General features: G+C 44.1%; 11 protein-coding genes and 1 long non-coding RNA gene across 14 annotated transcripts; 11 read left to right on the plus strand and 1 right to left on the minus strand.

The window, feature by feature from the left end:
* The first annotated feature begins 2634 nt into the window (after window positions 1-2634).
* LOC143508572 (uncharacterized) lies at window positions 2635-19029 on the plus strand. The gene is made up of 4 exons (XR_013129381.1): window positions 2635-2808; window positions 2989-3026; window positions 15458-15562; window positions 18840-19029. It is a non-coding gene; the product is annotated as an uncharacterized LOC143508572 (long non-coding RNA).
* On the minus strand, window positions 8603-24750 carry unm_sa1261 (un-named sa1261). Of its 3 annotated transcripts, XM_076997195.1 has the most exons (5): window positions 24648-24750; window positions 24353-24489; window positions 15361-15635; window positions 12477-12679; window positions 8603-11557 (listed from the first exon to the last, which is right to left on the minus strand). In XM_076997195.1, the coding sequence occupies exons 3-5, from the start codon at window positions 15530-15532 to the stop codon at window positions 10697-10699; spliced, it is 1236 nt and encodes a 411-aa protein (XP_076853310.1). In that variant the 5' UTR covers window positions 15533-15635; window positions 24353-24489; window positions 24648-24750; the 3' UTR covers window positions 8603-10696. The 3 variants fall into 3 exon arrangements, with proteins under 3 accessions (XP_076853310.1, XP_076853309.1, XP_076853308.1); XM_076997194.1 differs by lacking the exons at window positions 24353-24489; window positions 24648-24750 and adding an exon at window positions 23281-23614; XM_076997193.1 differs by lacking the exons at window positions 24353-24489; window positions 24648-24750 and adding an exon at window positions 21219-22008.
* A 12063-nt stretch (window positions 24751-36813) lies between these two features.
* Window positions 36814-38834, plus strand: LOC143508573 (zona pellucida sperm-binding protein 3-like). Its single transcript, XM_076997196.1, has 8 exons — window positions 36814-37425; window positions 37497-37615; window positions 37696-37799; window positions 37874-38051; window positions 38129-38246; window positions 38320-38405; window positions 38483-38574; window positions 38691-38834. The coding sequence occupies exons 1-8, from the start codon at window positions 36817-36819 to the stop codon at window positions 38747-38749; spliced, it is 1365 nt and encodes a 454-aa protein (XP_076853311.1). The 5' UTR covers window positions 36814-36816; the 3' UTR covers window positions 38750-38834.
* Window positions 38835-53085: 14251 nt separating this feature from the next.
* LOC143508574 (zona pellucida sperm-binding protein 3-like) lies at window positions 53086-55107 on the plus strand. The gene is made up of 8 exons (XM_076997197.1): window positions 53086-53698; window positions 53770-53888; window positions 53969-54072; window positions 54147-54324; window positions 54402-54519; window positions 54593-54678; window positions 54756-54847; window positions 54964-55107. The coding sequence occupies exons 1-8, from the start codon at window positions 53090-53092 to the stop codon at window positions 55020-55022; spliced, it is 1365 nt and encodes a 454-aa protein (XP_076853312.1). The 5' UTR covers window positions 53086-53089; the 3' UTR covers window positions 55023-55107.
* Window positions 55108-59325: 4218 nt separating this feature from the next.
* On the plus strand, window positions 59326-61347 carry LOC143508575 (zona pellucida sperm-binding protein 3-like). The gene is made up of 8 exons (XM_076997198.1): window positions 59326-59938; window positions 60010-60128; window positions 60209-60312; window positions 60387-60564; window positions 60642-60759; window positions 60833-60918; window positions 60996-61087; window positions 61204-61347. The coding sequence occupies exons 1-8, from the start codon at window positions 59330-59332 to the stop codon at window positions 61260-61262; spliced, it is 1365 nt and encodes a 454-aa protein (XP_076853313.1). The 5' UTR covers window positions 59326-59329; the 3' UTR covers window positions 61263-61347.
* A 4218-nt stretch (window positions 61348-65565) lies between these two features.
* On the plus strand, window positions 65566-67587 carry LOC143508576 (zona pellucida sperm-binding protein 3-like). The gene is made up of 8 exons (XM_076997200.1): window positions 65566-66178; window positions 66250-66368; window positions 66449-66552; window positions 66627-66804; window positions 66882-66999; window positions 67073-67158; window positions 67236-67327; window positions 67444-67587. Exons 1-8 carry the CDS (start codon window positions 65570-65572, stop codon window positions 67500-67502), a joined length of 1365 nt encoding a protein of 454 aa, XP_076853315.1. The 5' UTR covers window positions 65566-65569; the 3' UTR covers window positions 67503-67587.
* Window positions 67588-71825: 4238 nt separating this feature from the next.
* On the plus strand, window positions 71826-73847 carry LOC143508577 (zona pellucida sperm-binding protein 3-like). Its single transcript, XM_076997201.1, has 8 exons — window positions 71826-72438; window positions 72510-72628; window positions 72709-72812; window positions 72887-73064; window positions 73142-73259; window positions 73333-73418; window positions 73496-73587; window positions 73704-73847. The coding sequence occupies exons 1-8, from the start codon at window positions 71830-71832 to the stop codon at window positions 73760-73762; spliced, it is 1365 nt and encodes a 454-aa protein (XP_076853316.1). The 5' UTR covers window positions 71826-71829; the 3' UTR covers window positions 73763-73847.
* Window positions 73848-78051: 4204 nt separating this feature from the next.
* On the plus strand, window positions 78052-80095 carry LOC143508578 (zona pellucida sperm-binding protein 3-like). Its single transcript, XM_076997202.1, has 8 exons — window positions 78052-78713; window positions 78765-78874; window positions 78955-79058; window positions 79133-79310; window positions 79388-79505; window positions 79579-79664; window positions 79742-79833; window positions 79950-80095. The coding sequence occupies exons 1-8, from the start codon at window positions 78075-78077 to the stop codon at window positions 80006-80008; spliced, it is 1386 nt and encodes a 461-aa protein (XP_076853317.1). The 5' UTR covers window positions 78052-78074; the 3' UTR covers window positions 80009-80095.
* Window positions 80096-84331: 4236 nt separating this feature from the next.
* LOC143508579 (zona pellucida sperm-binding protein 3-like) lies at window positions 84332-86353 on the plus strand. Its single transcript, XM_076997203.1, has 8 exons — window positions 84332-84944; window positions 85016-85134; window positions 85215-85318; window positions 85393-85570; window positions 85648-85765; window positions 85839-85924; window positions 86002-86093; window positions 86210-86353. The coding sequence occupies exons 1-8, from the start codon at window positions 84336-84338 to the stop codon at window positions 86266-86268; spliced, it is 1365 nt and encodes a 454-aa protein (XP_076853318.1). The 5' UTR covers window positions 84332-84335; the 3' UTR covers window positions 86269-86353.
* Window positions 86354-90592: 4239 nt separating this feature from the next.
* On the plus strand, window positions 90593-92614 carry LOC143508580 (zona pellucida sperm-binding protein 3-like). Its single transcript, XM_076997204.1, has 8 exons — window positions 90593-91205; window positions 91277-91395; window positions 91476-91579; window positions 91654-91831; window positions 91909-92026; window positions 92100-92185; window positions 92263-92354; window positions 92471-92614. Exons 1-8 carry the CDS (start codon window positions 90597-90599, stop codon window positions 92527-92529), a joined length of 1365 nt encoding a protein of 454 aa, XP_076853319.1. The 5' UTR covers window positions 90593-90596; the 3' UTR covers window positions 92530-92614.
* A 4498-nt stretch (window positions 92615-97112) lies between these two features.
* On the plus strand, window positions 97113-98881 carry LOC143508581 (zona pellucida sperm-binding protein 3-like). Its single transcript, XM_076997205.1, has 8 exons — window positions 97113-97471; window positions 97543-97661; window positions 97742-97845; window positions 97920-98097; window positions 98175-98292; window positions 98366-98451; window positions 98529-98620; window positions 98737-98881. The coding sequence occupies exons 1-8, from the start codon at window positions 97250-97252 to the stop codon at window positions 98793-98795; spliced, it is 978 nt and encodes a 325-aa protein (XP_076853320.1). The 5' UTR covers window positions 97113-97249; the 3' UTR covers window positions 98796-98881.
* A 4291-nt stretch (window positions 98882-103172) lies between these two features.
* Window positions 103173-105176, plus strand: LOC143508582 (zona pellucida sperm-binding protein 3-like). The gene is made up of 8 exons (XM_076997207.1): window positions 103173-103766; window positions 103838-103956; window positions 104037-104140; window positions 104215-104392; window positions 104470-104587; window positions 104661-104746; window positions 104824-104915; window positions 105032-105176. Exons 1-8 carry the CDS (start codon window positions 103194-103196, stop codon window positions 105088-105090), a joined length of 1329 nt encoding a protein of 442 aa, XP_076853322.1. The 5' UTR covers window positions 103173-103193; the 3' UTR covers window positions 105091-105176.
* Window positions 105177-127774: the final 22598 nt, after the last annotated feature.

The raw sequence follows: 127774 nt of genomic DNA on the forward strand, positions 1-127774 counted from the left end.
TTTTCCCACTACAAATCTTTGTAGTGTCTGAGGTGGGAAAGTTAAATGACGGCCAACTTTGACGGTTTGGATCAGGCGAGTAACCTGGTCAACTTTAATGGGGATTGTAGGTTTCGTGCCCGAGTACCAAGCGTTCAACGTCGAACGCTCTCTCGCAGGAGGGTAAAATACGGGGCTGTTCCGCGTGTATAGATACATAAGGACCGAGTTAGATCAACTGTGCTAAATTAACTATGTTACAGTGTAGAAGTAGACTACAATTCGTTCAAAAAACGAATTGTAGTCTACGTCTACACTGTAACATAGTTCAAAAAACGAATTATAAGCGGACCGGTGGCTTTCGGAGAGGCTGGCCCGACGTTGACCTGACGAGCCTACTTGCCCGAGAAACGAGTGTTCGGATTCAGCTCGGTGCCGATTTAGCGGTGTTGGATAAAATTACACCGAAATTTTTAGCTGAAATTACCGTGTTACTGATTCAAAAGTTGGTGTTAATATCCTGGAGTTAATATTATCTGCAAAAGTCTTATGCAAAATATTGCAAAATGTTATTCTGGAATAGCTTCAGACTTTTTTGTTGAGGGTAAAATAATTTTCATTTTAGATAATGAGATTTTTTGTACTACTTGATAAACTGCTGAAAGTGTCAGATGAGATTGTGACAGAGGCGGATAAATAAGGCGTTGCTGATCTCACAACCTCAAAGGACATCTACTTTGTCATGTGGGGTCACTGTGATGGTCAGTGATTTCTTGTTGCATGGCACATTATAAATGTTATTTTTGCAGCTCTACAAGTCTGTATATTAAAGTATGTTTTCACAGCTTCTGTCACAGTCTAATCATCTCCCAGCTTGACAGATTCAATCTCCATATCTTCCACAAGCAATGACAGTCACCATGGTTGATCTCATCTGAGTGAATCACGGGCAAAAAAGATATTCAGCACCTAAATATGTAAGGCCATCTTTAAGTCCCCCATAATAAGATTTTCTATCTGCATGTTGTCAGTAAACATCATTACAGTAGCCATTTTATTGGGACATTTATCTTCTAGCTGGGCTCATTTTTGCATTTTTCTGGGCCCATTTATGTGATGTTTTTTTATCTGTTTAGCTGATAAAAGACATTCTCTTCAAACCAGGAGGGATATGGTGCTTAAAGAATATGAGGATACAGGAAGTACTTGTGACAGCTCAGGAAGGCAGAGGATTCATATGCTTGCAGCTCACATGACAGAGGTATTTCTTAGGGCGTACTCACACTAGGCTCCGGGCCCGGGCACGGTTGCCTGCCGAAGCACGGTTCGTTTGGCTAGTGTGAGCGCTCCAACCGTGCCCGGGCCCGGATCAGTGCTCGGGCCCGCTTGAAGAGGTGGGCCAGGGCACGATTCATGTGGACTCGGGCCCGGTTCGCTTCTAATCAATAATCATAATCAGTACATTATTGCTGCATAATCCCACCAAGGGCCAGATCTATCTGTACGCCGCCAATGTTTTTCTCCCTTTACTTTTCTCTGTGTAGTGTCTGGGGAGCTGGGTTTAAGCTGTGTCTGATATCTGCTGACAGACTAAGACATGGGACATTTTATTTGTCTGGTTTAGTCTCTTTGGTCAAGGCAAGCATAGTAAAATCCAACTCCACAAGCCCAAAGACAGAGATGGATGACTTTAGAGTGTTTCAAAATCAATGCTTCAGAGTATATCCACAGGAGGAACTGAGCAGTTAATCACATCACATCTTAGCATTTGTTTCATAATACTTTAAACTTCAAAATAGTTTGTGCTTGTGACAGGGGTTAATTGTTCCCTCCTAGTGTAACTGCTGGGATGACTGTATTTTTGAAGCATTGTTTGAAGCAATGCATCAGTTTTCAAATTCATTATAAACATTTTAAGAAGCTGACAAAGTCCCTTGTGCTCACACACCAAATAGCCACAGCTTCTCATTGGGAATCACTGGCCATCAAAAGCATTGAATCTGGCTCTGTCAGAACTGTAAAGCTGAATGAAACTGAAAACGATTTTGTTTTGCGCTAATGGTCATCTTGACATGTCCACAGAAATGTGTCACACTATAGTTGGGTAAAATAGGTTATTGTAGTGGTTTCACTAATGTCTGTACTGTTAATTTGTCATCATCCTGTTGAAGTCTGACATTTATTTTATAGTGTTAGAAATGGAAGTTTTTTTCAAACACATGCTGTAAAACAGTGAAGCAAGTTAAATAAAAGGCTTGACTGTACTGTACATAGTACATAGTGTGGCAAATGCCTGGAGCTCAAGATTATACTGTGATCCATAATATGACAAGGATGACACAGAAGTGTAAAACTTCGATATTTTACCATCAGTTATAATTTATAACTTATAAACACTCGACCAGCATGGCGAGGTAGCCAACCATCCCTCTATGGAGGCCGGGTTATAGCTTTGTACTGCGGTCTGACTACTGCCCTCTAGTGAGTATGACAGTATACAGCATAACTCTATTACTGTAAGCATGCGAAAAGTGAGCGGAATTGAGCTTCCGTACCAAGAAATAAGCGTTCAAATTCAGGGTGGCGTGTTTTTAACGTGGGGATTATTGTGACCGCGTGGCCAGTCAATCCCACGGTAGCAAGCGGACACGACACACACCTCAGCTCAGCTTTAAGAATTTTATTTTCTCTTAAAAATTTGAACAAGAGCAAGTTCCCATAAAAACGATGCACAGTATTCAAGTTACTCAGTTACTTCATCTAATCTTAATCTAAGCCTCGCCCAACGGCACTGACTAGTGTCCCCGCCAAACCACCTAAAACCAGCAGGTGCCCACCACATTCATATGTCTTCATATTCAAGTAAGGCAGCGCATTTCTCTAAAGAATGTACAGATGTTACGTAAGAAAATACATTATTCCGGCTCCACAATATATATTGCACTATGGTAAGTATGTTCTAGTCGATCTTGAGTTATGCAAGTTCATTTCTCTTTCTTCCATGTACAGGTGTTCCCTCGAGCGTCGCCTCAGTCTAAACGGTTATGGTGAGTTTTCTGTGTCTCAGTCTGTTATGCGGGTTCGTCATCACATTGAGGGTTTTTTTTACCCGTCGAAGTGTGTGACAGAAGGGAGGAGAAGGGAGGAGCTGCTCACTTAAACACTCCCAATGTGCGCCGCATTCGTCGGTCAATTTCTCCGCAGTCCCTGGGGCGAGACACGCGCGTGCAGTCTCGCGCGTGCTGCTAATCGATCCTGTAATCCTGTAAAATGTCACACTATTCAGACTTCACGTTTTTCACGTTACCATTTATTCATAAGTCATAAGCGTTCAAAATCGTGGTGTGTTTTAATGTCTTTCTTGTCATGTTTGTGTGTAATCGGTCGATTTCTCCGCGGTCCCCGCGAGACGACGGAGTGTGTGTCTAAAACACTTAACGTGACTTTATGTACTAAAACAACAGCTTATGCACGCCAAACCTCTCACAATAATTACTGGCCTCTCACAATAAGTACTTTCTACGTCTGAAAGGACAAACCTGTGATCAAAAAGAATCCAATCATTTTTACGTTAAGCTTTTCCCTCCCGTTTAAACCCATTATAACGGAAAGGCTTAACGTGACTTATGTACTAAAACAACTAGGGGCTCAAAACGTCTTTCAGTTTTTACTACTCATACATATCCTACTTTCTATTGCTGAAATGTTCCACAACGATGTAATCATTTTCAGGTTAAGCTTTTCCGCCTTATAACAAGTTTTAAAAATGCGTCAAATGCGTCGCTGCATTGTGATTGAGTGTTAAAACGACTTTAAACACTCGTTTTTATTAAACGGGTTGTTTTCCAAATCCTCGACCATCACTTGTACCCGTCCTCCCTCGTCACAGAATGATTTATTTACAGGACCCACTTCACTAAATGTTTATCCCCAAGAGGTAGGCTTGAGGGGGCCTCTAAAATATAACGGGGTGAATATATAGAGTCTCAAAGAAGTCACAAATGTATTTATGGACTGTAGACATTCTGGAAGGTTAAGAGCTCCACCATGCGTGTATAGGATCACCTTCCTCTACCTCATGCTCTTAAAAACTAATGGTCAAACTCTAAATGGGTGAAGTGATTGGATAATCAAATTATTAAAATTCTCATTTCTTTGAAGTTACAACTACTAACTTTAATGTATTTTATATAATTGGTTTATCTAAGATTTCTACTGAACAGTTAAAAGAGGTTAACAATTTCTTTACCCTAAACACGAGTTAAGGAGCATTTGATTGAGGATTAATGCAAGGAAATTTTGAAGAGAGTAATGAAACAACAGACATTTGATAGAAGTTAAACTCAGATAGCCATACATTACTGTCTGATTAACCTTGGACATAATAGTAGGCCTATGTTAAAACATATTACTTTGTGGAGCTGTGGGAAAAGAGGACATGTATATCTGTGAATGTGTCTGTGCGATGCGAAGATGGTTGTCTTGGTCAGTTTGAAGGTTGATGGAATTTAGGTTCATGGTTCCTTGAAGTACAACCAAACTGGTAAGAGGTTTAAAACTGGTTTAGGTTCTTGCATTCCAACCTGTGGAAATCAGAATCAATCCCAAATGAACACAAGCATATAAGACATAAAGGAAAGACATGTGAATTCCTTCAGTATGCCCCTTTCATGCTACCTACTCGAGAAGGACAGAGCAGGATTGTTAACCTCTACCACGTTCATGCAAGAGTACTGGCCATGCACACCTACTTCAACAAAGACAATCTAGACTGATTTCTAGAAGGTTCTGTCTCTATTCTGTGTAGCAGACTTCGAGAGACTTCACAAAAATTAGATAGTCATACCACAAGTACAAACTCAAGACAACATACAATAATGATAAATACAATATAGAGATGACACTTCTAATTCAAGAACGTTGTACCACAAGTCTCTCGTTAGTCCTTTCAGCTACCTTGGAGTCTGGTTCAGTGAGTCAACCTCATGAGTCAAATCCTGGATAATGTCCTTATAGTCATTGTTAGGGTTAACAACATTAGTGCAGCATTCAGAGCTTATTGCTGAACAGGAACAAACTTGGCTGAATCATATATAAACCAGAGTTAGTTGCCTTTGCATAATCATCCTGTGTATCTGGTGGAAGTAATATCAAGAGAATATTAAAAACACTCCACTGTTCTTGTATAGATGAGGACAGACCTGATATTAGCCCTTGAATAAGAAACAATTGTGTTTAAGAGTAATCTGTGGATGTCAGTGATGTCTTCACTAAATTCCTGGTATTTAATGCTCTTTCATAATTTATTATTAAGAAATAGGGTGGACCTTTTGGAATTTTGGAGCATGGAAATTACATTTAAAGTTATCCAGCAGAGGGGGCTGTAGACCAGTCGTTGCAGAATTACAGAATATTTTATCTAGTTCATCTAGATTTGCCAGTTACTTCAGTAACTCAAAATGTTCTTGTTGCTTTTGATTAATTTGATCCAATAGTTTTTCTTCAGTTATTCAATTAACTTGTATGGTGGAGGATGGGGGGGGGGGGGGGGGGGGGGTTCTACATGCCCATTAAAACTAAAATTGTCCCATGACAAAAGTATGACATTATAACTAATGTAGACCTAGCACCTATACATTGTGACAGAGCATGACACACTTATTAACCTAGGACTAGCACTTACACACTGCAGCAAAGTATGACACACAATAACACAGATTAAGTTCCCTGTGAAAAAGAGTGAAGGACACAATGGTTAAAGATGTAGGCAGTAAATTAGGGTGGCCCTTCACTGTAGGCCATTGTACTACACTCCTCCAGTTTACAGAGCAAATGACCACTTGTGTTGAGAACTCCCTTTTTACAGAGCGCTAACTGGACCAGAGCTAGCAGTGAATTAGCCTAATAAGAAGTTATCACTAGACTGTAAATTTTAGAGAAGTATGTGAATAGAAGTAAGACATAGACTGCAGCGTATTTTGAAGGATATTTAAAAACGGAAGCAGTCGGACTGGATCCATAGCCTAATTATAACTGAAATGAGTTAGCTACATTTTAGATGAAGGCAGAGGCAGTGTGATGGACTGACAGAGGTCACTGGAATGTCAAAGCGCATGCTGATGATGTCATCAGTGGATCGAAAAATCACGGTGTGCAGCCTCTGGCCCAGTCTCGTCCATGTGCCATGCTAGGTTGCTAGGAGTCTTTTCTTTTTAGAAACTCCACATAGCTAGTGTGAGGATGCTAAAAAAACCATCATGATCTTTCAGTTCTCTGTGAGCGGCCCAATAGCAGTGGCTGTGTCACTCTGACCTACAGCACAGCACCGCCAGCTCTTCCTATATTGGCTCATCATCATTTCAGGCTCAGAGCAGAGTGTCTCTCCCCTAACTAAAGGAGACGATTCATGATGTGTCTGGCAGGAAGTCTGTGTGGCTGTTTTGGGGTGGAATTTTTTTTTTTTTGTTTGTTTGTTTTTGCCTTATACTTCATCGTGTTCCTTTTTAGCAGCAGATGTTTGTGACTGTAGCCTACAGGAACAGGTGGTGCGTTTCCTGGTTGCGTTTGAGTGGATATGTTCGGCTTTGCACTTTGCATGACGCGTGCAAACTGGCAAGATATGCAAGTGCCATCTGTCAATCGCTGTGTCTTATACGCCACATCGTGCTGGAGGGGACATGCGGGGACATGTCCCTGCCAAACGTGGTGGCCGGAGACATTATTAGGACACCGGCCATTGCAGAGATGTCAAGTGACGAGCCGTGGACAAAGGGAAAATAAATATGGGGACAAAGTTATTCTGTAAAGGAACATGACAGGATTGGTGTTAATTCAGCACTAAAGTTCCTTTACAAAAGGAACAAATATTCTCACTCTACCAGTTAACGAGTTTCTTCGTGTTTCAGTGCTTTTGGGAACCAGCAGTTTTTACAGTAGTCTGTATAATGTATGCACATTCTTTTCAGTGTTAAATTACATTTAGATGATGGTGTTTTTTAAGCACACAAATCCTCAAGTCAACTTGAAATCCAGCTGACATGCCCCCTAAAGCAGTAGTTACAGAAGAATATAGACTCCTTTGAACAAAGGACGGGGCTCAGCGTCTAAGCCCCGCTAATTTACTCGGGAAACTAACATTTGCGTCAGCAAGTAAAACCCGAGCAATTAACAGCTCAGTCCCTTCATGGCCCTTCTGTGGAGTGCATGGCAGGTTCTCGGCTGTTTCCCATGGTGTACTTAATAACACTTCTTGCTTATTTCATCTCCAAACCTTGGCGAGATGGAGCGGCGGGAGCTGTAGCCCAGCCGTGCGTGTCTGAGGTTGGTTTAGAGCCTTCAGCGGTTGTCTCAGACTTCTCTGGCTCTGTGCACTAATGTTGTCTCAGCTCTCAGAAATGCTAATTTGACCCCAATCACAGGCACAATCTCACTTGCACGTCACGTCGACTCTCTGTGTGCCTTTTTTCTTCTTCTCTCTGTCTCTTTTTGCATTAGAGGGAAGAGCAACTTTGGAACACGATGATTTGAGCGCACGTTCGAGAAGACAGTGTAGGCCCTTTTGCAGCATTCCTGCAATTGCATGCATCGGCTGCATGTCATTATAGGATCTGCGTGGTATGAGGATTTTTACGTTTTGGCGAAGTGCACGCACACATGAGTGTGGAAGAGTTTTTGGATCAGGCTCTTAACGAAGATGCCAATAAGCAAGGCCTGGCATGTGCCTGCAATGAATCATATTAAAACATACGCCATCGTGTGTGAGCGGCTCGCATCGCTGTCTCATGATGAATGGTGCACGTTGCGTTCGTGGCAGATACTCTACAGGAGACTATTCAAGACTCCTCGTGGAAGCTGTCATTATGTTGTCGCGAACCGGGGTCCATTGTTGCCTGACAGCAGATGGCTGCTTTCAGGTCCCTCATCACGACTGTTGCACATGCCGTCTTCTCCGAGCTGCTACTCTCAGCTCTGTGTTGAAATAGCAGTTCCTGTCCTTGGAGAGCTGTCTCTCTCGGAGGGAAAACCAGTCTGGCGTCTCAATTAACAGCATGTACTCACACATTACAGTTAAAGGATGTCTTTATCTGCCAGGCTATGTTCTCTCACATCGTCCTTCTAGAAGCAGTTACAGGGTTATGAGATGGTGTTTTTGACCATTTCTCTAATTAGGGCATGACATATTAATATGCATGAACTCTTTAAAGGTCACAAGATGCCACTGACATTTTGGTCACCTAAGATGAGCCATCTTTAAAGTGAATGTCAGTTTTATATATAACACACAAAGGATAAAACCAAATGATCAGATAGTAGGAGGTGATAAATCTTCGTGTTGGCACTGAAGACTTTTCCCTTAAATAATTAAATCTGCTATTATTATTATTATTATTATTATTATTATTATTATTATTATTAATAATAAATTATTAAATGTTTTGTTGCACTTGAGAACAAGTCCACTGGGTCACAGGTGCAACTAGGTTTACCCAGATTCAGAGGAACAACAGAAATGCCATTACACAGCTCACAGGAGCTTGGTGACATGGCTTTGCTTTTATTTGTGATCGTGTCTATTTTTTTAATTTTTTAACAAGCACGAAATGGCTGAGCTACTGCTAAAATGGACGTGAAAGAAAGAGAAGAGAAGAACATGTCTGTTGGAAGTTCAGCAAACAGTATGGTCCTCTGCACTAAGCATATGTATTTATTTTAATGTCTTTCCAGAACAATATTGAAACATGCAGATATTTCTGGAAGTCACAACACAGTCAGTTTCAACAGTTTGGTGGAGGAAGATGTTTGACCATGTTTTCTTCATCCCCACCTTCTTATTTCAGAAAAAAAAAACTGTTTTTCTGTGCAACACTCTGAGGGCACATCAAAGCCAAAAAATGTTGGACACTCTGCACCTTGCCTTTAGGATGCATGTAGGCTTGTAGCAGAGAGCATAAAATAGATCCTAATTTTGAATTCTGTTTATAGATCAATCTAGGCAAACTTGTGCTACGGCAAAATATCACAACACAGTTATTCTCACAAATCTAAAAAGTAGCACAGATAAAATCCCCATTCACATAGGTTTGATATCCATGCGATTTCAGAAATGCCCTGTTTTAACAGATGTTTGTTGCCAATATCTGAACATCTTGATTTAAAAACAACACTGCTATTGACTTTATCAAAACAGAGAACATAAACCCATTCAAAGACCTAAACCAAGAATCTAAAATCATGCTATAAAAACTCTGTTCAAATCATTACACAGAAGAGATCTGCAATTGAAACCTTGGTTTAGATTATTAGTGCTTTAAAAATGGTTTTAATTCAATTTGAGCTAGGCAGTTGATAAGGACTTGCACATCCTTTTAATCTAGCTTTAAAACCAAAATAATTGCCCAATGTGAGTAATAACAGCTATCAGGTTGAGTTATATGTGATTCTGCTTATGTAATTTGAAGATTTTAAAATAATATTTTAATTAGAACTTTGGAATTATAAACAGTGCAGTGCGTTCCTCTGCTATTGGTCTCTGTTGTTTTGTCATACATTTCATTGACCTACAGACAACCTGCAATGTTCGTCATTCCCTTTATGTAACAAAACAAAACTGGGTTGTTTGGAGATATTACACAGTTTAGGCCTTTCTTATACCTGAGAAATCCATAAAGACACCTTCAAGTCGGCAGGATACTTCCAGAATGTTCCAGCTTTACTTCACAGACAGTCAAACGATTACTTCTACTACTTCTCAAGCCATAGTCAAGTGGTTCTGAAAAACACGGGTACCACTGTCTCTGAATCACTTGGTGGGGGAACACAGTTCTAGTTTCAAAATGTACTAAACCCTTTGTGTGCGCAGGGTGACAGCTGACGTGTGTGCACCGTGATCACATCGACACCATCATCCGAGCAGCCCGGGTCTTGCTCACTGTGAGAAGACCCATTGAAGACAAAATCCGCTGACTTACAAACACACCACACTGCAACACGGAGATAGTGACATGCATCTACTCTTCAAAGCCATTAAGATTCGGTCTTGGTGATGTTCTGATCTACAAAGTTTTGGTTTAGAGGAAGTAAACAGTTTTTACAATGCAATTCACTGCAAAAGCAACAGGGTATTCCATAATGCTACAATTGAAAATAAATAGCAAAATGTCAGAAGTACAGGACCAAAAGAAATAATGCAGCAAATTCAGAAAGAGAAACTACATTATTAGTACTAACCCATCAAAGTGAACAGAAAAGTATCTCTTCCAAAAAATCAAATTGTCAGTCATTTTTGAAGTCAGCAACTTCCACATTTGAAGTGTTGTTCAAGGTTCTTTGTTCCGATCTATTTTGACCACTTTTTTTTGCAAAATATTGAACATATTGCTTTATGATGTTCTGATTATTTTTCACAAGAAAAAACAACCTTTTGCACCATGGTAGAGAGATTACATGTGGACATATGTGGGTCAAATCCTCAGATATGCAGTCAGTGGGACGGGATTGTCTTCCACCCATGTCGTTCCCTCAGAGATCTTCGTCATTAGGAACAGTTAGTAAGGGCAGTCTGTCCGGAACCCTCCGTAGAATGCCCTCACGGTGTCCCGCGCGTGTCGTGGGCTACTGAGCATTTCCTGCTTATGGAGCCTCCGTTCGAGGACTCGAGTGCTATGTCTGGCCGTCTCGTTCTCAGCGTGCGAGTACATTTAAAGTCATCGTCTCCTATTTACACGCAGATTTCAATAGGCGTGGCCACCAGGATGCGGCCGGCGCCGTTGCCGTTGCTGTCACGGGCAACGCGTTCGTATCCGTGGGAGGAGGAGGGTGAGCCGTTGGTGGACACGGAGTAGTGCGCTGCCACCGGCTCCATGACGATGCCAGTCTTGGTGCCGGTGAACCCGGGCGACAAGCTCTGCTGCTTCAGGCGGTCCGCCAGCTCATCCTCCTCCGAGGAAGAGGAGCTGAGCTCGGCCAGGTGCCCGCCGATGGTGCCGGCGTTATTGGCGTTGGCGCCGCCCCCGGGCGACGTGGCCGCGTTGCCGTTCTCCGTGTCCAGCATCCAGCAGTGTCCGAAGTAGCCGAACACGTCCTTGACGGAGCAGCGGCGCTGCGGGGCGATGGCCAGCAGGCGCCGGAACATGCGGAGCGCCTCGCCGGTGAAACGTCGCCACTGGGACGGCGCGGCACCCGCGCATCGCCGCAGCGTCTGCCAGCGCACGAACTCCTCGTAGAAGGTGTCGCACGGCATGGCCTTCTCCCAGGGGAAGTTGCCCGTCAGCATGCAGAAGAGCAGCACGCCGAATGCCCACACGTCCGTGCTGTAGTCCACGGAGAAGCCCTCCTGCCGGCCCGCGTCGCACAGCTCCGGCGCCGTGTACGGGATGGTGCCGCTCACGCGCTTCACCGGCGAGCCGGCACGCCGCGTCATGCCGAAGTCCGACAGCTTCACCTTGCGGCACTCCCGATCGAAGATGAGGATGTTCTCGGGCTTGATGTCACGGTGCACCAGCTTCTTGCCGTGCAGGTAGTCCAGGGCGATGGCCACCTGGTGCACGCAGCGCTTGGCCACGCACTCCGGGAGCCCCACCTGCACAGGAGGATGAGACAGGGGAGACGGGGTGAGCGACTCAATGCTGTTACCCAACAGCGGTACCAGGATCCGCACTGGCGGGCCAGGACTGGAGCAGCGGTAGCAGGAGTCAGCAGTAGACCAGGGACCCACTGTCCCACGCCAGCAAGACTCCATGGAAGAAGTGATACTCATTAAGTAGCTTGGAGCTGATATTTGTCAAAACACTATACAAACACAAAACACTGTTACAAATATCCCATGAGGTTTCAGGAATGAATATTACACTAAGAAAACATTTAACTTGCTCACACTTGAAAATACAACTGAGGATTTTATTGTAAAATCTCATCTAAAATTAAAATGCAATAACAACCATTGATTAAAGTATATTATATGAGATATTATATAGGCCTAATAGGTATTGCTCTTAATATAAATTCTTAAGTCTGAAGGAATAAATAAAAAACTAATATAATGGTTCTATTTTCTTCATATCAACACTCAATAAAATAATGTCATTCTTTTTAGGAATAAGTCTTCAAAAAAAAATCTTTTGCATTGATTCCATTGCTTGACAGCATGGGCACAGACACTTTTATGTGCCTGAAGTTAATCATATGTCTCAAACTGGAACCTGTGCCATTTTGTGCCACTGATTTTGTTTGTGCTGCTACAGTTTTTGAGAACTTTATGTGGGTAGATAATACATGTGAAGTTGGTACCCCATTGCGCCAGTGATATAACAAATGTAAAGAAGCTTTAATATGTCAAAAGTAAAGCAGCAGAGATTGGCATGAAGTCATAGAGACCAAATTGGTTAAAATCTGAGACATACGGGGTACCAACTGCAGGATGCTGCTCACATCTACACTGCTAACCTGCTTTAGCTCATTTGTAGCTCCTTCTTGAGACGAGTCACCCTCAGCTCACTCACCTGTGGGGGAATGATGTCGAAGAGGTCTCCAGCTAGCGCATACTCTTGGGCAAAGATGTAGTACTCGTCTGTCTCGAAGGCGATGCCGTACATGTTGATGATGAAGGGGCACGGCGAAAGATAGAGCGAGATGCTGTACTCCCTTAGGAAGCTTTTCAGCTTCGTCGTCTTCTTCCGCAAGAACTTCAAGGCCATCTTGGTGCCTGTGGGGAGAAGGTGCCAAGGAGTTATGGTGGGTAAGCGTTTAGAGCCTCACTGAGCCAAATACAAAATCACAGCAAATTCACTGCGAATTCTGCAGAAGGACAATGTTTCAATACGTCGCCAAAGTCAATAGATTTCCGGAGGAAGATTTACAAACTATCTAAGGCAAATTCTGTGTCATCCAATGAAGGCTCTTCTAAGATGAATATGCTCCTATTTTAAACGAGATTTAACGGGACATAACTAGCTACGTATCTAGAAAATACAGATCATGTACATTTCTTTGATTATTTATAAATCATAATATAAATAAATATTGCTACTGTAATAGACTGAAAATTCAGAGGATGTGCCTTTTTAAGGTGTGCGTCTGAAGATGTGTGTTAAAGATGTAAAGACACGTGAAAGACGGTGTCATTATTATGCCACTATTACGATGCTCAAAGCACATGCAGAATGACTTGAGCAATTCGCACTTTTTCTTCTAGCTTCCATTAGACCCTTTGACTTCATTAATTATGCAAAAATGTCAGGAAGCAGAAGCGGATTACAGCTCTGCTGGGAGACGGCTGTGTGTCTCGGTCCAGCACGCCTGTCCAACTGAGGACAGTCCTGGATGAGCTAAGAACATCTGGTAAAAAAAAAAATGATTTCTGGCATCCCCATTGCTGATTCTACCTCTTGAAATCGCCAGACCACATTCTGAAATCCACCACTGAGTGAGATTTCCTTCAGGGCTTTGTCAAAAACATTTATGTGGAGGGCCTGAATTGTGGGAGGACTGCGGCCTTTGTTTTTACATAATGCAAAAGACACAGATCAGGACATAGGCCCGTCTGTCAGAGCAGAGGCCCGCAAATCAAAACAAAAACAGCTAAACAAAAGCCATGAACGACCATGGTATTGTCTGCTGCCATGCCAACGCTGGCACCTGTCCAGAGCAGATATGTCACTGAGTCTGAGAAGCAGAGAAGCGGAGTGGTGTCACGTGGACCGGCGCGCTATTGGTGCTGGTGAGGAAAGCCAACAACATAAAAGCCTGTGTCTGTCAGGTGTCTTCGTTCTGACGTCTGAGTTCTGAGTTGGCTTTAAACAAAGTACACAGTAAATATTCATGATGATGAGGTAATGTAGGTGGAGGGTTACTCAATGTGAATACCAGAAGAGAAAGGGGAAAAATATTAATTTACCGATGCTTCAATTTTTTCTGCTTCTGTGTAGTCCTCTAAAATATTTATTCTGACATGATTAGTCCTCCCTTCTGTTAGTCTGTGTAATGCTTATTTCTGACGGGCAATTTTTCTCCATAATGTAATTACGCTCAACAGAATGTGGAAGTATATAAGCAGGATCTTTTAAACTATGCTACCAATTAAAGAAACTGCAAGTTGTCATTGTTGGGAAATGGTCGTGAAATGACAGGAATTTCTCAGAGAACTTCTATTATGTGTAGTATATTCCTTTACATCACATATACTGCAGAAAATAAATGCTAGTTTGAGTGTGTGTGTGTGTGTGTTGAACATTACAATGTGACCATCGTTAAGTGCACTATTATGTCACCATGTTGCATTTTTCTCTTATTAAATTGCATAAGCCAAAATATTTTCCTCTGAGGAAGAGGAGCTGAGCTCGGCCAGGAGCTGATGATGGCTGTGCCTCCGTTGGTATTGGAGGTGCCACACATTTTATGGTTTATTGTCTTCAGGAGTGGGAAGAACTGTTTTCATTGGCTGTGGCCCTGTTTGGGCAGTCGCTTCTAGACCCCAGCAAACCAATGGGAGGCTTGGTGGAACCCAAAGGGTCTATTTTTGTATCGTCTCCTCCTCAGAAAACTCACCCATTGCGTAAATTCATGGCGCATAACTAGAACAGACCCCTTTCAGTTTCCTTCCTGAGCTGCCTGTTGATCTGGGACGTGGGAGTGAGGGTGCTTAGGGCCATCTGCACAGTACTCCCATGTTGCAAGCCCCTAAGAACACCTCTGTATGGAAAAAATGAACCGGGCTAAGTGTGTCGGGGGTTTGGGGTGCCAGCAGATGGTGTGTTGCTCTGTGGGTCCTTCAATAGTCCTCAGGACCCAAGAAGTCAACAGCATGGGCTCTACATGCTGGAGGGGCTGACACGACAGCAGAAGCGCCAGTGTCGTGTGACCCAGGCTGTTTTTGCTTTGGGCTTTCAAAGGGCGTTAACACCGCAGCTAGGAACAGATGGCTGGAGTCTGACCTCTGTCGCAGGTAGGTGAGGCAAATGTTCTAGGGACAGAGTGATTGGATGGGCGGTCTTGGCGAGTCTCGTGATCTTCTGTAATACTGATCTCTATAGACTATACTGCATGATTATTGGAACTGAGATTTGACACACACCGTCTATAAGCAGCGGGCCATTAAGGAAGTGGAGCACCGGGGCCCAGGGGGAAGATGAAAGGGAAGTGGCCACGCGCAGAAAATGCAATAAATCACAAAGGTTATGCATCTAAGTATAACTCCTGGGCAGGTAAACATAAAAAAGTGTTGTGTTCTACGTGATTAAGAAGGCTTTACCATAGCTACACGTCTTGTGTGTGTATTTACTGTAGAACTACTTTGCCGTAGGAAATAAAGACTCCTAGAATAGGACAAAATAATCATTAAATAGTAAGTGAAGAAACGGTCGAAGAAATTGAGAGCCACACGCCTACCTCTGATCTTGTGGACGACCAGATCCACCTTGCCATAGGTTCCCTTGCCCAATTCTCTGATAACCTCATAGTATTTATTGATGTCCAATTTCTCCAGGTTCTGGGCTGCAATAAGCTGCAGCTCCTCCAGGATGTCGATGGAGTCACGGGACACGAGGGGGGAGGAGCTCATTCTTCCAGTGGGAGGAGTCAGTTACCACAGGTGATGTGCTGACCAGCAGTTCTTACCACATGAGGGGGGACAGGAAGAGAGGACAGGAAGACAGATGAGATTCCTGTAATTAGGGACACAAAAGGGTTTCAATTAGTTTATTTTGCCGCTTTCACTAGAACAAGATTGCTCCAGTTCTCTACACAGACACATGTGCACTAACGTTATCATGAATTTCAAAGTGACAAAGTTCAGAGAAGGCTGATATCTAAACCACACAAGCTAATTGTAAACGTTGGCATTCTGCAGTAAACGCTGATCTAAATCCGTTCCTTGCAAGCCCTTTCACTCAAGATCATAGGTACTTTTTACACAACACCGCGAAAGATAAGACCGCAGTAACCAAGGCGACTTCCCTCTTAAATCTCTCCAACACATCCCTCCTTACTGTCTGCTTGCTCTTTACTTTTGTGACACAGGGAAAAGGGTTTTCTGCGTTACATAACACTAATTAACATTTAGCTTAAGCCCATTTGGGATTGTAGTAATGGAATGAACAGATCTGGACTTTCATGATATAATTGGCAACAGAAGGTCAGCCACCCTTAAGAACATATATGCTGTGTGTGTGTGTGTGTGTGTGTGTGTGTGTGTGTGTGTGTGTGTGTGTGTGTGTGTGTGTGTGTGTATCAACACTACAGATTACATTTGCGTGTGCGTTGTGCTAGGATCTTTGATGATATATTGTTGGACTGTACTCAGCCGGTTACTGCATCCCCACCATCAGCCAAGAGAACAGCATGATTTCTGAATGGTTGAATAGACTTAGTACCTATGGCCTGCCAGTGCTTGCTAATGAAGACAAATGTGTTGAATGAGACAGGACACATTGCACATCCTCTCCATACACGCCATCTGTGGACATCTGAGAGTGTGTATGTATGGGTGTGTATGTGTGTGTGTGTGTGTGTGTGTGTGTGTGTGTGTGTGTGTGTGTCTCAGTGAGAAAAAGCGAATGTGTGGTGAATGCAAAAGAGAGGCTGTGTGTGTGTATGCATGTGTGTGTGTGTAGTCACACGTACAGAAAAAGCACCCTTTTTAGCTAGGCCATAGTTAGATTCCATTTGTTCTGTACTGTGTACAGATAATGCTCCATCACTACACACATACATGCACACAAACACTCCCAAAATCAAAGTGTCATGCTTCAAAGCTCTCTGCATTTCTTAGTCAATCGTGTTCCTTTGCAACATTGGTGAGATTTAAAGAGGACAAATATAGATTACTGTAATTCATGGGAACAGTTTTGATAAGGCATGGCTTTGTGTCAAACAGTTGCACATGTTGTGTTTGCCTGATCCAGTGCTGATCAGTCTCAGGTCAGTCTCAGGTTAGTCTCTCCCAGTATGCTGGAATCCAGTACAACTACTTGCCTCACGCCACCTTCACTTGAGAAAATGTGCTGTGCAATGCTGCCTCTTTCCCACCCTATAAACCCAACACTACACCACTCATACACCACACTAACACTACACCACTCATACACCACTCACACCACCCATCAAACCAACACTACACCACTTATACACCACCCTAACACTACACCACTCATACACCACCCTAACACTACACCACTCATACACCACCCTAACACTACACCACTCATACACCACTCACACCACCCATCAAACCAACACTACACCACTTATACACCACCCTAACACTACACCACTCATACACCACCCTAACACTACACCACTCACACCACCCATCAAACCAACACTACACCACTTATACACCACCCTAACACTACACCACTCATACACCACCCTAACACTACACCACTCATACACCACCCTAACACTACACCACTCATACACCACTCACACCACCCATCAAACCAACACTACACCACTCATACACCACCCTAACACTACACCACTCATACACCACCCTAACACTACACCACTCATACACCACCCTAACACTACACCACTCATACACCACTCACACCACCCATCAAACCAACACTACACCACTCATACACCACCCTAACACTACACCACTCATACACCACCCTAACACTACACCACTCATACACCACCCTAACACTACACCACTCATACACCACTCACACCACCCATCAAACCAACACTACACCACTTATACACCACTCACACCACCCACCAACCCACATCACACCACTCATATACCCCTCACACCACCCACCAAACCAACACTACACCACTCATACACCACTCACACCACCCATCAAACCAACACTACACCACTTATACACCACTCACACCACCCACCAACCCACATCACACCACTCATATACCCCTCACACCACCCACCAAACCAACACTACACCACTCATACACCACCCTAACACTACACCACTCATACACCACTCACACCACCCATCAAACCAACACTACACCACTTATACACCACTCAGACCACCCACCAACCCACATCACACCACTCATATACCCCTCACACCACCCACCATCCAACACTACACCACTTATACACCACCCTAACATCACACCACTCACACCACCCACCAACCCAACACTACACCACTCATACACCACCCTAACATCACACCACTCATATACCCCTCACACCACCCACCAACCCAACATCACACCACTCACATACCCCTTAACACCACCCTCCATCCCAACACTACACCACTCATACATCACCCATCACCCCAATACTACACCACTCATACCACCCATCATCCCAACATCACACCACTCATACCACCCATCATCCCAACACTGGACCACTGCACACATCTCCACTGACTGCTACAAAAAAGGCAACACTTCAGGAATCTTTAGGCTAACAAATCAGTGCTGCCTGACCTAATCCTCGACAGAGCCTTGTAAATGTAATAATCATTTGTAACAGGTTAATCGATGTTATAGTGGCACTTTACAAGACTGGGCTGTCACTCCAGCTTCAGATGTGAAGATGTCCATGTGTGCGACATCTTTATAAGTGGAGCTCAGTGATATTCTATCTGCCTTACATATTTTGTGCTTGCCTTTGCATTTACACAGGTTCCAGTGTGTTAAACTGTGTTCTCTACATAGCAGGGACTCTAACAGTGGGGTCTACAATATTAATGGTGCCACAGCTGTTTCTTTGCCCTCTGTGCTGCTTCTTTAACCTTTAAAACTTTGAGTCAAGCTCAAGCTGCTATACAACATAGCAGACTCAGACGGTGTATTAAGATTGTTCTTCTGTGTGTGTGTGTGTGTGTTTGTGTGTGTGTGTGTATTTGGATGGGTATTCCCTCTCCACTGAACAGCTAATCCAGCAACAAGCAGTCATCTTCAGGCGGTCCTGCTGACTCAAACCAAAGCTACAGGCAGTATCCCCCTGATCACAACACAGTTCTCTACAGCACAGGCAAAGCCTCAGAGCACCAGCCTTGTTACTCCATATGGAAATGTGCTTGTGCAAACGAACAGCACGCTCATGATCCACTGCTCGCTCAAGGAACCTTCAGAAATGCATTTTGTAATAATAAAGACTTTCATTCATCACTCACTGGCTCTCTAGCTTTTATGAAGCCTGGAGCTCTTAAAACAGCGGGTGTTCTTCGGAAACTAGTGCACTTGCTTTAGTTAAGCATGAAATTACAGATACCTCACCTGCTACCAGTTCATGCCACAGAGCTACAAAGCTAAAAAATACTGAGTTTCTGTGTTAAACAGCAATGATACATTCATCTATATTTATGTGGTAGCAATTTGTAATCTATATGTACATTTTCTTCATAATTTTCAGTGATTCATGTTGGTTATGGTGACTGACCCAAATTATCTGTAGAAAGAAAAAGCAACAGCATCAAACATGTTCATATAAGCCTTCCTGCCAATTATGTTACAGTGAAAATGCCAAATCCTGATGATAACTAATGTGCTGTATCACAGCACTGAAGAGTCTACACACATGTCTATGTATTACTCCCTCTCTTCGCTTTCAGAGTCTTGGAGGCAGACCTTGCAGGCCCTAGGAGGGCCAGGTTACTTGCTATTCAGCAGCTCCACCCCACACCTCCTCCACACACACACACACACACACACACACACACACACACACACACACACACACACACACACACACACACACACACACACACACACACTGTGAACACAGTGTTCATGGAGCTCTGGAGCACATTAAGTACAGCAGGCCGGACCCAGTGTCACCAGCCCACTTGTCCTCTGGATCTCTCTGTTGTGCTTCATCCACTCTCCTCCTCACTCACACCAGACGCACTTTTCTCCACAAATGCCTGGGACTGTGCACATCCTAGCTCATTTGCATATGAGCTTTGTAGAAATGCCTCCGAGGACAATTTTATAACAGCTCTCCTCCACAGGTCACTGTAACAACCTTGTAATGGCAGCTCTACCCAGGAGACCACTGTAACAGTCTCGTTATGACAGCTCTGTGCAGCTGATCTCTGTAACTGCCTCGTTATGGGAGTTCTATGCAGGAGGTGACTGCAATAGTCTCGTTATGACAGCTCTGTGCAGCCTATATCTGTAACAGCTTCCTTATGGGAGTTCTATGCCGGAGGTCACTGTAAGAACCTCATTATAGCAGCTCTATGCTGCAGCTAGCTGTAACAAAACACATTATGACAGCTCTGTGCTGCAGCTCGCTATTGCAAAGTCAACCTAGTAAGTGCCCACTAGAAGTATAACACCTCCCTCTCAGCCAACTGCTTGGCTAAAGTCAGACCCGCAATAATGACGAGGTGTGAACTCAAATAATGCTCGCTCACAAAACACTTTCTTCCCTTGACAAACAGAGAACACGGGATGTGCCTATTTTTTGAGCTTAGATCATCTCCACACTCCAGTGTGTGCATTTAGAGAGTGAAGGGGACGTGAAGGTTTATTGCTTGTTCAATATTTTGTGCAACTCTGTCAGTGGTTTTGAAAATGAAGCTACTGGCTGCTTTCAATCAGTGTATTGATCAGCTGTCAGTGTGTTAATAGGCACGGCTGCCTGATCATCACAGCACCATCCAGTTAACATTCGAAGAACCTTTCTTATGTTTGAGATTTGTGCTGTGTGTGTGTGTGCACGAGTGTGTGTGTGTGTGTGTGTGTGTGTGTGTGCGTGCGTGTGTGTTTCATACTTGGATGTGTGCATGGGTGGTTTTCACTATCATACTAACCGCAATTTCATGACATCTGTGACATTGATCAATTAAAACCTATCTGAGCCAATGAGATTGAAATCAGTTTTAGCCCTTGAAACAATGAACACAATGCTGACAGACATTAAAAGATGTGCTATTGTCACCTATTGTTCTTATCAGTGTTAGTCTTCCTGTGCAAATATAATGTTAAAGGCACAATGTCATGAAAATATTGTTATCAAGAAAAGCGAAGGACACTGGTAAGGATACGGCTGTGCAATTGCATACATTCGTGCAGCATCAATAGAACGACTTATTGAGTACAGACGGCTCCCAGCGTTACTATTGCAACAGACCGAGGTGAGATCAACAAAAGCAGGTTTGCTTTTTAAACCAGCGATGTGAGATTACGGGACCGATCCCATAGAAAAATGCATGCATATTCGCCACGAACGAAGCAAAGTAAAACCCTTAATTAAGCACATGTTTGCGTTTTCTAATAACATGTTAACATTAAGGTCTTCTTACCTTTCAAAGCGCACCGCACACAACAGCTTCCACCGGCATTGCGTTCCTTGGCAAACTTTGATTATGTAGCCATTCGCGTGAATTCAGTAGAAACCGACCTTTGCTGTGTGTTTTGCACACTAAAGCACGTAGTCTCGTATTGCGTTACTGAGGCACGCGGGAGCACTGCACGTCTGCAAGCACGATCACCTTGGGTATCTCGTGCGTGTGGTGCACCGACTGGACTACCGATTGGACCGGCCTATTGTCTCCTCGCTGCTGTGGATGCGACTAACGGCAGCCAGGGAGATGGTGTAGCACCAACCCACCGCACCTACCGGCCAATCCTAGCTCAGACTGAGAGCGCTGCCGAGTCCGTCTGTCTTGGACGGGTTCTGTCTCCGTACAGACTTCTTTTAGCGTTTGTTCTGCGCATGGAAAATGAGCAACTGCATGGTGGCTGCCGCGGTTTTGGTACACACGGGCACAAACAAAGACATTTACAGCCGTCTTTCACATCATTTCACCTCTGCCTTTGTGATAAACGTCGTATCGAGTCCACCCCTTTAGTATTCAATGATTTATTAGATAAAAACAGATAAATCACTGTACCTCCGGCCGTTCATTACTAGCAATTGGTTCTTGTTGCTAATTAGTTGCATTCACAGCACAAAATGAGACAAATCAATGAACAAACAGATAAAGCATAGTTAAGGTTGAATCATTTCTGCAACAACATGATGGTGTTTGGCATGTCAAAGCCAATAACTTCTTACGAAATCAAATAGCTGTTTATCTGATTTCTAACAAGTGCTCATGAAGCATTTTTATGTTTGTATATATTATTTCAGGAAGCCATTCTACAAGGCGCCCCTCTTCCTTTTGCCATTCCAGAGGAACTACAGACCGGTACAGGTTCAGCATTTACCCTACAAGAATATGATTCATTTATTTGATTTCACTTATTTAACCAGAAAGGTGTCCCATTACCTGGAGAGGCACTGCGGAGGGTCATCATAGCGTACCAAAGGACCAAAGGACAGTTATTCAATTTGACCTAAAAACCGTAAGTTAAAAGTATCGATGCCCGTAGCACAAAAGTCTCTCCCAAGACTTATTTTGTTCTCCATTGACAACAACTCAGCTAACTTTAGTGATAAATCAAACTAATTTCACGTGGGTGGTTGTGTGCGTATATTACCTGCATTTCCTCCATGGGCTGTGTTTACAGGTTCACATTTAGACTAAGCACACTGTTCCCTCACTTAATCATGCAGCCTCTTTGGTGAACATCCCAGTGCTTCTAGCCAAATGCTCTCTGAACCTTCACGACCCACTCCACTGGGCCCACTCCACTGGGTCCACGGCACTACTGCAGACCGCTGGGCTACTCATCCAACCAGGATTTACTTTAAGCAAGACGGGACAAGTTCTTTTGGCACTGCGGAGCTGAGAATAACCCAGGGTATGTATTTTAGGCTTAGCACAACATGGCTTCCAATTAGCTAAAAGGATTCTAGGCCTACCTGGATAAGGAGTTTAATTATTTTACCATTCAAATTTTATTTATTCATCTATTTAGATACAGGGCCAGCAAATGAGTAAATATACATGTATGCTACTCTACAGGCTTCAGTCTGCCAGATACTCGCTCTCCATTTTTCAGTTCCCTTGAAATGGAAATAATGAGGTCTCCTGGTCCTCTCCTCAGAGGTTAAACTGACAAACAGCCCAACACACACACACACACACACACACACACATACGATCACAAAGCTTATGCCATCAGAACACCTGTGCACATCAGTCTCTCCTGTATGGCTACAGTTATCTCTGTGGAGACTACCTTGCCTGAATACAACACAGCGGTGTGTAGAATGGCTGATGGTGTTTGTGTGCTGTTTGTCTCTGTCTACTCCTGATTCATCTCTCCAGAGATGTGGCAGGTGGGATCTACTTGCTTCTTCTTTTGAATCTGATGCATGCAACCAATTAGAATGAATCCTGCCCAATGAAACCACACCGCATCCAGTCACCGCTGCAGAACGCACGATGGCTGCATTCACTGAAGCAACGCAGTTACCATGCAGGCCCTTTCTTTGTCGTTTGGGCTATGATGACTTGCAGCCTTGTGCTCTGAGCGACCAGTTCTGACAGTAGGTCGAAGCACATCGCTGTCACAGTCAGCCGTGGAGCTGATAGGTCCCAGGCCTCCCAGATGGTGTCCTAACCATACGTTTGCTCTCCCCCACACATCTGTACGCTACAGTGCCCTTCCAGTCCAGAGAGTCCTCGGCTCCGCTCGGCTCCTCATCCCTGCCACTATCTTTCCTCCTGCTTCTTCTTCTCCCCTTCCTGTTTCACTTGCCGTGTCCTATGCTGAGCTCCTCTCACAGTTCTAACACGCTGTAAAAGATAACCACTCCCGATTCCTCACTGCCTACTGCCGTCTCCCGCCAACCCACAAAACAAATCCAATAAACAGAGGAGTTACATAATTGGTTGATTTTCCAGGGGGAGGGGTCACAGCAGGTCACAGTCACAATGGCCAATGTTGTGGCACAGTTTTGGTGGCAACAGACGTGGCGATGGCCCGTTAGGAGAACGGGCGAGGTCAGCCGGCACACAGCCACGCTGCAATCTTAGACAGGAACACTTTGTCTCCACGCAGCCAAATGGGACTGTAGTGCACACACAAACACACACACACACACACACACACACACACACAAACACACACACACGCAAACACACACACACAAACACACACACACACACACACACACACGCGCAAACACACACACACACACGCACAAACACACACACACACACACACACACACACACACGCAAACACAAACACACACACACGCAAACACACACAAACACACACACACACAAACACACACATGCAGACACACAAACACACACACACGCTCACACACACACACACACGCTCACACACACACAAACACACACACACACACACACACAAACACACGCTCACATATCTCACTAGTGTTCGCAAAATGTTTTCAGAAGGCTACAGAACAACCAGTGATTGTCCACCTCCAGTGATTTCAAATAGCTAGCGATGCCGTGCAGGTCTGGCCCCAGGTGCAGAGGGGAAAGGCAACTGCGTGTTACATAACTGACCTGAGCTGCTTACAGCGTTGACCCACTTCCATGCGGCACCTGGAGATGCGGGGTGGTGCGCACGAGATGGGCAGCTCAGTCCCTCTGTCCTCTGAGTGCAAGGCATGTGCAGCGCGTGACATTATGGGAAGAGCTGCCTGCTTAGGTTCAGATAGAGAGGGAGAGACAGATAGAGAGAGAGAAAGGCAGAAAGAGGGCATGAGCAAGAAAGACAGGGAGAAAAGGCTGTGTGTGTCCAGCACCGCACACCACCGCACGTGTGAGGCAAGAGAGAGCTCCAATCATGTAAACCCACCTGGACAGCAGACTCTGCTCCACAGTGAGGTCAAAGGTTGGCAGGTGGATGTGCACAAGAAGCGCCTGCTGTTCAATTGCAAGCATAATTGAGTGTGTGTGTGTGTGTGTGTGTGTGTGTGTGTGTGTGTGTGTGTGTGTGTGTGTGTGTGTGTGTGTGTGTGTGTGTGTGTGTGTGTGGGTGGGTGGACATGCTCCTCTAAATGCGAACATGCATAAACAAAGAGCTTTCTGTGTGTGAGTATGTGCCTGTGTATGCCCTTGATATGCAATGCACCTTCTTCTGGCCCTGAGACTGCAAGTTCTCTTCTTTGACAGTTCGAGCTTAGCAGACAGAATGCTAATATTGTCTCATCATTGCAGAAACAGATCTGACTCCTCCCGTATGAGAACTGGGTGAGCACAGATGCAGAGTCTGTGATATGCATCTAAACTACGGGGGGGGTGGGGAGGAGGGGGGGGCAGCCTCAGCACACGGTGGGACCTCCCATCCTTTATGCCTTTCGTCAAAAGCAGCTCTCTATCTGACACGTGCCAACCTCGTGCTGCTGACAGAGAATGGAAGGAGGACCCAAAAAGGCACCAGGGACAATCGTGCCTTTCTCCCGCAGACAGAGGAGATGCCTGTCGCGCTCCCGAGCGGCCCGGGGGGGGGGGGGGGTGTTTGAGTCGAGACCACGCACGTGACAGTGGCATCATCGCTGACACTTCTTTATTGTCGACCAGTCTGGTGTGCGCGGCACAGCCCCTGTTCACCAGAACCCATCACACAGCTATGTTATATGAAGGCTCAGACTCGGGGGGGGGGGGGGGGGGGGGGGGGGGCTGTGCATGGATTATTTTTACACCATGTTGAAAATGAGTGTGAAGCGCAGAGATCTCCAGGCTGCCACAGAGCATCATGGCAGGGACACAGTGTCCTGTCTCTCTACTATTCCCAGGCACAGGGGCTGGGAAGGAGTCTGTAAATACAGAACACACTGCCAAGAGATGTTACAGTACTGTCAAAATGTACAGACGGTCAGAATGGGAGAACTTGGCACAAGTACTTCACAGAAGAGTGCTGCCCGCCTGACTTCCAAGAATCAGGTTCAAATCGCATTCTGTGTCATTTAGGGGCTTAATATAATAACTGGTAGGAAATTATGTTTTTTCATTTCTTAATTGTAATAAAAAATTAATTTGAGCACTATATATATATATATATATATATATATTCGGCCAGAGGAGGATGGGTTCCCCCCCTGAGTCTTGGTTCCTCTCAAGGTTTCTTCCTCATGCAAAAAAACTAGGGAGTTTTTCCTTGCCACTGTCGCCCTTAGCTTGCTCACTGGGGGCTAGGACTCGGACACTTGTAAAGCTGCTTTGTGACATCAACTGTTGTAAAAAGCGCTATATAAATAAAATTTGATTGATTGATTGAGAGAGAGACCCACAGCTTCATCAACTGTGCATTAATGAATTAATTCAGAAGCAGTTTGCTTCTGCACTTTGAATACTTCACAGTGGAGGATATGTTGTGAGCTTTGCTGAGTAAATGTACATACAATATCTCTGTGAAAGTGAATGTATCTGCCAGCTAACTAAACAGATACTATGTATCTCCCAGAAAAACCTCGGGATGTTCTGTTCTTTTGCGCCTGTAAAAGCCCTTTGCAGCGAACACCACCCACTCATAAGGGCACAGGGCCATTCTGCCCTTCACAGGGTCTTGTGCATTTTTATTTGGATGCAATGGAATAAGCCTTTGAATTAGCTTCAGTCAGGTTTTAGTCAGACATTTCAAAACCATCATTACACCAGGGATCTGCAAGTTTTGATGAGCCTTATCTCTCCTTATCTCTCCTCTCTTTCTCTCTCTCTCTCCATCTCACTATCTGAAAACATTGTTGATTTTTCCTACTGTTACTTAGTGCTAGATTAAACGAAGATCTCGACATCTTCTTAAAGCCACAGTCAGGAATTTCTTCAGCAAAAGGTTTTTCAAACCACAGCTTGAACATAGTGTCCTATTTTGTATATAGTTGCATTGCAGGTGTAGAATAAAAATCGGTATTAGCTTGCCAACAAGTTTGGGTTCTAATCCATCCCGTACAAAACTAATTATTTTAGATATGCATTCGCAGACGTTTCTCAAAGGATCATGTTGTCTCAGAATTAAGGTGAATGAGTATGTAATGTAAACATTATCCAGTCGGTTTATTTCAGGAAAATTACTATTTTAAGTTCTTAAGATGCATTGTTGCTTTCTAGTCTAATCGCAAATTACTGGCATTGTCCTTAGTTACTCGGCTGGGTGTGAATGAGGAGGAGAGAGTGAGAGACCAGCTTATTTTAGGTGTGCAGCCACAGAGCCTGTTCACCGAGCCAGCGCCCACCAGCCAGTGCGTGTCGGGAGCGTGTGTGGGGAGCCAGCGCCACCTGTCTCATCCGTCTCTTCTCGTGGAGCTCAGCCTTTGTTTCCGCTGCGGAGCGCAATTGCGAGTGTCTGCTCCGCCTGTCAGCAGGAGGAGTGAAGGGCTGCTACAGGGGAACAGAAGACGAGGGCAAGCAGAGACAAACGTGGGGAGACAAGTGAAACGTGACAGCCACGTCTTCAGAGCCGCGCGCACACGCCGATCAGCTCGTGCTTGGGATCTGGGTAATGCTGGCAGCCACAGGCTTTTTTTTTTGCATGGCCAGACACTATAGCGCACGAGCGTGTATTCCTGGGGTTGGGTTTAGTGCCAGACGGCTTGTTCACATAAATTACACACTTAACATGCGCCAAAGGCAAACTGTGCGCAACAGATGAATGTCCAGAATATATCATATATATATTAAATAATAGATTGATTTTTTAATCTAGATTAATGTCACAGAAATCTTGAAATTAATCTATTTATTAATCTAGATTAAAATGGCTCATTCAGAACATGCGTGCTACCCAATGACTAATAGTCAGTTTTTGAGATAGGGTTTCTTAATACAGAGGGTGCATTAGACCAGGGGCTCATCTCCTGTTTCCAAAATGCATCAATGACTGCTTGAGAAAGCTGTTCTACTTTGATACTTGAAGGAAAAAAACAGGCGAACGTAAATTGTTACCGGGGCGGTGTAAAATGGACACAAATTAAGTATTATATCGCGATCGATCGATCACCAGTGGTTGGCGCCAGAGCGAACTAGTAACTCATTGAATCATAGATGTGGATCAGAGGTAAATACACTAGATTTTTTTTTTCGGCGTGAGAAATCGGAAGTGTGGCGTGAGAGCGTGTGAAGACAGTCAAATGCGTGTGTCTCACGCTCAATGCGTGAGAGTTGGCAACCCTGCTATCCTCACATGGATGCAAGGACACGTACACACACACACACACACACACATACTTGCTTATGCCATACACACAACTCCCCCCTCCTCATGCATATGCCCCTGCCATAAACACACAAATGCACTAATTCTTATTTCAAACACATACAGCTTCAATGGTGATGTAGATGCAGGTGTCTCCCATCCAGTCCTCAAGAAACCCATAGCACCAACACTATACATGGACAAATAAGCAGGCCAGGTGCCTCTTTGTCTTTGAACATTTTAGTCCTTGCCATCTAAGTTAGTGTAGCCGGCAGTCCCCCTCCTGGCCGCTAGGGTGCGCTTTGCCCAGCCAGTAGTAAATGGCTAACCGGAATGTAGAGCCTCAGTCTTGTGTTGTACTGTGTGAAGGTAAGATGTGAAGAGAAACATCCAACTAAATGTAATGGTTTAAATAAACCATCCGTCTTCAGACATCTTTATTATTATGTTCTAAAGCTGTTTTGGTTCGATATAAAAGATCATATTGTTAATTTGAAGACGTTTTGTACACTGGCGTAGGGGAGGGGCACGCAAGACATGCACTGCGGGGGGGCCCCGAACACAGGTGGGCCCCGCCTTAGGACGAGTTTGTTGTTTAGTCATCCTCCTGGGTGATGTTAATGTTTTCCCCCACGCCTAAGCCTGGTTTATACTTGAGGGTCTGCGCGGTGAAAATGACGTAATCGCTGTGGCTCCGCGGGGTATTACCGCAGATTCATTGAAGGCTATGCATCTATTGCAGCAACACTGTATCGGCTGACCTCTGGCGACCCAAGAAAGAAAAAAAGAGGCAAGAGGGGAATCCCAGCAGCTGGACTGCCATTTGTCTGGACAGAGGAGTGCGAGCATGCCTTTCAGTCCTTAAAGACTAAGCTTACTACAGCTCCAGTGCTTGGCTATGCAGACTATACTCTACCTTTTGTGCTCCAGACGGATGCATCCTTAGTGGGTCTTGGTGCAGTGTTGGCTCAAGTTCAGAATGGCCAAGAAAGAGTTATTGCATACGCTAGTCGTGGTTTGAGCCCTGCTGAAACACGGTACCCTGCACACAAGCTGGAGTTTTTAGCCTTGAAATGGGCAGTGACGGGAAAATTCGACGATCATCTGTATGGGCACAAGTTCTCAGTTCTTACCGATAATAATCCGCTGAAGTATGTGATGACTTCTGCGAGGCTCGATGCAACAGGCCAGCGCTGGGTGGCACAACTGTCAATGTTTGACTTTGACATTCGGTATAGACAGGGAGGGTGTAATGCCAATGCAGATGGCTTATCACGAATGCCAGCCAGTGAAGTAGCTGAGGCCCTGCACACATGCCCGCAAAGAGTGGACACGTCACCCCAGAGGTGGGCACAAGGGCATGAGAATGCTGAAGTAACCGCTGATGCCACGCAAAGAGACTGTTCCCCAAATGAGGCAATGAGCACTGCAAGCCAGTTTTGCAGTGTAGGTAGTGACGCCCTACCAAGCATGACGAAACAAGAGATGAGGGTGGCTCAGAGAACTGATCCTGTGATTGGACCCATCTTGTACTACAAATCACAGTACACCAAGCCAAAACGTTCATCGAGAAGCCAGAGCAGTGAGCATGAGAGGCTTATTAGGAAGGAGTGGAAGAGACTCGTGGTGAAGGAAGGCATCCTGTATCGGCAGGTGGGGGACAGGCAGAGAGGATCCTTCTGCCAGTTAGTGCTGCCAGAGAAGTTCCGTGGCTACATTAAGTCATCACTTCATGATGACTCAGGGCATTTTGGTGTGGAACGCACATTGGCTCTGGTCAGAGAATGATTTTACTGGTCCCGGATGTTCAATGATGTCAAGACATGGTGTGAACAATGCGAAAGATGCTGCCTAAGGAAAACACCGACAGCCGGTCTCCGAGCCCCCCTTGTCAGCATCCACACTAATGTCCCATTAGAGCTTATCTGCATTGACTTCTTGACAGTAGAGAAATCCAAAGGGGGATTTGAGAACATCTTGGTGGTAACAGACCACTTCTCTCGCTGGGCGCAGTCCTATCCTACCAAAGACCAAAGGGCAGTAACTGTAGCGAAGGTGTTGTGGAGGAACTTCTTCTGCAACTTTGGGTTCCCAGTCAAGCTTCACGCAGATCAGGGGTGAAATTTTGAGAGTGCAGTGGTCAAAGAGATGTGCAGGCTGACAGGTACCCAAAAGACACCCACCTCCCCCTACTACCCCCAGGGCAACGGGATGACAGAGAGGTTCAACCGTACCCTGATGGACCTGTTGGGCACACTTCCTCCCCAGTCCAAGGGGCAGTGGCATGAATACATTGATGCCCTGACTTACGCTTATAATTGTACACGTCATGACTCCACAGGCTACACACCTTACTATCTGATGTTTGGCCGACACCCACGGCTGCCTATTGACCTTGTGTTTGGATTGGCCTCAACTACTGACTACTGTGAACACTCAGAGTATGCCAAGACGCTTCATGACAGCCTCAAATATGCTTGTGAGCAGGCAAATCTCTCCTCAAGACATTCCAAGGAAGCTCAAAAGAAATACTATGATGTGAAGGCAAAGGTCAGACAATTTGCACCAGGCGACCGAGTACTGATCAAGGTCTGCCACACCGAAACCAGACAGAAGCTGGCTGATCGATGGGAGCCGAAGCCCTACTTGGTCATAAAGAAGCAGTCTGGAATACCCGTGTATGTTGTTCGGTCAGAAGAAGGCTCAGTAGAGCGAGTGGTCCATCAGAATCTCATGACTCAGTGCATGTTCTTTCCCATGGAGTCTGAGCAGACTCGGGACAATGCGGGTGAGGCGCAAGATTCGAGCGGCAGTGAAGACTCTGAAGCAAGTGACTGCGAGGTGGAAAGGCATGAGGGGAGATGGGAACTTGAAGAGCAGATGGGTGATGTCTCTGAGCAGGACAACAGCCTGATTGCCATGGGAGGTAGCTTGGATGCTCAGGATTGTTCTGGCAGAAGTCAGAATGATACCCTCACTACGAGAGAGCCAGAGGAGACTATGACCAAAGAGGTCCGGACCTCACAAGAAGCTAATGGGTGTACTGACAGTGGAGATGTTCCTCGCCGCAATCCCACAAGAAGCAGGCGAGCCCCGAATAGACTGTCGTATCAGCTGCATGTCCCTGGGGTAGAGACAGTGGAGGACAAGATAGAGAGAGGACGGAAAATTTGGCAGCTGGCAAGAATGGGGAATGGCAGCAGCACTACATTGAATACACCACACACACACACACCCACACACACACACACACCCACACACACACACTTTAAGTGACTGATTTAAGTAACTCAGGGACCCAGGGTATGTTCTACTTTCTGGAAGGTCTGTTACTTAGATGGCGGGGACGCCATCTCCCAACGGAGAGGTGGGTGTAGCCGGCAGTCCCCCTCCTTGCCGCTAGGGTGCGCTTTGCCCAGCCAGTAGTAAATGGCTAACCGGAATGTAGAGCCTCAGTCTTGTGTTGTACTGTGTGAAGGTAAGATGTGAAGAGAAACATCCAACTAAATGTAATGGTTTAAATAAACCATCCGTCTTCAGACATCTTTATTATTATGTTCTAAAGCTGTTTTGGTTCGATATAAAAGATCATATTGTTGATTTGAAGACGTTTTGTATGGTATGTTTTAGTGCATTACATTGAAAGTGTAGCGCCAAGAGTCGTCACGTACAGCCACGGTGCTAATTCGCTAACGTTCGTTATTCATGTTCCAGGGTAAAAACTTTGCTGTATGGTTTTATATTGAAAATTTGTAGTTCTGTGCAGTATTCTTGTGGTTAGTGAGCAGTCGGTGACGATATGCATCTAGTGAGAATTCTGTAGTAAAAGCAGTCTTGTGTTGTACTGTGTGAAGGTGCCAGAGAGAAGTGATGCTGTATTATTGCTGTATGAAGAGAGAGACCGTCGGATAATAAAACCGCTGCGACTGCACGGCGATTGAAAAGAATACTTCTGGTGTCCAGTCTCCCTTCTTTTCCCCTACGACAACCAAAAAAAAATACACAACGCAGAGCCAGCGGGAAACTCAAGGCATACTGAGTGCGTGGTGGTTAAGCGCAGGACACAACGGGTTACATTAGGTAAACTGTTTATTCTTTCATGGAACTGTCCCCAGCAGTTAAAATAAGATCATCTGTTGCTAGTATGAGTGGTGTTGTGTCTTTTTCGGTGTGCACACGTTAATTTATATTTCATCTCATAAGATTTACAATTTTATTTATTCGTTTATTGTGTGTGTGGGGGGGGGGGATCTTTTGCCAAGTGCTTTGTCTTGCTATGTTCATTTGCTTCTTTGGCTTTCTGCTTTCTCTGTTGTTGCTAAAGTTTGTCGTGGAAATTTCCTGAAAATGGATGAGGACTCAGAAGTGGTTAAATTATTAATTTATTACAAAAATATAAATATATATAAATAGGACTAAGACAGACACAAGACAGACACAGACATGAGAGTCTCATTCAAGCATGACAACTCTGAAGGCTAGGGGGCGCTCCCCCTGCTTATATACAATCTCAAACACAATTCAGCAGTTCTAACAAGCAGGTTATCTTTAGCACAGCATGTTCCAAAACATAGGCGTCCAGCAGGCTACTTTGTCTCACATGTGTGTATCTCCTAATATGGACTTCCCTAGAGTTAGCGGAAGTAACCGATGTATCAGTTGAACACAGAGAAAGCTAAATGACCCAAGACTAGTAGCCTATAGTGACTACCAGTTAACAGAGTGCTCTTACCCTCAGCACTCTCCCTGACCTGGGTCACAGTGCTGTTTGATCCTCTTTTCCTCAAACATTTCTATTTCCTTCCTGTCTTTCTTTCTCAGCAGCCTTCTTATTCACTAGATTATATAAGTAGTCCACAGTTTTCATTATCAGGGCACGCTCATTGTTTTGGTATAAACCAGTATGCTTAGCTTCGATCATGAGTGCAGTCTGCATGTTGACCACACTTGCCTTAGGGTGGGACATCCAGTCTCCCAGAGTGGATGAGATTAATAAGACTGCTTTATATACATGAGAGTCTCCTGGAAAAATTTCATCACAGCAAGTGTCAAAACCCTACTCACAATGGCAACATCTTGGACATGCTAAACCAAATAAGAGTGCCGCCACGTGGCATGGAAGCTACTGCATGCCACTGAACTGCTTTTACCCTAAAAGCCCTGAGTGTGTTGTCTAGATTCTCACCTCTGCGTTAGGTGCTGCCACACAAGAGTTCTGACTACAAGTGGTTTCTATCTCCCCAGTAGTCATGTCCAGCCACAGTACCTCACTTTCTTCACCCTACAGACAGCGAGAGACACAGCCCTAGGCATGAAAGTGTTCTCCAAGGAATGTAGCGCTATGGCAATTTAAAGATGATAGAGCAGGCATTATTTAAATTTCAATTATTTTAATATAGTTATGATCAAAAGGCCAGAATATTATGGAGTGATTTTTGTTTCAATAGTTCCACAAAAGCAAAAGTAAATCCAAGAGCAGAAAGTAAATGTTATGAATGCAAAACAGAAAAAAATATATTAAAAGTATATATTTTTTATATAATTGGTTATTTGAAACTTATTTTCGTTTGCATTTTGACAAGTTTTTGGTTCCATTGTTTTTGTTTTTTTGGATTTTCCCAGTAAGGTCTTTTGCTTCTGGAATCTCTCTTTGCTTCTGCTTCGTTTTTTGCTTCTGACTTTTGGAACACATTTCACGTGTGGGCGGGTCTTAGATGAAGGCGTTCCTCTGCAATCTCCATTGGTCACTGATTCCGGACTGACACAGAGCTCTGAGACCGCCTCTGGGACCAAGCCACGCCCACCCCACCAGCTTCCCAGCTTTTTCAAACATGGCAGAACGCGGGGGTTCTGTTTCACAGTAGCATGTAAACTAAGTTTTACCATAAAAGTTTATACAAAGGTTATAATTAATTGCTAAATGGTCTGTAGATATTGCAAAAGTACACTGTGGGCTAACTTGTGGACTTGGTGCTTTTTAGGGCGTACTCACACTAGGCTCTGTGATCCGGGCCCGGGCACGGTTCGTTTGGCTAGTGTGAGCGCTCCAACGGTGCCCGGGCCCGCTTGAAGAGGTGGGCCAGGGCACGATTCGCGTAGACTCGGGCACGGTTCGCTTCTAGTGTGAGCACTATCCGTGCCCGGGCCCACTTGGTGCCTCGTCTGATTGGTTCATTTAGCTGGAACTCAAACATGACGTCAGGGATGCGACGCTCACGTTAAACAGTCATAGCGGCAAAGCGATTAGCAGACAATCGTTATGTTAAATTATCGATAAATCTGTGCTTGCATCGTGTTTCTGCACTCCCAAAACGACTTCAAAAATACAATAAAAAGAGAATCGTGAACTCCATATTGTTGTGCGAGCATTACTATTAAATACATGCACGCGCACACACACTTTGATATGCTATCAAGTACAGAGCCTATAGAATTCGTCAGCTGTGAAAGATTCTATAATTTTGTTATTCTTTTCTTCTGTTATTTCTTCCCTTTCCGATCTCGTATGCCACTGAGCCCCATTCTGATCCCCAATTTAAAGCGGTGTATCAATTAGCATAGTTGACAACTCTGTTGGAAACTCACACTATGTCACAGAAAGAGGTAGGAAAATTCCAACTGTTTATCTTCCTACAAAACAGAAACCTGTTCAAAACAATGATCAACAGGAGGTCGTCTTGGAATGTAAATATTAGAACTAAACTATATCCAAAGTATTAGAACTTGCAGCTACTAACATGAAAAGGGTGGACTTTGTTCCGCCTAAAATACATGCCGGTTTTCAAGCTGAAAGGTATGTTCATGTCACAAAAGACTATTAATTTCAAAGGATGTGGCAGCGAATTCAATAGGCAAAAACGAAAACGATGTTTCCAGATGAATTAATAATGTCGCAAATGATTTTTGAAGTTAACTCTTCACAGTGTCTTTTTTAAATGTTCAGATTACAACTCGGTTTTCTGTTTCTGATAACACTTATGACGCCACGCAAATACAATGAAAACAGAATGACGTCACAAAAGATTAAGGGAAAGGATATTTTGAGTGCACTTTGAAATGCGCTAACAAATGACTTTAACATACGCCTAGATAGCCCAGACACGTCACCGAGACGCAACATTAACATCAGAATGTCGCCCAAGCATCGCATTTGATTTCAGATGAGTGTCAGATTCATTGCCCATGGACGCTGGGTAAACGTTTTTGCACTAAGACAAAATAGCTTTGTAACGCATTAAGTTGTTTTTATGTGATAGGAGTAAATATGTGGTCAATTTGCCATAGTGCATAATGTTTCGACTGAAGAAGGAAAAACTGCTACTCACATGAAGAACAAGTCTTCAAACTGTTCGCAACAGTTATGTGGATTTAAAAAAAATCGCTCAACAGAAAATGGCCGTTGAGTCATATCAGCAATCATAAAATATAAAACAGGCAGATACATATTCAAAATGTGGTAATTTGACAAATATTCAAAACGCATCTAATGTTACTGATTAATTTAACTCCTACAAACTGTAAAACAAAATTGTGAAACTTATTTTCTATCTAATTAAATGTTCTTTAGCACAGGGGAAATAACTAGGTAGCTAACCTGGGTATACCTATGTATCGGTTAGCTAGGTTAGATAGGTGCCACCCAGTGATAGCAAACCGTTGTTTTATGAAATATGAACTTGGGTTCTTGGTAAGCATATGTGATTGTTCGTGTATTTATTTGCCTAGCCCGGCGCCCAGGGAGCAGTTGGGGTTAGGTGCCTTGCTCAAGGGCACCTCAGTCATGGCCTCAGGTCTGGGAATCGAACCCACGACCCTCCGGTCACAAGACCAGTTCCCTACCACTAGGCCATGACTGCCCCATATATACCATATAAACATGACAAAACCTTCTACAAACCTGGGACAGCAAACTGAAAATCTAAATTTGCACCATTCTCAAAACTTTTGGCAACAACTGACTCTTTGCACCATTCGACTATGTGGAATGATAGTAGGTTAAAGATGATATCATGTGAAAGGGGCAAATTGGATTTAAAATCCAGACAATTATCCTGTGGGCATACTTTAAAGGTCAATTATGGCAATTTTATACATTAAATTTATTAAATAAAGCAAGAGCCCTTTAGAGGTGCCAACTGGAATTGAACTGAGTTCTTTAGAGCAATCCTGACCAAAATCCTTTCAATTAATGATTTAACTTTGTAAATTTGTAAACTTTTGCTTCCATAAAGAATTCTTATTGCTTCTTTAGAGCACCCTTTCCAAAAAAGTAGATTTTTTGTTTCTTTCTTCCTTTTTTCTTACATCTGCTCAAAAGGTTCTTCCTGGATGCCTAACTGCTTTCTCTATGACCAAATTTCAAACATTTTATTATTACTACTGAGAGACTCCATCAAAGGTAAATGTAAGAAGGGAAAGCAGTTTTCCAGGAAAAAATGAATTGTACTGATTTGTCATTAATAACAGCATGAAACATCTGAAACACTTTTTAGAGTATACCTGAGTCATTACACAATCTTGCCATATTTTCTGCATTGGAGCAATAGAGCGTCTATTATAGAGGTGTTTTTAACCTGGTGGTAATTACACAGATCAATGTAAAAAAAACAATCCATATAATGAAACATTTTTCTTTACCAATGAAAGATTATTCCAAGAACCATACACCTATGCAAACAACAGTTTAAGAACCTGTCTTAAGATTAAGGAGTATTGATTTGTGTCAGCTGTGAAAGAGTAGTAAAGTCATCTTCAGGGTCAGAGGGACGTTAAGCTCATTAGCAGGGGGTGGGGCTGCAAGTCTCCATTATGGTATAAAATGGAATGGTCAAACATGACTGCTACGTGTGAGCTTTTGGGGAGAAGAACAATGGGTTTGTGCAAAGTGGGGCTTGGTGTGGTGCTGTTGCTTGTTGTGTTTGCTTTGGCTGATGCACAACTGCAAGGAGTGTTTAAATCTCAACTTCCAACTGGACTACGACCTCATCAGCAGCCACAAGCAATAAGGCAAGTGGTCGCTGGAGGGGCTTCTCAGGGGAGCCATGTTTCTAACCCCACCTGGCCTGCACAAGCCTCATTTAACCAGCAGTCTTGGAGTCCTGCGCAGGTACCTGTGCAGCAGCCTTCCAATGTTCAGTCCCAGCAAGTACTGCAGGGACCTGTGAAGCAGGTGGCCTGGCACTTCCCCAATGAACCTCAAATACCAGCAAGACAGCCACTAATGCAGTTTCAGATGAGCCCTCCTGTTCCTACTGCAAGTGTAGCAGCAGAGTGTGGTGAGACTGGCATACATGTGGAGGTCAAGAAGGACCTGTTTGGTACTGGTGAGCTGATAAATCCCTCTGAGATCACCCTGGGAAACTGTGCTGTCAGTGGGGAGGACCGTGCTGCTCAAGTCCTCATCTTCCAGTCAGCACTGCAGGCCTGCAACAGTACTACCAGTGTGAGTGTCTATGAAGTGAATTCTTCAGTGCTGCTTAAAACATGCAGGCAATAACACCACTTTCTTAACAGGTGACCCAGGATGAGCTGGTCTACGTCTTCTACGTCCGCTATGTTCCCCACAATTTTGCTCACACTCCTATTGTGAGAACTGTTGGTGCTGAGGTTCGCATTGAGTGTCACTATCCAAGGTATTGTACCCTACCAGATGTGCTGTTCAATTTTATTTGGAAGGCTCTGTTCAATCTGATGGCCATCAAATGCTTTGTAGGTTCCACAATGTAAGCAGCAATGCTCTGATGCCTGCCTGGATCCCATATGCTTCTACCCAAGTTGCTGAGGAACAGCTCGTCTTCTCCCTGAGGCTCATGACAGGTTTGTCCCATGGTTACACCAGACCTACTGATTAGCTGTGCCTGAACTGGACCTAATGAGGTTTCTTCTCCCAGATGACTGGACATCTGAAAGGCTCTCCAACCAGTACTTCCTGCATGATGTGATCAGTGTTGAGGCATCTGTAATTCAGTTCTACCACGTGCCCCTTCGTGTGTATCTGGACACCTGTGTGGCCACGGTGGTTCCTGATGTGAATGCAGTCCCTAGTTATGCCTTCATAGATAACCATGGGTGAGTGGCTTCCTTGTGGGCTTTGTGATGGCTGTAGAGATCAGCTAGTTGTGGTCTGACTGCACAAATGATTGCAGGTGCCTAATTGATGCCAAGCTCACGGGTTCCCAGTCCCACTTCCTGCCCCAAACTGAAGCAGACAAGCTGAGGTTTCAGTTGGAGGCATTCAAGTTTCAGCAGGACAACAGTGGTTTGGTATGTAACCATGTTTGGTAGGGGGCGAGTACAATGACTGACTTGCTGTCTGAACTAACCCCTGTCTCTCCAGCTCTACTTCACATGCTTTATGAAGGCAACTCCAGCTTCTTACGCTGCTGATCCTGAGCACAAAGCTTGTTCGTTCTCTAGCAACAGGTATGTGGCTGTGGTCCTGAAACCAGCAGGTTACTGGTGAGGCCTAGCTAGTAAGCTTGGGTATTCTGGCTTCACAGGTGGACTGCAGCATATGGTCCCGACCAGGTTTGCGGCTGTTGCGAGACCACCTGTAGCTCCCGGAAGGGCCGAGACTTGTCTGAGGACGGAGGTACGTGCATGCCATGCTGTGCCGGTACCTGATCCTTCTTGGAGAGGGTCTCTGTGTTGGACTAGAGGTGATGGGGATTTGCAAGCACACCCTAAAGCCCTTCCCCTTTTTTGCAGGTACACAGCTGGAAGGGGAAGTAATCCTTGGTCCCATCATGGTTGAGGAGAGTGCTTGATGGCCCCATGTCTTGATTGAAATAAACCAGTACTGTGACTACACAAGCTGTCCTGTCTTGCTTTGCAGTTGGGTTGAGCCTAGGCTAGGTCTACTTCAGCTGTGATGTAAACCATGGTCTTGACCTTTTTAGCTTGATGACCAATTCTGAGCTAGATTTAGATGTGTAAACGTTGTCTGCATATGGCTGCCTCTCAAAGACAAGGTGAAATTGTTGCACTTGCTCTCCTGCATGCAAGCTTTGATGGCAAAAGTCAAAGTGAGTAACAAGGTTGGTGGAAGCTGGGGGATGAAAAGGACCATTTCCTCATCTTGCAGATTTCATGAAGTTCAGATAGTGAAGTATGGCTCCAGAAAATGTCATTTGTTTTGAACCTTGAAGAATCTGTGAAATTGGAATGCATGTATACCTTATTTTTTAGTGGGACTATGATTGGTTTGTGCTGTTTACACAAAGCTTCCGTCTAGAAAGATTGGTCGGATCAATATCAAACATTGCTGTGCTGGAAAGTAATTGGTGCCGTCTAAGCTTTAGATTAAGCTACTCTGCACAAGGATCTGGGTTGGAAGGAAGAGGCTGTAGTGTATCTACATGGGTACGGTTTGTGTCTGCAGTCATGGCCTAGCGGTTAGGGAACTGGTCTTGTGACCGGAGGGTCGCAGGTTCAATTCCCAGACCTGAGGCCATGACTGAGGTGCCCCTGAGCAAGGCCCTAACCCTCAATTGCTCACTTGTATAAAAATGTAAGTCGCTCTGGATAAGGGCGTCTGCCAAATGCCGTAAATGTAAATGCAGTGGTTGACCATCAAAGCTGACAAAATACTAATGACCTGATTAACCAATGATTCACACAAATGGAAATACATGAATGTTTAGTAGAGTGGGAACAATATGGAAAAACACAAATTATCAGAAGTTTTCAGGCCTCATTCCTCTGCCTTGATAATCTTTTCAACAGGCAGGAGACCCAGCAGTTGGACAACCCGGAGACAAGATGCATGGTAATAAAAGCCTGAGTACTGAGCATGAGGAGAAAGAGATGGAAATAATATTTATGGGTAGGATCCACAATCTAGGATGTCCAGACTATGCAAATTGAGCCCTGTACACCTTGTCATCACTAGTGCTACAGGGCTCTTGACAATTTCTTTTGCATAGTCTGGAAGTCCCAAGTAGTCAGTGGGGCTCCCAGTCTTTAAATGATTTACCGTTAAATGCATTGAAGCACATGTTGGACTTCTCTGGGCCTATCAAAAGAGAAATACTAATATGGGCTAACTTGATATGATATGGGCTAACTTGTGGACTTGGTGCTTTTTAGGGCGTACTCACACTAGGCTCTGTGATCCGGGCACGGTCACAGTGCGAGCGCTCCAACCGTGCCCGAGCCCGCTTGAAGAGGTGGGCCAGGGCACGATTCGCATAGACTCGGGCACGGTTTGCTTCTAGTGTGAGTGCTATCCGTGCCCGGGCCCACTTGGTGCCTCGTCTGATTGGTTCATTTCGCTGGAACTCAAACATGACGTCAGGGATGCGACGCTCACGTTAAACAGTCATAGCGGCAAAGCGATTAGCAGACAATCGTTATGTTAAATTATCGATAAATCTGTGCTTGCAACGTGTTTCTGCACTCCCAAAACGACTTCAAAAATACAATAAAAAGAGAATCGTGAACTCCATATTGTTGTGCGAGCACGCTTTTTTTCCCCAAATAGTCACGTTGTGATGCAAGTGTGCTCGGGCCGGCTTCATAAAGCCAGCGTGAGTGCAGGCCAGAGGGGGAGTGGGGAGGGGGGATAACCGGGCCCCAGCACGGAACGAGCCAACCGTGCTTAGTGTGAGTACGCCCTTAGAGTCTTGACATTTTGGGTTTCAACATCTACAAAGCTCTGCAGTTTATTAATTTATTTTTTCCATCTCGAGTACATCTTTTTCATTGAATCTACAATATCTGTTGCTCTACACAGTAAAATGTATTGTATACTGTAGGGGCTCACATCTGTTTTAGACCATGTCACACTTGTGTTCCATCAAAAAACTTTCCAACTGCGAGCAATTTATTCAGCATTACTATTAAATACATGCACGCGCACACACACTTTGATATGCTATCAAGTACAGAGCCTATAGAATTCTTCAGCTGTGAAAGATTCTATAATTTTGTTATTCTTTTCTTCTGTTATTTCTTCCCTTTCCGATCTCGTATGCCACTGAGCCCCATTCTGATCCCCAACGGCTGCATATCACAATTTAAAGCGGTGTATCAATTAGCATAGTTGACAACTCTGTTGGAAACTCACACTATGTCACAGAAAGAGGTAGGAAAATTCCAACTGTTTATCTTCCTACAAAACAGAAACCTGTTCAAAACAATGATCAACAGGAGGTCGTCTTGGAATGTAAATATTAGAACTAAACTATATCCAAAGTATTAGAACTTGCAGCTACTAACATGAAAATGGTGGACTTTGTTCCGCCTAAAATACATGCCGGTTTTCAAGCTGAAAGGTATGTTCATGTCACAAAAGACTATTAATTTCAAAGGATGTGGCAGCGAATTCAATAGGCAAATATAGCCGCAAGCGGCGATTGGCGGGTTCACACACAAATAGGCATATTTTGGCCTCAATAGGCAAAAGGAAGCCCAAAAGGTCCTTTAGACCTAAAAGTGAAAAGAAGCTGTTTGGGTTTGGCCAGTGTGTGCTCTACAGATAGTGTGTGATGACATCTGCGTGTGTCAGAAAGGGAGACACAGAAATAGCACATCTGGCTAGGGCTGCATCTATGTGAACAATATAGGAAGGCCTGCATGTGTCTATACATGATTGGGCCTGTATATTACAGACAGAGAGAGATTGAGGGTGCCAGAGACTATGCTTTGTTAATTCACTCCTTGCACACCTTGCACGCCTAACATGACTGCCCGTGTATTCAAAGTATGAATGTAGTCTGCAAAGCCTGGCATTACATGACTGACATGACTGGCATGACTGACATAACTGATATGACTGGCATGACTGAAATGACATCACTGGCATGATGAACAAAAGTAATATGACTGATATGACTGACATAACTGGAATGAGTGACATGACTGGCATGACTGTAATGACATGACTGATATGACTGACATGACTTATGTCTGACATGACTGGACTGACATGACTGATATGACTGGACTGAAATGACTGACATGACTGGACTGACATGACTGTTATGACTGGACAGATATGCATACAAACTATACATACATTTAGGTAGAAGTGTGTGTGTGTGTGTGTGTGTGGTAGTGTATGTACTGAAACTATGACAACATATACTAATACATACATACATAAGTATACATAGGAACTATACATACATATAGGTATAAAGGTGTGTGTGTCTGTGTGTTTGTGTGAGAGAGAGACAAAAAAGAAGCCAAATATCAGTTTGTATAAGCATGTGTTAGTCACTGAGATATGGGTGGGTATGGCTAGGGAAGTGTCATTGTGAATGCTATAGGAAGGCCTGCTTGCGCCTGTATGTGTGTGTGCCTGGTTAATAGACACAGAGAGATCTAGGTAGCCAGAGCAATGTTTACTTAGGGCACAGAGATGGGAGGGGGAATGTGGGTGAGAGTGTGAGAGAGACTGTGAGTGTGAGTTTCAGCTTGCGTGCGTGTGAGAAGGAGAAGGTGACAGAGGGACTTTACATGCATTTTTATGCATTGTATATAATACTGCACTGTAGAGCCATACGATAACCGATTTAGATGAAACTTGACAAATTTGTTCAGGATGGGATTCTGAATGGGCTTGTGCATTTTTGTCAGAATTGGGTAAAATATGAAAGAGCTTTAAGAATATGAATATTATATGTATCGATGCTGTCCATTAAAAAAATATTTAGCAGGTATAAGTGTCCTCAAATCCAAAATCTTTGGATTGTTTTTTGATTTTACACTCTGTAGAGTATTATAAGACTTTGCTTGACATGATAGTATGAAAATCCTAGGAGGAGTATGAAAAGTGATGATTTCAAACTATTATTAACTGTAAATAAACTGTGCATTTTTTAATAGGACATGTAATGGGAAAGTTGCTCGCACTACTGCAAGGAATCAAAAGAGTCCAATTGCATGTTCCCAAGTGGAATTACGTAGCGGATACACTTGCTTTTTTTGCAATAGCGCCCCCCAGTGGCCAATCGACACCCGGCTGGATTATGTCATAGGGGGCGTGCACTTGTCCACACCCAAGAAGTTTCGTGCAGATCGACCAATTGTAAGCCTGTCAAACGCGTGCCGATCACTGATTGGCCGATTACGTCAGCCATTTTGGAAGTATGGCATGTCTGCTTTAGGACCTGGTTTCCAGAGGCCCATAGATGATGTCTGCCAAGTTTCATGTGGATCGGCCAATCTGAGTGCATGGGGCAAATTTTTGCATGTTATAGCGCCCCCTAGCAGGTGAGGTATGGCAACCTCTGCGAGCTGCCCCAGACCCTCACAGGGAAGCTGTCTGTGAAGTGCCATCTCATTACATGCAAGTTTTCTTAAGTTAGAGCTCCATATGCGCAAAATTTACTATTGAATTTACGCCCCCTCATTTGATTGGCTTATACTGACTAGGTAGTGAAGAAATTAGCATTTTTGTTGGATACGTTTTAAAGTTCAGACTCTTCTGAACGTTTTTGTAGAGGCGCTTCGTTTCTTTCACCAGTTTCTTGTGCCACCTTTGCCTCTGAGCAACAACCAGTATTGAAAGACGCGAGTGAGATAGAATCCTCTTTAAATGTTTACTTATAAACATCAGACATTACATTGAACTCAACATGACTCGGTCCAAAAACTGTGTTGCTTCCAAAAACTCCAACTGACGTCTGTCCGTCCTAACTTAAGCAGGAAACAAAAAGGGTTACTGACGGAAGCTGAAAGTACAGAAATTTCTTCAAACTTATACATTACTAATTTCTGTTTTCATTTTAGAGAATGCAACAATTATGGATTATTATTATTAATTATCTTCATCATATTTTAACCTCTTTAACTAAATTATTTTATACAATAAATTAACCCTTAACTGGCTCTTACATTACCCGGCCCCTAATTGGTTAGGCAGGAGGACTAAGCTATTACAAACTTAAACATTAAGAGCCTACTACCTATACTTCAAATGTTCATGAAGACCAACTTGTCTTCCTTTGTTAGTCGTCTACATCACTTCTTTCAACAGACACAGTTTATTTACAGGCCTTTCCAAAGTGTTGGTCCTTGTCTTCAATTTCACTCTCCGCACCATTCCACTGGAGTCTGGCATTGTTTCAACTACCTTCCCCATGACCCAGGAGTTGCGAGGGGAAGAACTATCCACTAATAGCACGACATCTCCCATCATGAAGTTTCTTCTAGGTTTCAGCCATTTCTGGCGCTCCTGAAGAAGGGGTAGGTATTCTCGTGTCCATCTAGACCAGAATAAATCTGCAAGATATTGGACTTGCTTCCATCTTCTTCTTGCATACATGTCATCTTTGCAGAAGGTGCCTGGAGGCATGATTGGCTGGGACTTCAGAAGCAATAAGTGATTGGGGGTTAAAGGCTCGATGTCGTTTGCATCATCCGAGACACTCGTCAGTGGCCTTCCATTGATGATGCTTTCGACTTCACACATTATTGTATGAAGACAGTCATCGTTCATTGCTTGCTCCTTCACCAGGGAATTAAGGATCCTTCGCGCACTGCGGATTTGTCTTTCCCAAACCCCGCCTTGATGGGAGGCGGCTGGGCTGTTGAATATCCACTTTATTCCCTTTGGATGAAAGGCTCTTTCAATTTTGTCATTATCCAACTGTTGAATGGCTCCCCTTAACTCTCTTTCAGCTGCCACAAAATTTGTCCCATTGTCTGACCTCAGGGTGTTGACTTGACCCCTCCTACATACAAACCGGCGTATTGCATTAATGCAGGAGTCCGTGTCAAGGCTGTCAGCAACTTCAATGTGCACGGCTCGGAGAGAGAGACAAGTGAACATCACCCCGTATCTCTTAACAGTACTCCGTCCCCGTTTAACTTCAAACGGGCCAAAGTAATCAACGCCGGTGTTCGTGAAAAGTGGTTGGTCCGGGAGGAGGCGATCTTCGGGTAAGTCCGCCATCATTTGCTCACCAGCCTTTCCCGTCATCCTACGGCAGACTGTGCATTTGTTAATGATCTTCCTGATTGCGTTATTGGCTTGTGGAATCCAATATCTGCATCTCAGTTGTGCCAACACATAACTGCGTCCACAGTGTCCTGTTCTTTGATGTATGTCTCTCAAGATCAAGGTGGCAACTTTGCTGTGTTTAGAAAGAATTGCTGGATGTTTAGCATTTTCTGGCATAGCGGACTTGTTAAGTCTTCCGCCAACCCTCAAGGTGCCATCTTGGAGAGTCGGATCCAGTCTAAACAGCGCACTACTGCGACTGAGATTGTTGCCTTTCTGCAGAACTTTGATTTCCTCTCCAAAATGCTGTCTTTGGCTGAACCGTATTATTTCCGCTTCAGCTGTGTCCAAGTCCTCCAAGGTAAGCGATTTATTTCCTGATGTAGCTTTAAATTTCTTCATATGCCGTTCTAGCTCTAATCGTCGCTTTCCAGTGTCTTTTTCAGTTTGATCGATTGCTCTTGATGCCTCTTTACTTTCTTCCTTCCATTTCCACAGAGCATCCTTTATTTTTACAATCCAAGCCACTGATCGTTTAAGCTTATTCCAATCTGAATAATAGCCGATCAGCTGGCTCATTGGTTCTGTACTTTCTTCTACTTTGACTGTATTAACAGTGACTGAGTTCTTGACCTCTGGGTCTTCGTCCAGGCTTTCCTTCCACAGCACAGGCTGTTCCGGCCAATCATTCTCGTTCGGCAGAAACTTTGGTCCACTCATCCACGTTCCTCCTTGCACCAAGCTTTTCGCTTTCAGGCCTCTGCTGGCTTGATCTGCAGGATTTTCGTCTGTTCTGACGTACTTCCATTGAGATTGCTTGGTTGCTTCTCGGATCAAGGAAATTCTGTTCGCAACAAACGTTTTGAAACGAGCAGCTTCACTGAAGACGTATCTGAGCACCGTTGTGCTGTCTGTCCAGAAGACAGATTGTTGCAGTGGAACTTGAAGTTCTTGATGTAACATCTTGTCGACCTTCACCGCGATAACTGCTGCTGTCAGCTCAAGTCTAGGGATCGTGACACGTTTGAGAGGAGCCACTCTTGATTTCCCCATAAGGAAAGCACAGTGTTTCTCGCCTTGCTCATTTTCTAGCAGTAGATAAGACACAGTGCCATATGCATACTCTGAGGCATCTGAAAAATGATGCAACTGCGCCGCAGTAGAGCATCCAAACTTGGTGGGTTTTAAGCACCTACTCACGTGGAAGTTGGTGAGGTGAGTAACATCTTTCACCCATCTCCTCCAATCTTCAGCATGCCTTTCACCAATGTTCTCATCCCAACCAAGTTGTTCTTTACAGAGCTCTTTCAACAAAAGTTTAGCAGGCAAGATGACTGGGGCCAAAAACCCAAGGGGGTCATAGATGGAATTAATGACTGACAATATGCCTCTTCTTGTCATCGGTTTGTCTTGCAGTTTCATGCTGTATGTGAAAGTATCCATTTCTGTGTCCCACTGAACACCGAGTGTTCTCTCCACTGGCAGAGCGTCGTGTCGTAAGTCCAGGTCTTTCATTTTACTGGCTCTGTGTTCCTCAGGGATTGACAGTAACACCTTTCTGCTATTGCTCATCCACTTTGTTAAGGTGAACCCTCCACTGTTGCACAAGGCTCTAAGATCATTGACTAAGGTAATTGCGTCTTCATCTGTAGCTACGCTTTTCAGACAATCATCCACGTAGAAATTATTCAGGACTGTCTGAACCGCACATGGAGAAGTAACACTTCTGTGATCCTCTGCTGTTCTTCTGAGTGCGTAAGAAGCTACACTTGGTGAAGAGTTGGCTCCGAAGAGGTGCACGGTCATCCGGAACTCCGCCATGGGCTCATCCAACCTGCCGTTGGGCCACCAAAGAAAACGAAGTAGATCCGCATCATGTTCCGGCACCCTAACTTGGTAGAACATTGACTCAATGTCTGCCATTACTGCCACTGACTCCTCACGAAATCTCAGAAGAACTCCGACTAATGTGCTGGTCAAGTCAGGCCCCTGGAGCAGTTCGCTATTTAGACACCTACCCTGGAATGAGGACGTGCAGTCAAATACCACCCGCAACTTCTGTTTTTTTGGGTGATAGACGCCATGGTGTGGTATATAAAACACCCTTTTGTCATCTCTGTTCAGTTGGTGTGTAGGAACCTGGACAGCATAGCCCTTACCAATGATGGTTTCCATGAATCCCTTGTAGTCTTCAAAGAATTCAGCATTCCTCTTAAACTTCCTAAGCAAAAACGCTATACGTTGTTCCGCCACACAACGGTTATTAGGCATTTGGAGCTTCTCATTCCTGAATGGCAATCCAATGATATAATGTCCATTCTCTAAAATTGACGTCTTCTCCACACACCGCATAAATATTTTGTCTTCTTGAGACATCTCTTTCTTGTCGTCATAGCTGCGCTCTGGAAAATCAGCATTATACTGTTGGACCAATAACCTCTCAATCTCCATCAAAGAGATTTTGTTGACTGAGAAAGGTCGCGGTTCATTCTCTGTTTCATTCAGGTCTTTCCTTATAGGCCCGTTCACAACCCAGCCAATGGCCGTCTTCACAGCATAGGGACCTCCAGCCTGACCATTAATGATGCGCCAGGGTTCTAATGCTCTTGAACAATTTGCTCCAATAAGTAGTCCCACTTCAGCATCTATCTCTGGCAAGCTCACTTCGTGGAGGTATGGCCACTTCTGAACATCCTTCTGTTTGGGTATATTCCCGGCATGAACAGGTATGCTGCTGTGAGTAAACACCTTGGGTAACTCAATGAACATGTTGCTTTCCAACCCACACACTTCCAGGTCAGATATCACAAAACTGTTCACGAGCTTTCGTTCACCTGGTTCATCTTGGCCCATGGTGCTTAGAAGTATTCTTGTGGGCTTCCCTTTCACGTTCAATTTCCTTTGCAGGTCTTCCGTGCAGAAGGTTGCTGTGCTTCCCGGGTCCAGAAAAGCATACGTTTTTATATGTTTGTCGCTATTCTTTGACTTGATTTTTATTGGTACTATTGACAGCACACAATCAGCTTCTCCGGCCCCCGTAAGGCCACAGGACTCTTGTGAGATGGGAGCTTCTGCGCAGGGCACCTCTTTAATTTGAGCACCATCTTTCTTTACTGGGACAGAGACAGAACCTTCATCCTTAACTTTGTGCAGAATATCAGGGTGCTTTAATGCACATTCCTTGCACTCTAATTTTCTTTTGCAGAATGTGCTGAGATGGCCAGGAACCAAGCATCCAAAACATAGGCCCTTTGGTTTCAGAAAGTCTAGTCGTTCTTTATGTGGCCGACCTTTGATCATACTGCATGAAGCAAGGGTGTGAGACTGCTGGCAGTACAAACATGGTTTATCAAAGGCATTCACTGTTGTACTCGTGTTAGCAGGCTTGATATGTATTTTTTGGGACACTTTGCTTTCAGCAGCAACATTAGTTGCGAAGCTGCTTCCACGCACCTCTTTCCTTGCTGGCCTGTTTTCCCTTTGGTCCATCTTTCCAGGCGCGGTTGTGCGGCTGTCTGAGATATTACCGAAGAGGGGGTCCATAGCTATCTTAGCTTGGCGATCTACGAAGTTCACCAAATCAGCAAACCTTGCTCTCCTTCCTCTTCGCTCTTTAAGTTCGAAAGCTTCAGCACGCCAACGTTCTTTCATTTTGTACGGCAGTTTGGATATTACTGTCCGTAGATTGGTTGGATTGTCCATCTCTTCTAAAAATTCAATGTCCTCCATAGTGTTACAACATCCAATCAAAAACATTGCGTAGGCATTCAACGCTGTCCTGTCGTCCGACTTCACTTGTGGCCATTTGAGCGCTTTATCAATGTATGCACTGGCTATGCGAAGCTCATCCCCATAATGCTTATGAAGTAGCTGTTTTGCCTCGTGATAGCCTTTGCTAGGTGTCATGTGAACGCAGCTGCGTACCAGTTCTTGAGGTTCGCCATCTGTGTACTGTTCCAAGAAGTATAACTTATCCTGATCGTTGTCAGTCTTCTGCTCAATTGCATGCTCAAATGCCCTTATGAAGGATTTGTACTGGAGCGCGTCACCCTTGAACACAGGAATGTCCTTTTTCGGTAGCTGTGAAAGCTGTTGTTGTTTTACAAGTAGCTCGGTAATTACATTCTATTTTTGTATGACTGTAAAGATGTCATCACCTCTGCTCGTTTGAGCTCTAGGACTCTGATTGGAAGCTGGCTGTGGCTGCTGTGGTATTCTGGAGTGCTGCACTTGCGTTGGTACATGAACATTCACATGAGCTTGCTGCTGTAGCATCATGGCATCTCTTTCCTTATTCATTTTCCCGCTTAGTGATTTCCACGCTGACGAATGGCAACTGGAACCATCTTCGGACCTCTCATATTCTCTAAGCACTTTTAATTTTGCTTGGCTTTCAGCTAATGCAGTCTCCAGCTCTAGCTCTTCCTTTTCAGCTTTAATTCTAGCTGCTTCGAATTCAAGCTCCTGTCTTTTCCTTAACGCTGCTGCACGTTCCAGCAGAGCTGCGTGTTCTGCTTCTTGTCTAGCACGTGTGGACGATACACATGATGTTCCACTTACACGAGACCCACGCAGGTGATCCTTTACAGCTCTGCAGACCCTTACCTGTGAAACACTGTCACTCGGTAGAATGGCATCTTGTTGTTCATCTATCACATGCTGCTCTTCCAGTTGCATGCTTTCCTTCATTGTGTATTCATGCTCATCTGCAATCCATCTTTTAGTTATTTTCATAAAGTCTTTGATAACTTCCATTTTTGGTACAAACCAATTATCCTGGTCAAGCATTTTTTCATCTTCAGACAACAGATTGCCAACTTCGTTGTTGAGACTATTGAACTCATTTAGAGATTGTGCAAATTCACTTTCCATCATATCTTTAACATTTTCTAAATTTTTTGCACTCATCAGTGCCTCTATCTCTTTCATTCGGCTAGTTAGAGTTCCCAAAGTTCGTCTCCTCAATGCTATGAACCTTTGTAATCTTTCCTCTATACCCTTCTCAGTTAGCTTGCGTGGTCTTCCCTGCTCCACTCTGTCTTTGCCACGTCCGTTTTTATTTTCATCGGCCATCTTACAATTCGTGGAGCTAATGCTCACGTTGCGCGCACAAGGGTTTTAAAACACTTCTCAGTTGTCTTTCTTAACGAGCCGAGTGCACACAACCTTTCCAAATCGCAAAACTCCACCTTGACCGAATCCAATCCTGTTATTCACGAGCGTTCTTACAGGGAAGAGATCCAACGCGCTAGCTCTTTTAACTTTGGTTAGCCCCCTTTTGTTTTTGTTTTTTTTTTTTTTTTTTTTTTTTTCGTTTTCGTCCGAACTCGTGGACCATCTTAGAATCCATACAACGTACTTTCTTCACAAAGCTTAGAGGTAAAGAGGAATTTTCGATACCTTTTCCTGGAGAATGCTTCAGAGGATAACCCGTTTCACGGATTCTCTGGGCGAGCTCCGAACTGCGCTATCCAGGTTAATTCAGCGAGGCTACGAGTTAGCTAGTTTTTGGACTAATGTAGAGGCGCTTCGTTTCTTTCACCAGTTTCTTGTGCCACCTTTGCCTCTGAGCAACAACCAGTATTGAAAGACGCGAGTGAGATAGAATCCTCTTTAAATGTTTACTTATAAACATCAGACATTACATTGAACTCAACATGACTCGGTCCAAAAACTGTGTTGCTTCCAAAAACTCCAACTGACGTCTGTCCGTCCTAACTTAAGCAGGAAACAAAAAGGGTTACTGACGGAAGCTGAAAGTACAGAAATTTCTTCAAACTTATACATTACTAATTTCTGTTTTCATTTTAGAGAATGCAACAATTATGGATTATTATTATTAATTATCTTCATCATATTTTAACCTCTTTAACTAAATTATTTTATACAATAAATTAACCCTTAACTGGCTCTTACAGTTTTGATACCACATATGTGCATGTATGTGAAAAATCCAGGGACTAGTTCGCGCTCAAAGATGTGTGTGATTTTGCACATTATGCAAATTAACTCGAAATCTAAGTGGGCGGAGCTTAATGGTTGTATATTATTTGTCCTATTGAATTTAGTCAAGGAATGTATAGGAACTGGAATTTTGGTTCTAGGACCTACGGTGTAGGAGATATGGACAAAAAGTCAATATGGTCCGCTATAGCGCCACCATCAGGCCAATTTGGCTCCCTGTATGGGAATCTGGTCCTTGGAGGTAACTGAACCTTTTTGCCAAGTTTGGGGTTTCTAGGCATTACGGTCTAGGCTGCACAATACGTTTTAGGTCAAAAAATGGGACAAAGAATAATAATAAGAAAGAAAAATCCTAACAATTACAATAGGGTTCCCACACTATGTGTGTGTGAACCCTAAAAACGAAAACGATGTTTCCAGATGAATTAATAATGTCGCAAATGATTTTTGAAGTTAACTCTTCACAGTGTCTTTTTAAAATGGTCAGATTACAACTCTGTTTTCTGTTTCTGATAACACTTATGACGCCACGCAAATACAATGAAAACAGAATGATGTCACAAAAGATTAAGGGAAAGGATATTTTGAGTGCACTTTGAAATGCGCTAACAAATGACTTTAACAGACGCCTAGATAGCCCAGACACGTCACCGAGACGCAACATTAACATCAGAATGTCGCCCAAGCATCGCATTTGATTTCAGATGAGTGTCAGATTCATTGCCCATGGACGCTGGGTAAACGTTTTTGCACTAAGACAAAATAGCTTTGTAACGCATTAAGTTGTTTTTATGTGATAGGAGTAAATATGTGGTCAATCTGCCATAGTGCATAATGTTTCGACTGAAGAAGGAAAAACTGCTACTCACATGAAGAACAAGTCTTCAAACTGTTCGCAACAGTTATGTGGATTTTTAAAAAATCGCTCAACAGAAAATGGCCGTTGAGTCATATCAGCAATCATAAAATATAAAACAGGCAGATACATATTCAAAATGTGGTAATTTGACAAATATTCAAAACGCATCTAATGTTACTGATTGACACTGACGTGTGTTACTGATCACACGTGCCCAGAGCGGTGGGCAGCCCTAGCCCGGTGCCCAGGGAGCAGTTGGGGTTAGGTGCCTTGCTCAAGGGCACCTCAGTCATGGCCTCAGGTCTGGGAATCGAACCCACGACCCTCCGGTCACAAGACCAGTTCCCTACCACTAGGCCATGACTGCCCCATATATACCATGACAAAACCTTCTACAAACCTGGGACAGCAAACTGAAAATCTAAATTTGCACCATTCTCAAAACTTTTGGCAACAACTGACTCTTTGCACCATTCGACTATGTGGAATGATAGTAGGTTAAAGATGATATCATGTGAAAGGGGCAAATTGGATTTAAAATCCAGACAATTATCCTGTGGGCATACTTTAAAGGTCAATTATGGCAATTTTATACATTAAATTTATTAAATAAAGCAAGAGCCCTTTAGAGGTGCCAACTGGAATTGAACTGAGTTCTTTAGAGCAATCCTGACCAAAATCCTTTCAATTAATGATTTAACTTTGTAAATTTGTAAACTTTTGCTTCCATAAAGAATTCTTATTGCTTCTTTAGAGCACCCTTTCCAAAAAAGTAGATTTTTTGTTTCTTTCTTTCTTTTTTCTTACATCTGCTCAAAAGGTTCTTCCTGGATGCCTAACTGCTTTCTCTATGACCAAATTTCAAACATTTTATTATTACTACTGAGAGACTCCATCAAAGGTAAATGTAAGAAGGGAAAGCAGTTTTCCAGGAAAAAATGAATTGTACTGATTTGTCATTAATAACAGCATGAAACATCTGAAACACTTTTTAGAGTATACCTGAGTCATTACACAATCTTGCCATATTTTCTGCATTGGAGCAATAGAGCGTCTATTATAGAGGTGTTTTTAACCTGGTGGTAATTACACAGATCAATGTAAAAAAACAATCCATATAATGAAACATTTTTCTTTACCAATGAAAGATTATTCCAAGAACCATACACCTATGCAAACAACAGTTTAAGAACCTGTCTTAAGATTAAGGAGTATTGATTTGTGTCAGCTGTGAAAGAGTAGTAAAGTCATCTTCAGGGTCAGAGGGACGTTAAGCTCATTAGCAGGGGGTGGGGCTGCAAGTCTCCATTATGGTATAAAATGGAATGGTCAAACATGACTGCTACGTGTGAGCTTTTGGGGAGAAGAACAATGGGTTTGTGCAAAGTGGGGCTTGGTGTGGTGCTGTTGCTTGTTGTGTTTGCTTTGGCTGATGCACAACTGCAAGGAGTGTTTAAATCTCAACTTCCAACTGGACTACGACCTCATCAGCAGCCACAAGCAATAAGGCAAGTGGTCGCTGGAGGGGCTTCTCAGGGGAGCCATGTTTCTAACCCCACCTGGCCTGCACAAGCCTCATTTAACCAGCAGTCTTGGAGTCCTGCGCAGGTACCTGTGCAGCAGCCTTCCAATGTTCAGTCCCAGCAAGTACTGCAGGGACCTGTGAAGCAGGTGGCCTGGCACTTCCCCAATGAACCTCAAATACCAGCAAGACAGCCACTAATGCAGTTTCAGATGAGCCCTCCTGTTCCTACTGCAAGTGTAGCAGCAGAGTGTGGTGAGACTGGCATACATGTGGAGGTCAAGAAGGACCTGTTTGGTACTGGTGAGCTGATAAATCCCTCTGAGATCACCCTGGGAAACTGTGCTGTCAGTGGGGAGGACCGTGCTGCTCAAGTCCTCATCTTCCAGTCAGCACTGCAGGCCTGCAACAGTACTACCAGTGTGAGTGTCTATGAAGTGAATTCTTCAGTGCTGCTTAAAACATGCAGGCAATAACACCACTTTCTTAACAGGTGACCCAGGATGAGCTGGTCTACGTCTTCTACGTCCGCTATGTTCCCCACAATTTTGCTCACACTCCTATTGTGAGAACTGTTGGTGCTGAGGTTCGCATTGAGTGTCACTATCCAAGGTATTGTACCCTACCAGATGTGCTGTTCAATTTTATTTGGAAGGCTCTGTTCAATCTGATGGCCATCAAATGCTTTGTAGGTTCCACAATGTAAGCAGCAATGCTCTGATGCCTGCCTGGATCCCATATGCTTCTACCCAAGTTGCTGAGGAACAGCTCGTCTTCTCCCTGAGGCTCATGACAGGTTTGTCCCATGGTTACACCAGACCTACTGATTAGCTGTGCCTGAACTGGACCTAATGAGGTTTCTTCTCCCAGATGACTGGACATCTGAAAGGCTCTCCAACCAGTACTTCCTGCATGATGTGATCAGTGTTGAGGCATCTGTAATTCAGTTCTACCACGTGCCCCTTCGTGTGTATCTGGACACCTGTGTGGCCACGGTGGTTCCTGATGTGAATGCAGTCCCTAGTTATGCCTTCATAGATAACCATGGGTGAGTGGCTTCCTTGTGGGCTTTGTGATGGCTGTAGAGATCAGCTAGTTGTGGTCTGACTGCACAAATGATTGCAGGTGCCTAATTGATGCCAAGCTCACGGGTTCCCAGTCCCACTTCCTGCCCCAAACTGAAGCAGACAAGCTGAGGTTTCAGTTGGAGGCATTCAAGTTTCAGCAGGACAACAGTGGTTTGGTATGTAACCATGTTTGGTAGGGGGCGAGTACAATGACTGACTTGCTGTCTGAACTAACCCCTGTCTCTCCAGCTCTACTTCACATGCTTTATGAAGGCAACTCCAGCTTCTTACGCTGCTGATCCTGAGCACAAAGCTTGTTCGTTCTCTAGCAACAGGTATGTGGCTGTGGTCCTGAAACCAGCAGGTTACTGGTGAGGCCTAGCTAGTAAGCTTGGGTATTCTGGCTTCACAGGTGGACTGCAGCATATGGTCCCGACCAGGTTTGCGGCTGTTGCGAGACCACCTGTAGCTCCCGGAAGGGCCGAGACTTGTCTGAGGACGGAGGTACGTGCATGCCATGCTGTGCCGGTACCTGATCCTTCTTGGAGAGGGTCTCTGTGTTGGACTAGAGGTGATGGGGATTTGCAAGCACACCCTAAAGCCCTTCCCCTTTTTTGCAGGTACACAGCTGGAAGGGGAAGTAATCCTTGGTCCCATCATGGTTGAGGAGAGTGCTTGATGGCCCCATGTCTTGATTGAAATAAACCAGTACTGTGACTACACAAGCTGTCCTGTCTTGCTTTGCAGTTGGGTTGAGCCTAGGCTAGGTCTACTTCAGCTGTGATGTAAACCATGGTCTTGACCTTTTTAGCTTGATGACCAATTCTGAGCTAGATTTAGATGTGTAAACGTTGTCTGCATATGGCTGCCTCTCAAAGACAAGGTGAAATTGTTGCACTTGCTCTCCTGCATGCAAGCTTTGATGGCAAAAGTCAAAGTGAGTAACAAGGTTGGTGGAAGCTGGGGGATGAAAAGGACCATTTCCTCATCTTGCAGATTTCATGAAGTTCAGATAGTGAAGTATGGCTCCAGAAAATGTCATTTGTTTTGAACCTTGAAGAATCTGTGAAATTGGAATGCATGTATACCTTATTTTTTAGTGGGACTATGATTGGTTTGTGCTGTTTACACAAAGCTTCCGTCTAGAAAGATTGGTCGGATCAATATCAAACATTGCTGTGCTGGAAAGTAATTGGTGCCGTCTAAGCTTTAGATTAAGCTACTCTGCACAAGGATCTGGGTTGGAAGGAAGAGGCTGTAGTGTATCTACATGGGTACGGTTTGTGTCTGCAGTCATGGCCTAGCGGTTAGGGAACTGGTCTTGTGACCGGAGGGTCGCAGGTTCGATTCCCAGACCTGAGGCCATGACTGAGGTGCCCCTGAGCAAGGCCCTAACCCTCAATTGCTCACTTGTATAAAAATGTAAGTCGCTCTGGATAAGGGCGTCTGCCAAATGCCGTAAATGTAAATGCAGTGGTTGACCATCAAAGCTGACAAAATACTAATGACCTGATTAACCAATGATTCACACAAATGGAAATACATGAATGTTTAGTAGAGTGGGAACAGTATGGAAAAACACAAATTATCAGAAGTTTTCAGGCCTCATTCCTCTGCCTTGATAATCTTTTCAACAGGCAGGAGACCCAGCAGTTGGACAACCCGGAGACAAGATGCATGGTAATAAAAGCCTGAGTACTGAGCATGAGGAGAAAGAGATGGAAATAATATTTATGGGTAGGATCCACAATCTAGGATGTCCAGACTATGCAAATTGAGCCCTGTACACCTTGTCATCACTAGTGCTACAGGGCTCTTGACAATTTCTTTTGCATAGTCTGGAAGTCCCAAGTAGTCAGTGGGGCTCCCAGTCTTTAAATGATTTACCGTTAAATGCATTGAAGCACATGTTGGACTTCTCTGGGCCTATCAAAAGAGAAATACTAATATGGGCTAACTTGTGGACTTGGTGCTTTTTAGGGCGTACTCACACTAGGCTCTGTGATCCGGGCACGGTTCGTTTGGCTAGTGCGAGCGCTCCAACCGTGCCCGAGCCCGCTTGAAGAGGTGGGCCAGGGCACGATTCGCGTAGACTCGGTGCCTCGTCTGATTGGTTCATTTCGCAGGAACTCAAACATGACGTCAGGGATGCGACGCTCACGTTAAACAGTCATAGCGGCAAAGCGATTAGCAGACAATCGTTATGTTAAATTATCGATAAATCTGTGCTTGCAACGTGTTTCTGCACTCCCAAAACGACTTCAAAAATACAATAAAAAGAGAATCGTGAACTCCATATTGTTGTGCGAGCGCGCTTTTTTTTTCCCAAATAGTCACGTTGTGATGACGCAAGTGTGCTCGGGCCGGCTTCATAAAGCCAGCGTGAGTGCAGGCCAGAGGGGGAGTGGGGAGGGGGGATAACCGGGCCCCAGCACGGAACGAGCCAACCGTGCTTAGTGTGAGTACACCCTTAGAGTCTTGACATTTTGGGTTTCAACATCTACAAAGCTCTGCAGTTTATTAATTTATTTTTTCCATCTCGAGTACATCTTTTTCATTGAATCTACAATATCTGTTGCTCTACACAGTAAAATGTATTGTATACTGTAGGGGCTCACATCTGTTTTAGACCATGTCACACTTGTGTTCCATCAAAAAACTTTCCAACTGCGAGCAATTTATTCAGCATTACTATTAAATACATGCACGCGCACACACACTTTGATATGCTATCAAGTACAGAGCCTATAGAATTCTTCAGCTGTGAAAGATTCTATAATTTTGTTATTCTTTTCTTCTGTTATTTCTTCCCTTTCCGATCTTGTATGCCACTGAGCCCCATTCTGATCCCCAACGGCTGCATATCACAATTTAAAGCGGTGTATCAATTAGCATAGTTGACAACTCTGTTGGAAACTCACACTATGTCACAGAAAGAGGTAGGAAAATTCCAACTGTTTATCTTCCTACAAAACAGAAACCTGTTCAAAACAATGATCAACAGGAGGTCGTCTTGGAATGTAAATATTAGAACTAAACTATATCCAAAGTATTAGAACTTGCAGCTACTAACATGAAAAGGGTGGACTTTGTTCCGCCTAAAATACATGCCGGTTTTCAAGCTGAAAGGTATGTTCATGTCACAAAAGACTATTAATTTCAAAGGATGTGGCAGCGAATTCAATAGGCAAAAACGAAAATGATGTTTCCAGATGAATTAATAATGTCGCAAATGATTTTTGAAGTTAACTCTTCACAGTGTCTTTTTAAAATGGTCAGATTACAACTTGGTTTTCTGTTTCTGATAACACTTATGACGCCACGCAAATACAATGAAAACAGAATGACGTCACAAAAGATTAAGGGAAAGGATATTTTGAGTGCACTTTGAAATGCGCTAACAAATGACTTTAACATACGCCTAGATAGCCCAGACACGTCACCGAGACGCAACATTAACATCAGAATGTCGCCCAAGCATCGCATTTGATTTCAGATGAGTGTCAGATTCATTGCCCATGGACGCTGGGTAAACGTTTTTGCACTAAGACAAAATAGCTTTGTAACGCATTAAGTTGTTTTTATGTGATAGGAGTAAATATGTGGTCAATCTGCCATAGTGCATAATGTTTCGACTGAAGAAGGAAAAACTGCTACTCACATGAAGAACAAGTCTTCAAACTGTTCGCAACAGTTATGTGGATTTAAAAAAAATCGCTCAACAGAAAATGGCCGTTGAGTCATATCAGCAATCATAAAATATAAAACAGGCAGATACATATTCAAAATGTGGTAATTTGACAAATATTCAAAACGCATCTAATGTTACTGATTGACACTGACGTGTGTTACTGATCACACGTGCCCAGAGCGGTGGGCAGCCCTAGCCCGGTGCCCAGGGAGCAGTTGGGGTTAGGTGCCTTGCTCAAGGGCACCTCAGTCATGGCCTCAGGTCTGGGAATCGAACCCACGACCCTCCAGTCACAAGACCAGTTCCCTACCACTAGGCCATGACTGCCCCATATATACCATGACAAAACCTTCTACAAACCTGGGACAGCAAACTGAAAATCTAAATTTGCACCATTCTCAAAACTTTTGGCAACAACTGACTCTTTGCACCATTCGACTATGTGGAATGATAGTAGGTTAAAGATGATATCATGTGAAAGGGGCAAATTGGATTTAAAATCCAGACAATTATCCTGTGGGCATACTTTAAAGGTCAATTATGGCAATTTTATACATTAAATTTATTAAATAAAGCAAGAGCCCTTTAGAGGTGCCAACTGGAATTGAACTGAGTTCTTTAGAGCAATCCTGACCAAAATCCTTTCAATTAATGATTTAACTTTGTAAATTTGTAAACTTTTGCTTCCATAAAGAATTCTTATTGCTTCTTTAGAGCACCCTTTCCAAAAAAGTAGATTTTTTGTTTCTTTCTTTCTTTTTTCTTACATCTGCTCAAAAGGTTCTTCCTGGATGCCTAACTGCTTTCTCTATGACCAAATTTCAAACATTTTATTATTACTACTGAGAGACTCCATCAAAGGTAAATGTAAGAAGGGAAAGCAGTTTTCCAGGAAAAAATGAATTGTACTGATTTGTCATTAATAACAGCATGAAACATCTGAAACACTTTTTAGAGTATACCTGAGTCATTACACAATCTTGCCATATTTTCTGCATTGGAGCAATAGAGCGTCTATTATAGAGGTGTTTTTAACCTGGTGGTAATTACACAGATCAATGTAAAAAAACAATCCATATAATGAAACATTTTTCTTTACCAATGAAAGATTATTCCAAGAACCATACACCTATGCAAACAACAGTTTAAGAACCTGTCTTAAGATTAAGGAGTATTGATTTGTGTCAGCTGTGAAAGAGTAGTAAAGTCATCTTCAGGGTCAGAGGGACGTTAAGCTCATTAGCAGGGGGTGGGGCTGCAAGTCTCCATTATGGTATAAAATGGAATGGTCAAACATGACTGCTACGTGTGAGCTTTTGGGGAGAAGAACAATGGGTTTGTGCAAAGTGGGGCTTGGTGTGGTGCTGTTGCTTGTTGTGTTTGCTTTGGCTGATGCACAACTGCAAGGAGTGTTTAAATCTCAACTTCCAACTGGACTACGACCTCATCAGCAGCCACAAGCAATAAGGCAAGTGGTCGCTGGAGGGGCTTCTCAGGGGAGCCATGTTTCTAACCCCACCTGGCCTGCACAAGCCTCATTTAACCAGCAGTCTTGGAGTCCTGCGCAGGTACCTGTGCAGCAGCCTTCCAATGTTCAGTCCCAGCAAGTACTGCAGGGACCTGTGAAGCAGGTGGCCTGGCACTTCCCCAATGAACCTCAAATACCAGCAAGACAGCCACTAATGCAGTTTCAGATGAGCCCTCCTGTTCCTACTGCAAGTGTAGCAGCAGAGTGTGGTGAGACTGGCATACATGTGGAGGTCAAGAAGGACCTGTTTGGTACTGGTGAGCTGATAAATCCCTCTGAGATCACCCTGGGAAACTGTGCTGTCAGTGGGGAGGACCGTGCTGCTCAAGTCCTCATCTTCCAGTCAGCACTGCAGGCCTGCAACAGTACTACCAGTGTGAGTGTCTATGAAGTGAATTCTTCAGTGCTGCTTAAAACATGCAGGCAATAACACCACTTTCTTAACAGGTGACCCAGGATGAGCTGGTCTACGTCTTCTACGTCCGCTATGTTCCCCACAATTTTGCTCACACTCCTATTGTGAGAACTGTTGGTGCTGAGGTTCGCATTGAGTGTCACTATCCAAGGTATTGTACCCTACCAGATGTGCTGTTCAATTTTATTTGGAAGGCTCTGTTCAATCTGATGGCCATCAAATGCTTTGTAGGTTCCACAATGTAAGCAGCAATGCTCTGATGCCTGCCTGGATCCCATATGCTTCTACCCAAGTTGCTGAGGAACAGCTCGTCTTCTCCCTGAGGCTCATGACAGGTTTGTCCCATGGTTACACCAGACCTACTGATTAGCTGTGCCTGAACTGGACCTAATGAGGTTTCTTCTCCCAGATGACTGGACATCTGAAAGGCTCTCCAACCAGTACTTCCTGCATGATGTGATCAGTGTTGAGGCATCTGTAATTCAGTTCTACCACGTGCCCCTTCGTGTGTATCTGGACACCTGTGTGGCCACGGTGGTTCCTGATGTGAATGCAGTCCCTAGTTATGCCTTCATAGATAACCATGGGTGAGTGGCTTCCTTGTGGGCTTTGTGATGGCTGTAGAGATCAGCTAGTTGTGGTCTGACTGCACAAATGATTGCAGGTGCCTAATTGATGCCAAGCTCACGGGTTCCCAGTCCCACTTCCTGCCCCAAACTGAAGCAGACAAGCTGAGGTTTCAGTTGGAGGCATTCAAGTTTCAGCAGGACAACAGTGGTTTGGTATGTAACCATGTTTGGTAGGGGGCGAGTACAATGACTGACTTGCTGTCTGAACTAACCCCTGTCTCTCCAGCTCTACTTCACATGCTTTATGAAGGCAACTCCAGCTTCTTACGCTGCTGATCCTGAGCACAAAGCTTGTTCGTTCTCTAGCAACAGGTATGTGGCTGTGGTCCTGAAACCAGCAGGTTACTGGTGAGGCCTAGCTAGTAAGCTTGGGTATTCTGGCTTCACAGGTGGACTGCAGCATATGGTCCCGACCAGGTTTGCGGCTGTTGCGAGACCACCTGTAGCTCCCGGAAGGGCCGAGACTTGTCTGAGGACGGAGGTACGTGCATGCCATGCTGTGCCGGTACCTGATCCTTCTTGGAGAGGGTCTCTGTGTTGGACTAGAGGTGATGGGGATTTGCAAGCACACCCTAAAGCCCTTCCCCTTTTTTGCAGGTACACAGCTGGAAGGGGAAGTAATCCTTGGTCCCATCATGGTTGAGGAGAGTGCTTGATGGCCCCATGTCTTGATTGAAATAAACCAGTACTGTGACTACACAAGCTGTCCTGTCTTGCTTTGCAGTTGGGTTGAGCCTAGGCTAGGTCTACTTCAGCTGTGATGTAAACCATGGTCTTGACCTTTTTAGCTTGATAACCAATTCTGAGCTAGATTTAGATGTGTAAACGTTGTCTGCATATGGCTGCCTCTCAAAGACAAGGTGAAATTGTTGCACTTGCTCTCCTGCATGCAAGCTTTGATGGCAAAAGTCAAAGTGAGTAACAAGGTTGGTGGAAGCTGGGGGATGAAAAGGACCATTTCCTCATCTTGCAGATTTCATGAAGTTCAGATAGTGAAGTATGGCTCCAGAAAATGTCATTTGTTTTGAACCTTGAAGAATCTGTGAAATTGGAATGCATGTATACCTTATTTTTTAGTGGGACTATGATTGGTTTGTGCTGTTTACACAAAGCTTCCGTCTAGAAAGATTGGTCGGATCAATATCAAACATTGCTGTGCTGGAAAGTAATTGGTGCCGTCTAAGCTTTAGATTAAGCTACTCTGCACAAGGATCTGGGTTGGAAGGAAGAGGCTGTAGTGTATCTACATGGGTACGGTTTGTGTCTGCAGTCATGGCCTAGCGGTTAGGGAACTGGTCTTGTGACCGGAGGGTCGCAGGTTCGATTCCCAGACCTGAGGCCATGACTGAGGTGCCCCTGAGCAAGGCCCTAACCCTCAATTGCTCACTTGTATAAAAATGTAAGTCGCTCTGGATAAGGGCGTCTGCCAAATGCCGTAAATGTAAATGCAGTGGTTGACCATCAAAGCTGACAAAATACTAATGACCTGATTAACCAATGATTCACACAAATGGAAATACATGAATGTTTAGTAGAGTGGGAACAATATGGAAAAACACAAATTATCAGAAGTTTTCAGGCCTCATTCCTCTGCCTTGATAATCTTTTCAACAGGCAGGAGACCCAGCAGTTGGACAACCCGGAGACAAGATGCATGGTAATAAAAGCCTGAGTACTGAGCATGAGGAGAAAGAGATGGAAATAATATTTATGGGTAGGATCCACAATCTAGGATGTCCAGACTATGCAAATTGAGCCCTGTACACCTTGTCATCACTAGTGCTACAGGGCTCTTGACAATTTCTTTTGCATAGTCTGGAAGTCCCAAGTAGTCAGTGGGGCTCCCAGTCTTTAAATGATTTACCGTTAAATGCATTGAAGCACATGTTGGACTTCTCTGGGCCTATCAAAAGAGAAATACTAATATGGGCTAACTTGTGGACTTGGTGCTTTTTAGGGCGTACTCACACTAGGCTCTGTGATCCGGGCACGGTTCGTTTGGCTAGTGCGAGCGCTCCAACCGTGCCCGAGCCCGCTTGAAGAGGTGGGCCAGGGCACGATTCGCGTAGACTCGGTGCCTCGTCTGATTGGTTCATTTCGCAGGAACTCAAACATGACGTCAGGGATGCGACGCTCACGTTAAACAGTCATAGCGGCAAAGCGATTAGCAGACAATCGTTATGTTAAATTATCGATAAATCTGTGCTTGCAACGTGTTTCTGCACTCCCAAAACGACTTCAAAAATACAATAAAAAGAGAATCGTGAACTCCATATTGTTGTGCGAGCGCGCTTTTTTTTTCCCAAATAGTCACGTTGTGATGACGCAAGTGTGCTCGGGCCGGCTTCATAAAGCCAGCGTGAGTGCAGGCCAGAGGGGGAGTGGGGAGGGGGGATAACCGGGCCCCAGCACGGAACGAGCCAACCGTGCTTAGTGTGAGTACACCCTTAGAGTCTTGACATTTTGGGTTTCAACATCTACAAAGCTCTGCAGTTTATTAATTTATTTTTTCCATCTCGAGTACATCTTTTTCATTGAATCTACAATATCTGTTGCTCTACACAGTAAAATGTATTGTATACTGTAGGGGCTCACATCTGTTTTAGACCATGTCACACTTGTGTTCCATCAAAAAACTTTCCAACTGCGAGCAATTTATTCAGCATTACTATTAAATACATGCACGCGCACACACACTTTGATATGCTATCAAGTACAGAGCCTATAGAATTCTTCAGCTGTGAAAGATTCTATAATTTTGTTATTCTTTTCTTCTGTTATTTCTTCCCTTTCCGATCTTGTATGCCACTGAGCCCCATTCTGATCCCCAACGGCTGCATATCACAATTTAAAGCGGTGTATCAATTAGCATAGTTGACAACTCTGTTGGAAACTCACACTATGTCACAGAAAGAGGTAGGAAAATTCCAACTGTTTATCTTCCTACAAAACAGAAACCTGTTCAAAACAATGATCAACAGGAGGTCGTCTTGGAATGTAAATATTAGAACTAAACTATATCCAAAGTATTAGAACTTGCAGCTACTAACATGAAAAGGGTGGACTTTGTTCCGCCTAAAATACATGCCGGTTTTCAAGCTGAAAGGTATGTTCATGTCACAAAAGACTATTAATTTCAAAGGATGTGGCAGCGAATTCAATAGGCAAAAACGAAAACGATGTTTCCAGATGAATTAATAATGTCGCAAATGATTTTTGAAGTTAACTCTTCACAGTGTCTTTTTAAAATGGTCAGATTACAACTTGGTTTTCTGTTTCTGATAACACTTATGACGCCACGCAAATACAATGAAAACAGAATGACGTCACAAAAGATTAAGGGAAAGGATATTTTGAGTGCACTTTGAAATGCGCTAACAAATGACTTTAACATACGCCTAGATAGCCCAGACACGTCACCGAGACGCAACATTAACATCAGAATGTCGCCCAAGCATCGCATTTGATTTCAGATGAGTGTCAGATTCATTGCCCATGGACGCTGGGTAAACGTTTTTGCACTAAGACAAAATAGCTTTGTAACGCATTAAGTTGTTTTTATGTGATAGGAGTAAATATGTGGTCAATCTGCCATAGTGCATAATGTTTCGACTGAAGAAGGAAAAACTGCTACTCACATGAAGAACAAGTCTTCAAACTGTTCGCAACAGTTATGTGGATTTAAAAAAAATCGCTCAACAGAAAATGGCCGTTGAGTCATATCAGCAATCATAAAATATAAAACAGGCAGATACATATTCAAAATGTGGTAATTTGACAAATATTCAAAACGCATCTAATGTTACTGATTGACACTGACGTGTGTTACTGATCACACGTGCCCAGAGCGGTGGGCAGCCCTAGCCCGGTGCCCAGGGAGCAGTTGGGGTTAGGTGCCTTGCTCAAGGGCACCTCAGTCATGGCCTCAGGTCTGGGAATCGAACCCACGACCCTCCGGTCACAAGACCAGTTCCCTACCACTAGGCCATGACTGCCCCATATATACCATGACAAAACCTTCTACAAACCTGGGACAGCAAACTGAAAATCTAAATTTGCACCATTCTCAAAACTTTTGGCAACAACTGACTCTTTGCACCATTCGACTATGTGGAATGATAGTAGGTTAAAGATGATATCATGTGAAAGGGGCAAATTGGATTTAAAATCCAGACAATTATCCTGTGGGCATACTTTAAAGGTCAATTATGGCAATTTTATACATTAAATTTATTAAATAAAGCAAGAGCCCTTTAGAGGTGCCAACTGGAATTGAACTGAGTTCTTTAGAGCAATCCTGACCAAAATCCTTTCAATTAATGATTTAACTTTGTAAATTTGTAAACTTTTGCTTCCATAAAGAATTCTTATTGCTTCTTTAGAGCACCCTTTCCAAAAAAGTAGATTTTTTGTTTCTTTCTTTCTTTTTTCTTACATCTGCTCAAAAGGTTCTTCCTGGATGCCTAACTGCTTTCTCTATGACCAAATTTCAAACATTTTATTATTACTACTGAGAGACTCCATCAAAGGTAAATGTAAGAAGGGAAAGCAGTTTTCCAGGAAAAAATGAATTGTACTGATTTGTCATTAATAACAGCATGAAACATCTGAAACACTTTTTAGAGTATACCTGAGTCATTACACAATCTTGCCATATTTTCTGCATTGGAGCAATAGAGCGTCTATTATAGAGGTGTTTTTAACCTGGTGGTAATTACACAGATCAATGTAAAAAAACAATCCATATAATGAAACATTTTTCTTTACCAATGAAAGATTATTCCAAGAACCATACACCTATGCAAACAACAGTTTAAGAACCTGTCTTAAGATTAAGGAGTATTGATTTGTGTCAGCTGTGAAAGAGTAGTAAAGTCATCTTCAGGGTCAGAGGGACGTTAAGCTCATTAGCAGGGGGTGGGGCTGCAAGTCTCCATTATGGTATAAAATGGAATGGTCAAACATGACTGCTACGTGTGAGCTTTTGGGGAGAAGAACAATGGGTTTGTGCAAAGTGGGGCTTGGTGTGGTGCTGTTGCTTGTTGTGTTTGCTTTGGCTGATGCACAACTGCAAGGAGTGTTTAAATCTCAACTTCCAACTGGACTACGACCTCATCAGCAGCCACAAGCAATAAGGCAAGTGGTCGCTGGAGGGGCTTCTCAGGGGAGCCATGTTTCTAACCCCACCTGGCCTGCACAAGCCTCATTTAACCAGCAGTCTTGGAGTCCTGCGCAGGTACCTGTGCAGCAGCCTTCCAATGTTCAGTCCCAGCAAGTACTGCAGGGACCTGTGAAGCAGGTGGCCTGGCACTTCCCCAATGAACCTCAAATACCAGCAAGACAGCCACTAATGCAGTTTCAGATGAGCCCTCCTGTTCCTACTGCAAGTGTAGCAGCAGAGTGTGGTGAGACTGGCATACATGTGGAGGTCAAGAAGGACCTGTTTGGTACTGGTGAGCTGATAAATCCCTCTGAGATCACCCTGGGAAACTGTGCTGTCAGTGGGGAGGACCGTGCTGCTCAAGTCCTCATCTTCCAGTCAGCACTGCAGGCCTGCAACAGTACTACCAGTGTGAGTGTCTATGAAGTGAATTCTTCAGTGCTGCTTAAAACATGCAGGCAATAACACCACTTTCTTAACAGGTGACCCAGGATGAGCTGGTCTACGTCTTCTACGTCCGCTATGTTCCCCACAATTTTGCTCACACTCCTATTGTGAGAACTGTTGGTGCTGAGGTTCGCATTGAGTGTCACTATCCAAGGTATTGTACCCTACCAGATGTGCTGTTCAATTTTATTTGGAAGGCTCTGTTCAATCTGATGGCCATCAAATGCTTTGTAGGTTCCACAATGTAAGCAGCAATGCTCTGATGCCTGCCTGGATCCCATATGCTTCTACCCAAGTTGCTGAGGAACAGCTCGTCTTCTCCCTGAGGCTCATGACAGGTTTGTCCCATGGTTACACCAGACCTACTGATTAGCTGTGCCTGAACTGGACCTAATGAGGTTTCTTCTCCCAGATGACTGGACATCTGAAAGGCTCTCCAACCAGTACTTCCTGCATGATGTGATCAGTGTTGAGGCATCTGTAATTCAGTTCTACCACGTGCCCCTTCGTGTGTATCTGGACACCTGTGTGGCCACGGTGGTTCCTGATGTGAATGCAGTCCCTAGTTATGCCTTCATAGATAACCATGGGTGAGTGGCTTCCTTGTGGGCTTTGTGATGGCTGTAGAGATCAGCTAGTTGTGGTCTGACTGCACAAATGATTGCAGGTGCCTAATTGATGCCAAGCTCACGGGTTCCCAGTCCCACTTCCTGCCCCAAACTGAAGCAGACAAGCTGAGGTTTCAGTTGGAGGCATTCAAGTTTCAGCAGGACAACAGTGGTTTGGTATGTAACCATGTTTGGTAGGGGGCGAGTACAATGACTGACTTGCTGTCTGAACTAACCCCTGTCTCTCCAGCTCTACTTCACATGCTTTATGAAGGCAACTCCAGCTTCTTACGCTGCTGATCCTGAGCACAAAGCTTGTTCGTTCTCTAGCAACAGGTATGTGGCTGTGGTCCTGAAACCAGCAGGTTACTGGTGAGGCCTAGCTAGTAAGCTTGGGTATTCTGGCTTCACAGGTGGACTGCAGCATATGGTCCCGACCAGGTTTGCGGCTGTTGCGAGACCACCTGTAGCTCCCGGAAGGGCCGAGACTTGTCTGAGGACGGAGGTACGTGCATGCCATGCTGTGCCGGTACCTGATCCTTCTTGGAGAGGGTCTCTGTGTTGGACTAGAGGTGATGGGGATTTGCAAGCACACCCTAAAGCCCTTCCCCTTTTTTGCAGGTACACAGCTGGAAGGGGAAGTAATCCTTGGTCCCATCATGGTTGAGGAGAGTGCTTGATGGCCCCATGTCTTGATTGAAATAAACCAGTACTGTGACTACACAAGCTGTCCTGTCTTGCTTTGCAGTTGGGTTGAGCCTAGGCTAGGTCTACTTCAGCTGTGATGTAAACCATGGTCTTGACCTTTTTAGCTTGATAACCAATTCTGAGCTAGATTTAGATGTGTAAACGTTGTCTGCATATGGCTGCCTCTCAAAGACAAGGTGAAATTGTTGCACTTGCTCTCCTGCATGCAAGCTTTGATGGCAAAAGTCAAAGTGAGTAACAAGGTTGGTGGAAGCTGGGGGATGAAAAGGACCATTTCCTCATCTTGCAGATTTCATGAAGTTCAGATAGTGAAGTATGGCTCCAGAAAATGTCATTTGTTTTGAACCTTGAAGAATCTGTGAAATTGGAATGCATGTATACCTTATTTTTTAGTGGGACTATGATTGGTTTGTGCTGTTTACACAAAGCTTCCGTCTAGAAAGATTGGTCGGATCAATATCAAACATTGCTGTGCTGGAAAGTAATTGGTGCCGTCTAAGCTTTAGATTAAGCTACTCTGCACAAGGATCTGGGTTGGAAGGAAGAGGCTGTAGTGTATCTACATGGGTACGGTTTGTGTCTGCAGTCATGGCCTAGCGGTTAGGGAACTGGTCTTGTGACCGGAGGGTCGCAGGTTCGATTCCCAGACCTGAGGCCATGACTGAGGTGCCCCTGAGCAAGGCCCTAACCCTCAATTGCTCACTTGTATAAAAATGTAAGTCGCTCTGGATAAGGGCGTCTGCCAAATGCCGTAAATGTAAATGCAGTGGTTGACCATCAAAGCTGACAAAATACTAATGACCTGATTAACCAATGATTCACACAAATGGAAATACATGAATGTTTAGTAGAGTGGGAACAATATGGAAAAACACAAATTATCAGAAGTTTTCAGGCCTCATTCCTCTGCCTTGATAATCTTTTCAACAGGCAGGAGACCCAGCAGTTGGACAACCCGGAGACAAGATGCATGGTAATAAAAGCCTGAGTACTGAGCATGAGGAGAAAGAGATGGAAATAATATTTATGGGTAGGATCCACAATCTAGGATGTCCAGACTATGCAAATTGAGCCCTGTACACCTTGTCATCACTAGTGCTACAGGGCTCTTGACAATTTCTTTTGCATAGTCTGGAAGTCCCAAGTAGTCAGTGGGGCTCCCAGTCTTTAAATGATTTACCGTTAAATGCATTGAAGCACATGTTGGACTTCTCTGGGCCTATCAAAAGAGAAATACTAATATGGGCTAACTTGATATGATATGGGCTAACTTGTGGACTTGGTGCTTTTTAGGGCGTACTCACACTAGGCTCTGTGATCCGGGCACGGTTTGTTTGGCTAGTGCGAGCGCTCCAACCGTGCCCGAGCCCGCTTGAAGAGGTGGGCCAGGGCACGATTCGCGTAGACTCGGTGCCTCGTCTGATTGGTTCATTTCGCAGGAACTTAAACATGACGTCAGGGATGCGACGCTCACGTTAAACAGTCATAGCGGCAAAGCGATTAGCAGACAATCGTTATGTTAAATTATCGATAAATCTGTGCTTGCAACGTGTTTCTGCACTCCCAAAACGACTTCAAAAATACAATAAAAAGAGAATCGTGAACTCCATATTGTTGTGCGAGCGCGCTTTTTTTTTCCCAAATAGTCACGTTGTGATGACGCAAGTGTGCTCGGGCCGGCTTCATAAAGCCAGCGTGAGTGCAGGCCAGAGGGGGAGTGGGGAGGGGGGATAACCGGGCCCCAGCACGGAACGAGCCAACCGTGCTTAGTGTGAGTACACCCTTAGAGTCTTGACATTTTGGGTTTCAACATCTACAAAGCTCTGCAGTTTATTAATTTATTTTTTCCATCTCGAGTACATCTTTTTCATTGAATCTACAATATCTGTTGCTCTACACAGTAAAATGTATTGTATACTGTAGGGGCTCACATCTGTTTTAGACCATGTCACACTTGTGTTCCATCAAAAAACTTTCCAACTGCGAGCAATTTATTCAGCATTACTATTAAATACATGCACGCGCACACACACTTTGATATGCTATCAAGTACAGAGCCTATAGAATTCTTCAGCTGTGAAAGATTCTATAATTTTGTTATTCTTTTCTTCTGTTATTTCTTCCCTTTCCGATCTTGTATGCCACTGAGCCCCATTCTGATCCCCAACGGCTGCATATCACAATTTAAAGCGGTGTATCAATTAGCATAGTTGACAACTCTGTTGGAAACTCACACTATGTCACAGAAAGAGGTAGGAAAATTCCAACTGTTTATCTTCCTACAAAACAGAAACCTGTTCAAAACAATGATCAACAGGAGGTCGTCTTGGAATGTAAATATTAGAACTAAACTATATCCAAAGTATTAGAACTTGCAGCTACTAACATGAAAAGGGTGGACTTTGTTCCGCCTAAAATACATGCCGGTTTTCAAGCTGAAAGGTATGTTCATGTCACAAAAGACTATTAATTTCAAAGGATGTGGCAGCGAATTCAATAGGCAAAAACGAAAACGATGTTTCCAGATGAATTAATAATGTCGCAAATGATTTTTGAAGTTAACTCTTCACAGTGTCTTTTTAAAATGGTCAGATTACAACTTGGTTTTCTGTTTCTGATAACACTTATGACGCCACGCAAATACAATGAAAACAGAATGACGTCACAAAAGATTAAGGGAAAGGATATTTTGAGTGCACTTTGAAATGCGCTAACAAATGACTTTAACATACGCCTAGATAGCCCAGACACGTCACCGAGACGCAACATTAACATCAGAATGTCGCCCAAGCATCGCATTTGATTTCAGATGAGTGTCAGATTCATTGCCCATGGACGCTGGGTAAACGTTTTTGCACTAAGACAAAATAGCTTTGTAACGCATTAAGTTGTTTTTATGTGATAGGAGTAAATATGTGGTCAATCTGCCATAGTGCATAATGTTTCGACTGAAGAAGGAAAAACTGCTACTCACATGAAGAACAAGTCTTCAAACTGTTCGCAACAGTTATGTGGATTTTTAAAAAATCGCTCAACAGAAAATGGCCGTTGAGTCATATCAGCAATCATAAAATATAAAACAGGCAGATACATATTCAAAATGTGGTAATTTGACAAATATTCAAAACGCATCTAATGTTACTGATTGACACTGACGTGTGTTACTGATCACACGTGCCCAGAGCGGTGGGCAGCCCTAGCCCGGTGCCCAGGGAGCAGTTGGGGTTAGGTGCCTTGCTCAAGGGCACCTCAGTCATGGCCTCAGGTCTGGGAATCGAACCCACGACCCTCCGGTCACAAGACCAGTTCCCTACCACTAGGCCATGACTGCCCCATATATACCATGACAAAACCTTCTACAAACCTGGGACAGCAAACTGAAAATCTAAATTTGCACCATTCTCAAAACTTTTGGCAACAACTGACTCTTTGCACCATTCGACTATGTGGAATGATAGTAGGTTAAAGATGATATCATGTGAAAGGGGCAAATTGGATTTAAAATCCAGACAATTATCCTGTGGGCATACTTTAAAGGTCAATTATGGCAATTTTATACATTAAATTTATTAAATAAAGCAAGAGCCCTTTAGAGGTGCCAACTGGAATTGAACTGAGTTCTTTAGAGCAATCCTGACCAAAATCCTTTCAATTAATGATTTAACTTTGTAAATTTGTAAACTTTTGCTTCCATAAAGAATTCTTATTGCTTCTTTAGAGCACCCTTTCCAAAAAAGTAGATTTTTTGTTTCTTTCTTTCTTTTTTCTTACATCTGCTCAAAAGGTTCTTCCTGGATGCCTAACTGCTTTCTCTATGACCAAATTTCAAACATTTTATTATTACTACTGAGAGACTCCATCAAAGGTAAATGTAAGAAGGGAAAGCAGTTTTCCAGGAAAAAATGAATTGTACTGATTTGTCATTAATAACAGCATGAAACATCTGAAACACTTTTTAGAGTATACCTGAGTCATTACACAATCTTGCCATATTTTCTGCATTGGAGCAATAGAGCGTCTATTATAGAGGTGTTTTTAACCTGGTGGTAATTACACAGATCAATGTAAAAAAACAATCCATATAATGAAACATTTTTCTTTACCAATGAAAGATTATTCCAAGAACCATACACCTATGCAAACAACAGTTTAAGAACCTGTCTTAAGATTAAGGAGTATTGATTTGTGTCAGCTGTGAAAGAGTAGTAAAGTCATCTTCAGGGTCAGAGGGACGTTAAGCTCATTAGCAGGGGGTGGGGCTGCAAGTCTCCATTATGGTATAAAATGGAATGGTCAAACATGACTGCTACGTGTGAGCTTTTGGGGAGAAGAACAATGGGTTTGTGCAAAGTGGGGCTTGGTGTGGTGCTGTTGCTTGTTGTGTTTGCTTTGGCTGATGCACAACTGCAAGGAGTGTTTAAATCTCAACTTCCAACTGGACTACGACCTCATCAGCAGCCACAAGCAATAAGGCAAGTGGTCGCTGGAGGGGCTTCTCAGGGGAGCCATGTTTCTAACCCCACCTGGCCTGCACAAGCCTCATTTAACCAGCAGTCTTGGAGTCCTGCGCAGGTACCTGTGCAGCAGCCTTCCAATGTTCAGTCCCAGCAAGTACTGCAGGGACCTGTGAAGCAGGTGGCCTGGCACTTCCCCAATGAACCTCAAATACCAGCAAGACAGCCACTAATGCAGTTTCAGATGAGCCCTCCTGTTCCTACTGCAAGTGTAGCAGCAGAGTGTGGTGAGACTGGCATACATGTGGAGGTCAAGAAGGACCTGTTTGGTACTGGTGAGCTGATAAATCCCTCTGAGATCACCCTGGGAAACTGTGCTGTCAGTGGGGAGGACCGTGCTGCTCAAGTCCTCATCTTCCAGTCAGCACTGCAGGCCTGCAACAGTACTACCAGTGTGAGTGTCTATGAAGTGAATTCTTCAGTGCTGCTTAAAACATGCAGGCAATAACACCACTTTCTTAACAGGTGACCCAGGATGAGCTGGTCTACGTCTTCTACGTCCGCTATGTTCCCCACAATTTTGCTCACACTCCTATTGTGAGAACTGTTGGTGCTGAGGTTCGCATTGAGTGTCACTATCCAAGGTATTGTACCCTACCAGATGTGCTGTTCAATTTTATTTGGAAGGCTCTGTTCAATCTGATGGCCATCAAATGCTTTGTAGGTTCCACAATGTAAGCAGCAATGCTCTGATGCCTGCCTGGATCCCATATGCTTCTACCCAAGTTGCTGAGGAACAGCTCGTCTTCTCCCTGAGGCTCATGACAGGTTTGTCCCATGGTTACACCAGACCTACTGATTAGCTGTGCCTGAACTGGACCTAATGAGGTTTCTTCTCCCAGATGACTGGACATCTGAAAGGCTCTCCAACCAGTACTTCCTGCATGATGTGATCAGTGTTGAGGCATCTGTAATTCAGTTCTACCACGTGCCCCTTCGTGTGTATCTGGACACCTGTGTGGCCACGGTGGTTCCTGATGTGAATGCAGTCCCTAGTTATGCCTTCATAGATAACCATGGGTGAGTGGCTTCCTTGTGGGCTTTGTGATGGCTGTAGAGATCAGCTAGTTGTGGTCTGACTGCACAAATGATTGCAGGTGCCTAATTGATGCCAAGCTCACGGGTTCCCAGTCCCACTTCCTGCCCCAAACTGAAGCAGACAAGCTGAGGTTTCAGTTGGAGGCATTCAAGTTTCAGCAGGACAACAGTGGTTTGGTATGTAACCATGTTTGGTAGGGGGCGAGTACAATGACTGACTTGCTGTCTGAACTAACCCCTGTCTCTCCAGCTCTACTTCACATGCTTTATGAAGGCAACTCCAGCTTCTTACGCTGCTGATCCTGAGCACAAAGCTTGTTCGTTCTCTAGCAACAGGTATGTGGCTGTGGTCCTGAAACCAGCAGGTTACTGGTGAGGCCTAGCTAGTAAGCTTGGGTATTCTGGCTTCACAGGTGGACTGCAGCATATGGTCCCGACCAGGTTTGCGGCTGTTGCGAGACCACCTGTAGCTCCCGGAAGGGCCGAGACTTGTCTGAGGACGGAGGTACGTGCATGCCATGCTGTGCCGGTACCTGATCCTTCTTGGAGAGGGTCTCTGTGTTGGACTAGAGGTGATGGGGATTTGCAAGCACACCCTAAAGCCCTTCCCCTTTTTTGCAGGTACACAGCTGGAAGGGGAAGTAATCCTTGGTCCCATCATGGTTGAGGAGAGTGCTTGATGGCCCCATGTCTTGATTGAAATAAACCAGTACTGTGACTACACAAGCTGTCCTGTCTTGCTTTGCAGTTGGGTTGAGCCTAGGCTAGGTCTACTTCAGCTGTGATGTAAACCATGGTCTTGACCTTTTTAGCTTGATAACCAATTCTGAGCTAGATTTAGATGTGTAAACGTTGTCTGCATATGGCTGCCTCTCAAAGACAAGGTGAAATTGTTGCACTTGCTCTCCTGCATGCAAGCTTTGATGGCAAAAGTCAAAGTGAGTAACAAGGTTGGTGGAAGCTGGGGGATGAAAAGGACCATTTCCTCATCTTGCAGATTTCATGAAGTTCAGATAGTGAAGTATGGCTCCAGAAAATGTCATTTGTTTTGAACCTTGAAGAATCTGTGAAATTGGAATGCATGTATACCTTATTTTTTAGTGGGACTATGATTGGTTTGTGCTGTTTACACAAAGCTTCCGTCTAGAAAGATTGGTCGGATCAATATCAAACATTGCTGTGCTGGAAAGTAATTGGTGCCGTCTAAGCTTTAGATTAAGCTACTCTGCACAAGGATCTGGGTTGGAAGGAAGAGGCTGTAGTGTATCTACATGGGTACGGTTTGTGTCTGCAGTCATGGCCTAGCGGTTAGGGAACTGGTCTTGTGACCGGAGGGTCGCAGGTTCGATTCCCAGACCTGAGGCCATGACTGAGGTGCCCCTGAGCAAGGCCCTAACCCTCAATTGCTCACTTGTATAAAAATGTAAGTCGCTCTGGATAAGGGCGTCTGCCAAATGCCGTAAATGTAAATGCAGTGGTTGACCATCAAAGCTGACAAAATACTAATGACCTGATTAACCAATGATTCACACAAATGGAAATACATGAATGTTTAGTAGAGTGGGAACAATATGGAAAAACACAAATTATCAGAAGTTTTCAGGCCTCATTCCTCTGCCTTGATAATCTTTTCAACAGGCAGGAGACCCAGCAGTTGGACAACCCGGAGACAAGATGCATGGTAATAAAAGCCTGAGTACTGAGCATGAGGAGAAAGAGATGGAAATAATATTTATGGGTAGGATCCACAATCTAGGATGTCCAGACTATGCAAATTGAGCCCTGTACACCTTGTCATCACTAGTGCTACAGGGCTCTTGACAATTTCTTTTGCATAGTCTGGAAGTCCCAAGTAGTCAGTGGGGCTCCCAGTCTTTAAATGATTTACCGTTAAATGCATTGAAGCACATGTTGGACTTCTCTGGGCCTATCAAAAGAGAAATACTAATATGGGCTAACTTGATATGATATGGGCTAACTTGTGGACTTGGTGCTTTTTAGGGCGTACTCACACTAGGCTCTGTGATCCGGGCACGGTTCGTTTGGCTAGTGCGAGCGCTCCAACCGTGCCCGAGCCCGCTTGAAGAGGTGGGCCAGGGCACGATTCGCGTAGACTCGGTGCCTCGTCTGATTGGTTCATTTCGCAGGAACTCAAACATGACGTCAGGGATGCGACGCTCACGTTAAACAGTCATAGCGGCAAAGCGATTAGCAGACAATCGTTATGTTAAATTATCGATAAATCTGTGCTTGCAACGTGTTTCTGCACTCCCAAAACGACTTCAAAAATACAATAAAAAGAGAATCGTGAACTCCATATTGTTGTGCGAGCGCGCTTTTTTTTTCCCAAATAGTCACGTTGTGATGACGCAAGTGTGCTCGGGCCGGCTTCATAAAGCCAGCGTGAGTGCAGGCCAGAGGGGGAGTGGGGAGGGGGGATAACCGGGCCCCAGCACGGAACGAGCCAACCGTGCTTAGTGTGAGTACGCCCTTAGAGTCTTGACATTTTGGGTTTCAACATCTACAAAGCTCTGCAGTTTATTAATTTATTTTTTCCATCTCGAGTACATCTTTTTCATTGAATCTACAATATCTGTTGCTCTACACAGTAAAATGTATTGTATACTGTAGGGGCTCACATCTGTTTTAGACCATGTCACACTTGTGTTCCATCAAAAAACTTTCCAACTGCGAGCAATTTATTCAGCATTACTATTAAATACATGCACGCGCACACACACTTTGATATGCTATCAAGTACAGAGCCTATAGAATTCTTCAGCTGTGAAAGATTCTATAATTTTGTTATTCTTTTCTTCTGTTATTTCTTCCCTTTCCGATCTTGTATGCCACTGAGCCCCATTCTGATCCCCAACGGCTGCATATCACAATTTAAAGCGGTGTATCAATTAGCATAGTTGACAACTCTGTTGGAAACTCACACTATGTCACAGAAAGAGGTAGGAAAATTCCAACTGTTTATCTTCCTACAAAACAGAAACCTGTTCAAAACAATGATCAACAGGAGGTCGTCTTGGAATGTAAATATTAGAACTAAACTATATCCAAAGTATTAGAACTTGCAGCTACTAACATGAAAAGGGTGGACTTTGTTCCGCCTAAAATACATGCCGGTTTTCAAGCTGAAAGGTATGTTCATGTCACAAAAGACTATTAATTTCAAAGGATGTGGCAGCGAATTCAATAGGCAAAAACGAAAACGATGTTTCCAGATGAATTAATAATGTCGCAAATGATTTTTGAAGTTAACTCTTCACAGTGTCTTTTTAAAATGGTCAGATTACAACTTGGTTTTCTGTTTCTGATAACACTTATGACGCCACGCAAATACAATGAAAACAGAATGACGTCACAAAAGATTAAGGGAAAGGATATTTTGAGTGCACTTTGAAATGCGCTAACAAATGACTTTAACATACGCCTAGATAGCCCAGACACGTCACCGAGACGCAACATTAACATCAGAATGTCGCCCAAGCATCGCATTTGATTTCAGATGAGTGTCAGATTCATTGCCCATGGACGCTGGGTAAACGTTTTTGCACTAAGACAAAATAGCTTTGTAACGCATTAAGTTGTTTTTATGTGATAGGAGTAAATATGTGGTCAATCTGCCATAGTGCATAATGTTTCGACTGAAGAAGGAAAAACTGCTACTCACATGAAGAACAAGTCTTCAAACTGTTCGCAACAGTTATGTGGATTTTTAAAAAATCGCTCAACAGAAAATGGCCGTTGAGTCATATCAGCAATCATAAAATATAAAACAGGCAGATACATATTCAAAATGTGGTAATTTGACAAATATTCAAAACGCATCTAATGTTACTGATTGACACTGACGTGTGTTACTGATCACACGTGCCCAGAGCGGTGGGCAGCCCTAGCCCGGTGCCCAGGGAGCAGTTGGGGTTAGGTGCCTTGCTCAAGGGCACCTCAGTCATGGCCTCAGGTCTGGGAATCGAACCCACGACCCTCCGGTCACAAGACCAGTTCCCTACCACTAGGCCATGACTGCCCCATATATACCATGACAAAACCTTCTACAAACCTGGGACAGCAAACTGAAAATCTAAATTTGCACCATTCTCAAAACTTTTGGCAACAACTGACTCTTTGCACCATTCGACTATGTGGAATGATAGTAGGTTAAAGATGATATCATGTGAAAGGGGCAAATTGGATTTAAAATCCAGACAATTATCCTGTGGGCATACTTTAAAGGTCAATTATGGCAATTTTATACATTAAATTTATTAAATAAAGCAAGAGCCCTTTAGAGGTGCCAACTGGAATTGAACTGAGTTCTTTAGAGCAATCCTGACCAAAATCCTTTCAATTAATGATTTAACTTTGTAAATTTGTAAACTTTTGCTTCCATAAAGAATTCTTATTGCTTCTTTAGAGCACCCTTTCCAAAAAAGTAGATTTTTTGTTTCTTTCTTTCTTTTTTCTTACATCTGCTCAAAAGGTTCTTCCTGGATGCCTAACTGCTTTCTCTATGACCAAATTTCAAACATTTTATTATTACTACTGAGAGACTCCATCAAAGGTAAATGTAAGAAGGGAAAGCAGTTTTCCAGGAAAAAATGAATTGTACTGATTTGTCATTAATAACAGCATGAAACATCTGAAACACTTTTTAGAGTATACCTGAGTCATTACACAATCTTGCCATATTTTCTGCATTGGAGCAATAGAGCGTCTATTATAGAGGTGTTTTTAACCTGGTGGTAATTACACAGATCAATGTAAAAAAACAATCCATATAATGAAACATTTTTCTTTACCAATGAAAGATTATTCCAAGAACCATACACCTATGCAAACAACAGTTTAAGAACCTGTCTTAAGATTAAGGAGTATTGATTTGTGTCAGCTGTGAAAGAGTAGTAAAGTCATCTTCAGGGTCAGAGGGACGTTAAGCTCATTAGCAGGGGGTGGGGCTGCAAGTCTCCATTATGGTATAAAATGGAATGGTCAAACATGACTGCTACGTGTGAGCTTTTGGGGAGAAGAACAATGGGTTTGTGCAAAGTGGGGCTTGGTGTGGTGCTGTTGCTTGTTGTGTTTGCTTTGGCTGATGCACAACTGCAAGGAGTGTTTAAATCTCAACTTCCAACTGGACTACGACCTCATCAGCAGCCACAAGCAATAAGGCAAGTGGTCGCTGGAGGGGCTTCTCAGGGGAGCCATGTTTCTAACCCCACCTGGCCTGCACAAGCCTCATTTAACCAGCAGTCTTGGAGTCCTGCGCAGGTACCTGTGCAGCAGCCTTCCAATGTTCAGTCCCAGCAAGTACTGCAGGGACCTGTGAAGCAGGTGACCTGGCACTTCCCCAATGAACCTCAAATACCAGCAAGACAGCCACTAATGCAGTTTCGGATGAGCCCTCCTGTTCCTACTGCAAGTGTAGCAGCAGAGTGTGGTGAGACTGGCATACATGTGGAGGTCAAGAAGGACCTGTTTGGTACTGGTGAGCTGATAAATCCCTCTGAGATCACCCTGGGAAACTGTGCTGTCAGTGGGGAGGACCGTGCTGCTCAAGTCCTCATCTTCCAGTCAGCACTGCAGGCCTGCAACAGTACTACCAGTGTGAGTGTCTATGAAGTGAATTCTTCAGTGCTGCTTAAAACATGCAGGCAATAACACCACTTTCAGGATGAGCTGGTCTACGTCTTCTACGTCCGCTATGTTCCCCACAATTTTGCTCACACTCCTATTGTGAGAACTGTTGGTGCTGAGGTTCGCATTGAGTGTCACTATCCAAGGTATTGTACCCTACCAGATGTGCTGTTCAATTTTATTTGGAAGGCTCTGTTCAATCTGATGGCCATCAAATGCTTTGTAGGTTCCACAATGTAAGCAGCAATGCTCTGATGCCTGCCTGGATCCCATATGCTTCTACCCAAGTTGCTGAGGAACAGCTCGTCTTCTCCCTGAGGCTCATGACAGGTTTGTCCCATGGTTACACCAGACCTACTGATTAGCTGTGCCTGAACTGGACCTAATGAGGTTTCTTCTCCCAGATGACTGGACATCTGAAAGGCTCTCCAACCAGTACTTCCTGCATGATGTGATCAGTGTTGAGGCATCTGTAATTCAGTTCTACCACGTGCCCCTTCGTGTGTATCTGGACACCTGTGTGGCCACGGTGGTTCCTGATGTGAATGCAGTCCCTAGTTATGCCTTCATAGATAACCATGGGTGAGTGGCTTCCTTGTGGGCTTTGTGATGGCTGTAGAGATCAGCTAGTTGTGGTCTGACTGCACAAATGATTGCAGGTGCCTAATTGATGCCAAGCTCACGGGTTCCCAGTCCCACTTCCTGCCCCAAACTGAAGCAGACAAGCTGAGGTTTCAGTTGGAGGCATTCAAGTTTCAGCAGGACAACAGTGGTTTGGTATGTAACCATGTTTGGTAGGGGGCGAGTACAATGACTGACTTGCTGTCTGAACTAACCCCTGTCTCTCCAGCTCTACTTCACATGCTTTATGAAGGCAACTCCAGCTTCTTACGCTGCTGATCCTGAGCACAAAGCTTGTTCGTTCTCTAGCAACAGGTATGTGGCTGTGGTCCTGAAACCAGCAGGTTACTGGTGAGGCCTAGCTAGTAAGCTTGGGTATTCTGGCTTCACAGGTGGACTGCAGCATATGGTCCCGACCAGGTTTGCGGCTGTTGCGAGACCACCTGTAGCTCCCGGAAGGGCCGAGACTTGTCTGAGGACGGAGGTACGTGCATGCCATGCTGTGCCGGTACCTGATCCTTCTTGGAGAGGGTCTCTGTGTTGGACTAGAGGTGATGGGGATTTGCAAGCACACCCTAAAGCCCTTCCCCTTTTTTGCAGGTACACAGCTGGAAGGGGAAGTAATCCTTGGTCCCATCATGGTTGAGGAGAGTGCTTGATGGCCCCATGTCTTGATTGAAATAAACCAGTACTGTGACTACACAAGCTGTCCTGTCTTGCTTTGCAGTTGGGTTGAGCCTAGGCTAGGTCTACTTCAGCTGTGATGTAAACCATGGTCTTGACCTTTTTAGCTTGATAACCAATTCTGAGCTAGATTTAGATGTGTAAACGTTGTCTGCATATGGCTGCCTCTCAAAGACAAGGTGAAATTGTTGCACTTGCTCTCCTGCATGCAAGCTTTGATGGCAAAAGTCAAAGTGAGTAACAAGGTTGGTGGAAGCTGGGGGATGAAAAGGACCATTTCCTCATCTTGCAGATTTCATGAAGTTCAGATAGTGAAGTATGGCTCCAGAAAATGTCATTTGTTTTGAACCTTGAAGAATCTGTGAAATTGGAATGCATGTATACCTTATTTTTTAGTGGGACTATGATTGGTTTGTGCTGTTTACACAAAGCTTCCGTCTAGAAAGATTGGTCGGATCAATATCAAACATTGCTGTGCTGGAAAGTAATTGGTGCCGTCTAAGCTTTAGATTAAGCTACTCTGCACAAGGATCTGGGTTGGAAGGAAGAGGCTGTAGTGTATCTACATGGGTACGGTTTGTGTCTGCAGTCATGGCCTAGCGGTTAGGGAACTGGTCTTGTGACCGGAGGGTCGCAGGTTCGATTCCCAGACCTGAGGCCATGACTGAGGTGCCCCTGAGCAAGGCCCTAACCCTCAATTGCTCACTTGTATAAAAATGTAAGTCGCTCTGGATAAGGGCGTCTGCCAAATGCCGTAAATGTAAATGCAGTGGTTGACCATCAAAGCTGACAAAATACTAATGACCTGATTAACCAATGATTCACACAAATGGAAATACATGAATGTTTAGTAGAGTGGGAACAATATGGAAAAACACAAATTATCAGAAGTTTTCAGGCCTCATTCCTCTGCCTTGATAATCTTTTCAACAGGCAGGAGACCCAGCAGTTGGACAACCCGGAGACAAGATGCATGGTAATAAAAGCCTGAGTACTGAGCATGAGGAGAAAGAGATGGAAATAATATTTATGGGTAGGATCCACAATCTAGGATGTCCAGACTATGCAAATTGAGCCCTGTACACCTTGTCATCACTAGTGCTACAGGGCTCTTGACAATTTCTTTTGCATAGTCTGGAAGTCCCAAGTAGTCAGTGGGGCTCCCAGTCTTTAAATGATTTACCGTTAAATGCATTGAAGCACATGTTGGACTTCTCTGGGCCTATCAAAAGAGAAATACTAATATGGGCTAACTTGATATGATATGGGCTAACTTGTGGACTTGGTGCTTTTTAGGGCGTACTCACACTAGGCTCTGTGATCCGGGCACGGTTCGTTTGGCTAGTGCGAGCGCTCCAACCGTGCCCGAGCCCGCTTGAAGAGGTGGGCCAGGGCACGATTCGCGTAGACTCGGTGCCTCGTCTGATTGGTTCATTTCGCAGGAACTCAAACATGACGTCAGGGATGCGACGCTCACGTTAAACAGTCATAGCGGCAAAGCGATTAGCAGACAATCGTTATGTTAAATTATCGATAAATCTGTGCTTGCAACGTGTTTCTGCACTCCCAAAACGACTTCAAAAATACAATAAAAAGAGAATCGTGAACTCCATATTGTTGTGCGAGCGCGCTTTTTTTTTCCCAAATAGTCACGTTGTGATGACGCAAGTGTGCTCGGGCCGGCTTCATAAAGCCAGCGTGAGTGCAGGCCAGAGGGGGAGTGGGGAGGGGGGATAACCGGGCCCCAGCACGGAACGAGCCAACCGTGCTTAGTGTGAGTACACCCTTAGAGTCTTGACATTTTGGGTTTCAACATCTACAAAGCTCTGCAGTTTATTAATTTATTTTTTCCATCTCGAGTACATCTTTTTCATTGAATCTACAATATCTGTTGCTCTACACAGTAAAATGTATTGTATACTGTAGGGGCTCACATCTGTTTTAGACCATGTCACACTTGTGTTCCATCAAAAAACTTTCCAACTGCGAGCAATTTATTCAGCATTACTATTAAATACATGCACGCGCACACACACTTTGATATGCTATCAAGTACAGAGCCTATAGAATTCTTCAGCTGTGAAAGATTCTATAATTTTGTTATTCTTTTCTTCTGTTATTTCTTCCCTTTCCGATCTTGTATGCCACTGAGCCCCATTCTGATCCCCAACGGCTGCATATCACAATTTAAAGCGGTGTATCAATTAGCATAGTTGACAACTCTGTTGGAAACTCACACTATGTCACAGAAAGAGGTAGGAAAATTCCAACTGTTTATCTTCCTACAAAACAGAAACCTGTTCAAAACAATGATCAACAGGAGGTCGTCTTGGAATGTAAATATTAGAACTAAACTATATCCAAAGTATTAGAACTTGCAGCTACTAACATGAAAAGGGTGGACTTTGTTCCGCCTAAAATACATGCCGGTTTTCAAGCTGAAAGGTATGTTCATGTCACAAAAGACTATTAATTTCAAAGGATGTGGCAGCGAATTCAATAGGCAAAAACGAAAACGATGTTTCCAGATGAATTAATAATGTCGCAAATGATTTTTGAAGTTAACTCTTCACAGTGTCTTTTTAAAATGGTCAGATTACAACTTGGTTTTCTGTTTCTGATAACACTTATGACGCCACGCAAATACAATGAAAACAGAATGACGTCACAAAAGATTAAGGGAAAGGATATTTTGAGTGCACTTTGAAATGCGCTAACAAATGACTTTAACATACGCCTAGATAGCCCAGACACGTCACCGAGACGCAACATTAACATCAGAATGTCGCCCAAGCATCGCATTTGATTTCAGATGAGTGTCAGATTCATTGCCCATGGACGCTGGGTAAACGTTTTTGCACTAAGACAAAATAGCTTTGTAACGCATTAAGTTGTTTTTATGTGATAGGAGTAAATATGTGGTCAATCTGCCATAGTGCATAATGTTTCGACTGAAGAAGGAAAAACTGCTACTCACATGAAGAACAAGTCTTCAAACTGTTCGCAACAGTTATGTGGATTTTTAAAAAATCGCTCAACAGAAAATGGCCGTTGAGTCATATCAGCAATCATAAAATATAAAACAGGCAGATACATATTCAAAATGTGGTAATTTGACAAATATTCAAAACGCATCTAATGTTACTGATTGACACTGACGTGTGTTACTGATCACACGTGCCCAGAGCGGTGGGCAGCCCTAGCCCGGTGCCCAGGGAGCAGTTGGGGTTAGGTGCCTTGCTCAAGGGCACCTCAGTCATGGCCTCAGGTCTGGGAATCGAACCCACGACCCTCCGGTCACAAGACCAGTTCCCTACCACTAGGCCATGACTGCCCCATATATACCATGACAAAACCTTCTACAAACCTGGGACAGCAAACTGAAAATCTAAATTTGCACCATTCTCAAAACTTTTGGCAACAACTGACTCTTTGCACCATTCGACTATGTGGAATGATAGTAGGTTAAAGATGATATCATGTGAAAGGGGCAAATTGGATTTAAAATCCAGACAATTATCCTGTGGGCATACTTTAAAGGTCAATTATGGCAATTTTATACATTAAATTTATTAAATAAAGCAAGAGCCCTTTAGAGGTGCCAACTGGAATTGAACTGAGTTCTTTAGAGCAATCCTGACCAAAATCCTTTCAATTAATGATTTAACTTTGTAAATTTGTAAACTTTTGCTTCCATAAAGAATTCTTATTGCTTCTTTAGAGCACCCTTTCCAAAAAAGTAGATTTTTTGTTTCTTTCTTTCTTTTTTCTTACATCTGCTCAAAAGGTTCTTCCTGGATGCCTAACTGCTTTCTCTATGACCAAATTTCAAACATTTTATTATTACTACTGAGAGACTCCATCAAAGGTAAATGTAAGAAGGGAAAGCAGTTTTCCAGGAAAAAATGAATTGTACTGATTTGTCATTAATAACAGCATGAAACATCTGAAACACTTTTTAGAGTATACCTGAGTCATTACACAATCTTGCCATATTTTCTGCATTGGAGCAATAGAGCGTCTATTATAGAGGTGTTTTTAACCTGGTGGTAATTACACAGATCAATGTAAAAAAACAATCCATATAATGAAACATTTTTCTTTACCAATGAAAGATTATTCCAAGAACCATACACCTATGCAAACAACAGTTTAAGAACCTGTCTTAAGATTAAGGAGTATTGATTTGTGTCAGCTGTGAAAGAGTAGTAAAGTCATCTTCAGGGTCAGAGGGACGTTAAGCTCATTAGCAGGGGGTGGGGCTGCAAGTCTCCATTATGGTATAAAATGGAATGGTCAAACATGACTGCTACGTGTGAGCTTTTGGGGAGAAGAACAATGGGTTTGTGCAAAGTGGGGCTTGGTGTGGTGCTGTTGCTTGTTGTGTTTGCTTTGGCTGATGCACAACTGCAAGGAGTGTTTAAATCTCAACTTCCAACTGGACTACGACCTCATCAGCAGCCACAAGCAATAAGGCAAGTGGTCGCTGGAGGGGCTTCTCAGGGGAGCCATGTTTCTAACCCCACCTGGCCTGCACAAGCCTCATTTAACCAGCAGTCTTGGAGTCCTGCGCAGGTACCTGTGCAGCAGCCTTCCAATGTTCAGTCCCAGCAAGTACTGCAGGGACCTGTGAAGCAGGTGGCCTGGCACTTCCCCAATGAACCTCAAATACCAGCAAGACAGCCACTAATGCAGTTTCAGATGAGCCCTCCTGTTCCTACTGCAAGTGTAGCAGCAGAGTGTGGTGAGACTGGCATACATGTGGAGGTCAAGAAGGACCTGTTTGGTACTGGTGAGCTGATAAATCCCTCTGAGATCACCCTGGGAAACTGTGCTGTCAGTGGGGAGGACCGTGCTGCTCAAGTCCTCATCTTCCAGTCAGCACTGCAGGCCTGCAACAGTACTACCAGTGTGAGTGTCTATGAAGTGAATTCTTCAGTGCTGCTTAAAACATGCAGGCAATAACACCACTTTCTTAACAGGTGACCCAGGATGAGCTGGTCTACGTCTTCTACGTCCGCTATGTTCCCCACAATTTTGCTCACACTCCTATTGTGAGAACTGTTGGTGCTGAGGTTCGCATTGAGTGTCACTATCCAAGGTATTGTACCCTACCAGATGTGCTGTTCAATTTTATTTGGAAGGCTCTGTTCAATCTGATGGCCATCAAATGCTTTGTAGGTTCCACAATGTAAGCAGCAATGCTCTGATGCCTGCCTGGATCCCATATGCTTCTACCCAAGTTGCTGAGGAACAGCTCGTCTTCTCCCTGAGGCTCATGACAGGTTTGTCCCATGGTTACACCAGACCTACTGATTAGCTGTGCCTGAACTGGACCTAATGAGGTTTCTTCTCCCAGATGACTGGACATCTGAAAGGCTCTCCAACCAGTACTTCCTGCATGATGTGATCAGTGTTGAGGCATCTGTAATTCAGTTCTACCACGTGCCCCTTCGTGTGTATCTGGACACCTGTGTGGCCACGGTGGTTCCTGATGTGAATGCAGTCCCTAGTTATGCCTTCATAGATAACCATGGGTGAGTGGCTTCCTTGTGGGCTTTGTGATGGCTGTAGAGATCAGCTAGTTGTGGTCTGACTGCACAAATGATTGCAGGTGCCTAATTGATGCCAAGCTCACGGGTTCCCAGTCCCACTTCCTGCCCCAAACTGAAGCAGACAAGCTGAGGTTTCAGTTGGAGGCATTCAAGTTTCAGCAGGACAACAGTGGTTTGGTATGTAACCATGTTTGGTAGGGGGCGAGTACAATGACTGACTTGCTGTCTGAACTAACCCCTGTCTCTCCAGCTCTACTTCACATGCTTTATGAAGGCAACTCCAGCTTCTTACGCTGCTGATCCTGAGCACAAAGCTTGTTCGTTCTCTAGCAACAGGTATGTGGCTGTGGTCCTGAAACCAGCAGGTTACTGGTGAGGCCTAGCTAGTAAGCTTGGGTATTCTGGCTTCACAGGTGGACTGCAGCATATGGTCCCGACCAGGTTTGCGGCTGTTGCGAGACCACCTGTAGCTCCCGGAAGGGCCGAGACTTGTCTGAGGACGGAGGTACGTGCATGCCATGCTGTGCCGGTACCTGATCCTTCTTGGAGAGGGTCTCTGTGTTGGACTAGAGGTGATGGGGATTTGCAAGCACACCCTAAAGCCCTTCCCCTTTTTTGCAGGTACACAGCTGGAAGGGGAAGTAATCCTTGGTCCCATCATGGTTGAGGAGAGTGCTTGATGGCCCCATGTCTTGATTGAAATAAACCAGTACTGTGACTACACAAGCTGTCCTGTCTTGCTTTGCAGTTGGGTTGAGCCTAGGCTAGGTCTACTTCAGCTGTGATGTAAACCATGGTCTTGACCTTTTTAGCTTGATAACCAATTCTGAGCTAGATTTAGATGTGTAAACGTTGTCTGCATATGGCTGCCTCTCAAAGACAAGGTGAAATTGTTGCACTTGCTCTCCTGCATGCAAGCTTTGATGGCAAAAGTCAAAGTGAGTAACAAGGTTGGTGGAAGCTGGGGGATGAAAAGGACCATTTCCTCATCTTGCAGATTTCATGAAGTTCAGATAGTGAAGTATGGCTCCAGAAAATGTCATTTGTTTTGAACCTTGAAGAATCTGTGAAATTGGAATGCATGTATACCTTATTTTTTAGTGGGACTATGATTGGTTTGTGCTGTTTACACAAAGCTTCCGTCTAGAAAGATTGGTCGGATCAATATCAAACATTGCTGTGCTGGAAAGTAATTGGTGCCGTCTAAGCTTTAGATTAAGCTACTCTGCACAAGGATCTGGGTTGGAAGGAAGAGGCTGTAGTGTATCTACATGGGTACGGTTTGTGTCTGCAGTCATGGCCTAGCGGTTAGGGAACTGGTCTTGTGACCGGAGGGTCGCAGGTTCGATTCCCAGACCTGAGGCCATGACTGAGGTGCCCCTGAGCAAGGCCCTAACCCTCAATTGCTCACTTGTATAAAAATGTAAGTCGCTCTGGATAAGGGCGTCTGCCAAATGCCGTAAATGTAAATGCAGTGGTTGACCATCAAAGCTGACAAAATACTAATGACCTGATTAACCAATGATTCACACAAATGGAAATACATGAATGTTTAGTAGAGTGGGAACAATATGGAAAAACACAAATTATCAGAAGTTTTCAGGCCTCATTCCTCTGCCTTGATAATCTTTTCAACAGGCAGGAGACCCAGCAGTTGGACAACCCGGAGACAAGATGCATGGTAATAAAAGCCTGAGTACTGAGCATGAGGAGAAAGAGATGGAAATAATATTTATGGGTAGGATCCACAATCTAGGATGTCCAGACTATGCAAATTGAGCCCTGTACACCTTGTCATCACTAGTGCTACAGGGCTCTTGACAATTTCTTTTGCATAGTCTGGAAGTCCCAAGTAGTCAGTGGGGCTCCCAGTCTTTAAATGATTTACCGTTAAATGCATTGAAGCACATGTTGGACTTCTCTGGGCCTATCAAAAGAGAAATACTAATATGGGCTAACTTGATATGATATGGGCTAACTTGTGGACTTGGTGCTTTTTAGGGCGTACTCACACTAGGCTCTGTGATCCGGGCACGGTTCGTTTGGCTAGTGCGAGCGCTCCAACCGTGCCCGAGCCCGCTTGAAGAGGTGGGCCAGGGCACGATTCGCGTAGACTCGGTGCCTCGTCTGATTGGTTCATTTCGCAGGAACTCAAACATGACGTCAGGGATGCGACGCTCACGTTAAACAGTCATAGCGGCAAAGCGATTAGCAGACAATCGTTATGTTAAATTATCGATAAATCTGTGCTTGCAACGTGTTTCTGCACTCCCAAAACGACTTCAAAAATACAATAAAAAGAGAATCGTGAACTCCATATTGTTGTGCGAGCGCGCTTTTTTTTTCCCAAATAGTCACGTTGTGATGACGCAAGTGTGCTCGGGCCGGCTTCATAAAGCCAGCGTGAGTGCAGGCCAGAGGGGGAGTGGGGAGGGGGGATAACCGGGCCCCAGCACGGAACGAGCCAACCGTGCTTAGTGTGAGTACACCCTTAGAGTCTTGACATTTTGGGTTTCAACATCTACAAAGCTCTGCAGTTTATTAATTTATTTTTTCCATCTCGAGTACATCTTTTTCATTGAATCTACAATATCTGTTGCTCTACACAGTAAAATGTATTGTATACTGTAGGGGCTCACATCTGTTTTAGACCATGTCACACTTGTGTTCCATCAAAAAACTTTCCAACTGCGAGCAATTTATTCAGCATTACTATTAAATACATGCACGCGCACACACACTTTGATATGCTATCAAGTACAGAGCCTATAGAATTCTTCAGCTGTGAAAGATTCTATAATTTTGTTATTCTTTTCTTCTGTTATTTCTTCCCTTTCCGATCTTGTATGCCACTGAGCCCCATTCTGATCCCCAACGGCTGCATATCACAATTTAAAGCGGTGTATCAATTAGCATAGTTGACAACTCTGTTGGAAACTCACACTATGTCACAGAAAGAGGTAGGAAAATTCCAACTGTTTATCTTCCTACAAAACAGAAACCTGTTCAAAACAATGATCAACAGGAGGTCGTCTTGGAATGTAAATATTAGAACTAAACTATATCCAAAGTATTAGAACTTGCAGCTACTAACATGAAAAGGGTGGACTTTGTTCCGCCTAAAATACATGCCGGTTTTCAAGCTGAAAGGTATGTTCATGTCACAAAAGACTATTAATTTCAAAGGATGTGGCAGCGAATTCAATAGGCAAAAACGAAAACGATGTTTCCAGATGAATTAATAATGTCGCAAATGATTTTTGAAGTTAACTCTTCACAGTGTCTTTTTAAAATGGTCAGATTACAACTTGGTTTTCTGTTTCTGATAACACTTATGACGCCACGCAAATACAATGAAAACAGAATGACGTCACAAAAGATTAAGGGAAAGGATATTTTGAGTGCACTTTGAAATGCGCTAACAAATGACTTTAACATACGCCTAGATAGCCCAGACACGTCACCGAGACGCAACATTAACATCAGAATGTCGCCCAAGCATCGCATTTGATTTCAGATGAGTGTCAGATTCATTGCCCATGGACGCTGGGTAAACGTTTTTGCACTAAGACAAAATAGCTTTGTAACGCATTAAGTTGTTTTTATGTGATAGGAGTAAATATGTGGTCAATCTGCCATAGTGCATAATGTTTCGACTGAAGAAGGAAAAACTGCTACTCACATGAAGAACAAGTCTTCAAACTGTTCGCAACAGTTATGTGGATTTAAAAAAAATCGCTCAACAGAAAATGGCCGTTGAGTCATATCAGCAATCATAAAATATAAAACAGGCAGATACATATTCAAAATGTGGTAATTTGACAAATATTCAAAACGCATCTAATGTTACTGATTGACACTGACGTGTGTTACTGATCACACGTGCCCAGAGCGGTGGGCAGCCCTAGCCCGGTGCCCAGGGAGCAGTTGGGGTTAGGTGCCTTGCTCAAGGGCACCTCAGTCATGGCCTCAGGTCTGGGAATCGAACCCACGACCCTCCGGTCACAAGACCAGTTCCCTACCACTAGGCCATGACTGCCCCATATATACCATGACAAAACCTTCTACAAACCTGGGACAGCAAACTGAAAATCTAAATTTGCACCATTCTCAAAACTTTTGGCAACAACTGACTCTTTGCACCATTCGACTATGTGGAATGATAGTAGGTTAAAGATGATATCATGTGAAAGGGGCAAATTGGATTTAAAATCCAGACAATTATCCTGTGGGCATACTTTAAAGGTCAATTATGGCAATTTTATACATTAAATTTATTAAATAAAGCAAGAGCCCTTTAGAGGTGCCAACTGGAATTGAACTGAGTTCTTTAGAGCAATCCTGACCAAAATCCTTTCAATTAATGATTTAACTTTGTAAATTTGTAAACTTTTGCTTCCATAAAGAATTCTTATTGCTTCTTTAGAGCACCCTTTCCAAAAAAGTAGATTTTTTGTTTCTTTCTTTCTTTTTTCTTACATCTGCTCAAAAGGTTCTTCCTGGATGCCTAACTGCTTTCTCTATGACCAAATTTCAAACATTTTATTATTACTACTGAGAGACTCCATCAAAGGTAAATGTAAGAAGGGAAAGCAGTTTTCCAGGAAAAAATGAATTGTACTGATTTGTCATTAATAACAGCATGAAACATCTGAAACACTTTTTAGAGTATACCTGAGTCATTACACAATCTTGCCATATTTTCTGCATTGGAGCAATAGAGCGTCTATTATAGAGGTGTTTTTAACCTGGTGGTAATTACACAGATCAATGTAAAAAAAACAATCCATATAATGAAACATTTTTCTTTACCAATGAAAGATTATTCCAAGAACCATACACCTATGCAAACAACAGTTTAAGAACCTGTCTTAAGATTAAGGAGTATTGATTTGTGTCAGCTGTGAAAGAGTAGTAAAGTCATCTTCAGGGTCAGAGGGACGTTAAGCTCATTAGCAGGGGGTGGGGCTGCAAGTCTCCATTATGGTATAAAATGGAATGGTCAAACATGACTGCTACGTGTGAGCTTTTGGGGAGAAGAACAATGGGTTTGTGCAAAGTGGGGCTTGGTGTGGTGCTGTTGCTTGTTGTGTTTGCTTTGGCTGATGCACAACTGCAAGGAGTGTTTAAATCTCAACTTCCAACTGGACTACGACCTCATCAGCAGCCACAAGCAATAAGGCAAGTGGTCGCTGGAGGGGCTTCTCAGGGGAGCCATGTTTCTAACCCCACCTGGCCTGCACAAGCCTCATTTAACCAGCAGTCTTGGAGTCCTGCGCAGGTACCTGTGCAGCAGCCTTCCAATGTTCAGTCCCAGCAAGTACTGCAGGGACCTGTGAAGCAGGTGGCCTGGCACTTCCCCAATGAACCTCAAATACCAGCAAGACAGCCACTAATGCAGTTTCAGATGAGCCCTCCTGTTCCTACTGCAAGTGTAGCAGCAGAGTGTGGTGAGACTGGCATACATGTGGAGGTCAAGAAGGACCTGTTTGGTACTGGTGAGCTGATAAATCCCTCTGAGATCACCCTGGGAAACTGTGCTGTCAGTGGGGAGGACCGTGCTGCTCAAGTCCTCATCTTCCAGTCAGCACTGCAGGCCTGCAACAGTACTACCAGTGTGAGTGTCTATGAAGTGAATTCTTCAGTGCTGCTTAAAACATGCAGGCAATAACACCACTTTCTTAACAGGTGACCCAGGATGAGCTGGTCTACGTCTTCTACGTCCGCTATGTTCCCCACAATTTTGCTCACACTCCTATTGTGAGAACTGTTGGTGCTGAGGTTCGCATTGAGTGTCACTATCCAAGGTATTGTACCCTACCAGATGTGCTGTTCAATTTTATTTGGAAGGCTCTGTTCAATCTGATGGCCATCAAATGCTTTGTAGGTTCCACAATGTAAGCAGCAATGCTCTGATGCCTGCCTGGATCCCATATGCTTCTACCCAAGTTGCTGAGGAACAGCTCGTCTTCTCCCTGAGGCTCATGACAGGTTTGTCCCATGGTTACACCAGACCTACTGATTAGCTGTGCCTGAACTGGACCTAATGAGGTTTCTTCTCCCAGATGACTGGACATCTGAAAGGCTCTCCAACCAGTACTTCCTGCATGATGTGATCAGTGTTGAGGCATCTGTAATTCAGTTCTACCACGTGCCCCTTCGTGTGTATCTGGACACCTGTGTGGCCACGGTGGTTCCTGATGTGAATGCAGTCCCTAGTTATGCCTTCATAGATAACCATGGGTGAGTGGCTTCCTTGTGGGCTTTGTGATGGCTGTAGAGATCAGCTAGTTGTGGTCTGACTGCACAAATGATTGCAGGTGCCTAATTGATGCCAAGCTCACGGGTTCCCAGTCCCACTTCCTGCCCCAAACTGAAGCAGACAAGCTGAGGTTTCAGTTGGAGGCATTCAAGTTTCAGCAGGACAACAGTGGTTTGGTATGTAACCATGTTTGGTAGGGGGCGAGTACAATGACTGACTTGCTGTCTGAACTAACCCCTGTCTCTCCAGCTCTACTTCACATGCTTTATGAAGGCAACTCCAGCTTCTTACGCTGCTGATCCTGAGCACAAAGCTTGTTCGTTCTCTAGCAACAGGTATGTGGCTGTGGTCCTGAAACCAGCAGGTTACTGGTGAGGCCTAGCTAGTAAGCTTGGGTATTCTGGCTTCACAGGTGGACTGCAGCATATGGTCCCGACCAGGTTTGCGGCTGTTGCGAGACCACCTGTAGCTCCCGGAAGGGCCGAGACTTGTCTGAGGACGGAGGTACGTGCATGCCATGCTGTGCCGGTACCTGATCCTTCTTGGAGAGGGTCTCTGTGTTGGACTAGAGGTGATGGGGATTTGCAAGCACACCCTAAAGCCCTTCCCCTTTTTTGCAGGTACACAGCTGGAAGGGGAAGTAATCCTTGGTCCCATCATGGTTGAGGAGAGTGCTTGATGGCCCCATGTCTTGATTGAAATAAACCAGTACTGTGACTACACAAGCTGTCCTGTCTTGCTTTGCAGTTGGGTTGAGCCTAGGCTAGGTCTACTTCAGCTGTGATGTAAACCATGGTCTTGACCTTTTTAGCTTGATAACCAATTCTGAGCTAGATTTAGATGTGTAAACGTTGTCTGCATATGGCTGCCTCTCAAAGACAAGGTGAAATTGTTGCACTTGCTCTCCTGCATGCAAGCTTTGATGGCAAAAGTCAAAGTGAGTAACAAGGTTGGTGGAAGCTGGGGGATGAAAAGGACCATTTCCTCATCTTGCAGATTTCATGAAGTTCAGATAGTGAAGTATGGCTCCAGAAAATGTCATTTGTTTTGAACCTTGAAGAATCTGTGAAATTGGAATGCATGTATACCTTATTTTTTAGTGGGACTATGATTGGTTTGTGCTGTTTACACAAAGCTTCCGTCTAGAAAGATTGGTCGGATCAATATCAAACATTGCTGTGCTGGAAAGTAATTGGTGCCGTCTAAGCTTTAGATTAAGCTACTCTGCACAAGGATCTGGGTTGGAAGGAAGAGGCTGTAGTGTATCTACATGGGTACGGTTTGTGTCTGCAGTCATGGCCTAGCGGTTAGGGAACTGGTCTTGTGACCGGAGGGTCGCAGGTTCGATTCCCAGACCTGAGGCCATGACTGAGGTGCCCCTGAGCAAGGCCCTAACCCTCAATTGCTCACTTGTATAAAAATGTAAGTCGCTCTGGATAAGGGCGTCTGCCAAATGCCGTAAATGTAAATGCAGTGGTTGACCATCAAAGCTGACAAAATACTAATGACCTGATTAACCAATGATTCACACAAATGGAAATACATGAATGTTTAGTAGAGTGGGAACAATATGGAAAAACACAAATTATCAGAAGTTTTCAGGCCTCATTCCTCTGCCTTGATAATCTTTTCAACAGGCAGGAGACCCAGCAGTTGGACAACCCGGAGACAAGATGCATGGTAATAAAAGCCTGAGTACTGAGCATGAGGAGAAAGAGATGGAAATAATATTTATGGGTAGGATCCACAATCTAGGATGTCCAGACTATGCAAATTGAGCCCTGTACACCTTGTCATCACTAGTGCTACAGGGCTCTTGACAATTTCTTTTGCATAGTCTGGAAGTCCCAAGTAGTCAGTGGGGCTCCCAGTCTTTAAATGATTTACCGTTAAATGCATTGAAGCACATGTTGGACTTCTCTGGGCCTATCAAAAGAGAAATACTAATATGGGCTAACTTGATATGATATGGGCTAACTTGTGGACTTGGTGCTTTTTAGGGCGTACTCACACTAGGCTCTGTGATCCGGGCACGGTTCGTTTGGCTAGTGCGAGCGCTCCAACCGTGCCCGAGCCCGCTTGAAGAGGTGGGCCAGGGCACGATTCGCGTAGACTCGGTGCCTCGTCTGATTGGTTCATTTCGCAGGAACTCAAACATGACGTCAGGGATGCGACGCTCACGTTAAACAGTCATAGCGGCAAAGCGATTAGCAGACAATCGTTATGTTAAATTATCGATAAATCTGTGCTTGCAACGTGTTTCTGCACTCCCAAAACGACTTCAAAAATACAATAAAAAGAGAATCGTGAACTCCATATTGTTGTGCGAGCGCGCTTTTTTTTTCCCAAATAGTCACGTTGTGATGACGCAAGTGTGCTCGGGCCGGCTTCATAAAGCCAGCGTGAGTGCAGGCCAGAGGGGGAGTGGGGAGGGGGGATAACCGGGCCCCAGCACGGAACGAGCCAACCGTGCTTAGTGTGAGTACACCCTTAGAGTCTTGACATTTTGGGTTTCAACATCTACAAAGCTCTGCAGTTTATTAATTTATTTTTTCCATCTCGAGTACATCTTTTTCATTGAATCTACAATATCTGTTGCTCTACACAGTAAAATGTATTGTATACTGTAGGGGCTCACATCTGTTTTAGACCATGTCACACTTGTGTTCCATCAAAAAACTTTCCAACTGCGAGCAATTTATTCAGCATTACTATTAAATACATGCACGCGCACACACACTTTGATATGCTATCAAGTACAGAGCCTATAGAATTCTTCAGCTGTGAAAGATTCTATAATTTTGTTATTCTTTTCTTCTGTTATTTCTTCCCTTTCCGATCTTGTATGCCACTGAGCCCCATTCTGATCCCCAACGGCTGCATATCACAATTTAAAGCGGTGTATCAATTAGCATAGTTGACAACTCTGTTGGAAACTCACACTATGTCACAGAAAGAGGTAGGAAAATTCCAACTGTTTATCTTCCTACAAAACAGAAACCTGTTCAAAACAATGATCAACAGGAGGTCGTCTTGGAATGTAAATATTAGAACTAAACTATATCCAAAGTATTAGAACTTGCAGCTACTAACATGAAAAGGGTGGACTTTGTTCCGCCTAAAATACATGCCGGTTTTCAAGCTGAAAGGTATGTTCATGTCACAAAAGACTATTAATTTCAAAGGATGTGGCAGCGAATTCAATAGGCAAAAACGAAAACGATGTTTCCAGATGAATTAATAATGTCGCAAATGATTTTTGAAGTTAACTCTTCACAGTGTCTTTTTAAAATGGTCAGATTACAACTTGGTTTTCTGTTTCTGATAACACTTATGACGCCACGCAAATACAATGAAAACAGAATGACGTCACAAAAGATTAAGGGAAAGGATATTTTGAGTGCACTTTGAAATGCGCTAACAAATGACTTTAACATACGCCTAGATAGCCCAGACACGTCACCGAGACGCAACATTAACATCAGAATGTCGCCCAAGCATCGCATTTGATTTCAGATGAGTGTCAGATTCATTGCCCATGGACGCTGGGTAAACGTTTTTGCACTAAGACAAAATAGCTTTGTAACGCATTAAGTTGTTTTTATGTGATAGGAGTAAATATGTGGTCAATCTGCCATAGTGCATAATGTTTCGACTGAAGAAGGAAAAACTGCTACTCACATGAAGAACAAGTCTTCAAACTGTTCGCAACAGTTATGTGGATTTAAAAAAAATCGCTCAACAGAAAATGGCCGTTGAGTCATATCAGCAATCATAAAATATAAAACAGGCAGATACATATTCAAAATGTGGTAATTTGACAAATATTCAAAACGCATCTAATGTTACTGATTGACACTGACGTGTGTTACTGATCACACGTGCCCAGAGCGGTGGGCAGCCCTAGCCCGGTGCCCAGGGAGCAGTTGGGGTTAGGTGCCTTGCTCAAGGGCACCTCAGTCATGGCCTCAGGTCTGGGAATCGAACCCACGACCCTCCGGTCACAAGACCAGTTCCCTACCACTAGGCCATGACTGCCCCATATATACCATGACAAAACCTTCTACAAACCTGGGACAGCAAACTGAAAATCTAAATTTGCACCATTCTCAAAACTTTTGGCAACAACTGACTCTTTGCACCATTCGACTATGTGGAATGATAGTAGGTTAAAGATGATATCATGTGAAAGGGGCAAATTGGATTTAAAATCCAGACAATTATCCTGTGGGCATACTTTAAAGGTCAATTATGGCAATTTTATACATTAAATTTATTAAATAAAGCAAGAGCCCTTTAGAGGTGCCAACTGGAATTGAACTGAGTTCTTTAGAGCAATCCTGACCAAAATCCTTTCAATTAATGATTTAACTTTGTAAATTTGTAAACTTTTGCTTCCATAAAGAATTCTTATTGCTTCTTTAGAGCACCCTTTCCAAAAAAGTAGATTTTTTGTTTCTTTCTTTCTTTTTTCTTACATCTGCTCAAAAGGTTCTTCCTGGATGCCTAACTGCTTTCTCTATGACCAAATTTCAAACATTTTATTATTACTACTGAGAGACTCCATCAAAGGTAAATGTAAGAAGGGAAAGCAGTTTTCCAGGAAAAAATGAATTGTACTGATTTGTCATTAATAACAGCATGAAACATCTGAAACACTTTTTAGAGTATACCTGAGTCATTACACAATCTTGCCATATTTTCTGCATTGGAGCAATAGAGCGTCTATTATAGAGGTGTTTTTAACCTGGTGGTAATTACACAGATCAATGTAAAAAAAACAATCCATATAATGAAACATTTTTCTTTACCAATGAAAGATTATTCCAAGAACCATACACCTATGCAAACAACAGTTTAAGAACCTGTCTTAAGATTAAGGAGTATTGATTTGTGTCAGCTGTGAAAGAGTAGTAAAGTCATCTTCAGGGTCAGAGGGACGTTAAGCTCATTAGCAGGGGGTGGGGCTGCAAGTCTCCATTATGGTATAAAATGGAATGGTCAAACATGACTGCTACGTGTGAGCTTTTGGGGAGAAGAACAATGGGTTTGTGCAAAGTGGGGCTTGGTGTGGTGTGGTGCTGTTGCTTGTTGTGTTTGCTTTGGCTGATGCACAACTGCAAGGAGTGTTTAAATCTCAACTTCCAACTGGACTACGACCTCATCAGCAGCCACAAGCAATAAGGCAAGTGGTCGCTGGAGGGGCTTCTCAGGGGAGCCATGTTTCTAACCCCACCTGGCCTGCACAAGCCTCATTTAACCAGCAGTCTTGGAGTCCTGCGCAGGTACCTGTGCAGCAGCCTTCCAATGTTCAGTCCCAGCAAGTACTGCAGGGACCTGTGAAGCAGGTGGCCTGGCACTTCCCCAATGAACCTCAAATACCAGCAAGACAGCCACTAATGCAGTTTCAGATGAGCCCTCCTGTTCCTACTGCAAGTGTAGCAGCAGAGTGTGGTGAGACTGGCATACATGTGGAGGTCAAGAAGGACCTGTTTGGTACTGGTGAGCTGATAAATCCCTCTGAGATCACCCTGGGAAACTGTGCTGTCAGTGGGGAGGACCGTGCTGCTCAAGTCCTCATCTTCCAGTCAGCACTGCAGGCCTGCAACAGTACTACCAGTGTGAGTGTCTATGAAGTGAATTCTTCAGTGCTGCTTAAAACATGCAGGCAATAACACCACTTTCTTAACAGGTGACCCAGGATGAGCTGGTCTACGTCTTCTACGTCCGCTATGTTCCCCACAATTTTGCTCACACTCCTATTGTGAGAACTGTTGGTGCTGAGGTTCGCATTGAGTGTCACTATCCAAGGTATTGTACCCTACCAGATGTGCTGTTCAATTTTATTTGGAAGGCTCTGTTCAATCTGATGGCCATCAAATGCTTTGTAGGTTCCACAATGTAAGCAGCAATGCTCTGATGCCTGCCTGGATCCCATATGCTTCTACCCAAGTTGCTGAGGAACAGCTCGTCTTCTCCCTGAGGCTCATGACAGGTTTGTCCCATGGTTACACCAGACCTACTGATTAGCTGTGCCTGAACTGGACCTAATGAGGTTTCTTCTCCCAGATGACTGGACATCTGAAAGGCTCTCCAACCAGTACTTCCTGCATGATGTGATCAGTGTTGAGGCATCTGTAATTCAGTTCTACCACGTGCCCCTTCGTGTGTATCTGGACACCTGTGTGGCCACGGTGGTTCCTGATGTGAATGCAGTCCCTAGTTATGCCTTCATAGATAACCATGGGTGAGTGGCTTCCTTGTGGGCTTTGTGATGGCTGTAGAGATCAGCTAGTTGTGGTCTGACTGCACAAATGATTGCAGGTGCCTAATTGATGCCAAGCTCACGGGTTCCCAGTCCCACTTCCTGCCCCAAACTGAAGCAGACAAGCTGAGGTTTCAGTTGGAGGCATTCAAGTTTCAGCAGGACAACAGTGGTTTGGTATGTAACCATGTTTGGTAGGGGGCGAGTACAATGACTGACTTGCTGTCTGAACTAACCCCTGTCTCTCCAGCTCTACTTCACATGCTTTATGAAGGCAACTCCAGCTTCTTACGCTGCTGATCCTGAGCACAAAGCTTGTTCGTTCTCTAGCAACAGGTATGTGGCTGTGGTCCTGAAACCAGCAGGTTACTGGTGAGGCCTAGCTAGTAAGCTTGGGTATTCTGGCTTCACAGGTGGACTGCAGCATATGGTCCCGACCAGGTTTGCGGCTGTTGCGAGACCACCTGTAGCTCCCGGAAGGGCCGAGACTTGTCTGAGGACGGAGGTACGTGCATGCCATGCTGTGCCGGTACCTGATCCTTCTTGGAGAGGGTCTCTGTGTTGGACTAGAGGTGATGGGGATTTGCAAGCACACCCTAAAGCCCTTCCCCTTTTTTGCAGGTACACAGCTGGAAGGGGAAGTAATCCTTGGTCCCATCATGGTTGAGGAGAGTGCTTGATGGCCCCATGTCTTGATTGAAATAAACCAGTACTGTGACTACACAAGCTGTCCTGTCTTGCTTTGCAGTTGGGTTGAGCCTAGGCTAGGTCTACTTCAGCTGTGATGTAAACCATGGTCTTGACCTTTTTAGCTTGATAACCAATTCTGAGCTAGATTTAGATGTGTAAACGTTGTCTGCATATGGCTGCCTCTCAAAGACAAGGTGAAATTGTTGCACTTGCTCTCCTGCATGCAAGCTTTGATGGCAAAAGTCAAAGTGAGTAACAAGGTTGGTGGAAGCTGGGGGATGAAAAGGACCATTTCCTCATCTTGCAGATTTCATGAAGTTCAGATAGTGAAGTATGGCTCCAGAAAATGTCATTTGTTTTGAACCTTGAAGAATCTGTGAAATTGGAATGCATGTATACCTTATTTTTTAGTGGGACTATGATTGGTTTGTGCTGTTTACACAAAGCTTCCGTCTAGAAAGATTGGTCGGATCAATATCAAACATTGCTGTGCTGGAAAGTAATTGGTGCCGTCTAAGCTTTAGATTAAGCTACTCTGCACAAGGATCTGGGTTGGAAGGAAGAGGCTGTAGTGTATCTACATGGGTACGGTTTGTGTCTGCAGTCATGGCCTAGCGGTTAGGGAACTGGTCTTGTGACCGGAGGGTCGCAGGTTCGATTCCCAGACCTGAGGCCATGACTGAGGTGCCCCTGAGCAAGGCCCTAACCCTCAATTGCTCACTTGTATAAAAATGTAAGTCGCTCTGGATAAGGGCGTCTGCCAAATGCCGTAAATGTAAATGCAGTGGTTGACCATCAAAGCTGACAAAATACTAATGACCTGATTAACCAATGATTCACACAAATGGAAATACATGAATGTTTAGTAGAGTGGGAACAATATGGAAAAACACAAATTATCAGAAGTTTTCAGGCCTCATTCCTCTGCCTTGATAATCTTTTCAACAGGCAGGAGACCCAGCAGTTGGACAACCCGGAGACAAGATGCATGGTAATAAAAGCCTGAGTACTGAGCATGAGGAGAAAGAGATGGAAATAATATTTATGGGTAGGATCCACAATCTAGGATGTCCAGACTATGCAAATTGAGCCCTGTACACCTTGTCATCACTAGTGCTACAGGGCTCTTGACAATTTCTTTTGCATAGTCTGGAAGTCCCAAGTAGTCAGTGGGGCTCCCAGTCTTTAAATGATTTACCGTTAAATGCATTGAAGCACATGTTGGACTTCTCTGGGCCTATCAAAAGAGAAATACTAATATGGGCTAACTTGTGGACTTGGTGCTTTTTAGGGCGTACTCACACTAGGCTCTGTGATCCGGGCCCGGGCACGGTTCGTTTGGCTAGTGCGAGCGCTCCAACCGTGCCCGAGCCCGCTTGAAGAGGTGGGCCAGGGCACGATTCGCATAGACTCGGGCACGGTTTGCTTCTAGTGTGAGTGCTATCCGTGCCCGGGCCCACTTGGTGCCTCGTCTGATTGGTTCATTTCGCTGGAACTCAAACATGACGTCAGGGATGCGACGCTCACGTTAAACAGTCATAGCGGCAAAGCGATTAGCAGACAATCGTTATGTTAAATTATCGATAAATCTGTGCTTGCAACGTGTTTCTGCACTCCCAAAACGACTTCAAAAATACAATAAAAAGAGAATCGTGAACTCCATATTGTTGTGCGAGCGCGCTTTTTTTTTCCCAAATAGTCACGTTGTGATGACGCAAGTGTGCTCGGGCCGGCTTCATAAAGCCAGCGTGAGTGCAGGCCAGAGGGGGAGTGGGGAGGGGGGATAACCGGGCCCCAGCACGGAACGAGCCAACCGTGCTTAGTGTGAGTACGCCCTTAGAGTCTTGACATTTTGGGTTTCAACATCTACAAAGCTCTGCAGTTTATTAATTTATTTTTTCCATCTCGAGTACATCTTTTTCATTGAATCTACAATATCTGTTGCTCTACACAGTAAAATGTATTGTATACTGTAGGGGCTCACATCTGTTTTAGACCATGTCACACTTGTGTTCCATCAAAAAACTTTCCAACTGCGAGCAATTTATTCAGCATTACTATTAAATACATGCACGCGCACACACACTTTGATATGCTATCAAGTACAGAGCCTATAGAATTCTTCAGCTGTGAAAGATTCTATAATTTTGTTATTCTTTTCTTCTGTTATTTCTTCCCTTTCCGATCTCGTATGCCACTGAGCCCCATTCTGATCCCCAACGGCTGCATATCACAATTTAAAGCGGTGTATCAATTAGCATAGTTGACAACTCTGTTGGAAACTCACACTATGTCACAGAAAGAGGTAGGAAAATTCCAACTGTTTATCTTCCTACAAAACAGAAACCTGTTCAAAACAATGATCAACAGGAGGTCGTCTTGGAATGTAAATATTAGAACTAAACTATATCCAAAGTATTAGAACTTGCAGCTACTAACATGAAAAGGGTGGACTTTGTTCCGCCTAAAATACATGCACGTTTTCAAGCTGAAAGGTATGTTCATGTCACAAAAGACTATTAATTTCACAGGATGTGGCAGCGAATTCAATAGGCAAAAACGAAAACGATGTTTTTAGATGAATTAATAATGTCGCAAATGATTTTTGAAGTTAACTCTTCACAGTGTCTTTTTTAAATGGTCAGATTACAACTCGGTTTTCTGTTTCTGATAACACTTATGACGCCACGCAAATACAATGAAAACAGAATGACGTCACAAAAGATTAAGGGAAAGGATATTTTGAGTGCACTTTGAAATGCGCTAACAAATGACTTTAACATACGCCTAGATAGCCCAGACACGTCACCGAGACGCAACATTAACATCAGAATGTCGCCCAAGCATCGCATTTGATTTCAGATGAGTGTCAGATTCATTGCCCATGGACGCTGGGTAAACGTTTTTGCACTAAGACAAAATAGCTTTGTAACGCATTAAGTTGTTTTTATGTGATAGGAGTAAATATGTGGTCAATCTGCCATAGTGCATAATGTTTCGACTGAAGAAGGAAAAACTGCTACTCACATGAAGAACAAGTCTTCAAACTGTTCGCAACAGTTATGTGGATTTTAAAAAAATCGCTCAACAGAAAATGGCCGTTGAGTCATATCAGCAATCATAAAATATAAAACAGGCAGATACATATTCAAAATGTGGTAATTTGACAAATATTCAAAACGCATCTAATGTTACTGATTGACACTGACGTGTGTTACTGATCACACGTGCCCAGAGCGGTGGGCAGCCCTAGCCCGGTGCCCAGGGAGCAGTTGGGGTTAGGTGCCTTGCTCAAGGGCACCTCAGTCATGGCCTCAGGTCTGGGAATCGAACCCACGACCCTCCGGTCACAAGACCAGTTCCCTACCACTAGGCCATGACTGCCCCATATATACCATGACAAAACCTTCTACAAACCTGGGACAGCAAACTGAAAATCTAAATTTGCACCATTCTCAAAACTTTTGGCAACAACTGACTCTTTGCACCATTCGACTATGTGGAATGATAGTAGGTTAAAGATGATATCATGTGAAAGGGGCAAATTGGATTTAAAATCCAGACAATTATCCTGTGGGCATACTTTAAAGGTCAATTATGGCAATTTTATACATTAAATTTATTAAATAAAGCAAGAGCCCTTTAGAGGTGCCAACTGGAATTGAACTGAGTTCTTTAGAGCAATCCTGACCAAAATCCTTTCAATTAATGATTTAACTTTGTAAATTTGTAAACTTTTGCTTCCATAAAGAATTCTTATTGCTTCTTTAGAGCACCCTTTCCAAAAAAGTAGATTTTTTGTTTCTTTCTTTCTTTTTTCTTACATCTGCTCAAAAGGTTCTTCCTGGATGCCTAACTGCTTTCTCTATGACCAAATTTCAAACATTTTATTATTACTACTGAGAGACTCCATCAAAGGTAAATGTAAGAAGGGAAAGCAGTTTTCCAGGAAAAAATGAATTGTACTGATTTGTCATTAATAACAGCATGAAACATCTGAAACACTTTTTAGAGTATACCTGAGTCATTACACAATCTTGCCATATTTTCTGCATTGGAGCAATAGAGCGTCTATTATAGAGGTGTTTTTAACCTGGTGGTAATTACACAGATCAATGTAAAAAAACAATCCATATAATGAAACATTTTTCTTTACCAATGAAAGATTATTCCAAGAACCATACACCTATGCAAACAACAGTTTAAGAACCTGTCTTAAGATTAAGGAGTATTGATTTGTGTCAGCAGTGAAAGAGTAGTAAAGTCATCTTCAGGGTCAGAGGGACGTTAAGCTCATTAGCAGGGGGTGGGGCTGCAAGTCTCCATTATGGTATAAAATGGAATGGTCAAACATGACTGCTACATGTGAGCTTTTGGGGAGAAGAACAATGGGTTTGTGCAAAGTGGGGCTTGGTGTGGTGCTGTTGCTTGTTGTGTTTGCTTTGGCTGATGCACAACTACAAGGAGTGTTTAAATCTCAACTTCCAACTGGACTACGACCTCATCAGCAGCCACAAGCAATAAGGCAAGTGGTCGCTGGAGGGGCTTCTCAGGGGAGCCATGTTTCTAACCCCACCTGGCCTGCACAAGCCTCATTTAACCAGCAGTCTTGGAGTCCTGCGCAGGTACCTGTGCAGCAGCCTTCCAATGTTCAGTCCCAGCAAGTACTGCAGGGACCTGTGAAGCAGGTGGCCTGGCACTTCCCCAATGAACCTCAAATACCAGCAAGACAGCCACTAATGCAGTTTCAGATGAGCCCTCCTGTTCCTACTGCAAGTGTAGCAGCAGAGTGTGGTGAGACTGGCATACATGTGGAGGTCAAGAAGGACCTGTTTGGTACTGGTGAGCTGATAAATCCCTCTGAGATCACCCTGGGAAACTGTGCTGTCAGTGGGGAGGACCGTGCTGCTCAAGTCCTCATCTTCCAGTCAGCACTGCAGGCCTGCAACAGTACTACCAGTGTGAGTGTCTATGAAGTGAATTCTTCAGTGCTGCTTAAAACATGCAGGCAATAACACCACTTTCTTAACAGGTGACCCAGGATGAGCTGGTCTACGTCTTCTACGTCCGCTATGTTCCCCACAATTTTGCTCACACTCCTATTGTGAGAACTGTTGGTGCTGAGGTTCGCATTGAGTGTCACTATCCAAGGTATTGTACCCTACCAGATGTGCTGTTCAATTTTATTTGGAAGGCTCTGTTCAATCTGATGGCCATCAAATGCTTTGTAGGTTCCACAATGTAAGCAGCAATGCTCTGATGCCTGCCTGGATCCCATATGCTTCTACCCAAGTTGCTGAGGAACAGCTCGTCTTCTCCCTGAGGCTCATGACAGGTTTGTCCCATGGTTACACCAGACCTACTGATTAGCTGTGCCTGAACTGGACCTAATGAGGTTTCTTCTCCCAGATGACTGGACATCTGAAAGGCTCTCCAACCAGTACTTCCTGCATGATGTGATCAGTGTTGAGGCATCTGTAATTCAGTTCTACCACGTGCCCCTTCGTGTGTATCTGGACACCTGTGTGGCCACGGTGGTTCCTGATGTGAATGCAGTCCCTAGTTATGCCTTCATAGATAACCATGGGTGAGTGGCTTCCTTGTGGGCTTTGTGATGGCTGTAGAGATCAGCTAGTTGTGGTCTGACTGCACAAATGATTGCAGGTGCCTAATTGATGCCAAGCTCACGGGTTCCCAGTCCCACTTCCTGCCCCAAACTGAAGCAGACAAGCTGAGGTTTCAGTTGGAGGCATTCAAGTTTCAGCAGGACAACAGTGGTTTGGTATGTAACCATGTTTGGTAGGGGGCGAGTACAATGACTGACTTGCTGTCTGAACTAACCCCTGTCTCTCCAGCTCTACTTCACATGCTTTATGAAGGCAACTCCAGCTTCTTACGCTGCTGATCCTGAGCACAAAGCTTGTTCGTTCTCTAGCAACAGGTATGTGGCTGTGGTCCTGAAACCAGCAGGTTACTGGTGAGGCCTAGCTAGTAAGCTTGGGTATTCTGGCTTCACAGGTGGACTGCAGCATATGGTCCCGACCAGGTTTGCGGCTGTTGCGAGACCACCTGTAGCTCCCGGAAGGGCCGAGACTTGTCTGAGGACGGAGGTACGTGCATGCCATGCTGTGCCGGTACCTGATCCTTCTTGGAGAGGGTCTCTGTGTTGGACTAGAGGTGATGGGGATTTGCAAGCACACCCTAAAGCCCTTCCCCTTTTTTGCAGGTACACAGCTGGAAGGGGAAGTAATCCTTGGTCCCATCATGGTTGAGGAGAGTGCTTGATGGCCCCATGTCTTGATTGAAATAAACCAGTACTGTGACTACACAAGCTGTCCTGTCTTGCTTTGCAGTTGGGTTGAGCCTAGGCTAGGTCTACTTCAGCTGTGATGTAAACCATGGTCTTGACCTTTTTAGCTTGATAACCAATTCTGAGCTAGATTTAGATGTGTAAACGTTGTCTGCATATGGCTGCCTCTCAAAGACAAGGTGAAATTGTTGCACTTGCTCTCCTGCATGCAAGCTTTGATGGCAAAAGTCAAAGTGAGTAACAAGGTTGGTGGAAGCTGGGGGATGAAAAGGACCATTTCCTCATCTTGCAGATTTCATGAAGTTCAGATAGTGAAGTATGGCTCCAGAAAATGTCATTTGTTTTGAACCTTGAAGAATCTGTGAAATTGGAATGCATGTATACCTTATTTTTTAGTGGGACTATGATTGGTTTGTGCTGTTTACACAAAGCTTCCGTCTAGAAAGATTGGTCGGATCAATATCAAACATTGCTGTGCTGGAAAGTAATTGGTGCCGTCTAAGCTTTAGATTAAGCTACTCTGCACAAGGATCTGGGTTGGAAGGAAGAGGCTGTAGTGTATCTACATGGGTACGGTTTGTGTCTGCAGTCATGGCCTAGCGGTTAGGGAACTGGTCTTGTGACCGGAGGGTCGCAGGTTCGATTCCCAGACCTGAGGCCATGACTGAGGTGCCCCTGAGCAAGGCCCTAACCCTCAATTGCTCACTTGTATAAAAATGTAAGTCGCTCTGGATAAGGGCGTCTGCCAAATGCCGTAAATGTAAATGCAGTGGTTGACCATCAAAGCTGACAAAATACTAATGACCTGATTAACCAGTGATTTCACACAAATGGAAATCCATGCACTTTTAATAGAGGGGGAACAATATGGAAAATGCTAATTATCAGACAAGTGTTCAGGCCTCATTCCTCTGCCATGATTCTCTTCAACAGGCAGGAGACACAGGAATTGGACAAACTGGAGACAAAATGCATGAGGAGAAAGAGATGGAAATAATGTTTATGGGTAGGGTCCACAATCTAGGATGTCCAGACTATGCAAATTGAGTCCTGTGCACCTAGTCAGCACTTATGGTACAGGCCTCTTGACAATTTATTTTGCAAAGTTTGGAAGTCCCAATTAGTCAGGGGGGGCTGTAATGAGCTAATGGGGCTCCCAGTCTTTGAATGATCTGCTGTTAAATGCATTGAAGCACATTATGTTGGACTTCTCTGGGCCTATCAAAAGAGAAATACTAATTGAGATGGGCTAACTTGTGCACTTGGTGCATTTTAGAGTCTTGACATTTTGGGTTTCAACATCTACAAAGCTCTGCAGTTTATTAAACATTTTATTTTCATCTCAAGTACATCTTTTTCATTGAATCTACAATATCTGTTACTCTACACAGTAAAATTTATGTAGGGACTTGGATATTTCCGCATGACAACGATTGAGCCGTGGCCATTTTTCTCCGGTCGCGCTGTCTAAGCGAAATTTGTCCTCGCAAGCGCATGGTAAAAACACTGTTCATCGGTTTGTAGGAGGTTCTTCCCAGAGTTTTTGTAATATGACATAACAATGTTCGCTTTCTCTCATCCCGTTAGAAGAATTCGCATTTTGCGCTCCTGTTTCTTTTTGAGCCTGGTTGAATTTTAACTTCGCATTTGGACCGTTCAAAAACATTGTGGGACTGTTCAAAAGATATTAATAGATACGTGGACAGTTACATTATATTCTTGTTTATTGTTTCCTTAAGTTTTATCCCAGTCTGTACAGTTTAAGGTAGTTTTTTAAGGCTCCCAAGACAACGTGTTGGTCCGATGAACCATGATAACAGCGGGCACGGACTAGCCACATGCTAAAACTAGCCAGGGTTCCCAGGTCCTGCAAAAATATCCCGCACAAAGTCTGTGTAAAACCCGCCCTTCAGCAGCCTAAACTAGCCCAAAGCCCAAAGTTATTGACGGGGAGGGGGGTGGCGAGTGTTTAAAATGGAGACAAATTAAGTATTATATCGCGATCGATTCTTTGTGTTGACTTGTAACTCCCGCGGTGGCCCAACTCAAAAGTAGCCCCAAAAACCGTATGGAAGTTTTTCTGTCTCAATATTAAAATTAAAATGTAATGCGCATTTGCATTTACATGTTATACTCATACAAGCAACTTTGAGCTCAAAATTCAAATTCAAATGCAATAACTCCATTTACATTTGCTGGATGGACATCCATTCACATTTCATTTACACATACATTTTGATGCTTTATATGTGTCTTTATCAGTGATGCCGGTAACGCGTTACTTAGTAACGCGTTACTGTAGTCGGACTACTTTTTTCAGTAACGAGTAGTCGAACGCAACTACTATTTAAAAACTAGTAGTCAGATTAAAGTTACTTATCTAAAACATCGTGCGTTACTATTTCTGCATTTCGGGGGAATGTAGGTTATATTTATTCATTCTTATTTTTTGGCTACACGTTTCTTACGCGGTTACGTCATCTCTGCTCTGCGGCGCCAAAGTCAGATGGAAGGAGAGGTTCGCCTTTAGCAGCTGGAAATACAGGCATTATTTTGATTTTATTTCGGCTAAGGAAGACAACATTAAGGTCCGTTGTACACTCTGTCCTGGCGACAGAGTGCTGTCTACTTTCAAAAACACAACGTCAAACCTGAAAAAAAAAAAAAACCGGGGCTTGGCGGCGAACGTAAATTGTTACCGGGCGGGGTGTAAAATTGACTAAATTCAGTATTATATCGCGATCGATCGATCGCCGGTGGTTGGCGCCAGATCGAACTAGTAACTCATTGAATCATAGATGTGGATCAGAGGTAAATAAACTGGATTTTTTTTTCGGCGTGAGATATCGGAAGTGTGGCGTAAGCGTGTGAAGACAGTCAAATGCGTGTGTCTCAATGCATGACAGTTGGCAACCCTGTAAGTGGGCGGAGTTGAACAGAAAGACTGTCTTATTTATTTATTTAAAAAACATGTAAGCCTATTTCAAGAAAAAGTTTACAAATGCCAGTGTCATTTTTGATGTTCCGGTTAAAATACATGTCAATAAAGTGAGTATTGGCAGAACTGGTAGTCATTTTCATGTTATAGGGGCGGGGGATCAGCCTCTGCTGAAAGTAACTAAAAGTAATCTAACTTAGTTACTTTTAAAAGCAAGTAGTCAGTAACTTAACTGAGTTACTTTTTAAAGAAGTAGTCAGTAGTCAGTAGTCGGATTACTGTTTCAAAGTAACTATGGCAACACTGGTCTTTATTGAAATGAAAATGTATTTCGCGATTTGAATTAACAAGTTCATGTGATCATGCAAAGGTTGTATCAAAATTATAATTAAAATGCTATTCGCTTAATATGCTTTGCATTTCGTGATAACACATTTGAAACGTAATTTTCAACCTCACCACCATGCTAAAAAGATGTCAATATTCAAACATTAATGGAGAAATAGCACCACCCCTGTTTGCAATAACATTACGATACCAACAGCGCTCAAACTGTCAAAATGCATCTTGAAAATGCAATCCGAGCAGATTGCATTTTCATTTCCATGGTCTTCCACTATAGTCAAATTATAGTCAAATTAGATCCCATCAGCCTTCCAATCAGATTCCACCTCCCTCCACTTTATTCAGCCAATCGGGTTCCCCTTTTCACCTCAGGAAGCCAATCAGGACGGGACTAAAGCACGCTCAGCACAGAGCCATATATGGCGCATTTCCACTAGGGCCTGCTTGGCGCGGTACGGTTCGATACGGGTCGATTCACAACGGAACGGTACGGTCGCGTTGTGTTTCCATTACAATGGTGAACCACCCCAATGTGGGTGGAGTCGCTGTTGGCGCGCGGGTTGTAGTGTCGTGACATCATTTGTATGCGACCACAACACCGGTCGATGCCCCTTAACACATACCATTATTGTATCTTATTTATCTTTATCTTCATTATTGTATGTGGTTGCTCTAATTACAGAGTTGTATAGTAACGAAGTAGAACTACTTCGCTACTGTACTTAAGTACTAAAATGCTGTATCTGTACTTTACTGGAGTATTATTTTTTTCTCCTACTTCCACTTTTACATCACTACATATTTTCCATCAGTTTAATACTTTTACTCCGATACATTTTTTACGTTACAATTATAAACATGTTAGCTGGCGCTGTCACCGGGTCAAGCGATCAGGCTGTCTTATGAGAAAACTGCGCATGCTCCGGTCGCGTCTCGATTACTCTGCTGCTGCCTTCGCTGAACACTTGAGCTTCGTAATCTAGGTTCACGTGACACGTCGTGACTGCCGCAAGGGTCCGCGCGGCAAAAATGATGCAATCGCGGTGGCTCTGCCCATGCGCGTTGGCCACGCGAGCGGTCGCATCGGGAGGTCGTGCACCTCTCGATTTTTGTGCGTGCGAAATTACAAGGTGGAATTCATGCACTTGTACGGCACTTTGAAGGTCCATTTTCAGTATTTTTCATCACCTTCAGCTTAGTTTACATATTTATACAAATACACATATACTCGAAATTATTCCAAATAATTCGCTTTTTATCTCATTAAAAGAGATGGTACTGTGTTTGGTAACAGCAGAAGAGCAGCATAAGTGCTGCATAATAAGCTTGTTGGCGTTTTAATGTACATATATTGGCACTTTCCACACCTTTAACACGAGTGATTGTGGTGGTGAGGGTGAGGAAGGAGACCACCCCACATCAATGTAAGTTATAAATATAACGCACAGAAGACACAGTTAGGTTAGATATCTTAGCTAACTAACCTAATTATGTCCATGACGTGCTGCAGTATTCACTTAACATTATCTGGCAATCATAAAGACGATGTCACGCTGAGTTGTGTTTTTAGGAACAGTAAGCCGTGTGTCTCTTCATGCTGACTAATTATGTGCCCATTTTTATAGTGTAGTGTTTTTATAGGGTAAGGGCATTTATTGAGGGTAAACACAGGGCAGTAGGCTCACCCTTAGAACCCGATGGACGGATTTTACGTCCAAAATACACCTCGTTTTCTCAGCTAAATGAAGGTGAATTTGTACTTCTGCGTCAAACGACGTAGCGGGACATAGGTTATCTGTTTTTTGTGTACAAAGTGTTAAGCCCAGTTTTTTAAGTTGCTAGTTTATACATACAGACCACTTGTATTTGTCTTTGACATCTTTGATTTGTAAGTGATATATAAAAATAATTGATAATCAAACTTTGACGGCTTTCTTTAATTAATTCAAAACACAATACTTGTACTTTTTACTTTCAGTACTTGAGTAATAAATTTCAGAATAAACTACTTGCAATACTTAAGTACAAATAATGCTGAATACTTCTGTACTTCTACTTAAGTAAAGTTTTTAAAGAACACTTCAACTTCTACTCAAGTAAAATTTTTGATAGAGTACTTGTACTTTTACTCAAGTATGGGTCTCTAATACTTTATACAACACTGTCTAATTATTGATAATAATTTGGTATTACTCAAACAGGCTGAACACACCCTGCATAAAAAGCATCATGAAATCAAACTTTATTATGAAATATAGATATTTAAAGTACAACATATGTAAATAATATAGTTATAGTAAAAAAAAGTGCAAAAAGCAAATATATACGTATAGCTTTATATGAAATAAATATTTATAGTACTACAAGCAACATTTTGTGTGCTTTTACTGGTGTCTGTCTCGCATGGTGTTCACAAGTTCGCCAAGCACCCCGAGGAAAGCCCGGTTGAAGGAAACATTTTCCGCCAACTCCGCTCGCCTCGTCAGTGGAAGGGGAATCTTGAACGTAAAAAATAACAAATATTAAACACAAGCATTCCCGTGAAAGCAACAACAATATAGCGTAACTGCACAAAATGTGTAGCACATCATCGCTGCTCATGCTGTGTTTATGGCTACAGCTAACTAGCAACTAGCAAGGCTAAGAGCTAGCTATTGTACAGTAGTGACTGTGGTTGTAACATTAACTACAAACACAGCTCTAAATTCCTGCGTTTACAATAGATGCGTTCATATTACGTTCATATTACATCTTTTACGAGCCTAGTAGTAAAACTGTGAAATCACAATACACTCACCATTCTCCGTGGCCTCCAGCACCGACATTGTCCAGCACGTTTTCTCTTCCGTTACTGGCTGGCCGGTGACCGTATATGGCATCCATTTGCTGGAACCATTTCCAGTCTTTGCGGTTTGCTCCGCTGCGTCCGTTATGGTCCTTCACCGCCCGGTAATCGCGTTAAGCTTTTTTAGCTTGGACCGACCGGCACTGCTGAATGGACCACTGGTAGCCATGAGTGGCCATTAGCGCGGAAACCTCACTAAAAACCTTTACATTTCTAGTGGCCCCGTCCAGTTCGCCCTGGATTTTTTGATCGCTGATTATTAACAGAAAGGTTTGTACCTCGGCATTTGACCAGGGAACAGACTTCGCTCCTTGGGTTTTAAAAATGGCTGAGGAGTCCATAGCATAGCGGAGGAGTCGCTCTCCTGACGCAACCTGTGACGACACTCCCTGGCCAATCAGTGTCATGCTGTTCCTCCACGTCACAGAACTGTACCGCTTCGGAACGATTAGAACCTCGAGCGAGCAGGTACGAAAATAGTACCTGAAAGTACCGGCTAACCGGGACCTGGTACTAATGGAAACACTCACAAACCGTCGCGAATCGAACCGTACCGTGCCAAGCAGGCCCTAGTGGAAATGCGCCAATAGTTTCTGGCTCTGGTTCAGCAGTACAGGCGAGTTTTTGGTCTTGATTTATGATCCCTAATGCCAGGTTCACACTGCACGACTTTTCAGTCGTCAGGTTTTTGTGCCATTCGCACTACACTGGTTGTGCTGTAATCGCGAGTCTTTCAGTTGTTGTGGCTTTCACACTACATGACTGATCTGCGACACAGGCTCACGAATTAAACTGGGGAATCGCCGACTCATCTGGCTGCCGTCCAAAAACACGAGAACACGAAAACGAAACTCTCGTGAGAACCAGCAACACCACATAAAGAAAAAAACAATGTACATGTACACCACATTTTCGTTATTATATTTTTTTACCGTTTAAACACTCCATAGTCCCAAGTTGCCAGAATTATTTCATCTCTCCGTTGCAGTGAACATAGATATAATCAATCGCACTATTTCTCCAGTGCTGTCACAATAACTTAAACACAGTGTTGTAGTAAAGTTGTAAGAAAGGTGATGATTGTGTGTTTGCTGGGTTACTGTTTTGAAAGCATTCTTGAAAGTTTTTTACATTCTTCAGAGATATCTTCAGCGGTGCCGCGGTACTCTCTCCGCGTTCACATTGGCTGTAGCTAGACGCTGCTGCCGACTCTCAGTCGCCGACTGGGCTAGATATTAAACATGCTAGATATCTGCCGGTCGTCTGCGATGAGTCGGCGACCACTCGGCGAGCGTCTTTCAAGCTGGGCGTACACTGTGCGATTTTTGGCCCATTTTCAGCCGATTTTTCACTCGTGCGACTATTTTTGCGATCGGGCCGAGTTTCGGCTCAATCGCGTGTCGTGCATTGTATAGTTTACACAGTTAAAGAGGAGCGATTCACACCTCACGACCAACTCCCGATCAGAAATCGCAGCGTCGCAAGAATATCAAACATGTTTGAAATTCAAATCGCTCCTCGTGAGATCGCATGAGAGCGTCGGGTCGTATAGTGTGAGTATATGAATCGTGAGCTGTGAACTTTTAATCCCTGCGATTTAGTCGTACAGTTTGAGCTGGAGCTGAGTACACGATTTAAAATATTGTACAGTGTACGCCCAGCTTCAGCAGTTCACACTACACGGCTGAGCGAGCGCCGAGTGATGGCCGATTTGCCTCCAACCACAGTTTCTGTCGGCGATCTACAAAAAACAGTCGGCGACTGAAAAACCAGCCTAAAATCGTGTAGTGTGAACCGGGCATAAGGTGTAGTCTGAGACCTAGGCAAACTATAACGTAGAGGAAAAGACAGACCAAAGAATAAAAACGTAAACTGAACACTCGATTAAACAAACACAATCTATGAACCCCAAAGGTATAGTCTGAGACTAGGGAAAGGCATGAAATGTAGACAACAGAAGCTTATACTAAGGACTTACCAAGGCATGAAAACATAAGGACCACTCGACTCAAACAAGGACAATCTATGAACCCACAAGGTGTAGTATGGAGTGAGATTACGGTCTTTAATATGAGAGCGCAAAGATAAGATTCAATCAAGCAAGTCAGACACACTGAGCACGCAAAATCAAGAAAACCGGGCGCTGTTAAGTGCGCTCACTTCCCTGTTTTCAGCGCGCGTTTCAGTTTTTTGCTCGCTTCTAAAATTTCTGCTGGCGTCATGATTACAAGTTACAGATCAAGGCTTGGTAGAGGATTACCTGCGGGTTCAGGTAATCATGCCGTGTCTGTGGCATTAACCACACTAAACAGGGACGCTGGGGGATTCTAGATAACATCACTTATCGAGGCATTACCGCTTTATAACTTTAAAAATACGACAGCACAAATGTTTATTTAAATAAACCAGCATTAACGAGCAGAAATGGTTTTCTGTTTCTGATCACACAAGACGCTTCACGGAGGTCGGCCGTTCTACCGCCGTAGTTTGAGGCACACTACTGGGGATTAGGAAGAAACCTCGGGGACTCAAAAGGGAACCCATCCTCCATTGGGCGGCCCGTTAGCACAAGTCCGTGGTGCGCAGAGTGGTTCTACAGACCTACAGTATTAGTTAAGGTTCTTGTTCCCTGACCAAGTCACAATCCCTTCGGTGCAGATAGTGAGCCTGAGATAGGAGCTAGCATCCGCACGACCTATTGTGGCAATGGCACATCCAACCCCGGCATCAGTACATCCACCGGCAAGCCACACCATCTCCTAGGCCCCCCCATACTCAAATAGCGGCCCGCGGGCCGCTATCTATTTCTGGCCCGCGAGCGGTTTTGAAAAGTGTTTTTTTTTAGGAATCTTTTTTTTTCCAATCGCGCTATCCGCTCTTATTTTGAAATCGCGCACCGCAATCTCAAGACGATTATGGGGATTGCCTTTATGGCAACAACAAACAGGTAGCAGATGCCCAAATGCGTTTGCCATTCCCCCCCCCGACAGTTTACGTTTGACACCCCCCACCCCACTGCCCTGTATTTACCCTCAATAAATGCCCTTACCCTATAAAACACTACTCTATAAAAATGGGCACATGATTAGTCAGCATGAAAAGAGACACGGCTTACTGTTGCTAAAAACACAAGTCAGCGTGATATCGCCTTTATGATTGCCAGCTAATGTTAAGTAAATACTGCAGCACATCATGAACATAATTAGGTTAGTTAGCTAAGCTATCTAACCTAACTAGCTAGATTCCTAGCGTTGGAGTATACGGCCTCAACAACGTCAACAATTTTCGTTCACCCCCCACCCCCCCATCAACGATGTGGAACACACCTGCATCCCCAGTAATAGTATTATTTTTTCTTGTGAGAGGTATTAAGAAGCTCTTAAAAGTAATTGAATTTGAGATTTAAAAATGTGCAGATACCCTGTGTTTGATATATTTAACTACAACATTGAAATTTGTGTTAATTAAAGCTCTTTTAAACTTTAACTGATTTCAAAATTTTGCAAAATTAAAATTTGGTATTTAAGAGAGTGCATTTATCCACTTACCTTCAGTGCTTCTGTGCAGTTTTCTTGCAGTGCTCACATGCGAAATGTGGAGCCTGTGGTTTGTCTTGGTCCCCAACAGGCATGCTGAAGTGTGCTTTGTAGGCCTCTCACATCTTAGCAGATGATTGCACAGAGTAATTTTTCACTCTTGGGTCATTCCAGGATTTTGGTACATTTCAAGGGTGGTCACTTCTGAAAATTTGATCTTCAATTTGATCATTTTTAGTCACATATTTATGAGCTACAGGTTATAGACTATCAAAAAGTTTGATTCGTCAATCTCAGATATGGAAGCAGTTTTTTTATTTATTAGATGTAGTTGGTATGCAGTAACAGGGTTGCGACTAACAGGGTTGCAAATTTAGTCTAAGTTGTGGTCTACCCCAGGAACAGATGCTCACTGTAAAATTTAGCTATGTATACAAGATCAAGGACAAACGTGGTTATATAAGTATATAAAGTAAATTTTGACTCTACTCAATATTAGTCTTACAATATGAGGAACAGGGTTGCATTAACTGTGTGACACACACAACTTGGACAAACATATTTGGAAAAAAACCATGAAAATTGTTAGAGCACTTACCATTTTTCTTGCCATGTGGGCAGGAAATGTCCTTGTGATGCAAATTCCTTTGTGCCAGGAAACAAATATTTTTAACCCTTTCTCTGCCAGATAAAATTCCTTATGGTAACAGGGCTGCACGCATGTTGTGGGACAGAACTTAATAGTGTAAAAACTGTGACATGCAATACAATGTAGACCAAAGAAGTTGTTTTCATAAGTAAAGGAAATGCATTTCAACAATATACAAGAGGAAGTAATTTATTTAGAGCTTATTTTAATTGTTAAATTTGGCAAAGGAATTGGTCACCCAATGTGTGGAACAAGAGAAAACAGCCATTTTTTGAGGTGGTCCATTTTTTCACAGCTTATTTTTCCACCAAATTTTACAGTTTGTCTTATAACAAGTACATTGTTTAAAAAAAATAGTCATTTTGATATTTTGGATATGTACATTTGAAATTTAAGTGGTGGGACAGGAAATGTACCAAAATCCTGGAATGACACTCCTTTATATATTGGCCAAATACGTAGCAAAATGCATCTGCTGGATGTATGCAACTTCTTGATGCCATCTAAATTGACTGAGTTACTGTGTACTGTAAGGAAAAAGGACGTCTCTCCAAACTTGATTAAAATGGATACTCTTCATTCCAGGCTGTATCAAAGTACAAGAGTGCACTGAGGATTCCTCAGAGCAACATTGATCACCTGTTAGCAGAGTAACACACAATACATTTGAATATAATGGTCCTTCCTAAGCTCCTCCTGTAATGGGTGTGGGGTGAAGTGTGAATACTGTTGTTATCAGAATCTGAACAGATGTTGAATTCGCACCTGTCTGTCAAGGTCAATTCCCCTTTGTCTGTGATGGCTGTTGCCCACTTACTATGCAGTCCCAATCAAGAAGATCCTGTCCCTCTGTCTCTCAGGAAGGGCTATGTGCAATTCTGTACAGTCCCAGAAAGTTCTAGATGATTCTGGATAGTACTAGACACTATCTCATAATTCTCACAATTCCAAAAGCTTATTGAAGTCTCTTAAAATATCGCAAATATCCTTAAAAATAGATACAATTTTGAATCTCAGTGTGCTGGCCACAAAAGCAGTGTTTACAGGGAATAATAACTTTTTTTCTATTAATTTAAGGTACAAACATTTAGGAAAACTCACTTAACAACTGGAAATATTTTTTAATGTTACATTGAGTAATCTATAAATGTATGCAGCTACATTTGCCTGAATAATAGTTATCCATTCCATGAGATTTACAAAGTCTCTCATTTTTTGGTTTTGTTCTGCTGCTTCATCTGTTTGTATGTATGTGTAGTGGCTAAATGTTTGTTCGTAAATTGCTGACAGTTTCTTTCTTTTCATTCATACATATAACCACTCAGTCAGACGGAATGAACGAGTCTACGCGTGTTAAAAGTTTGAACGACGGTAGAAAACAGTGAGCTCGCCCCGTCTTTACTGAAGATCAAATCATAACAAAAACAACCGTTTACATTCGATAGATGCGCGGGCTCTCGAAACGTCATTGCTCAGCATCAGTTCCTATTCATTCTAGAAAATTCTACACATTCGAATAAATGCAGATTAAACTAAATATAAATGATAAACACTAATATAATTATACTGCAATCATAAATATTCTAAACTATACAAATACTAAATACATCCCAGGAATACTTAAATATGAGCAAAAATTATTAAATATAAAATGGCACCAATATTTCCGGCCCCTAATTGCTCATCATGGGGATGACAATTACACTAAACAAACTTAAACAAACTGAAGAGCTATTTTCTATACTCTAATCCCCATTACATACTTGTATTAAGGTCTAAACATGAACTAACTTAAATCACACTATTCAGCAAATAATTAACTGAATGAAAATGTCTTTCATTGTCCATGAGATTCTTCCATCTCCAGCAAGAGACACAACTTGTCGATGGGCCTATCAAGGGTGTTGGTCTTCGTTTTCACAAGGACCCGACGAACAAACCCTTGGGCATCGGGAATGGTCTTCTCCACTTTTCCCATCAACCAGGACCCTCTTGGAGCTCTTTCATCTACAATGAGTACGACGTCACCCTCTTTCACATTTCTCTTCCTTTCCAGCCACTTCTGCCTTTCCTGTAGGAGGGGCAAGTATTCTCTAGACCAACGTTTCCAAAAGATGTCAGAGATATACTGCACCTGCCTCCATCTCCGTTTGCAGTACAGATCTTCTTTCCGAAATGTGCCCGGAGGGAGTGCTGGCTTTCTCTTGAGCAGAAGGAGATGGTTTGGCGTCAGTGGCTCGAGGTCGTCGACATCATCCGATGACTTGGTAAGGGGTCTAATGTTGATCACTGCTTCCACTTCACACATCACAGTGTGCAAACAATCATCATCAACAGACTGGAGCTTCAGAACACTAGTAAGCACTTTGCGCACAGTTCTTATTTGACGCTCCCAAATCCCACCGTGGTGCGATTCAGCTGGCGGGTTAAAGATCCAGGTAACTCCCCTTTGCAGCAGAGCTTCAGAGATCTGGGACTGATTCCATTCCTTCATTGCCTTACGGAGCTCGTGTTCTGCAGCTACCAGGTTAGTACCGTTATCAGACCTCATAACTTCTACTTGTCCTCGTCTCGCAATGAAACGTCTCACTGCGTTTATACAAGAGCCTGTGTCCAGTGAGTGTGCAATTTCAATGTGGACGGCTCTGATTGTAAGGCAAGTAAACAACACTCCATAGCGCTTGACTCGTGCTCGTCCACGCTTGACTTCAAAGGGACCAAAATAGTCTACGCCGACGTTAGTGAACGGTGGGTGATCTGGCTGAAGATGATCTGGCGGTAGATTCGCCATCTTCTGTTCACCAACAGCAGCTTGACTCCTTCAGCATTTCACACACTTTGAAAGCACACTTCTCACCGCTGCGTTCCCTTTGCATATCCAGACTCTTTGTCTCAGCCGAGCGAGGGTGTGGTTCCTCCCTCCATGTCCTGTCTCCTCCTGTGCGTTCCTTATGACCAAGGTTGTAACGTAATGATTCTTGGCTAGAATAGCCGGATGCCTTGTGTGTTCCGGTAAGGCTGCCTGGTGCAGTCTTCCACCAACCCGGAGGACACCCTCTTGGAGGAAAGGATCCAATCTCACAATAAAGCTGCTTCTCCTGATCTTATTACCCTTCTGCAGTGCACAAAGCTCCTCATGAAAGGTTTGCCTTTGGCTGAACTGAATGATGGCAGTCTCTGCTCTCCTGATGTCCTGGACAGTCAAATGAGCTCCTTTCAGGCCAAATTTCCACTTCTGCATGTGGTCTTCAACGATCTTGGATTTCACATTTTGACTGTCTAGAGACTGGGTTTGAGACTCAAAGATCTTCCTTTGTTCACACAGACTTTTAAGCAACTCCTTCAGCCTCAACATCCAAGCAACAGCCTTCCTCAGACTGCCAGTTGGAGTAATGATGCATCAGCTTGAAGAGAGGATCTGTGCTTGACTTGATGGCTTTGACGATGTTCACGGTGACCTTGCGCTTCACCTCAACATCATCATCACTTATATTTCTTGAGAACTCTGAAAGAACTGGCCAGTGAGACTCATCCTTGGCAAGGAAGTCAGGTCCTTCCATCCAACTCTGACACTTCATGAAGTGCTCTGCCCTCATTCCTCGTGATGTGTGGTCAGCTGGATTAGAAGAAGTGTTGACATATCTCCACTGTGCTGGCCTTGTGTTCTCTCTGATTACTGACACTCTCTTCGCCACAAAAGTTTTAAAGCGAGCGCCGTCATTGTGTATGTATCGGAGGACAGTGGTGCTATCTGTCCATAGCACAGACTCTTTGAGGTCCATCCGAAGTTCTCGCTTCATGAGCTTGTCCATTTTCACCGCGATGGTAGCGGCTGTCAGCTCTAGACGTGGCACAGTGACTGGCTTAAGTGGGGTCACTCTGGATTTTCCAAGAAGAAACGAGCAACAGACTTGACTGTGGCTGTTCTTGATGCGAATGTAGCTGACAACTCCGTAGCCCTTCTCGCTAGCGTCAGAGAAATGGTGCAGCTGTGCTGATGCTACTGGACCAAAACCCTCAGGTTTGATGCACCTCTTCACAGAGAAGCTGGCGAACCGGCTCAAGTTGGACAGCCAGGCAAACCATCTGTTTGCTATATCTTCAGGAATCTCATCATCCCAGGTAAGTTTCATTCGACACAGATCCTGCACGATGGTCTTAGCGAGAAGAATGAACGGCGACTGGAAGCCAAGGGGGTCATAAATCGAGCTTACGATTGATAGGATACCCCTTCTGGTGACAGGCATGTTCTTCACGAGGATGCGGAACCTGATGGAATCTGATTCTATGCACCAGTCCACTCCAAGTGCCCTCTCCATGGTTAGCTCATCCTTGTCCAGATCTAAATTCTTGATCTCCTTTGCACGCTCATGTTCTGGAAATGATGCCAATACTTCATGGCTGTTGCTAGACCATTTAGCCAAATGGAATCCTCCACTCACACAAAATGCAATGAGATCTTTGGTCAAGGAAATAGCCTCCTTCTCATCAGACACTGAGACAAGACAGTCGTCTACATAGAAATGCTCATAAACTGCAGTTATTGCCTCAGGCGATGACACATGTTTCCCATCCTCTGCGGTCCGCCTCAAAGCGTAGTTGGCACAGCTCGGGCTGGACTTGGCTCCGAACAAGTGAACAACCATCTTGTACTCACACAGAGGCTGGTTTAGATCTCCCTCTGGCCACCAGAGGAATCGCAAAAGATCGGAATCTTCATCAGGGACTCTCACCTGGTGGTACATCGCTTCAATGTTGGAGATGAGTGCGACGCGATCATGGCGAAATCTTGTCAGAACTCCAACCAGACTGTTTGTGAGGTCCGGCCCTTGTAACAACTCCTCATTCAGCGATTTCCCTTGGAAAGAAGAGGCGCAATCAAAAACAACCCGCAACTTCCCCTTCTGCGGATGGATCACGCCATGATGGGGAATATACCATACTCGGCCATCGTTGCGGTTGCGCTCGTTGGCAGGGACTTCCACAGCATATCCTTTGCTCAGCAGGTCTGACACAAAGGCTGTGTAGTCATCATGAAAGCTGGAGTTCTTACTGAGTTTTCTTTTCAGGTTCGATGCTCGTTGCTCAGCAACACACTTGTTGTTCGGCAACACCACGTCTTTGTTTTTTAGAGGCATACCAATGCAGTAGTGTCCATCAATTTTCTTGGTCGTCTCAGTCACACGCTGCATGAATTGGATGTCTTCTCGCGACATTTCTGACTTCTCTTCGCAGGCTTGCTCTGGAAAGTCATGATTGTACTGCCACAACAGCATGCTGTCCACACTGCTGACTGACACTCTGTTGACCAAAGCACCATGGCTGAAGTGGTTTGACTTGTGCTCACTGACTTTCTTCAGAGGGCCATTTACTACCCAGCCAAGGGTTGTCTTTATGGCATAAGGCCCATCATTTTGACTGCGGATTATTTTCCACGGCTCCATTGCAGAGTGAGCATTCATTCCGATGAGCATCTCCAAATCTGCGTCAATCTGTGATAGCCGCACTTCTTTATGCAAATACGGCCATCTTTCTAAGTCTTTTTCTACCGGAACATTCTCCTTTGTTACAGGTATGTCCATGTGGGTGTACACATCTGGTAGGCTGATGTACTTGCTCTCTGTCAAACCGCACACCTCTAGATCAGAAAGGACGAAGCAGGACAGGCTTCTCCTGGCCCATGGTACAGAGTAGCACTTGAGTCCTCTTACCATTGACACCAAGTCGCCTCATTAATCTTTCGGAGCAAAATACATGGGTGTGTATAAAATACAGGATACAGTCACTGCCTCCGGCCCCGGTGACTGCTGAGAGTTCACTCTTGGATAACACTTGTTCTTGTGGAGTTGAGTGTTCACTGGCAAAGCCTTCACTTGATTTCTTAGGCTTGGCAATTGCTTGGTTGCCATCTTCCTCTCTTTTCATGTGGAGCAGAGTAGGGTGTTTCTTACTGCAAATGTCACATGTTGCTTTCTTTTTGCAATCTTTTCCCATGTGCCCTTGAGTCAGACACCTGAAGCAAAGGCCTTTTCCTTTGAGGAACTCGATTCTTTCTTTATTCGGCAGACTTCTAATTTCGTTGCATGCACTCAGAGCGTGTCTCTTGTTGCAGTACAGACATGGCTCTTTAAATGCATTGCTAGTCTGCTTGGTCTTTCTTGATTCAGATGAATCATCTACTGGCATTATGCTTGTTGCTAGGCCAGTGGTTCTTTTCAGCAGACCCGTTGCAGGTTTAATGCTGGGCTTAGACTTTTCTTTTGCATCGGATGGGTCTTTGACGTCACCAAACACTGGATCTGAAGCTATCTTAGCTTGTCTGTTAATGAACCTCACCAGATCTGCAAAGTTTGCTCTTCTTCTTTTTTTCTCTTGGATGTCAAAAGCTACGACTCTCCATCTTTCGCGAAGCCTGAAGGGCAACTTGTGTACATTGATCCGAAGGTTGCTCGGGCTGTTCATTTCCTCTAGGTACTCCAAGTTGTTTATCACATTGTTGCATCCAGTGAGAAAGATAGAGAAGCTGTGAAGTGACTTAGCATCTTCTGCTTTGATTTGAGGCCATTTGACAACCTTGTCGACGTAGGCCGCAGCTATTCTCTGTTCGTTGCCATAGTGATAAGCCAAAAGCTTTCTTGCCTCCCCATATCCCTGTTGTGCACTCATGTGTTGGCAACTTCTCACCAGTTCTCTTGGCTCACCTGTGGTGAATTGTTCTAAGTAATACAAACGATCTGCATCATTATCTGTCCGATTGTGAATGATGTGCTTGAATGCCCTCAGGAACGGCAGGAACACAAGAGGATCACCACTGAATTCAGGAACTCTTCGCTGAGGTAAGTTGGCTAGTCTTTGTTGTGTGACTAACATTTCAGTGATATCCTTCTGTTTCAATATCACTTCACCGAGTTCAACTTGCCTTGCACCAGGACATGTACCTGCAACATCTTCGTTTTCTGTCTTGATGTGCACATGAGACACATGCCTAGCTGGAACATAAAACACACTGTTATCTGGGATTGCTCGAGGATAGCTAGTTGGTTTTGGTCTGGCGTCTGGACCATGATGTGGGATGGCTGTTGCTGCACGCATGTTCTTGTTCAGGTATGAATGCATCCCATCTTCCATGTTCTCATACTCTTCCAGCACCTGTAGCTTTGCTGTGGACTCTGCAAGAGCAGTCTCAAAATCTAGCTTCTCCATTTGAGTTTTAATCTGAATTTTCTGAAACTTCAGCTGTGCAGCTAGCTGTGCTTCCATTTGAGCCTCTTGCAACTGCAATGCTTCTTTCTTATCAATTGCGGCTGCACGCGCCAGTAAAGCTGTTCGATGAGCTTCCTCTTTCCTACGCATAGATGAGGCATGAGATGACACATTGGATACCTTTGAGTGTCTACTACTTACACTTTGTGCTGAGACTGAAGCATGCTTCTGTTGCACCATGGACGCACTGTCTTCCGGATGCACTTCTTCAGCAGCAGGCTCTTCAACAGCACGCTGTGACACTGCATCCTGTGCTTGCTGTCTTACTTCTATTATCCACTGCACCAATGTGGTCAAAAAGTTCTCATACTTGGTGAGATTAGGCTCACTCCAATACAGCTGGTCAGCTTTTCTTTCTTCTTCTGACAACAGTTCACTTATTGTACTATTCACTTCAATAAAATCATTCAGTAATTTTGAGTATTCTCGCAGATGATCCTTCTCTACTACATGAGCATTGGAATAATTTGTCATTAAATTTTCAATTTCGTCTGCTTTGGAGACAAGGCGTGCTAAACCATGTTTTCTTAAAGTCATTTGCTTATCAAGTTTCTCTTCTGCCTTTGGAGTTAACTTGATCCTTCTTTTAGTGTCTATCTCGACATTGCCCTCCGTCTTATTTCCCTCTTCAGACATTTGGATAGCTATTTATGTTAGATAAGTCTCAGCAAACTCTTATGAACCTCTGAAATCCAAATAAGCTTTCCTTTAATCTTAAAACACGTAGTTTTCCAAAATAAGATTTAAGGCTTTATTTCCAGAAGCAAACGTGAGCTTCTCCTATGCTGATATGACTTGCTAACAATAGCACGTTTCTCCAACCGTCATGTATGGCATCTTATGACCCATTTCCACTAGGGCCTGCTTGGCGCAGTACGGTTCGATTCGCGACGGTTTGTGAGTGTTTCCATTAGTACCAGGTCCCAGTTTGCCGGTCCCTTCGGGTACTTTTTTCGTACCTACTCGCTCGAGGTTCTAACCGTTCCAAAGAGGTACAGTTCTGTGATGTGGAGGAACAGCATGACACTGATTGGCCAGGGAGTGTCGTCACAGGTTGCGTCACAGGAGAGCAACTCCTCCGCTATGCTATGGACTCCTCAGCCATTTTTAAAACCCAAGGAGCGAAGTCTGTTCCCTGGTCAAACACCGAGGTACAAACCTTTCTGTTAATAATCAGCGATCAAATAATCCAGGGCGAACTGGACGGGGCCACTAGAAATGTAAAGGTTTTTAGCGAGGTTTCCGCGCTAATGGCCACTCGTGGCTACCAGCGGTCCGTTCAGCAGTGCCGGTCGGTCCAAGCTAAAAAAGCTTAAAAGCGATTACCGGGCGGTGAAGGACCATAAAGGACGCAGCGGAGCAAACCACAAAGACTGGAAATGGTTCCAGCAAATGGATGCCATATACGGTCACCGGCCAGCCAGTAACGAAAGAGAAAACGTGCTGGACACGACAATGTCGGTGCTGGAGGCCACGGAGAATGGTGAGTGTATTGTGATTTCACAGTTTTACTAATAGGCTCGTAAAAGATGTAATATGAACGTAATATGAACGCATCTATTGTAAACGCAGGAATTTAGATCTGTGTTTGTAGTTAATGTTACCACCACAGTCACTACTGTACAATAGCTAGCTCTTAGCCTTGCTAGTTGCTAGTTAGCTGTAGCCATAAACAAAGCATGAGCAGCGATGACGTGCTCCACATTTTGTGCAGTTACGCTATATTGTTGTTGCTTTCACGGGAATGCTTGTGTTTAATATTTGTTATTTTTTACGTTCAAGATTCCCCTTCCACTGACGAGGCGAGCGGAGTTGGCGGAAAATGTTTCCTTCAACCTGGCTTTCCTCGGGGTGCTTGGCGAACTTGTGAACACCATGCGAGACAGACGCCAGTAAAAGCACACAAAATGTTGCTTGTAGTACTATAAATATTTATTTCATATAAAGCTATACGTTATTTTTAGGTAATTTGCTTTTTGCACTTTTTTTAACTATAACTATATTATTTATGTCACGGTAGGCCTGCCCGGAGGCCGCCAGAGGGCGCCCAAACACACACCTTCGGTCACACGCACACCCACAACCACACGCAGCACACCCTCGCAGCCTCGATCACTCCCACCTTCCCAATCACCAGAGTACTAGCACCTGTCTCTAATCAGCTGGGGTGTATTTATTTCCACAGGTCACGCCGTCCAGTGCTGCGCATTTATCTGGCTACCCCGTCTCACTCCGTGGGAGAGAAGAGTGTTACTCACCTGTGTGCCTTAGTCCTCGTTTATCGCTTGTATTCTACTTTTCTTTTGCTTATCTGTTTCTACTGCCTTGGTGCCTGAGTTCCTAAGTTTCTATGGAGAATAAAACAGGTCACCCTCAGCCTCTGTCTCCTGCTGCTTCTGTCCAAACATCACAGAATGCGTAGCCTTCAGCAGCAGGAGCAGAAGAGCTATCTCCCGTAGAGATCCTAACTCTACACGGGAGAACAATAGGTAAGCAACAACAGGAGATCGAGGAGATGCGGACACTTATGCAGATGATGTCCAGTTGTTTGCAGAGTATCACGTCCCAAGCGAGGACGCCCTCATCTCCCGATTCCGAGGAGGATAAGGTCCACATTGCACCACCAGAGCCCTACAACGGAGACCCAGAGAAGTGTGAGGGCTTCTTGATGCAGTGTGGGCTCTACTTCACATACCACTCCACACGGAGTGACAACGCGAGGGTAGCGTATGTACTTTCCCGCCTGACCGGTAAGGCGTTGGAATGGGGAACCGCGCTCAGTAAAAGCGCATCACCTCTCCTGTCGGCTTATGATGCTTTTGTCGCCGAACTGCGGGAGGTCTTCCATCATCCTCGGCAAGGCAGCACCTGCGGGCAGAGCCTGTTAAAGCTCCGGCAGGGCGCGCGTTCAGCTGCGGAGTACGCGCTGGACTTCCGCACGTTGGCGGCCAGCACAGGCTGGAATGACGCCGCCTTGGTGGACGTCTTCATTGCCAGCCTTCGTCCGGAGTTGCGGGCCGAGTTAGCCTGCAGACAGGAGGGGCAGAACTTTAATCAAGTGGTCCGGTTGGCCGTTACATACGACCGCCTCGTACAGGAGAGAGGTGGTCGCGCGTCACAAGGTCCGGCTCTTGGGAACCCCACACAGGATAGCCCTAAGACCAACCAGACGGTGGAGCCCATGCAGATAGGGGAGACTACAGCCGTCAAGGAGCCCGCTCACCCGAGCGGTGGCAGAGCTCGGGTGAGTAACTCCTTGCTTGGAAAATTGCTCTCCATCAATGCTGTGATTTCTTATAAGGGCTGTTCTGTGGGGGTTTCTGCCCTAGTGTATTCGGGAGCGTCGGAGAACCTGATGGACCGGACCCTGGCAGAGCGTCTCGGAGTCCCTCTCAGGCCATTGGAGGAACCGAGGCGCGTGCATGCACTGGATGGCCGGCCTGTGGGCGGGGGGTTGATACAGTTTCGCACAGCACCCCTCTCACTATCCAGGGTCACACAGAGCACATTTCATTTCATGTTTTGTCTCATTTACGTTACTCCCTCACACTAGGTTTGCCCTGGCTCCGTCTGCACAACCCTCAGATAAGATGGTCCTCTGGTCGCATACTACGCTGGTCGACTCCGGGTAGACGCGCCTACCGTAGAGCCCCAGTTAGGCTTTTGACTACCAGTATAGAGAGCCCCAACGTCGCTAACCCCCAAGCGATCCCCAGCCAATACCGGGACCTTCAGGAAGTGTTCAGCGCCGAGAGGGCGGCTATGCTACCACCTCACCGTCCTTGGGATTGTTCTATCACCCTGAGGGAGGGAACGACTCCCCCCAAGGGCAGAGTGTATCCGCTGTCCCAGGAGGAGAATAAGATCATGGAGCAGTACGTCAGGGAGGCCTTAGCTCAGGGTTACATCGTTCCCTCCACCTCGCCCGCCTCAGCCAGTGTTTTCTTTGTAAAGAAGAAGGATGGTGGTCTGAGGCCATGCGTGGATTATCGAGGGCTCAATTCCCTCCTAGTGGGCTACTCCTACCCTCTGCCTCTGGTGCCGTCGGCACTGGAGCAGCTGCGGTCAGCGAGTGTGTTCACTAAGCTGGATCTGCGCAGCGCCTACAACCTCATACGCATGTGCGAGGAGGATGAATGGAAGACGGCGTTTAGCACGACCACGGGTCATTACCAGTACCGGGTCTTGCCGTACGGCTTGGCCTCGGCTCCGTCGTTCTTCCAGGCGTACATTAACGAGGTCCTGCGTGAGTATTTGAATAAATGCGTCGTCGCCTATATTGATGACATCCTCGTTTATTCACCCTCCATGGACCAACACGTACGTGACGTGCGCGCCGTCTTGGGCACTCTCTTGCGCAATAGGCTCTATTGCAAGCTAGAGAAGTGCGAGTTTCATCTCACCGAGGTAAGCTTCCTGGGTTACATCATCAGGCCAGGTTCGGTGCACATGCAAACTGGCAAGGTGGAGGCGGTGATGGGATGGAATAAGCCGCACACACGGCGTGAACTACAGCGTTTTCTGGGTTTCGCGAATTTTTACCGGCGTTTCATCCGGTCATATAGCCGCATAGCAAGGCCGATTACTGACCTACTGCGTGGGGGGGTTAAGCGGCTGCAGTGGACCGCTGCGGCGGAGCAGGCTTTCGAGGCTTTAAAAAGGGCATTCGCAACGGCTCCTGTGTTGCATCAGCCCGATCCTAGCAAGCCCTTCATTGTTGAGGTGGATGCTTCGGATGTGGGAGTGGGGGCTGTGCTGTCCCAGCGTTTCAAGAAGCACAGCTCTCCCAAGCCGATCGCTTTCTTTTCTAAGAAGCTGAGCTCCGCTGAAAGGAATTACGGGGTAGGTGACCGTGAGCTGTTGGCGATGAAGCTAGCCTTTGAGGAATGGAGGCATTGGTTAGAGGGAGCGAAACATCCCTTCAGTGTTATCACGGACCACAAAAATCTGGAGTACCTGAACGCCACCAAGAGAATGAACGCACGACAAGCCCGCTGGTCTTTATTCTTCTCGAGGTTTCGTTTTCAGGTCACCTACCGCCCCAGGGTTAAGAACACACGAGCCGATGCCCTCTCTCGGTCCT

This window comes from Brachyhypopomus gauderio, chromosome 2, assembly GCF_052324685.1.
Source record: "Brachyhypopomus gauderio isolate BG-103 chromosome 2, BGAUD_0.2, whole genome shotgun sequence".
Classification (NCBI taxonomy): domain Eukaryota; kingdom Metazoa; phylum Chordata; class Actinopteri; order Gymnotiformes; family Hypopomidae; genus Brachyhypopomus; species Brachyhypopomus gauderio.

Bases quoted from the DNA above. Each gene is read 5' to 3' on its own strand.
- unm_sa1261 (XM_076997195.1), bottom strand. From the start codon at position 15,532: ATGAGCTCCTCCCCCCTCGTGTCCCGTGACTCCATCGACATCCTGGAG. The intron at 12,680-15,360 runs GTAGGCGTGTGG...TTCTCCCCACAG, and splicing joins GGTCGTCCACAAGATCAGAG to GCACCAAGATGGCCTTGAAG. The intron at 11,558-12,476 runs GTGAGTGAGCTG...CCTCCTGTGCAG, and splicing joins TCGACATCATTCCCCCACAG to GTGGGGCTCCCGGAGTGCGT.
- LOC143508573 (XM_076997196.1), top strand. From the start codon at position 36,817: ATGACTGCTACGTGTGAGCTTTTGGGGAGAAGAACAATGGGTTTGTGC. The intron at 37,616-37,695 runs GTATTGTACCCT...AATGCTTTGTAG, and splicing joins ATTGAGTGTCACTATCCAAG to GTTCCACAATGTAAGCAGCA. The intron at 37,800-37,873 runs GTTTGTCCCATG...TTCTTCTCCCAG, and splicing joins CTCCCTGAGGCTCATGACAG to ATGACTGGACATCTGAAAGG.
- LOC143508574 (XM_076997197.1), top strand. From the start codon at position 53,090: ATGACTGCTACGTGTGAGCTTTTGGGGAGAAGAACAATGGGTTTGTGC. The intron at 54,325-54,401 runs GTGAGTGGCTTC...AAATGATTGCAG, and splicing joins GCCTTCATAGATAACCATGG to GTGCCTAATTGATGCCAAGC. The intron at 54,520-54,592 runs GTATGTAACCAT...CTGTCTCTCCAG, and splicing joins AGCAGGACAACAGTGGTTTG to CTCTACTTCACATGCTTTAT.
- LOC143508575 (XM_076997198.1), top strand. From the start codon at position 59,330: ATGACTGCTACGTGTGAGCTTTTGGGGAGAAGAACAATGGGTTTGTGC. The intron at 59,939-60,009 runs GTGAGTGTCTAT...CTTTCTTAACAG, and splicing joins CCTGCAACAGTACTACCAGT to GTGACCCAGGATGAGCTGGT. The intron at 60,919-60,995 runs GTATGTGGCTGT...CTGGCTTCACAG, and splicing joins TGTTCGTTCTCTAGCAACAG to GTGGACTGCAGCATATGGTC.
- LOC143508576 (XM_076997200.1), top strand. From the start codon at position 65,570: ATGACTGCTACGTGTGAGCTTTTGGGGAGAAGAACAATGGGTTTGTGC. The intron at 66,179-66,249 runs GTGAGTGTCTAT...CTTTCTTAACAG, and splicing joins CCTGCAACAGTACTACCAGT to GTGACCCAGGATGAGCTGGT. The intron at 67,328-67,443 runs GTACGTGCATGC...CCTTTTTTGCAG, and splicing joins AGACTTGTCTGAGGACGGAG to GTACACAGCTGGAAGGGGAA.
- LOC143508577 (XM_076997201.1), top strand. From the start codon at position 71,830: ATGACTGCTACGTGTGAGCTTTTGGGGAGAAGAACAATGGGTTTGTGC. The intron at 72,629-72,708 runs GTATTGTACCCT...AATGCTTTGTAG, and splicing joins ATTGAGTGTCACTATCCAAG to GTTCCACAATGTAAGCAGCA. The intron at 73,588-73,703 runs GTACGTGCATGC...CCTTTTTTGCAG, and splicing joins AGACTTGTCTGAGGACGGAG to GTACACAGCTGGAAGGGGAA.
- LOC143508578 (XM_076997202.1), top strand. From the start codon at position 78,075: ATGGAATGGTCAAACATGACTGCTACGTGTGAGCTTTTGGGGAGAAGA. The intron at 79,059-79,132 runs GTTTGTCCCATG...TTCTTCTCCCAG, and splicing joins CTCCCTGAGGCTCATGACAG to ATGACTGGACATCTGAAAGG. The intron at 79,834-79,949 runs GTACGTGCATGC...CCTTTTTTGCAG, and splicing joins AGACTTGTCTGAGGACGGAG to GTACACAGCTGGAAGGGGAA.
- LOC143508579 (XM_076997203.1), top strand. From the start codon at position 84,336: ATGACTGCTACGTGTGAGCTTTTGGGGAGAAGAACAATGGGTTTGTGC. The intron at 85,135-85,214 runs GTATTGTACCCT...AATGCTTTGTAG, and splicing joins ATTGAGTGTCACTATCCAAG to GTTCCACAATGTAAGCAGCA. The intron at 85,766-85,838 runs GTATGTAACCAT...CTGTCTCTCCAG, and splicing joins AGCAGGACAACAGTGGTTTG to CTCTACTTCACATGCTTTAT.
- LOC143508580 (XM_076997204.1), top strand. From the start codon at position 90,597: ATGACTGCTACGTGTGAGCTTTTGGGGAGAAGAACAATGGGTTTGTGC. The intron at 91,396-91,475 runs GTATTGTACCCT...AATGCTTTGTAG, and splicing joins ATTGAGTGTCACTATCCAAG to GTTCCACAATGTAAGCAGCA. The intron at 91,580-91,653 runs GTTTGTCCCATG...TTCTTCTCCCAG, and splicing joins CTCCCTGAGGCTCATGACAG to ATGACTGGACATCTGAAAGG.
- LOC143508581 (XM_076997205.1), top strand. From the start codon at position 97,250: ATGCAGTTTCAGATGAGCCCTCCTGTTCCTACTGCAAGTGTAGCAGCA. The intron at 97,472-97,542 runs GTGAGTGTCTAT...CTTTCTTAACAG, and splicing joins CCTGCAACAGTACTACCAGT to GTGACCCAGGATGAGCTGGT. The intron at 98,621-98,736 runs GTACGTGCATGC...CCTTTTTTGCAG, and splicing joins AGACTTGTCTGAGGACGGAG to GTACACAGCTGGAAGGGGAA.
- LOC143508582 (XM_076997207.1), top strand. From the start codon at position 103,194: ATGGGTTTGTGCAAAGTGGGGCTTGGTGTGGTGCTGTTGCTTGTTGTG. The intron at 104,141-104,214 runs GTTTGTCCCATG...TTCTTCTCCCAG, and splicing joins CTCCCTGAGGCTCATGACAG to ATGACTGGACATCTGAAAGG. The intron at 104,588-104,660 runs GTATGTAACCAT...CTGTCTCTCCAG, and splicing joins AGCAGGACAACAGTGGTTTG to CTCTACTTCACATGCTTTAT.